The sequence below is a fragment of the Salvia splendens genome, chromosome 1 (assembly GCF_004379255.2).
Source record: "Salvia splendens isolate huo1 chromosome 1, SspV2, whole genome shotgun sequence".
NCBI lineage: Eukaryota > Viridiplantae > Streptophyta > Magnoliopsida > Lamiales > Lamiaceae > Salvia > Salvia splendens.
In genome coordinates, this window is record NC_056032.1 from 6,738,681 (window position 1) to 6,881,787 (window position 143,107).

Here is a 143,107-nt window from a genome sequence, read left to right on the forward strand (position 1 = left end):
TGTGTTGTACGTGGTCTCCCAATCGCCGAACGCGTTGAGATCCCACCCACCGGAGTCGCCACCACCGTAATTCCCGTCGCCGGACATTTTGTGAAGGAGATTGAAATAGAAAATTGGAGAGGAATTGATGTTGGTTTAGGAAGAGTAGATGTGTAGTTGTGTGTGAAATGTAATAAATTAGGTGTATTTATAGAATAAGAAAATAAAAATAAAAAAAATTAAAAAAAAGTTAAAAAAGCGGTAATATGACCGTTTTAAAAAAAAATTTATAAAAATAAATTTTTTTTAAAAAAAATTAATTATTGCGTCATCGCTGACGTGTCCCACTCGCGGGCCGGCGAGTGGGAAGCACGCACGAAGCGGGGAGCGCCAGGTCGCCCGAGCGCGTGGCGGCACAAGCCGTGCCGCGTTCCGTGCCGTCGGCACGCGGCAAAACCGTTCCGGCGGAACGCCGGCGGCACGCGTTGCGGGTGCCCTGATGTGCCTTGCACTTTCTATCAAGCAAGAAAAGAATGTATAAATTAGGCATAAGTACCACCAAATAGAATTACTAAATCATAGACTATAATCAAAATACTTTTTTTTCAATCTCTTCCCCTCATAGTCCTTGGTTCTTCTACATCTCCAATTTAGTAAACTATAAATTTTCAAGACAATGATAATGAATGATAAATTAGTACCTAGAACTGATTCCACGGAGGCTTTTACTGATAACCAAAACTGAATAACTGGGCGCGGAATTAAGATAGTTGTCAATTGTTCGGGAAAAAGATTAACTAAAGGGATCGGAATATCAAGAGTTAAATATTTTGTTTTAAAGCTCAACATTAAATGGGTTTTCACTCTTAAATGACTAAAGTTTGTGTCTGCCCTATAAATATAAAAGTTGTAGGTATTGACAATAGTTCTTTTGTACATATTTTTAGCACAAAAGTTTTATTTATATTTTTCCATTTTTTGGTGATGATAGTATCAACATTGAATTTATTTGTTTTGTATAAGTGTTTACAATTTTTGTGTTCGGTCTTATTTGTTTTTAATTAAAAGGTTTTAATCAATATTTATGAGTTAATTTCAATTAATTATTTTTTATTTCATTTTTTTGGTGCATAATTATTTGATATTCTACACATTTAGAAAGAAAATAAAAGATGAAAAAGTATATGTATAAGAAAAGGCAATGTTAATTATACTGTAATTATATTTTTTAGCATGTTTATTTAAATAATTTTAAATAATACTCCCTCCGTCCCCAAAGAATATGCCTTTTGGGTTCGACAAGTGTTTTAATGTAAAATTGGTAAAGTAAGATAGAGGTAGAGAGAAAAAGTAATTAAAGTATTGTTAGTGGAGAATGGGTCCCACCTCATAAGAGAGAAAGACTTTCCAAAATTAGAAAGTGCATATTCTTGTGAGACAGACTAAAAAGGAACGAGTGCATATTCTTGTGGGGCGGAGGGAGTATATATTTTAAAATGATAGTTATTTAAATATTTTATATTCTATTATTTATTGGGATAATAGTCATTTCAATCTCGAAGTTTGGTCAAATTGTGGTCTACCCATGAATTTTGAAATTAGAATATTAATAACGAAGTTTCATTTTTTCACTTACCGCATCCATACACAAATCAACATCTTTTTACAATATTAAAAATGACAATATTTCAGGGTTTAGAGTTTACAGTCGAAGGGTTTACTATAGAAAGTATAAATTGCGATCGTTTCTCTTATGATTGAAACTCAATGTCATTTTAAAAAGCATCAACTATATTAGTTATAATGTTGAATGCATGTATGAGGTCATTTGTTTAGATAAACTAAATTCTAATCTTAGTATGAGTAGTATGTACATTGAAATTATTTTAAACTTACTATAATATTTTTGTTCTATATAACATGCTCAATTTATCAATACTATCATTATATAATAAAATTACTCTTCGCAATTATTTTACATAAATTATACTAAATTCATAATTTTGTACATCACAACTTTATTTTAATAAAAGTAACTATTTTGATCAAATGTAATACTTGTATATGTTTATTATTAAATACATTTTTAATTTTAGACCCATATAAGGGTATTGTTTAATATTTAAAAAATATTTTATAATTTAATATAAATAATATCCGTTGTGCATAGCATTGGTGTAATACTAGCTGTCTATAAAATCTAAATATGATAAATACTAATCTTTTATGGACGAAAGGAGTTGTTGGGAATGTGTGGCTGGATCAATCAAAGCCCAGTCTGCAAAAGGCGCATTTAACTCAAGTCCTCTTAAGACCATCTGCATCCATGTCTCTTATTCGTCTCTTATTCGTCTCTTAATCGTCTCATCTCTTCACTATTCATGGGCCCCATTGTACTTTTCACCCCATCTCTTAACTAAGAGACTGCACCTGCATCCCTCCATCTCTTAACCGTCTCTTAACCATCGCATCACTTAACTATTCATTCAATTTCATTTTTTATTTTTATTTCCAACAAATTCAATTAATACAAACACACTTCATTAAATAAAATAAAATTACAATTTAAAATCCTAAAAAAACACATAATTAAAAAACCCCATAATTAAAATCTAAAAAAATAAATAAATAACACATAATTTAAAATACTAGAAATTAAAAATCACACGCTTAAAAACTATACCGCCGGCGAATCATCCCCCGAAGGCGGTGGCGGTGCACTCAAACCACCTGTAGGCGGAATACCAATTTGTCTTGCCATATACTCAATTCCGGCAAGATGGGCTTGATATTGGGGAGGCGTCATGCAGGAAGTGTCAGCCGTCGTGGCGGTCAAGTACATGGACAATAGGGTGTTCGAGCCCGAGACCGAGCCCGCCTGGCTTGATTCTCCTTGACCCTTCCTCCCTCTAGCCGCCTTCGCTGCCTTGGTCCCTTGCGGCCGACGGCGCCCACTGGAGAAGCCCCCTACATCGGTGGTCGTGCCCTCAACCTCTTGTGAGGCGTTGCTTGACCCGCCCTCACTAGACGAGTATTGGCCACCTGTCTGTGCTTCGTGCGTTTCGAGCTCGAGCCCGTGCTGGACTCGACACCGCCAGCCCACCTTTCAACGTCTTTGACCGCCTCCCAAACATCAACATGTTTGAATTCTTTGTTGTTGTCGTCAAAAAAGACTCGCATAGCCGCTCTCAGAATGTCGGCTCCACTTGCTCCGCTTTGGTAATTCGCCGCTTCATTCTTGTAGAACCCACAATTTTTTTGACATCTCTGTCGACTCGGTCAAAATAACTGCGGAGCATCTTCATGGTGCGGCGGCGAGACCCCTTTGGCTTGTTCTCGTTGTAGGCGTCGGTGACCTTTTTCCAAAAACACTTGCGGGTTTGTTGATTCCCGACGATGGGATCGTACGAGACGCTGACCCAAGCGTTGAACAGAGTCATCGTGTCGTTGCGGCTGTATGGATGACAGCCTACATCCTCCTCCTCCTCGGTCGCCTCCTCCTCTTCCTCCACGACATTGAATGGGCGACCTCCGGAGCTTCCACCGCCTCGTCCTCCTTCTGGATTGGTTTCATCCGGAAAATTCTCCCTAATTTGGGATAATCCATGCGATTGCCCATACCTCGGGGCGGAGGGACGAGAGTATGCATCCACATCAAAATAGGGTGGTTGGTACGCCGCCGGCGTCGACGAGCCTTGGGTGCCCAGCGTCGACGAACCGGAACCAGAAGCACCCAAGACATTGTACATGCCCCCAGTCGCCAAACATGTTCAAGTCATAGCCGCCGGAGCCGCCAGAGTTTCCGTCGCCAGACATTTTGAGATGAAAATTGGAGGGAAAAGAGAGATGAATTGAGAAGAATAGATGTGTGTTTGTGTGTATAATGAGAATGAAAGATGAGTATTTATAGAATAAAAAAATAAAAATTACCGTTGAACTGTAATATTACCATTTTTTAATTTTTATTTTATTAAAATTACATTTTAAAAAAAATATTTATTGCGTCAGCATGACGACGCCCACTCGCGGGCCGGTGAGTGGGCGTCACGCCTAGCGCCAGCGCTCGCCACGTGGCGCTGGCACGTGACGAGACGTCTCGCCAACCCACCCTCCGGCCCGAGGCGCCCGCCGAGCGAGACCGAGATGGATGGCTGCATCGCTGTCTCGATGCCGTCTCGTCTCTCCGAGACGAGATAGAGACAGCATCGAGACGCAATGCAGATGGCCTAAGTCCCATCAATCTTCAGCTGTTTTTCCTCTTTCTTGTTTATGAAATGTTTAAGAACACTTTGAGGAAAAGGAGGGTTAGAGTGATACACACACAATCCGTGCTAGCTAGCTAAGAGAGTGATTTACAATCAAGCTCATATATTCGATTGAGTAGCTGAGCTTGAGAGCTTGCCGCTGTTGTATTATATAGCTCGTTTGTATTCAAAATAAATCACTTTCACTTTCACTTTCGTCCGTGGAGGTAGACCATTTCTAGATCAAACCACGTAAATTCTTGCATCGTTTGAATCTTGATTATAACATTTGAGTCGGTAACACCATTTTCAATAATATAGATCAAAATAGCAAGTCTAAAAAATAATAAAATTACTGAAAAAACACTAACAAAAGGATTACTTTGTACACTTTCCTGGGAAGCATTATCAAATCAACCTAAAGATAGAACAAAGAACATGTTTCCAAGTTACAATAAGAATCAAACAAGAGATCAACTTTTACAAAAGTTCGAATTTTTATACCACTTTAATAAAAAAAATAGTCTGAGTGCAACATTTAAATAACTGGAAAACAAAAGTACAGTAGCCCAACTGGGCCAATATTCTAATGGGCTAATGGGAAATGTGCTGTGCTAAACCGGCCCATTCGAATTGTCAGAGATTTTTATCAATTTTCAAAAAAATTGTTTGCTGTAGAGTATATTTTCGTCCCCATCCAGCTGTAATTAAAAAGGACAAGTGTTGGGATGCAGAGGATATAGTATCCGCTCGTGATTCATTTGGGACCCACTTGAATCTGAAGGTGGCGGATCTTCTCGTAAATATAATCTTATACTTCCTATTGTCTCGTCTCAAGTGATTGATTTCTTTTACCCATTATTTTACGAATTTGATAATAAATAGCTAAAGTGAAAGAAAAGATAAAGAAAAAATAAAGTAAGAGTGATAATAATATAGAAGATAATCGTATCTACATTATTCTCTTACTTACTTCACTTTCTCTCTACTTTAATTATTTATTACTCCACCATTTTCTCCAAACACGTGCCGAAAAGTAGTCAATCACTTGAGATGGGACGGATGGAGTATAAACAACAACATTAAATACTTATTTGGAATCATTAACTCTAAATCTACCTTCATGATCTGTCTGATATTTTCCTTGTCTTCCTTATCGTCATCAAAATATTGCGTGTCTATGACGTGGACTCTTGTTTTGATGACTTTATGATAGATAGTATATGGTACTCTTATTGTTTTATTTTTATTTTTATTTTTATAGTATAATTTTCATTTGTAGAAAAATATCATTATAATTTAGGAGGGTAACAAATGAATAATCTTTTTCCTTGGTAATTCAAACATGGTATTTAGATTACAAAATTATGTGAATTATTTGAAATTAAACCGAAAATTTACAAGTTTTAAGGCATTTAACGGAATGAGACATGAGTGAATAGGGAAATGGCCATTGGTATCCTCAAGGGGTCTCTATCCAAATATCTACAATACACGTGAGATGGCCATTAGTATTTGAATAATGAATGGCGCTCATATGAAATTATTGTGTCTGATTTAATTAACATTCAGAGCATTCCCAACGTTGAGCAGCAGCTCACCGTCCGTCCTTGCCGCTGGCAAGGACGAGCTCCGCCACCATTGCGCTCTTGCCGCTGGCAGGGCGCTGCTCTATGCATAGAGCACGTCCGTGCCAGCGGCAAGAGCACGAGGCGTCGACGTGGCATGCTCTGATTGACCAGTTGATTTATCATTTTTTATTTTTTTTAAAAAAATTCAAAAAAATTTGAAAAATTCAAAATTAATAAAAAATATTATCCCACTTCCTAATAAAATATATCCATTTTTTCCACACTTTTAATTTATTTTTTTTCATTATTTTTACCCCAAAATTCATACTTTCATCTATAAATACTCTCATTTCAAACACAAAAAAATGACACTATACCAAACAACTCTCTCAATCTCAAATTTTAGGAGTTTAATTATGTAATTTTTTATTTTTAGGAGTTTAATTATGTAATTTTTAATTTTTAGTATTTTAATTGTGTAATTTTTAATTTTTAGGATTTTAATTATGTCTTTTTTATTTTATTTGTATTTTGTAATATTTATTGAGATTTTTTAATGAATTTTAGTATTATGGAAATGTTTATGTTTAATTGAATATTAAATTAATTGTGCTCGTCCTTGCGGAAGAGCACAGTTGTGGGTGTTGTGCTCTTGCTAGAGAGCAGGCATGAATAGTACCGCCCGGGCCCACAACCGTGTCGCTGGCAAGAGCACGGTTGTGGATGCTCTCATTACAATCAAATTAAGCTTTACTTTCGGATTAGGAAATAAGAAAAATACTCTCTATCATTCGTTTTAACTCTTCCTATCTAGTACATATGGATGGATGCGTGTTTGGTAAATGAGATTAGGCCAAAATTAGATACAACATTTTTTAACTAGTGTTCATATGTGTGCTTGGTATGAGTAATTGATTAAAATTAAGTACTATTACTATAAGCCCAATATATGTTTAACTTAATACAAAACACTATTCAATAATAAATACGAGTTTCGATGTTGAGTCGCAATTAACTAATTTTATTGCTATTGAGAATGAATCTCCATCTTTCTCTCTCTCTATATCTGTACGTTGCAACACTCATCATAACACAACAAGCCATCACCCTCACACTACAAGATATGTTATCTCTTCCTTGTCTCATCTGAAATCCTATAACAATGATAATATGAATCGAGATTGTTTTGCTTATTTTTAGCTATTAGACAAAAACTTACATTTAGGTCCAAAAAAGAAATTAAGTTATCGAACATCTCATTATTTTAAATCTTTTATCTTAAGTAGGTGTATAACAATAATTTTTAATTAAATTTTAATCCTGATTTTTTGTTGCCACATCTTTTACCTAAGGGTGTCCACTATGGGACGCCCGCGGCTATAGCCGCGGGTTGGGGCGGTAGGCGGGCGCATTATAGTGGCGGAGTTGTCCGCCCCGCGGGCGGACACCATTTCGGGGGCGGTATGCGGCGGACGCGCGTTCGCCGACTCCGGGGCGAGGACGCGGCTATGGGGGGGGGGGACGCGGCTATAGGCGCGCTGCCTATAGTGGCGGCGCCAACCGCAGCGGCTATGCCGATTTTCAAATTTTTTTTTTACATTTCAATTCCCCTATAAATACACCTCACTCCATTCATTATTTTCACACCATTCCAACACAACATCTATACAAATTTCTCTCACTACAATTTGGGGTCGGAAATGAACAATTTGTGGAGAGACAGCTGGAATGCTCTGATTCAACAGGTGCAACACCAGGCAGCCCAAGAGGTAGCGGCCCGTTTGGCGGAGGAGGCGGAGGATGCGGAGGATCCGATCCCTCGCACCATTACTCATCGGCGGACAATCCCACGGGACCACGTCGGTGCTCACCAACGTCTAATGGATGATTACTTCGTGGATAACTCCCGTTATCCACCCGAGATATTCCGCCGGAGATTCAGGATGTCGCAGCGGCTGTTCAACTATATAGCGGCGAATTTGGCGGAGCGTTACCGGTGCTTCACCCTCCGGCGTGATGCGGCTGGCCGGATCGGGCTGTCCACACAACAGAAGTGCACCGCTGCAATCCGACAGCTTGCCTACGCCGGACCAGCGGACATGTTCGATGAATACCTACAGATGGGTGAGACGACTGGCCTCCCGGTGCTTAGGCAGTTCTGTAAGGGGATCCGGGAAATTTTCGGTGGGGAGTTTCTACGGAAGCCCAACCCGGATGAGTGTCAGCGCCTACTGGATATGCACGGGTCGGTGCACGGCTTCCCAGGAATGTTAGGAAGCATCGATTGCATGCATTGGGAGTGAAGGAACTGCCCCGTGGCATGGAAAGGCCAGTTCACTACTGGATTCAAAAGCAAACATCCAACGATGATACTGGAAGCCGTTGCGGACTATCGTCTGAAGATCTGGCATGCGTATTTCGGCGTGGCAAGTTCGAACAACGACATCAATGTTCTTCAGTCGTCACCGCTCTTCAACGAGGAGTGCCGGGGGGAGGGGCCAGAAATCAGCTTTGTAGCCAACGGTACGCAGTACAGTAGGGGCTACTATTTGGCAGATGGAATATATCCGCGGTGGCCCGTATTCGTGAAGACTGTCCGCCAACCGGTAGGACCGAAGAAACAATATTTTGCGCGCAAACAAGAGAGTGCTAGGAAGGACGTTGAGCGGGCTTTTGGTGTCCTCCAATCGCGGTGGGCTATTATACGGTGTCCGGCACGAGTTTGGCACGAAGATGATGTCGCGAATATTATGTTAGCCTGTATCATATTGCATAATATGATAATAGAAGATGAAGGATTTGCGGCAGAGTGATGGGCGCCGGAAGAGGGCGCAAGTACAAGTCACGGTGTCGCCTCCGTGCCGATCCAGATGGGCGTACCACGGAGCAATGAATATTTGATCCAACGCTTCGCTGATATGCGCAGGACCACATCACATAACAAACTGCAGGCCGATTTGATTGAAGAAGTGTGGGCACGTAGGGGAGGTGGGGGCGTTGTTTAAACTTGGTAGTGATTTGTACTAGATTCAATGTAGTGTGTGATTTTAATTTTAATTTAATTTTGTGTGTAATTCTAATTCTAATTTTAATTTTAATTTTAATTTTAATTTGTATTTTATTTTTATTTTTATTTTAAATTCGTATAGTCGGCTTCTTCTAATTACGTATAGCCCGATAAATTTGTTCATAATTACTTGAAATATAAAATGAAAGTGGATTATAAAATTTGGGGGCTATTGGAGGTGTCCACTATAGTGGCGGACACAAAATTTTAGGGTTATGAACAACAAAATTGAGGCTATGGACAAAAACTGGGGCGGGACTATTGGGCGTTGTCCGCGACTAAGAGCATCCACTATGGATAGGCGCGGCGGTAGCCGCGAGGCGCGGCGGTGGGGCGGCAGATTATAGTGGAGAAGGTGTCCGGCCAGGGGGTGGACGCGGCGAGGGGGGGGGGAGACGCGGCGGACGCGCGATAGCCGTGTGCGCGGCGATGTCGCGGCGAGGGGTCTATAGCCGCGCCTATAGGCGCGGCGGCTATAGTGGAGTGCACCGCCGCGGCGAATTCGCCGGTCCCGAGAAATCTATCCTTTGAGCTTCTCTGCTGCTAATTTACTGGTAAATTTCTTCCTTACTATGTTAGAGCTGCTTGATTTTGGGGTTTATATTTTGCTAGCTGTGTTTCTATTCCACTATTTCTCGAGAGATATTTCCTGGGTTTTGTGTTATTAGCGTGTTGTTAGTATGCTAGCTTCTTCAAGGAGGAGAAGGAGGTGAAGGAGGTGAAGAAGAAGACGACGAGGAAGCCAACTCCGACACCGAGTAGGCGGTGGCGGATTTTTTAGTTGTATTTTATTTTACATATTCGTTGTAAAATTTTACCGGTTTGAAATACAACGAATATTCGGCCCTAATTTTCTATTTATTTATAATGTGATTATTTTAATTATAAAATTTTGGGGCTATTGGAAGTGTCCATTATAGTGGCGGAAATAGAATTTTGGGGCTATGGACAACAAAACTGGGACTATAGACAAAAACTGGGGCGGGGCTATTGGGCGTGTCCACCTTATAGTGGACACCCTGATCAGCGCTATATATAGTGTATCCAAGCCTGCAAAGCTTACTCTTCTTCTGCAACTTCCATCCCCTCTCTATTTCCGCCGCCTCTATTGCCCGCTTTTCGCGCTGTTTCCAAGTATTTGCTCGCATTTCTGCATTCCAGGTATTCAATTATTACCGCGTTTTCTCTAATTTTGGTTCCATATATTTCTAATTTTTTCCTAAATTTTCGGAGCATTTTATCTATCTCGAGCAGCATGGTTGGGAGCAGCGTTGGACTGGAGGCAGCGATGGCGTCCAACGGATCTTTGGTTAACGGAAAGGCTTCGGATCGGATGACGGCGGCAGGAGAGCTAGCCTTTGATCCGACGGCGGTGGTACCCGAGCCGGTGCCGTCGGTGGTGGAGTCGGACGGTGTAGATCTGGAGATCACGAGAGAGATCGTTTTGGGGAAGAACGTGCACACCACGTGCTTTGAGGTGACGGAGCCCGACGCCGACGACGAATCTACCGGAGATAAGGATGCGTACATGGCTAGTGTGTTGGCGAGGTACCGGAAGACGCTCGTGGAAAGGACCAAACACCATTTAGGTATGATTGCTCGATCTTTTGATCTGCTTTTGGTGCTGTTAACTTAGAAATATAATGATTGATGCTAGTATGTTTTTTTGTCAATTTCGTACACTATTTTATTGAGTGGTGAATCGTGGTCTAAATTTCTTGTTTCACTTGGTTTATTGAAATGGACGGTTCAAACTAGTGTTCTTTGGTGCTGTTTGAAATATGTTTTTTAACTCTGTTTTATGTTCATTTGAACTTTCTAGAAGAAGTATAACATGACTGGTAAATAGAATTGGCAAATTAAAAGCTGGATAAGTTGCTTGTACTTGTGTTTATAAGGATTTGGTTTGTTATCCACAAAGCCCTTGAATCATGTGTCTTGTCTTTGGATTTGTGGTGGTGTATGCTGACAATTGAATCCTCTGGATTAATGTTTTTTTATGTAGCTTGTTGAACTTCGTAAACGGAGCTTATTGGTAATTCTAATAATTCCACTGGTCTGAATGCTTCCCCAATTTGTTTCTTTTTACACAGGATATCCATACAATCTGGACTTTGATTATGGTGCTCTTGGTCAGCTGCAGCATTTCTCTATTAACAATCTTGGAGATCCGTTCATTGAGAGCAATTACGGTGTGCACTCCAGACAGTTTGAAGTGGGTGTTTTAGATTGGTTTGCCCGCCTGTGGGAAATTGAGAAGGATGACTATTGGGGATACATCACAAACTGTGGAACTGAGGGTAATCTTCACGGGATCCTTGTTGGGTATGTTCTTTGCTTTTCTCTTCGAGTCTATCATTTTATTCATAGGGGTTTCTTTGGTAGGAATGAACATATATTGACATTAGTTGATTGATACATTATACAGAAGAGAAGTTTTCCCTGATGGAGTTTTGTACGGATCAAAGGAGTCCCATTACTCCGTCTTCAAAGCAGCAAGAATGTACAGAATGGAGTGCGTAAAAGTTGCGACTTTGGTCACTGGAGAGATTGACTGTGCAGATTTTAAAGAACAGCTGCTTCAGAACAAGAATAAGCCAGCGATCATTAATGTGAATATAGGTAACTTTCTTCTCTATCGTTAAACTGGAAGTTAGCACATGCTTATGTACCATAAGCTATCGACATATTCAGCAGCATAGTCTCATGTTTTCTGCCTTACAATCCAAATTGCAGGAACCACTGTTAAAGGGGCTGTTGATGACCTCGATCTTGTTATAAAAACCCTTGAAGAATGTGGATTTTCACATGATAGATTCTACATTCATTGCGATGGTGCTTTGTTTGGTCTAATGATGCCATTTGTTAAAAAGGTTTGCCGACTCTGCTGTTCTGTTCATTCTGTATAATTTTTCCTATCATATTTGAATCCAATCAATTTTTTAAGTGTGAACTGACTGTAGCTCCTTCCTTCTATTTCTTTATGCTTCTGTTTCTTCATATCATGCTATAGTTTTATGACTGGGTTGATATTAGGTGTAAGCATTTTCTATAGAATGCTCTTACTAAGTAGTCTGTATTCTTGTTCAGGCACCGAAAGTTTCATTCAAGAAGCCTATTGGAAGTGTTAGTGTTTCAGGCCACAAGTTTGTGGGATGCCCAATGCCCTGTGGAGTGCAAATAACGCGGCTGAAACACATAAATGCTCTCTCAAGCAATGTAGAATATCTTGCATCTAGAGATGCAACAATCATGGGAAGCCGGAATGGTCATGCTCCAATCTTCTTGTGGTACACTCTAAACAGAAAAGGCTACAAAGGATTCCAAAAAGAAGTCCAAAAGTGCCTCAGAAACGCTCACTATTTGAAAGACAGACTCAGGGATGCGGGGATTAGTGCCATGCTCAACGAGCTGAGCAGTACTGTAGTGTTTGAACGGCCTCGAGATGAAGAATTTGTTCGCCGTTGGCAACTTGCCTGTGAGAGGAACATGGCACATATTGTTGTGATGCCCAATGTGACCATTGAGAAGCTGGATTACTTTCTGAATGAATTAATTCAAGGGCGATCGATTTGGTATAAAGATGAAAAAGTTCGCCCGCCTTGTCTAGCAACAGACATTGGGACCTGCAACTGTTGTTGTGCTCTTCACAAGTGATGCATCTGTAGTTGAGAGGATTTAGCTGATTTCTGTGTCGAAACTCTTCTTTTTAGAAATATGTCTCACGTCATGTTTGTAATAAGATTGAAGAAAATGTTTATGGGCAGAAGTATTTGACGTGGTGGTTGTAGAAACTTCCAATATGCAGCGACAGTATAGTGTTATTGCATGGCAGTGATGTTACATCTGTAAAATAGTTAAGGGATCTACTCTTGACTTTGTGTATTTAGTATTCTTAACCCAAGCCAGATAATTCTAAACCGAAATCAAACGAGTTCAACCCAATTAACATCCCAGCTGAATGACACTAAATTTATTTCAAATAATATGTAATGTGGATATTTTGATGTATTAAAGAGCTATATATTCTGGCAAAGAACCTTTCGTAAGTGGTCACATGATAGCCATTCAATAGCATGTATGTAGATACTAAATTTACACAGCTGGTTTATATACAACAGGATAATATACTTCTCTTTAACAAATGGCCATGCCTCAGAGGCATCATCGTCGTCGTCAACCCTCCTGTTTCGCGCTGTTGGTGCTTGTGTGCTGCTGCTGCTGCGCATAATAATTTGTCGTTGGAGGCTGGAGTGGTGAAAATGGGGAGGGTGGCCCTCTGCTGCTCCCATTGGAGCCATGCATTTGGCCGGCTGCAATCTTGAGCCACTGCAGTTCATTCCTCAAGGCTTCATTCAGAGCTAGAATCGATGCACACAGAAAACATGCTTAAATCAGATAAAGAATCGTGAGACGAGGTAACAAGTGATAAAAGCGCTTACCATCTCTGAGGTGTGCTTGCTGTTCCATGGCCTGCAGCTTCAGTTTCAGTTCCTTGTTCTCAGCTGTCAACGCACTCGTGTCCCTCTGCATTGTACCAATTACATTCTTAGTAAAGCGACAGGTGTTGTATTGTTCGACCAACTTATTCATTTCATGGTTAAGGTCTTACAGACACTAGAGTGCATTTCCCAACACACTGCAGTTGCATATGACTAAATAATTTGAAAACATTGTAGAAAACTGAAACTGAAGTAATAGTTTGTTTCACCATAACAGCCCCAGCCAAAGTTCCTTGCTATGATGCCTTTAAATATATTAAACAAAGGATAACAACTTTTTAATTTGACAAAACAATTAATGAAGCACTTCTCATCCTAACAATAGCATGAAATGAATCATTAGAAATATATCATATACTACAATTTAGAACATTTAATGCAAAAAAGTAAAGGTCCTAAAAGTATAGGAGAATTACAGACCATGCACCAATATGCTCTATAGTCCCTCACATACAAGGGACTAATTGCACCGAAAAGTTTAATCCTATCAAAATCACTAACCAAATTGTCTCAAGAAGCCCATATTCGTAGGTATCTCCCTATAATCCTCTTGTGCATTTTCCCATCTTATGTCCCCTATCTACTGAGTAGTTGTAGAATGAGTTAGGAAAGAACGCTCATCATTCTCACAAGAAGCCTCACTTTAAGACACTCAGAGAAGTGCCAATTCCCCCTGCTCTTGAAGACTTTACAACCTACTTATTTCTTAGTCATATTTCTGCTAGCAACTAATCAATGAACATAGAAAACTGGCGGCGTCAAACCTTTTAGTTCTATACTACATTTCTGCAGCACAATGCCATTTTCAGTCAACTCTCTAGTCAAATGGAGTATCACCATAATTCACATTTCACAGTAATACAAATGTGTTTCAAGCTAAAATTTTTAAACCACATGACATATATAGCTCGTGAGCAGAATCGTTTCCAAGTTCTCACACGAAAATACAGCAATCCACATACCTGCAACAATGTGATCTTAGCTGAGAGTGTGGTGGCCTCACTTTGCAGGGTTTGAACTTTCCTTTCCAGCTCACCCGTGTAGCGCGTTTTTCTCTCTTTCGAACGCGCAGCAGATTGTCTATTCGCCAATATCCTGCACAGCCAGCAACCCTCTAAATCAATACACCAATATACCTCCAACAAGAGATAGCATATACACAATTCACACAAACCACATACTATCACAGTTACATAGTTCTCAACACAAAATCTAAAACCATCAACTCCACAAGGCAAAGCAGAAACATAATCAAGATAAATCATCACCAAAATCGAGTCAACGCTTGCAAAAAACGGGTCAAAATAAAACCTTTTGGCTCTCTTAGGGTCAATCAGGGCGAGCTCCGCCAGCCTATCAGCAGCAACAGACTTCTTCGCGTTCGAATCGACCTCGCACGACGACGTCGCACTGGAGTACTCGTCCATGGAGTTGCTATGCCTGTGCCGAGGCCCAGGCGGCGCCGCCTCCGCCGACGGCGGACCGTCCAGCACAAGCCCCTCGAAGAAATCCGCGTCCACCGAGAGGCTCCGCAGATGAGCCAGCCCGTCGCTCCTCTTCTGCTGTGGCGCCTGGATAGACGGCGGCGTTTCGAGGTTGAGGTCAGCGAGGACGCCGTCGACGAGGATGTCGTCGAGGTCGGGGAAGCGGAAGAAGGTTTCGGAGTGGGCGCGGCGGTGGAAGGGCACCCGGGTCGGGGCGTCGGAAATCTGGTCCAGATCGGCCCGACCCGGATTGTAGGCGGAATTTCCGAATTTGGGGTCGACGTCCATCATTTTGGATTGGAGTGAGAGAGAGAAAAGAGCGAAAACTTGATTAAGGGTTGGGGGTTTGTGAATGGAGAAGAAGGGGTCGAATTGAGAATTTCACTAAGTTGGGGGGCTGGGGGGGCCCACAGTAGCGGTTAGTGGCGGAGAATGTGGCAGTTGGCGGGTCGGTGTTGGAGAGATTGGGCTCGGCCCGCTTCAGAGATAGGATATATTAAAGCGGGCCCTGCTTTGTTGACATGTGGAAAGGTATCCACGAATAAAGATATCTTTTGTCATCGAAAAAGAAAAAAATAGAGAACATTTTCTGTCCTTTTGTACCAATCATGATTGGCGATAGTTGGATAAAATATAATTGGGTTAGAATTTCAATTATTAGAGGGAACATTTTACTCCCTCCGTTTCTTCATAATTGAGTCATTTTTTCATTTTGAAAAGTTCATTTATAGTTGAGTTATTTCCATATATGGTAATTTTTTTCTCTTTCTTACTTTACTCTCTCTTAATTTATTCTCTCTACTTTATTCATTTTATACTTTATTCTCTCTACATTTTCCTCTCTCTTAATTTTTTATCTATTTATTTAACACACCCAACATTCCTTTCAAAAACTCCATGCCAAAAAGTTTCGCCTCAACTATGAAGAAACGGAGGGAGTATTTATTTTGTGAACATTGTTAACGTATCAATTTATCTATAATATTTTGAAAATATCTTTTAAAGTCTATTAATTTTGATATAATATCATTTGAATTATTATTTTACTATTTTAATTTTTTTTGAATGAAAATATCTTTAAGCCCATGGAAAAATTCTCTCTTCTTTATTAAAATATTTAATTTATCTCTACTGTTTTTTAGCCCGTTTGTTAAAAGAGAAAAGAAAAAAATGGGAAAGAAAGGAGAAAAACAGAAGGGAGAAATGAGAAAAAAATTGCGACAGATAAAATAAATATTTTAATAAAAAAAGAGAATAAATAGATTGAAGTGCCCTTTATGGACTTGAGAGTGTTTTCGTTCAAAAAAGTTTGAACCAGTGGAAAAGTAGCTCAATGATACTACATCAAAGCTAAGAGCATCCGCAGCGGTGGCGGTTGGCGCCACCGCCGTCCGTGCCAGCGGCAAGGCGAAGGACCGCCACCGCTGCAACCGCGCCGCTGGCACGGCGCTGCTCGATGTATCGAGCACGTCCGTGCCAGCGGACGCACACGTGGCGGTCTCTGATTCGCCAACGGCATAGCCGTTGGTTTCAAACATTTTTTTATTTTTTTTTTTAAAAAATCGGATTTTTATTAAAAAAATCGATAAAAAATAAAAAAAAAATTTCACTTCCCCAAAAAATTATATCCGTTTATAACCGTTTTTCCCCACTTTTTAATTTTTTTTTTATTTTTTTTACCCCAAAAATACACACTTTCATCTATAAATACCCCCAATTTCACTCCAAAAAATTCACACTTTCACTACACAATTCTCATCATCAATCTCTCATATCCATTTTCATCTTCCTCTCACACCCTACAACACCACTATGTCCGGTAACGACGACAACCCAAGCGGCTCTCACGGTTGGAACCCCGAATGGTTCGGTTCGCAACCGTTTCATAGTCCGGAAACGGAATATTCGGCCCCTCCTCTCACCCAAGATTCGGGCGTTCCGAGTGGCTACCGGCCATACCCAATCGACGATCAAGGTGCCTCCGATGGGCGCTACGGGTGGACACCGGAGCCTAGGCCTCGCGCCCCTTCCCAAATGCCGAATCCTCCATCTCGCGCCGGTGTCCGCACACCGTACTCACCGGCGGAGATGGAAAGATTGTTCAAGGCGTACTTGGAAATCTCCGAAGATGCGGTGGTTGGAACGAACCAATCCGGCGATCACTTTTGGTGGCGCGTCTCTAGCCGGTACAATGCACACCGGCCGCCGGGAACGATCGAGCGCAACGAGAGTATGGTGCGCAACTGCATCGGCCGAGCCAACGAAGAAATTGGCAAGTTCAACGGCTATTTCATCCAGGAGTCCCGGAATACCGGGAGCGGCCGAAGCGAGGTCGACATCATCACCGCCTCGCTGAGCACCTACCAATCCATGAACGGTAAGTCGTTCAAATATCTTAACGTTTGGCAGGAGACGCGGACGCACCCGAAGTATAAGGGAGGCATAACATCCTCCTCTAGCGGCTCCTCCAAACGCTCACGGTCGGCATCCCTATCCGACGCCGGCGAAGAAGTGGCTAGCCAACTCGCCGAAGCTAACTTGGGTAGCCCCGATGCCCAACCAAGCGGTTCCCGACGCCGACCGCAAGGTAGGAAGAAGGCGGCGGCCGAACGACGTCGCGCCGCGACTCCATCTGCCCCTGCTCCCGAACCCGCACCCTATGTTCCACCTCTACCCCCGAACAACTCGTTGTGGGCCCTTTTGGCCCAACTCAATATGGCCGATAGGTCAACTATGACCCCCACGCAACTTCAAACGCACGAGTCCATGATATTGGGTCTCCAAAAAAATTGGGGTTGGTGCCGCCGGATGCGTAGTCTTCCTCGGGTTATATTAGCCAATAATTATGTAATTTTTAATTTTTAGGAGTTTAATTATGTAATTTTTAATTTTTAGTATTTTAATTATGTAATTTTTAATTTTTAGGATTTTAATTATGTCTTTTTATTTTATTTGTAATTTGTTATTTTTATTGTGGTTTTTTTAATGAATTTTAGTATTATGAAAATGTTTTTGTGTAATTGAATTTTATATTAATTGTGCTCGTCCTTGCGGAAGAGCACAGTTGTGGGTGTTGTGCTCTTGCCAGAGAGCAGGCATGAATAGTACCGCCCGGGCCCACAACCGTGCCGCTGGTAAGAGCACGGTTGTGGATGCTCTAATGGACCTTAAAAGATATGGAGTATTTTCAAATATTACAAAAATTAATACTTAGGCAAAGTTCGCGGGTCAAATAAAATGTTCCCTCTAATTATTAAATGTAATTGAGTAAGAGTGATAGATAATTAAACACTACCGACGTCCCAATGAAGATGATCCATTCATTGGACACAAGATTTTATGCAACTTGATTTTGTGTTAAGTGAAGAGAATAAAGTAAAAAAATATGGAATAAAGTAGAGATAAATATTTTTTTATTTCAGTTTGTATTTAAGATTGAATTGTAATTGTAATAAAATATTACTCCATTATTAAATTTCAATCAAGATAGAAAGATAAAACATAGAAAATGAGGCGCATGAGAAAATTAACACAGATCAAATAATTAAATTTATATACCAAACATCAAGTAGAACTAGGATAAATATTATAATCATAGCTACCAAATGAACCCTAAATATTAAAATTAACATTTTTCCCTTGAGATCTATATTTATAAATTTGAAAAAAATATAAAAATTAGATAATAATCATATTATCAACATAAATTCAAATTCAATTAAATACTGCAAGTATAATATTTTAGAAATATAACTTTAAATAAGAATAATGTTTGATAAATCTTGAATTATTGAATGACTTAACATGTACTAATATGTCATGAATCGGAATAACGTTTGATAAATCTTGAGTTATTGAATGTTTTTAACATTAAACTCTCTTCGTCCTCGAATAAGAGTCTCAGTTCATTTTTACTATTAATGTAATAGAGTCTCTCATTCCACACATATTTCATTTAAAACTAATATATACAAATGAGACTAATATTCCACTGACTTTTTTCCACCACTTTTTTTAACATTTCTTAAAATATGTGTCGCCAAGAAATGAGACTCAACGTGATGGACTCATCTTAAGTTATTGAATGACTGATTTTCATAAATCTTAAAGCAAGTTTTAAAATCCAAAATAGTTCTTATAGTAAATTTAACTCTTCGATACATTTATTTAATTTTTTGCAATTATTTATTCTTATCAAAATCACCAATGAAGTACGAATATGTTGTCAAATAAGACAGCAAAATAGATAATAGGAGTACTAGTTACCCTAATGCCAACCCACTGAACCAACTCTTTAAGTGTCTGTTAGTTTTAGTTGAGTTGCGGGTTAATCTAACTGAAATTTTATCATATTAGAAATTTCCAAATCCTAAATTTAGCTGGTTATTCGGATTATTCTATAGTTCTGAGATGCATTGGCATCTCTAATTATTTACTACTATCATACAGCACTAACTTAGAGTACACAATATATTGAAACATGAGCTGCATGGAACATAAGGCATTATCTATACAGGAGCCAAATGAAATTAGTAGTACTAAGTATATTTTAAAGAATAGTGATATTATATATCACTACATATGTGATATGAGTTATCTTCAAACTCAGTAGTTGAAAAGGGTATTTACAACTTCATTATTTTTGCCCTTCAGCAGCGTACAATGCTTTGATCTCCTCAACATCGTCATAGCTACCTAGGAATATCGGTGAACGTTCGTGTATCTTTGTAGGAAGCAAGTCGAGAGCCTGTAATAAAAACATCGATGCTCAGAGGAAATCTTGTGTCAAACTGTCTGTTCTCTGCTACAAGTCCCAAACCATACCCCGAATCCAAACACAACCAAAACCAAAATTACAAATATGGCACTGTATTCGAGATCGATCCATCAAGAAAACGCAGACATCTTACCCGTTGTTTCCCTGTAAATGCTTGTCCCCCGGCTTGTTCCATCAGATATGACATAGCGAAGACTTCGTAGAGCACCCTGTTTCACACAATTGTCCAGATAAGTTTATGCTTTTTGATCAGTGATTACATTTTAAACAAGCTTTACACCGTAGTTTCCCATTTGGGCTTTTCTTATCAGCTGGGTACAAAAAGAAGCCTCCGTAGAGCAAAGTGCGGTGGACATCAGCTACCATGCTGAAAACCAGAACGCGCGATGAATATTCATACGCGAACATTAGTTGTTTCATTACATCATCAGCAGATTTAAGTTTTCATTTACCTTCCAATGTATCTCAGAGATTTTGCTGGCGATCCATCTTGGGGATATTTGCATTTTTCCACATACCTGGAGTTCACAAAATAGTATGATACATATATCGAATACACCACAAAGTTAAGACCTAAAATCATACATACTTTGCTGTTGTCCATCCCAGTTCTCGGCATTTCCTTCGTTGACAGAATAACTTTTTCCTTTTATGGGAATCTGCATGAAGTTAATTGCCGAAGAAATGAAAGTTGTGAAACAGCAAAATGCAAATTCATCCTAACCATTGTATGGAAGTCCGACACAAAAATAAGTTAACCATACGAAGTACTAGTAAATTTTTAGAACGAGTATGTTAATGGTGCTCATGCAAGAAGAGCATATCCGAAGTGCAAAACTGCTTAAAACTGAGCAAACATGGGAGGAGATATTGACCTTAATATCTGGGTGAGTCAATATGAATTCTCCAAGAGATGGATCGAGTGTGAACCCGTTAACTCCCTTTCCAGTACTAAGAACAAGCTGTACATTAAGAGCAAGGGTGTGGCTAGGAATTCATCATGCAAAACATAAGTCTCTATCTTCGTTTACATATCAAACATATAACATATATACCGTGCAGGAGCTTCCGTACTTGCAGTATCCCGCAGCTACCATATTTTTCCCAGGCTGCAAGACATCTTCTATCTTTGGGTCAACTCCGTCTTTGACTGCATAAATCCCAACGATCTATAAGAGCATCACCATAACAATTAACAAAAATATCATGTATCTACACACAATTCTCCAAGACTAGTAGCCAAGATCATACAGTTCCAATAGAAACACCACAGTCGATGTTGGATGATCCATCCAATGGGTCGAACACAACACAGTACCTACATTTTCAAAGCGAACATCACCACAATGTATGTTAACGGACAAGGAGTATCTTTTAGCTAGAGTGTAGGTACGCACTTTCCACGCAGGGCGGGTTCCACAAATGTTGCCTCTTCATCCTCTTCGGAGACAAGGATGCACTGCCAGTGATTCACACATTTATAAGCATAAACAATTACATGAATATTTCAAGACTGAAAAACATTCAACAGCAACATACAGTTCGGCCACTGCTGACTAACGCCTTGATAAAGACTTCATTCGAGAGCACATCCAGTTTCTTCTGTTCTTCACCCTTGTAAACAAAAACGACAAGCTCAACTCATCTTATAACAAGTTGTAACACGAATAAAGTATACCAAGCTTATAATCTATACACATCCAAAGGTTACCTGCACATTCGTCTCTCCTGCAAGTCCTATGAGCTTGGCCAAACCAGCCTGTAAACCACAATATCAATAGTTTAGATGTAATGAGGCATTACATTATTTCCTGGTTCCCATTCAAACAGAGGATATATTTTTCCAAATAACAATCAATTAAGCATCTTTGTTGTTCTCCGGATAAAATGTTTTTTGTTTTCAGCCAAGAAATTCTGAAGGTTTCAAACCGATCATCATCTTGTAAAACAGATTCACAAACACTTACGTTCATCTTTAACGTGACTCTAGTCAAAATCAGATTCACTATCAGTGAAATACGTGAACAAAAATTGCTATAACACTAAGAAACTACAATGATGAAACAGTTGGGTGAAGATTTACGAACACAAATCTTCTATGAGAATCGATCTCATGGTCATCAAAAAGCGAATATCTGTACACAAATTCATCATCACCTGAATTCACCACCCAGTTTTCAGCGAATATCCCCAAATCCTCAAATCTCAATCTCAATTAACAAAAGGAAACAACAGAAATGGAGATCAGACCTTGTTAACTGCAGTGCAAACGAACTTGCAGCCGAGAACAATATGACTGAGCAAGATGGCGAAGTCTCCGCGCGATTTCCGTCTCCATCAACAAAATGTCAGCTTCTGCTCTCTTTTCTCTCACTCATAAGCGGTCATGGTGTTTTGTCTGGGTTTGATGGATCCACTGTGGGAGGGAACATGGTATGTGCCGTATACATCACAAGGCCAAATTCCATTGCGTTTTCTCTATTAATATAGTCACAACTTAAGATATGATTGATGACATATAATTAGACGATGCCATTTTCTGTATTACTAATAATTAGTAGGAGTATATTTTTCTTATGTTTTTCTATCGAGCTAGAGTTTTTTTTGTGAACAAAAGAGTTAAGGAAAGCTGCCCACCAAGTTGACATCGTTCAATTCAACTATTAGGTGTCTCTGTTTTCACACTTATATTTTCTAGAATGAAAAATATAATAAGAATATTATATGAGTACTTAGTAGTACTACTAATATTATAAGCAATGGGGTCTAATGTCCCAACCCCTTCTACTCATTAATGTCACAAAGAAGAAGCTACTAATCACTGCACATTATTCCCCATATACTCCCTCCGTCCTGGGTTAACTCAGGCGCTTCTGTTGAGGGGAATGGTTACCTGTTCTTTCGAACGTTCCTCAAGCCTCTGTCCCGGGTTAACTGAGGCGGTTCTATTGCGGTGAAAGGCTACCTCTGCTTTCTAAAATTCTGGAAAATAGTAGGTTCTTCCAGACAAAGTTCGAACTTGATCATATTTGGTCCTTCATATTATCTGCAGGACTTTAAGGCAAGAACTGCTTCAACTTCTGTATCAAACACCCCAATTCCTCTAATTTCTCCGACTCCCCCATCTCCACCAAAAGCCTCTCCAACATCTGAAACACTCGCTCGCTCACAAGTCTACCTCTTTCTAGCATCTGCTTAGAGCAAGCAGCGGATTCTTCAACTCTCCCTCGGGCGCAAAGAGCTGTAACCAGGAGGTCCAGTGAATGGCTGTGAGGACAGTGACCTTTCTCAACCAAGTAATTCCACAAGTCCAATCCCAGGTCAACCCAGCTATTCTGGCAGAAAAACTTCATCAGCAAAACAACTGTCCGGGTCTTTGGCACGAAATTCTTATCAACCATCTTCGTATAAAGTTCAGAAACACCATCAATACCATCTGATCTCATTAATCCCAAAAACATGTTATGATAAGTGACATTGTCATGCTCAATGTTTCTCTTCTCCATCCCCTCCATTAATTGTGCTGCGCCGTGCACATCCTTTGATCTGACGAGAGAACTCAACAAGGCATTATAAGCCCCGGTGTCCGGCAGTAGAGATCTTCTAAGAATTTCCTCAAATAAGTGCTTAGCCTTTGAGATATTACGAGCCACCCCAGCTCCATGAATTAACGTGGTTATTGTTTCTAACGAGGGAGAGAAACCAGCACATTCCATTTCTTCAAGAAGTCTTAGAGCATCGCCAAAACACCCTTTCTTACAGTACATATCAATTCTGATGTTATGCGTAACGCTGTTTGGTTTAAAACCCCTCCGGATCATCTCATGATGGAACAATTCCACTGCAGTAATATCACCGGATTCTTTAAATCCCAGCAGCAAAATATTCACGGTCTTGTTGTTGGGAGGAAACCGAGGATGCATCTTGTGGAAAACAGATCGCGCTTCTTTCATTTGACGCTGGGTGCAGAATGCTCGAAGAAGCACATTAAACTCATTTGTGCCAAATTTTTTTCCTCGAAATATATCCTTCTCCATCTTCTCAAATGCTTCTATGGTGACTTCATAGGACTGGGATTTCGCTATTCTGGACAACATTATGCTCATTGACTTGAGCGTGAGCAGGGAAGGGTGGCTCCGCCTGATACTCTCTAATAACTCCCATGCTTCGTGAAGGTAGCGCATACGTGCAAGAATATGCAATGTTTTGTCAAATGCACCGGAACTAGGAACATAGAGCTTACAATCAAGGCAATATTTGAAAAATTCATATGCTTTCAGGCCATTCGTATGCGCACCAAACAAGCTACCTAGCACGTTTTCAACAAACGGGGGTGACAACGCAGTAGGGGGAATTTGGCATTGTAAGGTGGGACGAAGCGGTTGATCGGGAAAAGGATGATCACTGATCATTCTAACAACTCTTTCAATCTCTGTGCCCATCTCTATAGAGGAACAAAACAAGGCAACACTCTGCCTCTTATAGATATTCAAATGTTGACTAATTTTGCAATTTCTGCATGTGAGAAGCATCATATTTTCAAAAACAGATATAGTTCTTTTGCTTCTATTCCAATTAACTCAAATCCGTGAAGCTCCAAAACCTAATATGCTTCAAGCCTTCAACAACAAAAATATAGAACTCAAACACTGTAAATTCCACAATCAGAACTCCACAGTAACGAAACATGATGTTGCAGATACAGGAAAAACTATATCTTTAATGAAATGCATATAGCTGAAACAATCTACTGTAAAAAGTTGAACTTGACTCACCGCCTATATAATGCTTATAGCACGCCGGCAATTGCTAAGCATTTCATCGAACATATAATATGCATTCAGCTGACGACCACAAAGGAGTTGGAATTTCGAATCAAAACAACGGAAATGGTAATTGAAATCAACCAGCTCACAACGCAGTAGTGTTCGATTTCACTGAAATCAGATAGTGGGAGAGAGGCTGGGAGAAGGACAAGGAGAAAATAAAATAATTTATTTATTTCATTCAAGTCGTTGAATTTTAATTTATGGAGTGGGCCAAACATAATGTTGCTGGGCTTAAATAATACTCCATGATTACCAATATGGGCTTATAAACAACTTTTAAAAAAATATGTAGGAGTATTTTTTTTATTTGGGCCATATGTTGGTTGTTTATAAGAGTGCATATATTAATGATAACATGATCAAAATAAATACAAAGATTTAGTTGCAGTCTTGGACAGAATGAAGTTTGATTACAATAACTATTGTTTATTTATTGAGCGGAATTGGAGAATTAGAGATTGAAATTTATATAGCTTTGGTGTGTTTTGCTTTTTTGTGTGATACATTTTCTTTCTTTTAGTTTGCTTGGTTAGTGTGTTCTTTGTCGTGTATTTTGCGATCATTATTTGGAGCTGATATAACACCAATTATCACTGATATTCTTGAACTATAGTTTACAAGCTTAATGAGCGTTTTTAGTGGGTGTGATACTATGTAACTACCGATATGAATATTCGAATTATAAAATACACTAAGATTAATATATTTGGACCATAAATTGAAAGTTTGTTTTTCATTGAAAAGTCGACGTTACAAGTTGGGATGGGGACCTCCACCATTATAATAATTATATATTATACGGATCATATTCCATAGCAAATTCTTTCTCCTCTTTTTTAAGTCGATTTTCATCGGCAAGTTGGCCTTACAAGTAATCAAGAGTTATTTGAATATTTCAGAGTAATATTTTTAGAATATAATCTGAATAATAAAAATAATACTACTATGAGTTTGGACTTGTCCGGATATGAGATTGCGACTTTCTAAATTTAGTCATGCACACATATATCATAAAACATCATATAAATAGAACTACATATCTACGGATGACAAAAAATGTTATAAATATTATTTTTACTATTTTTCTCCGTCCCTTTTATTCCTTCTAATTTTAGATCAAATAGTTTTTCTTTTTGTTTTTGAAATAGATTTATAACGATTTTACCATCTACTCATGAAATGATTCGACTCTCCGAATTATGAGATCATATAGGATTGGAGAAACATCTTACTAATCAAATTACACTTTATCATTAATTTTGTGATTGGTGTAAATTCATTTAGTTTATCCATATAGTATTTCTGATTTTCGATGACTTCACAATACATTTCCCATTGAGCTTAACTGAATTTATTTTGCACGAATTTTATATTTTAGTTTAAATAAAAAATTACTCCATGTAAGTACTATCATAAACATAAAAACAAAAATGGATAAAAATAATAGACGGTACCATAAATAGTTAAAGAGAGAGGATGGATAAGGGATAAGGTTGTTGGGACGTGATCAATTGCTAACTACAACTAATTTAAGGCCATAAGATTTTAGAAATCTTGTGATCTATAATTTGCCATGTGTAATTTCATTTTTTATTTTTTAATATTAAAAAGATAATAACAACTATCAAATTTAGAGTTTAGAAACACAATGTCAATATAGTGTATGAAATACATCAACATGAAGACATGACAATATCAACACAATTTCATGTTGATATTCTACAAGCATTATATTGACATATTGTGTAAGTTGTATTGATATCAAACTGTTTCTAAAAAAATGAAAATTAAAAAAATGTCAAATTTTAACTTCCAAACATATGCATGTAGGATCTCGTTGGAATCCTTATAAAATTACCTTTAATTTGATATATGTTGTGTGAAAAAATAATTTAAATTGAGATAGTCATATACATTTAAAGTTTTGAGATATTTTTTAAAAGTTAGTTATAACTACTTTGTTGTTAATTGACATAAATACTCAGAGTTGAATGATCTTAGACTTTGATTTTAAGATCTAATGCATGCCATTTAGTTGTAATTAGCAATTTAACTATGAGTTAGCAATATAACACATCCTCATGTCGTTAGTGTTAAAGTGATAACTAAACAGAGAGTGAAAAATGGTGAGAATCAATGTATATATATTGGACTATCAAGCAGAAACATATTTTTCCAAATCACACATTTTATTGTTTAATAACTCCACGTCATATATAATGAATAAATAAAAACTGCGACGTGTGAATTTCAGTGCCACGTAACCATCAGGATGTTCAAATATTTTTCTAGACGTAAACATAAATTTTGCTTAAGCTTTTGCAGTTATATAGGAGTACTTACGTTGGAACAAATCTACTGTTGGTGAAAAATCATGGGACAATAAGGAATAATACTTCATCTTAGAATATGTTTGTTCCTAAAATATATACTACTCTACTCCTATTACACTTCATTTGTGCACAATGTTAGAGCCATTAGACCAAATATCACTACTATTTTTGATACCTATGTTTGCTTATTCATCTGGATTCTTGAATAAAAAGCTAAATACATAAAAATAAAGTGGTGGGTTGTTAATTAGCTGACAGATAAAAATAGAAAAGGGTTAAAATCCACACGGATGACACATGATTTATGTGTATATTTCACATGCCAGGCATGTTCAATTAATCCTTTGTGTACATGTAACTTTTCAACGTGCCCCCATTTAGTTATCAGACAACTCATATGGTCCCTCTCACAATCCCTAAATACTTAGCTTACTTGTTGGAGATTTGATTCAATTATTTATTAACCATATTATAAATTTTTAAGAAATTATCTAATTAAAATCTTTACACGTGTAAGTATTGCACCTGTATATATATACTTACTTTGTGGCTATATTTAGTGGGAATATTGGGAGGGAACATGAATTTTCAAAAGAGAAACCCCCTTTTAGCAAATTGGGGATCCGTTGTATTTGTAAAGTGGAGTAGTATTTATTTGCTGTAAAGGTTTTCTTATTAAGTGTTTTTTTTATTTAAAGGTTTGGGTTTTGTGAGATAGATTCGGAAGAATGATTGAAAGGAGCTTGTATTTTTTGAGATGATTAAATACGACTTTGTTGGGAAAAAAAAGTTCTCTTTCGAGTCACTAAATAAGAATATAAATAGAATAATCATTGATCAACCTAGTTTTATGATTTAAATGATAATTTAATTATTAGTTCTAAATTCATCATGCACTGTTCATATTAAATACAAATAATGCCAACAAATCAAAGTCAAAAACTTTTGTAAGCTATCCTTTATACCATGAACTCGGATATTCTAGGGTAAAATTGATTGGGTTAAAAATTACAATTGTTGTGTATAAAAATGACTTCTGTCAAAGCAACTGTGATTATGAGTAAATATGATAGTAGTATAATATGAATAAAACGTGATATATGGTTCCAAAAGTAGTGATTGTATTGAATAAATGTTAGGTGGATCGAGTATTTCATTCTCTCACAAAAAAATTAGCATATACATATGATAGATGATAGAGGTTCAGTAAGATGATTGATAGATGAGTTTTGTCTATCTGTTTACTGTGAATGAAAGACAAGTTTTTATGGATAAATCAAAAATGAACGAATGAAGCTAAGTAATGATATTTTTCAAATTATAAAAAATCGTGTTATATCAGGTATTCTCTGGCCCGACCTGGACCTCATAAGATTTTATTTCAAGTAATACACTTTTTCTTACTTTTTTGTTATAATATGTTAGTTATTATATAATACGAATATACGACTACAAACAATTATCTTCAAATGCCCAATGAAATAAAAACATACTTAGATATCTAAGGGGACAAGATTGGAAATTAAATTAATCACAGTATGAGGTAATATTTTGTGTGAACAAATTCCGATTCTAGAGGTTCCTTAGAGCATCCCCGACACTGCGGCCGGGCCGCACCTGGGTCCCGGCCCTTGGCCTGGTGCATTGGAGGGGAGGGAAACACAGCTCAGGCCGAGCCCTGTTGCATCCCGGCCGGGCGTTGCGCGCTCCCGGGACGAGCCCCGTTGGGCATCCACAACCCCATCCCGGATCCAGGTTCTAAGTCCCCTCCACATCATTATTTTTCTCATTTTCTGTGCTAGGCTACAATTCCCATAACCCTGCAGGTCCCATGTAGGCCCCAGACATTAAATTGTACTATTCATAATTCTAAACTATTTTACTCTTAAAATTGAAAACGTTGAACAATTATAAGTACTTGGGAAAATTCATTGTTAATTCGGAAATTATAGCAAACCCTAGAATTATAAGTCCTAGATATTTAAAAATTACAATTCCTAAAATTTGAAAACATTTTTGAACAATTATATTTTCGAAAATCCATAGGAATAATTTAGAAGGAATGAAATTGTTGTGGAGTTTAAATAGACAAAAAAAATATAAAAATGGGGTTCGTGTCCGGCTCGAGCGCCCGCAACGCCCGGGACGGGCCGCAAACGGGTGCAGCCCGTGAGCTCGCAACGCTGGGCCGGACCGCAACGGGGCACGGCCTCAGGCCACTCCACCGGCCGCAGGTGCGTCCCAGACCCGGTCTCCCCCACCTCCAATGCCTGCAGGCCCGACCCGGACCCTAGGTATGGTCCAGTCATGCGCGCTGCGGATGGCTCAACTCGTGTAGTATTGTTAGTTTTCTTTTTTACTGTCATGTTCATCTCATTTTTATTGCATGCTTATAATTGGTGGGTAAATTAATTATTGAAAAAATTATCCAATTTAATCAATTTTTGGTTAATATTGTAACTTTTTAAAAAGACAATTACATTATAATTTTAACATTTATTTCACCTAGCTCATAATTTCGAATTTGAGCAAAATTGTGTTTGACGTGGACAAAATATTTAGCTACTTCAGTTACGGTTTTAATTTTTATACATATACGTGCAACGCCAGAATTTCATGATGAGATAATTGTGACAAATGTCAAAGTATACAATCTGTGATTTTTTAAAGTTCCAGGATGACCAAAAATTGATCAAACTTGGTATTTTACCCCAAAATTTACCACTAATTATAATTTTAATATATACTACATATTTAATGTGAATAAACAAAATAATTTATGAAATTTTACCCTCTACCGGTTAAGATGTTTTTGTGCAATATTTATACCATTAATTTATTCATTATTAAATAAGTACTACTAAATGATTGGTCAATAAATAGAAGAAACACAAATGAATCTTTATAATAAATATTACCAATCATTATTGATAATATAAATAAACACTCAAATGTTCTTGCCTACCTAGGTCTCTAGCTTCTTGGGATCGTATGCACATAATAATTGATAACAAGAAAAGTACAAACTCAGTATGCAATAAATTACACATTATTGGAACCTATATAATTTAATTTTTTTTTATTTTTGGTAGGTAACTGCCGCAATAAATTACATACAAAGAGTATAATTAAATAATAAAGCAACGAGATTATTACAACCCGAAGGCCGAAGCGAAGAATATAATAATATCCTATCCTTGATATGAAAGGGAATTTCAATATAACATATCCTTATTGTTGTCACAAATTTTGATGCTGATGTTTAATCGTATTCCAACCTATAATAACATGAATTGCATGAGCAACGCCGTGGTAATAATTGTTTTTATTGTTATTTAATTATAAGGAAGATGATAGGACCTTCCAAAGATTTGAGATAGAATTGGAGATGGAAGAGACTAAACTTATTTTGTGACTTAGCTCGTTCGTGTCTAAATTTTCTCCATACAATGTAATTATCAATTGGCAAAATGTGTGATATTAGAGATTGAAACGAAGAATAATAGCAGATTTGTCGCCTTCGGTTTCTGACCATTACTTGTGTTTATGTGATTAGTGTCATGTAGTTCGTTTTTTGTTCTATTTTTTGCCATTAATTATTGTTTATTGGGTTTTTGGGCAAAATTCGTTTGGCATTATTCTATTTCAACAACAAACTTGCCAATAAATTTTGTTGTATTTTTTGCCATTAATCATAGATGGAAGCGCGCAGCGCAGTATATTCAGCTTTCATCGAACTGTCACCTAAAAATTACAAAAACAATAATATTCTCTACGGAAAATCATTTCATCAAATAATCTTACATTTTTTTAATTGTCGCGGATCCAAATTAACATACTTAACTAGTCTTTTATTTTTGATGTTCTCAATGCATATCGACCACTATATAAAATTTTGCATCCATACTAGTTTAGTAGTAGTAGTAGTAAAAAATTTGTTTATCGGGATAATAAATCTTTAGAAGAAAGCAACAATAGTTTTTTTATTATATCTTTCTTATTTCAAGTCCCTTCCATTTTACGTTCTCTTATTTAGAATTTCTAACTAGATAAAAAAATATTTAAATTATAAAGATGATCAAATTATTATTAGTTTCATAATTTTTTAAATTAAAATATTAAATTATAAAGTTGCAATTTTTCTTAATAATTCCATTTATACACAAATCAATGTTTTTTGGCAATATTAAAAATGAATTTGTTTCAGTAAAATAAGAAAAGAAATACCAAAATAAAGGAAAACAAAAGAAAAACTTATTTATTTAAACATGTCATTTTAAACATTATACCGAAATATATCGAACATACGATATATACAGACATTTTTGGTATGTCGATACATTTAGTATATCGTTATGTTCAGTATCAGTATACCACAATATTTATCGAATCTATAATATACATGATATATACCGATTTTCAAATGTTATTTTTGGTACACATGTATAAGAAACGTTACGGTAGAACGCTATAGCGTACCAAATTTAGTATACCGGTACGAAATACCGTAAAACCAGTACGATAACGGTATTCGAATCATTCTATACCGAAACTCGGAATATCAAAAAGTTCGGTATAGTAACAATATGATATTTTCGGTACAGTGCACAGTATGACACTTTCAGTATGGTACACCGTACCATCCCATTTCTAATCAAAATTGATCAACTTTATGATTTAAAATTTTAAATGACTATTATTTAACACTTTCTAATATTACTTCAAACAAAATTTATTGGAAAATAGTGAGATGTAGAATTAAGTCTCATCAATTTTCTCAAATCAAAAACTATAAATAAAGTAAATAAGTAGGACACACTAGATAACTCTCTTCTATTATAAACCTTTTGAATAGGTGAATGACCATTTTTAACATAATATTTCATTTTTTATTTTATTGAAACATAATTATGAAAATTACAACAATGTCGGTGTTAATTACTGGTAATTTTCTTATAGGAGTAGTATACAGTTGACATTGGGGGTGTTGGTAAATTAGAGTTGTGTAAACGGTTCCACACTAGAAAGAAAATAAATGTGACAAATCTCGTAAATTTCAACCCCTTTTGACCGTTAGAGCATTCCCATCAATGCTCTTAGGCAAGAGCATGGAAGCGTGCCTCGAATCACTTTTATTCATGTTTTACTCCATACTCTTCCCCAAGAGCACAACACTCATATTCATGCTCTTCCGCAATGACATGCTAAAGGGTCCTACCATTCTATTATTCAATTTAAATAAAAACATCTCCACAATATTAAAATGTATTAAAAATACCCTCAAAATTTTTTAAAAAGTACATAATTAAAATCCTAAAAATTAAAAATTGCATAATTAAAGTCCTAAAAATTAAAAATTATATAATTAAAATCCTAAAAAATAAAAATTACATAATTAAAATCCTACAATTAAAAATTACATAATTTAAAATACCCCCGTGGAAGACTAGTCCTCTGGCCCTATCCCCAATGTTTTTCGGAGACCCCGTATCATTGCCAAATGTGAATCAAGTTGCTCGGGAGTCATCCGAGACCTATTGGCCAAATTGAGTTGAGCCAAAAGGGTCCACAAAGAGTTAGTGGGGCGTTGAGGTGGCACAAAGGGAGCGGGAGCGGGGGCGGATGGAGTCTCGGCGTGACGGCGGTTGGTCGTCGCCTTCTTCCTTCCTTGCGGCCGGCGTTGGGAATTGCTCGTGCCGACGTCGGGGCTACCCAAGTTAGCTCTGGCAAGCTGGCTAGCCACCTCATTGGAGCCGCCGTCGGATAGGGATAGCAACCTCAACCGTTTGCTGGAGGAGCTGGAGGAGGATGATAAGCCTTCCCTGTACTTCGAATTTCTACGCACTTGCTGCCAAGCGTCGAGGTGCTTGAATGGTTTGTAATGCATGGAATGGTAGGTCGACATGGTGGCCGTGATGATTTCGGCCTCGCTCATGCCTCTCCCCACCGATCGTTGTTCATGGAGGTAATACCCCTGGAACTTTTGGATTTCATCGTTGGCTCTGACGATGACATTGCGCACCATACTCTCGTTGCGCTCGATGGTTCCCTCCGGTTGGCTGGCATTGTACCGGCGAGAGATGCACCACCAAAACCTCTCTTCGGTTTGGTTCGTGCCGGTTTCCGGATCTTCGGACATTTCGAAATAGGCTGTGAACATCTTCTCCATCTCCGGCGGAGTGTACGCGGTGCGGACGTAAACGTCACCGCCATGATTATGAGTAGGAACACTACGACGACGTGGAGGAGGAGCGCTGGGGTTGTCCTCCGGAGTTTGGGAGCCGCCGATCCACCCGTATCGCCCATCGGTGGCATCTTGCTCGTCCATCGGATAAGGCCGATAGCCACCCAGAATTTGAGAACCTTGGGTTTCAGGAGGGGCCGAGAATTCTGTATCCGGATGAGGAAATGGTGTTGGGTTGAACCATTCGTGGTTCCATCCGCGGGAGTCGGAGGAGTGGTCGCCGGAGCCGGATTTTTTTTGCAAGAGTGAAAAGATTGAGAATTGATGAGAGAATTTAGATGATAATTGTATAGTGTGGTGTGAAATTTTTTGTGGAAATGGAGGTATTTATTGATGAAAAATGTGAATTTGAGGGAAAAATGAAAAATAAAGTAAAAGTGGGGAGAAAACAGATATAATTTATTAGGAAGTGGGAAAATATTTTTTTTTAATTTAAAAATGATTTTTAAAATTAAAATGTTAAAAAAGAAAGAAAGGAAAAGCCAACGGCATTGCCGTTGGTCAATAGGAGGCTGCCACGTCGACCTGCTCAGCGGCACAAACATGCTCTTATTATCGAGCAGCGCCGTGCCGTCGGCGCGAGCACAGCGGCGGACACGAGTGTGTCGCGCCTTCGGCACGGACGTCGTCCGCTCCATCGAGCAGCGATGGGGATGCTCTTATACCCCTAATCAATTATTTAATTTTCTAATTAAGTGCACAAGTAATAAATAGTACTACCCCCTCTGGCCTCTTTTACACAAGAATATAACTCTTTTTTTTAAAGTTCGTCTCACAAGAATATGCAATTTCTAATGTTAGAATTTTTTTTCTCTCTAATGAGGTATGACTTATTCTAGCTCCATTAATAATACTTAAATAACTTTTTTTTTCTAAGTCTCTTATTTTATCAATTATGCATTAAAATTTGTGTCCAATCAAAAGTGCATGTTCTCGGACGGAGAGAGTAAGAAATATGATTTTCACTCATTTTTACAATTAATGGCCTATTTATTGATGGGTCCAATAATTTTCATTTATTTGCCTCATGGTCCAGTTTTTATTGGTAGTTTTCGATATTTAAAATACTTCAGCTACAAAACAAAAACATGGCCTGTCTATCGATGGTATATTTAATTTATTTGGTTGATATTTTTTTACTTAAACCTAAAAAATATGGATATAAGAAGCTAATTTTTGGAGATTATTTGTTTCGATTAAAATGATAACAGCTGACGAATATAAAATTATTTAGCATAAAAACTGTATATACTTTTTTAATTTACCTAACGTTGTACCGAATATATATTCTAACCAGCGAATATGGACAAAATAAATGCTGATTATTTGTAGTGTTTAAAATTTGGAATGCTTACCCACTACTATCAATGATGAGAAAGTAAACTGCAGCTAAATTTAAATACTAAAATTGCTGTAATTAAGTCATAACACTGGCAGCATTACTGTAGCCAAACTGTCACCTGAAATTAATCAATATTGTAAATTAAATTTAACTATTATTAATACACATTGGTAAAGAATATTTGTGATTGGCTGGCTGCAGGCTGAATGGATACTCTAAATTATACAGTATGTATATTGAAGTACCGGCCAACAATTAACAAACAAAATTTGAACCTAAAAACTTATGTCGTGAATTAAATTTATAAATTAAATTAAATTAAATTTTCTTTTTGGCACACACGCAATAAATTTTAGCTTAAAACTTACATTGACAACAAATTAAGAGGTACCCATATAATATAGTAGTAGTAGTTTCTGGTGTACTCGGACTCTTATATAATGGATTAAAACCACACATATATGGATAAACTACACTTAGAAAAATTATGTATGATAAATTCAAATTTATAGAAATATCGATAAAATTCAAATATGAAATTTTTGGTACCAAAAATATCATTTCCGACACCAAGCATGTATATTCAAAGAGTTGTTCTTGTTATTTATCATTAAATTTATAATTTCTTTCTGGACAAATTCGAGTTTCGTGTATACCTATATAACTTGTGTGTGTGTATCAATAATTGTATGATTAGTGGGGTATCACAGCTAGATTTATGTATGAGATTTTATTTTCTAATGTTCAATCATACATATATATGATGAAAATTCCAATCCATTTATTACGGTAGGTTGCAACCTAACAGAATTTGGCCACTATTTACTTCTACTTATAAATGACTTTGCCAAATAACATGGCCCACACATAATTAGTTTAATTCAACCCCACGGATCCCACCCTTAAAATGACCTCTCTTTAATTTGCTACTAAAATTTTAAAACAAAGTAGTAATATATAAAAGGTTCAAATTTTTTTATGAAGTTTGTTCAAATTCTATTCCATCGTCCGGTATTTTAAAAATTAGTTAGAAAAATCAGAATGTTTGGATTTGTTCTTAATTATTTCATGGTAAGAAATTATGATCTCATGCGTGCAATATATTATTTATCTTTTCATCCAAAAAATGTCGTTTCATTATGAAGGGGTAAAATTATTTAACTCATCAATGATGACATGCATTTAATATTTTTCATCTGTAGTATCAAATGCAAGTTTACTAAATTATTTCCATATAGTAGTAAAAATTAAGAGTAAATTCAAACGTTATAATTTTTCTAACATATTCTCAAAAATTATATTTCTAGTATATTTTCAAAACTTTTGGACAAATCAAAATCTGAAAAAAAATATTTTTGGCCAATTATCTTGTACTATAAAAATAATACACAAATATTTATCAAACTCGATATCATGAAAATTGCATGTGGGGCCCTTGTACAACGTGGCGTTACAAGTGCTAAGAGCATTAGCAGTGGGGCGCCCTAAGGGACGCCCTAAAGCCGCCACGTCAGTATTTTTATCCTCCTACCCTTCCACCTGCAGTGAGGCGCCCTATAAGCCGCCCTAAAGGGGCCCTATAGATTTCACTATTGTTTTGTTAATTAATTTAAATGTTTTCAAATATGTCAACGCAAAATAATTTAAAAAATACCACGATTAATTAAAAACGACAAATCCTACATTGATTAAAAAAAACGTGCACCACCCCCAAACACCGGACTATTCGGACTTGAGTATTCACCGGAATCCATTTTATAGTGTAATTTGAGTGTGGAAAAGTGAATGGAAAGGTTACAAATGAAGGTGGGGTAGGGGGTATTTATATAAATAATTTTTTTAAAATTAAAAAAAAAACGCTTTGCATCGTCCGCGTCGCCCACAGTGGGCGGACGATGGCGCGCCTGAGGCATCGGGCGGCCTATCATCCGCCCCATTGCGGATGCTCTAACAATTATTTTTCAAAGTTTTTAAACCCCATAATTATTAAATTTATCAACTAGTTGGCGTGAAAGGGCAATTTAGTCAGTATAAAGAATGGGGAGAATAATCCCGTTTACGAAATAAATCCCTTATTATGATCGGATAAGTAGTGAAATATAAAAGGGAAATGATATAAAAAGGTCAATGCTATACATGTGAGGGGCAATTCGGACATTTTATAAAGATACCCACCTGTTTAACCCAAAATAGCCACTGAAATCCAAATGCTCCAAAAAAGCAAAGCTGACCTTCATGGACTGGACACCCTTCTGTTATCTCGAATTTATTACCAAAGGTAGAATTTATCACTAAATATTATCTTGAATTTATTACCAAAGGTAGAATTTATCACTAAATATTATAAATAATATGCAAAAATCTATTTATGTTATATCAAGTTTTACAATCGAATATGGAATCTACCACAAAATTATACGAACTCATCAACAAAAAATAGATTAGTTTTACTATTTTAGACTGTCCACCAAAATAAGACCAATTCTAAAATATAAAGTTAACACTAGTAACAATACTACTGATGTGTATTCTAGAATCCATTGACACCACTTACACCTCCTTTTCCCTCACTCACTTTTACTATTTTACAAATTGCATATTAAAATACATATAATACGTGATATAATACGTGTTGTCTACAACTTTGTCTATTTTTTTAAAATAGAAATAGTACATATATAAGTACATAATAGAAGTGCGCATACATAAGTTAAAGTTAAACTATCTCATCAGTTTCGAGGGTGCTATCAAATGCAGAATTTACTTATGCAAAAATCAACTTATGTATTCCAATGTTATATTGAGCTTCACTATCAAATATACAATTTACCACTCAATTTTACTTAAGCATGTAACATTACTAGCTATACATAAACTAAACAGTCTAATTCGACAGTATCGATCGGCAATTTTATCGAATGTAGAAACTAAATTATACATACAGCCATACATACCGAATGAATATTAATTAGGTTGCATCTATATTATATGAGATTACCGTTGAGTTCAAATTCAGAAAGATGTTGCGGTCGACCGTAAAATTGACACGTGCCGAGCTCGGTATCCCGGGCTATTCCGATGCTATATTAGTAACCCTAATTACAGGTGATGCCTCTATAAAGAATATACTCCCTCCGTCTCATTCTAATTAACATATTTTCTTTTTTGGAATTTCTCATTCTAAATACCGCATTTCTAAAAATAAAAATATCACTCTTTCTATTTTTTTTCTATCTCTTATTTTATCCTCACCACTTAACTCATAACACAATACTACATAAAATTTTATGTCAAAAAAATTTACTATTTCACTTAGAATGAGATGGATGGAATATTAGGGTTACTAAAGATTCCTGAGCTGAAAAGGAAATAAAATAAAAACTCTTTTTCCCTTTTTCCCTAATTTTCTATCCCATTTAAAATAGAGTGAGATTGACAGGCAGATCCCACCGAAATAAATTAAATAAATTCACCACTCTCTCTGTCTTCGTAAAAACTCACAGCAGTCTATCTTTTATAATTCAGTAATTGGAAGGCTACAGCAGCTAGCTGGAGAAGAAAACTCCTTTTCACACGATGCTTGGCGTTTCAGGCATCATCGGAACCACCACCGCCGCCGCCGCAGTCGACGGATCCAAGGCAGAGAATAATCACGACAGCGGCGGAGCTAGCGGAGGCAGCAGCGAGGTCGGCGCAGGAGGCGGAGTGGATGAAAATGAGAGAATTGGCGGAGGCGGCGGAAACCGGTGGCCGAGGCAGGAGACGGTGGCGCTGCTGAAAATTCGGTCTGACATGGATGTTACCTTTCGCGATGCAAGCCTTAAAAGGCCATTATGGGAGGAAGTTTCCAGGTGAGGATATAATAATTGAGTTCCAAACTTTAATTGTTTTTCGTTATCATTTAATGAATCGTTTCACCGAATTCGAGAATTGTTGAATTTTCTGTATGAGGAATCTTTCAGATCATGAATTTCATTCAATTTGCTGTTTTTTTAATCATCAAAAAGGGGTTTTCGTCTTTCCGTTTCACTATAAACAATAATTCTGCAGCTTTCAAGGAAGCTGATGTTTCCAAACTTTCACCCTTCAGATTTCGGTTTGTTTTTGGCAGTTTTTGCTAATTTTAGCAAAAGCATGAGATGATTCAAGGAAGGCATCTTCTTTTGCTCTTAAAATCTGTGAATTCTTCCTTTTTTAATTTCCACCACTAATTATGTAGAAATGAGTGAACAGATTCTGGGACCATTCTGGAAAATGAGCTGTTTCCAATTATCTTATACTTATTGCTTTGTTTCCTTGATTTTATGTGTTACTAATTTAGAATCATGGAATTTCAGGAAAATGGCGGAGCTTGGGTTTCAACGAAGCGCTAAAAAATGCAAAGAGAAATTCGAAAACGTGTTCAAATACCACAAAAGGACCAAAGATGGCCGAGCATCCAAACAAGACGCAAAGGCGTATCGATTCTTCGACCAATTAGAAGCTCTCGAAAACACCTCTCCGAATAACCACCATTTCAGCACTCCGCCGCCGCCTCCCTCCGCCGCGGCAACACCAATGCTTCATGTTCCATCGGCGAGTCCGACGCCGCTAAGCGTGGTGCCTCCACATAATATATCCATCGCGAATCCGATCAATTCTTCGTCTGCTTCTCAATTTCAACTGCCGATGTGGAATTCGATGTCGTCGTCGACTTCCTCCGACGAGGACATACAGCAGCGGAGGGGGCGGAAGAGGAAGTGGAAGGACTACTTAGAGAAGATGATGGCGGAAGTAGTGCAGAAGCAGGAGGATCTGCAGAAGAAGTTTCTAGAAGCTCTGGAGAACCGAGAGCGAGACCGCATCGCTCGGGAGGAGGCATGGCGAGAGCAGGAAATGGCGAGGCTGAATCGCGAGCGCGATCTCCTCATCCAGGAGAGATCCGCCGCCGCCGCCAAAGATGCCGCCGTCATCTCCTTCCTGAAAAAAGTCTCCGGCCAAGCCGATCTCCAGATCCCCACCACTCCGCCGCCGCAGCCAACATTAGACATCACGCTGCATAGAGACAACGGCGGAGGCGGAGATGATTACATCTCCGCCAGCTCGTCGCGGTGGCCGAAGGCGGAGGTGGAAGCGCTGATCAAGCTGCGGAAGAATCTAGAAGTGAAGTACCAAGAGAGCGGGCCCTTCGGCCCGCTGTGGGAGGAGATTTCGAAGGCGATGAGCAACATAGGATACAACCGAAGCTCGAAGCGATGCAAGGAGAAATGGGAGAATATCAACAAATACTTCAAAAAGGTAAAAGAGAGCAACAAGAAGCGGCCCGAGGACTCCAAAACATGCCCATATTTCAACCAGCTCGACGCAATGTACAAGGAGCGGGCCAAGAGCCTCGTCCCTTCATTCAACCTCGGGCCCATAATGGCCCAGCCCGAACAGCAGTGGCCTCAGCAACAAATGCATGACAGCGAACGAGATAACGACAACAACGGTGAAGATGAGGAAGATGAAGCAGGCGATTACGAAATGGTGGCGACGAAGCAGCCGCCTTCGGTGACGAACGCAGTGGAAGGAGGCTAGAGAGAGAGAGAGAGAGAGAGGGAGGTAAAGATGAAGGCAAGTGGGGGTGTCAGATGTGGGCGGAGGAGATAAGGAAAGGAGTCAGAAAATGGGTTGGCATTTTCATTTTGAGTTGAATGCTGGTGAAAACAAATTATATTTTCACAGTTCAAAATACAGTACTGCTTTGTTGGACAAGAGAGGGTTTTTTTTCCTATATGATTGTTTTTATAAATTAAATAAACTGAGGGGCAGATTAAATTAATCAAAGGGATTTGGAATTTTGTTATTTTTTCTTTTATTCATTTATTTTTCATCCTAGCTACACTGTAAATTTCAAATTATACTATTCGATTTTTCTGGTGAATTTGTTTGTAAGATATATTAATTTTGAAACAATCTGTACGTATATGCATGTGATCGATATTCGGACATAGGAATTAGTTAATTGTGTATTTATAAGACGATAGACAGCTTTTTAATTACAGTATTAAGTTTATAGCTAATTATACTGTCCTTACAATTGGCAGTCCATTGAGAATTAAGAATTACTACTAGCTACCTATATTTTTTTATTATATATATGGCAGCATATTGAGACTCGATTATTAAATTTAATAAGGATACATTTGTTTTAATGTAAGAATGATATTTATATACTATAATTATGTACTGATTAGTCATGTATACTAGTTACAAGATTATGCAATTTCTACTCTGGATTAATTTCTAGTGGTGACATGCTTATTTACCAGTACTATTATGTCATTTTGAAATGGTAAATAAATGTTATTTTAGCATGTCTGAATATACAAGGGTTTTATTAATGAAAAATAACCCAACGTGAGAGAGTGGCTTTGACATTGAAGTCGACTATTTTAGAGATGCATGTGTCAATCTACATTGCAAGGCATATTATTTTCATTATAGGGAATTTTAACAGATCAAATTGTATCTATATCATCTATTTTTTCTATTTATTGCTGATGGAGTACGTACTAAACAAGCCCAACAGCAGTAAAGCCCATCAGCCTAAAGCCCAAGAAAGAGTATCAGTTCGGCATGACTAAAGAGTATCAGAGTTCAGTTCGGCACGACCAAAGAGTTCGGCCCCAGCCTACAGCTCGGTAAAAGCCAACCAATCAAACTCTGCTCTCAGGTCGGCATCAAGCTCTACTCTCAGATCGGCAAAAGCTGCTCGGCAATAATTCAGCAGTTCGGTCTCAGTATTCGACCGAACTAGGAGATAGTGGACTCATGCAGGATTTCCACCTCCACTACACCCACGATCTATTTAGTGGTGTCAAGCAGTCGTTAACTCATGCAGGATAGTGGACCCATGCAAGATCGCCACGATCTCCACGACATCCACTACCTAGTAAATGGTGCTGCATGCCACGATCTTGGTCCTTTGTATAAATAGAACCTAGATCAAATAGATAGGGTTAGACTCTCTCGCTTTCTAGAGATCAAATACAAAATAGCAAGTCTGTATTGTAAGCTGTAAGAAAACAGATCAAGCAATACAACTCTGCCCTCATTTCTTCCCGTGGACGTAGATTTACCTCAGTAAATCGAACCACGTAAATTCTCTGTGTCGTGATCTGTGTTTTCCAGCATTCTTCACCATCAAAAATTCGCCGATTCATCACTGGCGCCGTCTGTGGGAAGCAGAGAACCAAATTTGTGATAAAGCGAATTTTTGACCCTTTTTCCACCCCAAAAAAATGCATACCAGATCACGTAACACCCATAATACCGTTCGTGATAACCGTGAGGAAGCTAGTCCAGCTCGCAGGTCTGAAAAAAGGCCTCGGGAGACATCTACCTCCGGTTCTCACGAAGAAGGAACAAGCCATTCCAGGAGTCATCGCACCGAGTCTTCCCAGCAGCCCGATTTAAATGAAGCTGTCAAGCTGTTCTTGGCCGAGAAGCAGGAGGAGTTCTTAACCTTCCTGCAGAAGAGCCAACAGCCGGAGAAGACAACGGCGGATTCTCCCTCCTCATCCAGACATGAAAGTCACTACCGCAGTAGTGACGTGTCTTCCAGGAGAAAGAATCCTCAACCCCGACATGTTCCTGTTCCTCCTCGGTACCGGAACCACAGGAGAACTCCATCTCCTCCGTACCGAAGAGATATCGGGTTCGCCATGTACGGAGCATTAAAGACTCCGTTCTCGGACGATATCACCCGAACTCCTTTGCCGCGGAACTACCGGACACCGTCAATGACTTATGACGGGCTAGTGGATCCTCATGACTTCTTGGGACGCTATCAATATAACATGGCGAACCAGGGTCTCAATGAGGTCCATATGTGCAAGCTGTTCCCCGAGCTGCTTATCGGGAACGCCAGAAGGTGGTTCGACAGCCTTCCTCAAGGCAGCATTAGATCTTACCGAGATCTAATGGATGCATTCCATAGGAGGTTCTTTCAGAAAGCGGAAGCCCGGATCACTTCGGCTCAGCTGCTTTCCATTCGTCAAGGTCGCGACGAAAAAATCACCGACTTTATGACAAGATTCCACAAGGAATGCCTGCAAGTAGACGATCTCAACGATCTGCTTGTCATCTCGGCATTCCAAAATGGAATCCTGCCCGGAGCTCTCTACAGGAAGCTCGTTGAGTGCGGTCCGCAGACAGCTCAAGAGATGTGGGACATTGCGGACCAGTTCTCCCGTGCCGATGAGGCAGACCGTCGAAAACGGTCTTTAGACAGCTCATCTAGAGGAGACGAAAAGAAGCCCGATCATAGCGATCAGAGGCTTCCTCGCCGAACTCCTTTTGAAAGAATTCAAAGGGCACCGGTACAAGGCAGATTGGGACCACGTCTCAATCCTGAGAAGCCGCTCGCTCAGTTCGTACCCTTAAACAAGTCAAGAGCGGAAATTTTCGAACTGCATTCCGATATGTTCGAAAAGCCAAGGCGGATGACGAAATCGGCTGCGCGCCGACCTCAGGATCAATATTGCTCCTTCCATCAAGACTACGGTCACGATACCGAGGAGTGCCGACATTTGGCTGCAGGTATTGATGCCCTTGTGAAAGCAGGGACGTTAAAAAAATACCAAAGCAAACAGCCGAAAAAGAACAAAAAGCAGGGAAGTGCGAACTGCGCTCCTCAGAATCCGAAAAGGCAACAGGATCCCGAAGACGATAACGAGCCGCAATATGATGGAGTAATCCTAACTATTGACGCTCTCCCTGCCGGGAAGACCAAATCGTCTCTGAAGTCATAGAGCAGAGGTTAAAAAGCTCGGTCTCCCACCCTCTCCAACAGATGCCGAAGTGATTTTCTTATACTTAGCGGCATCCGATCAAACCATTAGCGCGGTGCTTGTACGAGAAGAAGGCCTAAAGCAGTTTCCCATCTACTTTACAAGCCGAGCATTAAGAGGTCCAGAAACAAGGTATCAACCTCTGGAAAAAATTGCTCTGGCGTTAGTAAATGCAGCAAGGAGACTGCGGCCATACTTCTATGCTCACAAGGTATGCGTCTTAACCGATCTGCCTCTTCGGCAAGTTTTGACCAAGCCAGAAGCATCAGGCAGAATCGCCAAATGGGCCATAGAGCTGGGAGAACACTCAATCGAGTACCTACCTCGGAAAGCCATCAAGGGACAAGCCTTGGCAGATTTTCTTGCAGAGGCCAAGTTCGATCAAGCAATCCCTGTCATTGCCGAACAGAAAAATTCTGCCAATGCCGAACTAGCACAGCCCTTGGAATCCGAAGAAGAGCCGCCGGACTGCTGGAGCGGATTCGTAGATGGAGCTTCGAATAAAACGGGAAGTGGAGCTGGTATTCTGCTTATCGCTCCCGATGGACACGAGGTAACCTATTCACTTCGGTTCTCATTCCCAACCACTAATAACGAAGCCGAATACGAAGCCCTCCTTGCCGGACTCCAGTTAGCGCAAAGTCTGCTCGTCAAATCTCTCAAAGTCCATTGTGATTCACAAGTCATAGTAAATCACATGTTGGGTACAAGTGAAGCTCGTGACGAGAGAATGAAGAAGTATTTGGACAAAGCGCAAAGCATCAGCCGAAGTTTCTCCTATTTTCGGATAATCCGCATTCCCAGAGCGGAAAATAGCCGAGCAGATACCTTAAGTAAGTTGGCCTCAGATCCGAGCTCAAAGGCGGAAGAATTAATGCATCGAAGCATTGATGAAGCCGAGGTACATTCAGTATCCAGCTCGCCGAACTGGATGACGCCGATCTTGCAGTATCTGGATCAAGGACAATTGCCCGAGGATAAGAGAGAAGCTCGGAAGATCACGTGCCGAGCACTTCGGTACGAACTTCATGAAGGAGTCCTCTTTAGAAAGTCTTACCTCCAGCCGTTATTGCGGTGCGTAGGACCAGAAGAGACGGACTACATCCTCAGAGAAGTTCATGAAGGATCGTGCGGCAGCCACATCGGAGCTAGAGCTTTAGCTAAAAAAGTTCTAAGATGGGGATATTATTGGCCAACCTTGGTACAAGAAGCAGTGCAGCTCGTCAAGACCTGCCCGAAGTGCCAAATCCATGCAAATATCCCAAGGATGCCGCAGACCGATCTATCCACTATGCAGAGCCCTTGGCCTTTCATGCAATGGGGCATAGACATAGTGGGACCACTTCCTCAAGCTCCTCGGCAAATGAAATTCCTAATCGTTGCCGTGGACTACTTTACGAAGTGGGTGGAAGCTGAACCCTTAGCTACGATAACGAGCTCGAAGGCATTGGATTTCGTCTGGAAGAACATAGTGTGCCGATTTGGCATACCCCACATCCTCATCTCGGATAACGGGACTCAGTTCACCGACAAGACGTTCAAGAATTGGTGCCAAGAGCTGAATATTCAACAGCGGTTCACTTCGGTCTCTCATCCACAAGCAAACGGACAAACGGAGGTAACAAATCGTATCCTGGTGAAAGGGTTAAAAGCTCGGTTAGAACAAGCCAAAGGACAATGGGTAGAAAATCTCCCTCAAGTCCTATGGTCCTACCGAACTACACCCACAACCTCCAACGGTGAAACTCCGTACAGTCTGGTGTACGGCACTGAAGCCGTAATTCCGGTGGAGATCGGCGTACCCAGTCCCCGAACTCTAAATTTCTCCTCAGAAATGAATGACGACGGACTGAGAGCCGAGCTAGATCTTGCCGAAGAAAGAAGAGAATTGGCATGCATAAAAGCAGCCAAGTACAAGGAGCAAGTAGCCCGGTATTACAACCAAAGGGTGAAGAAGCTGCAATTTTAAGTGGGAGATCTCGTCTTGAGAAACAACGAAGTAAGCCGAGCAGAAAAGCTGGGCAAGCTCGAACCCACATGGGAAGGTCCGTATCGGGTGTCAGAAGTCCTCGGCAAAGGGTCTTACAAATTGGCTCACATGTCAGGAGAACAGGTACCCCGAACATGGCACATTTCCAACCTCAAAAAGTTCCATTTGTAAGAGACAGTCCGGTCAGTCAGTCTTGAGTCCTGTTCAGTCAATGTGCTTTATTTGGTTTACTTGGTCTTTATTTGTCTCTATGCGTTTTGTCTGTGTGTTTTGTCTGTCTCTGTGCGTGTCGTCTCTTACAAATGTTACTGAGGTATCTTGTTCTTCGAAGGCTGATCCCCTTCTTAGAACATATACAAGCCAACGATTGTGAGTCAAAGCTTCTACAGAAGATACAAGACCACAATTCAGCTTAAACAAGCAGTTCGTCTGAAACGAGCTGCAACAAGCCAACGATTGTGAGTCAAAGCTTCTAAAGAGGATACAAGACCACAATTCAGCTTAAACAAGCAGTTCGTCTGAAACGAACTGCAATAAGCCAACGATTGTGAAGTCCAAGCTTCTAAAGAGGATACAAGACCACAATTCGGCTTAAAAATCAAGCACTTCGTCTGAAACGAACTGCAACAAAAGTCCGATTCTCGCGATAAAACTCGCCGAATTAGGACAAGGGAAAGTCCGATCCCCAAATTAGGACAACGGAAAGTCCGATCCGAGCGATAAAACTCGCCAAATTAGGACCAAAGACGAGTCCGGTCAAAGATGTTTATTTCATCAGCCCAAAGACGAGTCCGGTCAAAGATGTTTATTTCATCAGCCCAAAGACGAGTCCGGTCAAAGATGTTTATTTCATCAGACCAAAGACGAGTCCGGTCAAAGAAGAGTTCACTTCATAAGACCGAGGACAAACATCAACTTACCCCGTACCTTTTTCCAGAATGCCGAAGTAATTCACTTCGCTTTCCGGGGGGGGTAGTGATGGAGTACGTACTAAACAAGCCCAACAGCAGTAAAGCCCATCAGCCTAAAGCCCAAGAAAGAGTATCAGTTCGGCATGACTAAAGAGTATCAGAGTTCAGTTCGGCACGACCAAAGAGTTCGGCCCCAGCCTACAGCTCGGTAAAAGCCAACCAATCAAACTCTGCTCTCAGGTCGGCATCAAGCTCTACTCTCAGATCGGCAAAAGCTGCTCGGCAATAATTCAGCAGTTCGGTCTCAGTATTCGACCGAACTAGGAGATAGTGGACTCATGCAGGATTTCCACCTCCACTACACCCACGATCTATTTAGTGGTGTCAAGCAGTCGTTAACTCATGCAGGATAGTGGACCCATGCAAGATCGCCACGATCTCCACGACATCCACTACCTAGTAAATGGTGCTGCATGCCACGATCTTGGTCCTTTGTATAAATAGAACCTAGATCAAATAGATAGGGTTAGACTCTCTCGCTTTCTAGAGATCAAATACAAAATAGCAAGTCTGTATTGTAAGCTGTAAGAAAACAGATCAAGCAATACAACTCTGCCCTCATTTCTTCCCGTGGACGTAGATTTACCTCAGTAAATCGAACCACGTAAATTCTCTGTGTCGTGATCTGTGTTTTCCAGCATTCTTCACCATCAAAAATTCGCCGATTCATCAATTGCCATGTAATAGTTTTATCAGCAACAATACAAGACTATAAATATTTTACAATCATTTCTTAAGAGATAAGTCAAGAATTTTCTTAATGAGGAAACATAAGAAATAATTTCTAACAACATCAATTTTCATATAATACATGGGTAGTGATAAATGCACATAAATTGTACATACATAATCGAATATTTTAAATATTTTAGAATGAAAATCAATTTATAAATTACATGCTAATCATTTTGTAACAATTTAGGAAAATATTAAAATTTTAAATTAAATATCTACAAATTTAAGAAAAAAATTAATTTAGTTAACAAACAATCACTAATAGCTATAACATTCGAAGTATATATCTTACAACAATAAAAAAGTTAAACCGTTAACAAACAATCAATAATATCTAAAACCATTCGAAGTAAAAAGTATATATAATAGTACTACTAAAAAAGTCGAATCTTAATTTTCTATACCCACTACAAATTCATAATGAACATTAAATCTCAATTTACAATAAAGAAATAAATATATCAACTAAAATAAAACTACATACCGTATATTTTTTTATATTCCAGTTAATTAGCGATTACATTTTGCATATCTATATATTTGTATTGCAGTCACGTATAAAAAATGTGTACGTACAACAAATGTAATTTCCCATGTGATGTGTCGAAATATGTATTTGCTGGTTATGTAGATAGTTATTGTAATACTTCAATTTGTACCATGCGATGTGCCCACATGTCCATATGCATATCTTTTGTCGATATAGTTTAATCGAAATTATTGGTAGATAAAGCAATATTTTCTATTATTTGATTTATTTATTTTAATTATATGAATAAAACATAAAGTTTCCTATTAAACTTTATTCATTAGCTTTGTGGGAATTGAGGTATTTTATATTAAAATTGTGTGTTAATACTGTCTTAAACTCAGTACCTAGTGAAATTGGATTATTTCAGCAGTAAAACGAAGTAAATTGGGGATGGAGAGAGTAGTATTTAATACTACTCCATATCTAAGGATAAATGTACACGAAAAAAAAAAGAAGACAGAGAAGGGAGAAATTCAAAGCATGTGGAATAATCATTGACAATATTTATGTCTCGACTTTAGATGGATATGTTATTGTGGGAGTGACAAAATAACTATGGAATCAAGAAAATAGTCACAGACTATCATAACTATGACAATCTGAAAATAAATACTGCAAGTCAGGTCAAATGGGACTAAAAAATATTATTATAAAATGGGTGAATTTTGATTATCAAATTAAAATTTAAATCTTACTCTAATGTCTTTTCAAATCTTCCTCACAGCGTATACAATTTCAACATGACATGAGAAGACATTTCATATGTCGTGAATCTTGCCATTTCGAGTAACTAATTTACGTGTATTTTTCACCATAGTTAGTCCACATCAATCAACTTTAATTAGCTAGGAAGACCAATTATTTATTCAATTTTATTGGAGACTGATAAATGCGGCCCATTAATAATTTTATTAACTAGTAGTCCACACCTTTTAAAAATATGAAAATGAAAATGAAAATAAACAAGTCGATATTTCACATGTTATAAAATGTTTTTTTTAAACATGGGTACGTATGATTATTTACTGATCGGTAAAATGTAAAAATAGCATAAAAGTACATAACTAAAACGAAAGTTTAATTGATTTTTTGTTATTTTTTGGGTGACGATACTTTTAAGACATGAATGAATATAACGGTATACAGTCATATTTTCAGTTGCAGTATCGTACTGCGTACATGTGATGTATTGTCAATTTTAAGCTACAAAATTTTTTCTTTAATTATTAATTTCATTTTTTGCTTTTACTGTGTTGTCATACAGCTTTTAATTAGATGGTTATAACATCAGTGTATACTGCTCCCTATGTTTATGTTGATTCTCTCCGTTTAGTTTTTTTTGTTACTTCCACAGTCCATTAAAATTTGGCATCATTTGATCCGACACGGGTTTTAAGAAATATAAATAAAAAGTAGATTGAAAAAGTTAGTGGCATGTGAATCATACTTTTATATATTAGTTTTATAATAAAACATTAGTAGGAATGAGTTAGTGGAATGTATGATCTACTACCAAAAATGATAAAAGTGAAAAGTGACAAATTTTTAGGGACGGACGACAAAGGAAATAAGTGACAAATTTTCAATGGAGTATTTCTTATCCAATCAATAAGAAGAGAGTAACTACCAATGGGTTATAGCGCAGTTGGCAGCGCGGAGCTCTGGTGACTTTGAAGTCTTGAATTCAAACTCCGTCACCTAATAAGAGACTTTCGGCTTTAATCCAGAATAAATTAAATTATCACGAAAATAAAATTATTTCAAATGATTTGGTGTCATTGATTGAAGATGTGACTAATTTGTTACATTATTGCATGCGACAAATTTTATTTATATTTTTATATAATTATGTGTAATAAATGAATTTATATATAATATGCAGTACAGATGCATGTAACCAACTAAATTTTATTACACTTATAGATGTAACATAGTACTCCATTTTAAACAATCTTCTAAGGTGGTGTTTGGTTTCCTAGATAAAATAATATCAAGATATAATCTAGATTGAGTTGTGAGATTATTTTAGTTACAGGGGAACACACAACATATTTAATCTTGGGATAAAATCTTCCAAACTAAACACCTCCTAAGTGTCACTAAAATGTGTATTACTGCTAACCCTAGGGGTGTAGTCGAGTGACATGTGACTAGTCCATCTTTAACCAAATGGCCAGAGGATTGGTACATGTCTTTGGCTATGAAGCAATTTTAAATTCTTAAGCCAGTTGTGCCACCCTTTGAGGTGTCTACAGATCCGCACGAAGAATAGTCACTGGGCTCGCCGGTGGATATCCTTGGTCTAATAAAAAAATGTGTATTATTGCTAGACAATGTTACTGAACACGACTTAAATATTATACTCTCTCGTCGTCTTACATTTTCGGACATTAAGTCTAAAAAATGTGAGAAAATTTGTAGTTAATTAAATATTTGTCCCATTTTTATTTAGTACTATTTCACTTTTTTCATAAGCATTAGTACTTGTTATTCTATTTTTGCTGGTTCCATAAAATTAGTTATTCACTTTCATTTTTGATAAATTTCTATATTTAATAAGGTGAACATCATTCTCTTAAAAATATTTTAATTATTTTTTCTTGATGTCTTATTTTAATGTTATTAATTTTGCTTAAATTTGTATAGTCCATTATCAATTACGTTTTATAGTAAAATTCGAGTAAAAAAAAGACTTTTATTGAATGCCAGAATAAATTTATTAGAACCGACTCTTTTCTATGGTATCAATCGATTTTTGATAGTGGAGTAGAGGGCATGATTTTGTGGTAGGGTACATAATAATTAGTGGCATCAAAACTTTAGTTAAAATGTTGATGGTCAAAAGGTAAAGTCCATGTCTATGCACGTGCGTTGGAGTTATTGTAATGAACTGAAGAAGGAAAACAGAAATAGGTGGGCATTCCGTCCATCTTTACGAATAATGATGAAAATATTGATGTTTTTACTAAGTTTAGGTATGACTTGCCAAAGTGATTAAAAATCAGCTAATTAAAACTCATCAATCTAAATTAATTTTAGCTAATATAGTATTTATTTGTTTTACGGATGAATCCTTTTTTATTTTAAAATTGATTATTGAATGAGAGCTAGATTAATTAAGGAAATTAAAACCTCTGAAATTAAAAATATTCTGTAACACTATTGGTAACCCATATCTCACCCTGTACCTCAACTTATACTTCCCATTTACCATCTCATCATTCCCTCAATTTTTATACAATTCACAATTCCTATAACCTCATATCTCTCCAAGCACCTCTCTTCCAACAACTTTATTTTTTTTAATTTTTTTTAATTACCAATTATTATTGACCTGATATATTTATAAAAAAAATGTTGCTAGGTGTAGTAGTGACTAGAATAAATTCTGTAGGGTACGGGTATGAACTAAGTCGACAAGCAATTCACATATCGTTTTTAAAGACAATTATTCTGAATTAGTAGATTAATTGAGATTTTTATACATTTTGGTGGTCCATAATAAGAAGCTAATTAAAATCAAGCTAATTATGAAACAATTTAGTCTGGTGGGTTCTGGTTGTGTAAAACGCGGAAACCCAATGCAAAGCCCAACAAACAAACGGAACATGTTTCCAAATATTTTCCTGTAAATAAAAAATAATATGAAGTCCTAAAATTCATTAATAAATAAGTCAAAGACGATTGCGTTGATCGAGAGTTTGAATCAGCAAGTTCACGGGATAAATGATGAATCATTATTGTTTATTCAAATATTTGACATCCGATAATTTAATGATTTACTTTAATTAAAAAATAATATATATAGATATAGATATTATCAACCTCTATGAAAACAAACAACCAATCTTAAAAGAATATGGCCACTATAGTTAAAAAAGGTGAAGGACAGTCTTCTACAATCTTTCTTCTATTCAATAGCTATTTTATTTTGTCTTTGATAAATGTGGGGCTACTTTTCAAATTTCATGAAAATGAATTCTCTTTATATGCTTAAAACTCGGGTCATTTTTACAAATTAATAAAATATCTTGATATTTTTTTAAGAGCATCTCCAGTGGGCGGATGTCCCACTCGGACATCCCAAAAACACCTTCTGCCACGTCACTAGGACATCCCACCCCATTGCCACATCACTAGGACATCCACTGCATAATCCGCCCTTCCCATCGCCCTTCCCACTAGGACATCCCGCAATAAAAAAAATCACAATAATTTAATTTTAATATAAACAAAAAGTACGAGAAAGCAAAATACGGGAAAGAGCCCGGGGCTTTCCCCTTGCCCTTGCCACGTCCCGTCCCCCTGCCCCTGCCCCTTGCAGCTGCCCCCACATCATCGGGAGTCTCCCTGATTGGAGATAGCCCCAACTCCTCAAAAGAGAAAGTTTCCAAGCCGGTGAACTGAGTCTCCGGAACATAAGTGGATGGGGTATCAGTAGACAGCGTATCCATCACCGGCCGATACACATCGTCTGCTAGTGGTTCAGGACCCCTGCCACCCCCTCCCCCAGGTATCATCCCGGGCATCATCCCGGGCATCATCCCGGGCATCATCCCCGGCATCATCCCACCCATACCCATACCCGGCATCATCATATTTGGGGTCATGCCCCCCCATCCCCATACCCGACATCATCATATTTGGGGTCATGAACCCATCCCGGCTGCCCTTGGCATCATACCACCCATCCAATTGTACATATAAGGGGACATCATCCCACCCATTCCACCCATCCCCGACATTCCCGGAACCGTTGACGCACTTCCGCTAACGTTTCCCTCCAGATCGATGGGAAACGCCGGAATCTGCGACTCGCTCGTGGCCGGGGAGTTCCTATCGTTCTCCATTAGGTAGAAATGAAATTTGTAGTAAAAGAAGAGAGAAACTTGTTAACACAAGTGGTGTAAATGAAATGAAGTTCAACGAGCCGTATATATAGAATTTTAAAAAATAAATAAAAAAAAAATTATCGGACGTTCGACCGGGACGTCCGACCCTCGCCACAGTGGCGGACGTCCGACCGCCCGTCGCCGGGACGTCCGAGGATACCCGACGTCCTCACGGGACGTCCGTATCCGACCTTCGACCCCCCAACGGCGGACGTCCCGGTAGCCCTTCCGCGTGTCCGACCGGACGTCCTACCGGAAGGCCGTCACTGGAGATGCTCTAATGATTTTTTAAAGTTTTGCCCGAGAAGTTTAGGTTAATCAAATTGAAGAAGCCCATTTGAAAGCCCGGCCCGTGTCAATATCACCCCATGAATAGGCACAAAACTGATCAACCTACACCTAATAGTGCATTTTCTTCACTTTTTCATAGTGCCTTGAAAATAAATTTCTATGATCAAATTATTCTAGAAATATGATTTCCTTATTAGGGGTTTATAATTCAAGAAGCTGGATATATCTTATAGCATTGCCAAAACAAAACACATAAAATTTGGGCATTATGTCTAGCTTCTTGTGGGATAAATTGACAACTCAATCCCATCTTGAATGCATAAGTTGATCATCTGGAAACCTCTACGAGTTTAACGTATCTTTGGGATCTTAATTAGTCCTGGCTGAAGACTATTAACTACTATAATCGAATACACTTTGTCAAAAAAGAAGAAACAACATTAGTAGAATGACGACCCTAAGGGAAAATTATGCCCTTTTGGCGGTTTCGGGGGACGGTCGTAGGTTGCGCCCTAGCTCGCATTTAAACCCGATGTTGGTGTGTGTCACCTTTACAGTGATCTAAACCAATTTTGTACTGAATCTATTGGATCTTGTGTATGCCCTATAACTAGACCCGCCTAAGGTTTACCGAACCGACGGTTAAAATCAAAACCGTGAGAATTTACCCGAACCGAAACCGTCGATTTTTAAACCGTGGTTCGGTTCAAGTTCAAATTTTTTTGAACCGAAATCGTGCCGGAACCGCAAAAAATCGACTGTTTGGAACCGTGATAAACTGTAAAAAACCGCCGGAAAACTGCCGGTTCGGAACCGAAACCGAAACCGAAACCGGCGGTTTTGGAACCGGAACCGGAACCGCAAAAAACCCTCATGGTTCGGTTCCAGTTCGAGAATTTTCAAAACCGGAACCGGCGGTTCCAAACCGTAACCGCCGGTTCCGGAACCGTGGACACCTCTACCTATAACTTTCCTTGGAAGGAAAAGGGAGAGATACCATCAATAAACATGTTGATAAAACTCATTATTTATGTTAGTGCTGATTTCTATTCACAAGTCAAATGTAAACAGTTAATGTGATAGTGGACTGATGCATATGATATTTTTCCCTATATCTCAAAGAGTTTTTTAAAACCAAAAGTAGCTGTTTAACATAAGCTTCCCAACAATTTAGGTCCTCAAACTCTTACTCCGTATTTGTAATATTTTCTATTTTAATGCGCACTTTTGTTATTTCACACTTACACATGCAATATCCACTCGATCATTATTACACTTTGTGTATTGACTGAAAAACTGATAAGGTCAATTAATTTTTTTATTTAATTAGATTTCAAATCCATATAGCTTATGTGCATTGAATCAATTATTGACATTTTGCTTTTTCAAATGTATATGTTGTTTCCACCATACTGCCATTTTAGTATGCCCGTATCAAAATTCTGTTCACTAGAAAAAACAAAACACTCTTATAGTACTATAAGTTAACTCCTATAAAACGATTCCCTCTCACCCAGCCGCTAAAAACTGTCTCATTATGAATGACATAAGTTTTAATGTAAAATTGATATATTTAAGAGAGATAAATTATGAGAGATAAAGAGAAAATGTTAATAAAGTATAAGAGAGAACGACAAAGAAGTACTATTAGTAGTAATTAAATTGGGAGTAACTTTCCATTTTTAGTACTACTATTAAACTAATTTAGATGAACAGATGAAATTATAAAAATGAGACTATTTTTTGTAAACGAATGGAGTATCATAAATTGAAAATATATTAAATAATTAAAATAAATATTTAAGTGATATACTCCGTATTACTAAAGTATAGAGAACACAACGAGTATATGGAATTTCACTATTTGATTAAAAAAAATTGTATTGGAACATTCGTGGAGCAAACAATTTCGCCAACACTAATAATAATACTCTTTGTGCTTTTTCAAAACAGATATTTTTTTCTTAGCACCAAAAAAGTTAGTAGATATTTTTCCAAAGACAATCCACCACGATCAATCCTATAAGACAACATCTTCATAAGATATGCATTCAGGGTGACCACGTGTGAGTTGTAATAGAATACTCCAACTCCCCTCTGTCTATGCAAAAATTTCATTTAATTTCTACATGTATTTTTAAAAATGTTATCGAATATGGGTTAAAAATTTTTAATAAAAGCTGAGTATCACTTTTATATATTCATTCCATTCAAAATAATACTGTATACTTTTTTCTTTATAAATTATTTTATTAAAGGTGATACACTTCTTAAATAGAAAAATAAGCGAGTTTAAACAAAAATTAAGTATTGGTACATTAATTCCATACTATTTAAAATCTTGAAAAACCTAAAGAAAGCCAATTTGTCTCCCTACACGATACTCACCCAAACCTCTGATTCCCTCGAACGATTTAGATCATATAACTGCACCCACCCTTTCATTTTAATTCTTTACTTTTCTTGACAATATATGTTGGCTCGCCGCTATTAAGCATCACACATTCATCCCATAAGACTATTCATAGACAATTCTTACTGTGATTTATTTCATATATATTTCACTATTATCTTGTCTAATGTATCAAATGCAACCTTATAGTAATATATATATTTATTGTGGATGAAGGTGGGACATAGTTTGTTGTTGATTAATGGTATTAGTTATCTAATCCATTGACGAAGAACTATGAGTGCTTGAGGAATTGACCTTTTTGAATTCAAAAGAAACTTCTACTACTCCACTATTTATCTCCATCTATAAGGTGCTATTTTGAGACAATCGCCTTACATCCTTTAAACAATTTTACACATCTACCTATTTGTTTTATTAAAAGCTGAAGTCATTCTCAATAATTCATCTTGAGCCAAAAAAATAAATTCTTCCATCAAAGAGCTCTATTTTTTTTAATAAAAAAGTAACGTAAAAAAAGACTATGTCTTATCTACGCGACTATATATCAGAAACTGATGTCTCATTATAGGATACTTGATTTTGGTTGTAAAAGCAGATCAAATCAGTAATATATTTAACAACGAAATGGAAAATTGACATAGTACAAAATAAGAATTTCTAGACGAATTAGAAAAAAAATAAAAATAGTTGTTTTTTAGCCGAAAACAAAAATTCAACTGAATATAATATAATATAATATAATAGTAAGAGCTGGAATTTGTATTTTTGTTTTTAATTTATTGGGTATATAAAAAGCATTGCTCGCCCGTGAAACGGATTCAACAGGGAGTGGAGTCCGACACGCAGAAGCAGTTTTCTAGAGAGAGAAACGCGCTTCGGCAGACATCCAAAAACCCAAAACTGCCATCTTTTTCAATCTCGACGAACTAATACGGCCGCATTTCAATTACTACAGCTACCGACGCTATCCACGGACCAGGTATGTAACATCATAACCCCCTCCTCTTCTCGCCATTTCCACTTTTGGCTACCAATTCAAGCTATCTGCGTTTCAATGGCTGCGCCAATTTAGTCAAAAAATGTGTGTTCTGATTTCTTCTTCGGTTTAAATTTTCAATTTTAGTTGGATTTGTGCAGTGTTTGCTTCGGATTTGTACTGTAGCTGAGTGAATTAGAGTTAAATCGGAGAAGTACTTGTATTTATGTATTCCTGGTTTTTGAGTAATGAGACTCTGTTTAGGAAATTTGATTGACAATTTGCGTTTGAGGTGGTGTGCGTAAACTGAAATTGAATATATTCCTTTTTCCTTTTTTCGATTTTGTAGGTGTTGTTCGAACTTACACTTTTGTGGATTCTATTTTTTCTTTTTAAAGTTACCGTTTTCCGTTGATGGATTTACAACCTTTTTGTTTCAGAAAATGTTAAATAAGCGGGAAACTGGTTGCTGATTTAAATACAGCGTTTAATCTGTTTTTTCCTCCATGTGAGCTTCTTCGTTTGGGGAATCTTCTTTTCTTGCTTTGAGCTTTTCCTCGTTCTTCTTCATTTCCTTTGCTGTTAAGCTATAACAAAGTTGGTTTGTTAAAGACATTTGGTAAAAGATGCTAATTATTTGAATTTAACCTCCGTGGCTGATAGTTCCTGTGATCCAAATGCAGAAGAGCTTGGAAGAGCAGGATAAGAAGTGAGTTTTTAACTACTAGTGGATAGTGCTGCTTCAGTTGATGTCGTTCCGTAGCCTAGCTCGTGACTTAAGGGACAGTATAGGAAGCTTGTCGAAACGAAGTTTTGATTTGAGGCTGCACGCTCACCACCGTGGAAAGTCTTATGGTGCTGTCCATGAGTTGCACGACCAGCCTGAAGTTATTCAGACCAGTTGTTGGGCTGGTCTTCCACCTGAATTACTCCGTGATGTGATAAAAAGATTGGAAGAGAGTGAGAGTACATGGCCTGCCCGAAAACACATGGTGGCATGTGGAGCTGTTTGCCAGTCATGGAGGGAGATGTGCAAAGAAATTGTTCAATGCCCTGAATTTTGTGGAAAATTAACCTTTCCAATATCCCTCAAGCAGGTTAGTGTTGATTGTGGATATTGGCTTTCGCTCATCAAGTAAATGCTTGCTGATTGGTTTCCTGTTGATCAATGTTTTGCTGACAGCATGCTTGCTGTGTTTCTTTTCATGCAGCCAGGGTTTCGAGATGGAAGCATTCAGTGTTTCATTAAGAGAGACAAGTCTAAGTTGACTTACCAACTATTTCTATGCCTTAGTCCTGGTACGTGTTTGATAACGACTGTGTAAATCTTGAAGTATAAGTTCAACCCTGCTTCTGTTTTGATTGATTTTATTAGTATTCATTGCTAGAGGAACCTAGAATCTGTTTAGATTCATGTGGTGTTTGTGACCACATGATCATAGTAAATTAGATGCTTGAGTTATTTGTCATTTTGCATTTGCTTCAATTCAATGTAAGTTTAATAATTGAAATTCATATTAACTGTTATGCAAAGCTGGATATTAAATTTCAGAGGTGTTCTATTAAGATGCCAATTACATTATCTTCTGGTGATATAAGTAAAATGGTAATCCATTATAGCATCTCAGGTTATGCATAGTCTCACTCTGACTTTTAGAGTTAAGTGAAATGCTTGTGATTTGTTCTGTTTTGGCTATAATTTTGAAGGCTAAATAGAATTATGGTCTTGTATCATAAAAGTAATACTAGCTCATCTTTTTATCGAGTTCCTGTTTCTGTTTTGATACAGCTGTATTCTCTAAAAGTTGGAGACTTTGATATTAATAATTGGTTGTGGAAACCTTCCCTTCAGTAAAAATTGTAAAAGGAATTAAGGTCACACTATAAAGAATCTTGTAGGATGAATGCATGCTCAGTGGCTAGGATTTCGGTGTTTAAGTGAAGTTGCTGTTTTCCTACGTTTATTTAATTTTTTAATCTATTCATCTAACTTGTTATGTATTTGCAGCTTTGCTTGTCGAGAATGGTAAATTTCTTCTTTCGGCAAAACGGGTTCGCCGGACTACTTGTACGGAGTATGTGATCTCAATGGATGCTGATAGCATCTCAAGGTCGAGCAGCAGTTATATTGGCAAAGTGAGGTTAGTATACTTTCTTAAGCCACACTTTCCTCTGAGCTTTGCCACGTTCTGGTCATCCAAAAGCCACATTGTTTGAGAAGGGATTTATGTAATGATTGACAGATTAAGAATTTTGTTACGTCCCATAGTAAGGTTCAACAAGGTTTCCGAATAACATCTCCAGGATCCTTATTCTTGTTTCCTTGCGACATCATCCTAGGCAAAATCCACGAAAGTTACCTAGATGATATCTGGAAAAGAAGCATCAATATATATTTGTTTATTCATCATGAAACCTGCACTATTCAATTGGTCATTATTGATAACCACTTTTACTGAAGAAGCTGAAACCACTTGATTATTCGATTTTGTATATGGGTTTGTGAAGGGAGTTGTGATACAGTGAATCTTACTTCAATCTGAATTCTGATTTCTATCTGTTCTATTCATCTCATAATTGGTAACAGATTAACTGATACTATCTTGTTTTAATCAGGTCCAATTTTCTTGGAACCAAGTTCATAATTTATGACACTCAGCCGCCACACAACAACTCCAACATCTCCCCACCTGGTCGTACCAGTCGCAGGTTCTACTCGAAAAAAGTTTCGCCAAAAGTCTCCAGTGGAAGTTACAGCATTGCACAGGTATCATATGAGCTTAATGTGCTTGGCACAAGGGGTCCTCGTAGGATGCACTGCGCCATGCACACAATCCCCATTTCTTCACTCGAGCCAGGCGGTTCTGTCCCTGGTCAACCCGAGCTGCTTCCCCGCTCTCTCGAAGCCTCTTTCAGGAGTATCTCCTTATCTAAATCGATAGCTAGCTCAAAAGAGTTCAGCAGTGCCAGATTTTCAGACATGGCCGTCCCACACGAGGGAGAAGATGGTGGAAAGGATAGGCCTTTAATTCTGAAAAATAAGGCTCCGAGGTGGCACCAACAGTTGCAGCGTTGGTGCCTCAACTTCAGAGGAAGGGTAACGGTTGCATCGGTCAAGAATTTCCAGCTCATCGCCGCAACTCAGGGGGGAGCTGCCGCCGCCCCGACGCCTTCCCAACCAAACCAGTCCGATCATGACAAGATCATACTGCAGTTTGGTAAGATTGGTAAAGATATGTTCACAATGGATTACCGATATCCTTTGTCTGCATTTCAAGCCTTCGCCATATGTTTAAGCAGTTTCGACACGAAATTGGCATGTGAATAGTAGCATCAGCAGCAGATGATTTGTGAATTAGGCCTTTTCTCATTTGGTGACCAGTAATTACTGGTTTGCCCTTCCTTATATATGAAGTAAGATTCTGTTGTCTCTAATTGTAATACAGTTGATTGTCTTATTATTAAGCCCTTGCTCTTAAATTAGCAGTAATTAATAACTCTGATCATCATTATCTCTTTAGGACTACTCGAAGCTTTGTGATTTTAAAAACAAAACTAACACTCCATTAGTCACACAAAAGTCAAATGTTTGATTCTTGATTACAAAGTTCTTGAAAGAAAAGAAGACAACGCCACCAATTTTCCCAAACTTGGTCATCAGATGTTAAGAAACTTGTGATCACCTGAGAAAAAACGCACAGCTCCAGATTCTTAGTGTCTGAAACCAGTTGAAAGAACAAACATGATAACAAATTCTTACTTTTACCATTAAAATAACAAGAACATAACATAACTATTCATGACAACAAACCTTTTTTCAGCAATCCCCCGTCAGCATGGCAATGACAGATACTGAGGAGTGAGCACTTTGTAGGAGAGATTGATCAACTCTAATCACTCACCATGAAACCTTCTTCATAATACGCAGTGCATAATTGAGTATATATGCAAATAGTTTGCTGATCCATACTAAAACAGACAAAATAATGTCACAATGTAAGGTTAAGGTTGAGAATGATGGCAAGCCAGGACCAGTCTCCTAAGTACATATAGTATAGAGTATAATATAGATTTGAATAGTTAATATAAGGGCAGCCACAATATGACTTCAGATTTAAGCTTTTCTGCTTGTCTTGATCCCACAAATTTAAATAAATGTTGCTGCATGGGATTTAGCACTCTCAAATTAGTGTAATCTACAACTGAATTTTTTTCTTAATTATATCTTCAGCCATGCTCTCCACTTTAATCATCTTTTTTTTTTAATAATTTAAACTTTTTATTATGTTGTGTATGAAAAGGGCTTGAGTAGTAACCATATGTAGTATTTACCATAATTGACTATTTATGTTCATTATTTGAGAAAATAAATAGACATAATTAAGTGATTATAGGTAGATGGATATAAATAGGTGGACACAAATTAAGGGGTCGACTAGTCATGTCAAGTATATAATGATAAGGTGGAGCACTAAATTAAATTTAATGAAACCCACAAATTTAAATTATTTAAAATTAAATTTCAATTGTGTTGTTTTGTGTGTGCATGAAGTTGGATTCATATTGTGACTACCCAGAACAACTTTAGTAGGATAATAAAAAGTTTGAACTCGTGGCTATTTTGTTTAATACACTTTTGAAATTATGAAAATACTCTCTCCGTATTAAAAAAATAGAAATATTTGAAACGACACGGATTTTAATGCACAATTGGTAAAGTAAGTGAGAAAATTAGTAAAGCAAGAGAGATGAAAAGAAAAATGACTAAAGTAAGAGAGAGTAAGAGAAAAAGTAGTAGAACTAGAGTTAGTGGATTGTGGGGTCTATGTCCTAAAATAGAAAGACTCTAAAGTTTCTATTTTTAAAGAACAGCCCAAAACAGAAATAGTTTTTATTTTTAAAAAACGGAGGGAGTAAGAAAATTGCGTCAATATTAAAAGATGAATAGAACATATTGTTAATTACGTTAAAGAACCAAAGGATCAAAAAATAGGTAATATAACCACAAAAAATATTAATCCTTTTTCATATAAATCACAAATTCAAATCTATTTTAATATAAATCACGAATTCAAAGCATCAAATGTATTCGCAAATTCCTTTTCCAAAGCAAACTACTACTCTAAAATATTAATCTTATTTAGGCTTCTGAAAATGGGTTTCTTAAATGAGAGCTCTGCCTTTTTTGCCATTTTTTGTAAAAAAAATTAAATTAAGATATGTGCTTTACACATGGGGCACACAGAGAAAAGATTTCTTAGTAAAGTTAAGCGTATCTTTACTATAATTATGGTCAAATGATAACAAATTTATGGGCCTCAACTAAAGAGGTCATTTTTTAGCCTAACCCATGCATCACAAGATTGGTTTCTACCTTAATAATAAAATATAGACTTTTAATAGATGCACAAAATATTGGTATGGTATGTCCCTTTAATTACAAGATCCATAATGTAAGCATGCCAATCTTATCAAAATGAGTATTTAGTATTTATTCATCATTTCTATATATTATCTCTAATAAATTAGTTATATTAGTACATTTTTTTTGAGTTCATGATTAAAAATCGTCATTAATGTATTTTAAAGATTTACGGTATTTGTTTACGTATGGTATGATAAATTGATAAAATAAAATTTTGATTATCTGAAGAATAAAAATATCAAATAATGTCAAAATTAATCAACCGATTATTGGAATAAATAGTATTTTGAAAATTAATTTATAATTTCAATTTCATATTATGGACAGATACGTGACATAGACTACATGTGACACACATTACTCATATTTGATTAAGATTATAATTAAGGTTGAAAATTTACAATGAACATTCGATAAATATTTGTTTGAATAAATGCTGCAATTGCATAATCGATGTTATAAATTTACAATTGAATCATTACAAAATTAACATGCTACGATTTATTAGCAATTAATCCTTGATAATAAATGTAAAACTTGATTTGGCGATTCTTATTCTTCCCCTTTCCCAAGAATCAACAGAGGCTTAGGGTTTGCTGTTGAAAAATAAACCCTTTTTTGAATCAGGTGAAGACATCAAACTTAATGAAGTGATAATGATTCTCCATTCCTCTTATGTGAGCTTTTAGTGTGCAATTAAGGAAAAGAAGAATAAAAAGAAAGAGCGAAGCAAAGGAGGAAGAAAAATTACTGCATCAATGGTACAGCGCCCCAATTTTATTTTATTTTTTTTGAAAAAGTTGGTAATTTTTAATCGTAGGGATTAATGTGTGGGAATTGTGAATCTGTTTCTGCATGTACGTATATTGAGGAAAATTGCTGTTCTGTAATGGGCATTCCCTTTTTTGTTCATGTAAGTTGCAATTCTTGCTTTTCAGCCTAAAAAATGAAAGAGAAGGAAATGCTGAAGAAATTCACATTCACTTTTTATTGCCCTTTGATGTATATTTGGCCTCTAAGGATTAAAGATTCATATGAAATGTATTAATGATCTTCATGAAAGAATCAAGGGCTTGCTGCTTGATAACTGGTGTATTTGTTTTAGTAATTTTTATGGAGACTGAAAATTCATAAGCATCTGGATTTCTCCTTGTAGTGCAGAAGAGTATTTTAATTTTAGCTGTATGAATATGATTTATGTTTGACTCGAACTGTTCTGTTAGCTATGAAATGTCTTTGTGCAATACGTATTGATGGTTATATGTTGGATGATTTCGGTTACCAATTTATGGTATGGTAGGTATTCAAGAACTCGTTCTTCTAGGTTTCTTTATAATCAACTAAACTTTAACGATTATCTGAGACAAACTTGAAGAAATAACCAAGTAGAGTTCTTTCTTTAACTAGTTAATGGTATGGTTGTCTGAATAAAATCATCATGCAGATCGAGGGAACAATATGTCTTCAGTGTGGCGACAAAGGATTTGAGAATGCATTGGTCCACTGTGTCAGATGTCTGAAATTTGCTGTGCATCGGTAAGCTGGATAGAATTGATGGTGTATGCTGTCTCATTCAGCCCTTCCTCTCTCTCGCTTTCCTTATCAGTAATGGACTGAACCAGAAATTAAATTCGGGAAATTAATAATCATCTCATGATCTTTTAGACTAATCACATTTTTAGGATCATATATATAGTTGTTAAAGAAGCAACTGTTATATTGCTTGTGGTCTGGCTTGTGTCAAATTGCGCTATTTATATCTTTCTGGTCTAGTCTAGCGCAAATGAAGAAATTTTGTCTTTCTAAAATCTATCTCCAGTTTCTTTGTATTTGCCTGCAAATTATAGAACGCTCTCTGTTTGAACTTTATTCTTGTAACACCCTATATAATATTTGAAGGAAGCTATTGTTTAGGTTGTGCTTGGATTTAGACAGTTTGGTGAAGAATAAAGATTGTTCCGACAGACTCTTGGCGTGTTCATTTTGTTTAGCGATTAACAAATAATGGGTTGTGTTGCTTGACTTTATTTTCTGTTGTTTCAGCTACTGCCTTGATAAGATACCAGACACTTTTGATGAATTCGTATGTTGGTTTTGTGATGATTGTAAAGTAAAAGTGGGAAATCAATCTGCTGTGTTCGAGCATGATGCCATCCCATGCCAGACAAGACATCATAAAGTTTCAAAAAATATTAAAAGATCCTCTAGAGATGAAAAGGAGAAAAATGGTCTGGTGATGGATGAAAACGAGCATGTTCGTAAGGATGAATTGGATGGAAAACATGACGCAAATGCTACCCTTTTACTAGCAGGTGCAAGTGAAAATGTTGAAGGAAATCTGATAGAATGTAGAATTGCTACATCTTATGATGAATGTGTGAAAGTAGGCATCGATGAGTGCACAAATTCAGCGAGTGATTCGACAATACCTTGTATAGTGAAAGAAAATGGATGCTCTGAGCAGAAAGATCAAGAGGAAAAGATGATCGAGAATAAGAAGAAGAGGAAGAGACCGAGAGAGAAAAACATTATGGAATTAATGACCGAAAAAGACCAACATAGACTTGCTAACACGCCTTATGATGAATGTGTGAAAGAAAATGGATGTTCTGAGCAAAAAGATCAAGAGAAAGAGAAAAAAAAGATCACGTACAAGAAAACGAAGGTGAGACAGAGACAGAGAAAGAGAACACAAGCCATTGCCGAGAAAGAGCAACATAGACTTGCTACAACAACTTACGATGAACATACGAAGGTAGACATCAATGAGGGCACAAGACAGGGGAATGATTCAACATTACCATCGAAGGTGAAAGCAAATGAAGGCTGTGAGCTGAGAGATCAGACATGCATCACTAAAACTTTCGAGTCAATTACTGATCTTGGCAATGCAGATCATCTCATCTTTGCAGGTGATGATCAAGAGAAAAAAAGGATCAAGAACAGGAAAACGAAGGTGAGACAGAGACAGAGAACACAAAATAAAATGGGATCCATTGCCAAAGTCCAACATAGACTTCATACAACAACTTATGATGAACATATAAAGGTAGACATCAATGAGGGCATGAGACCGGGGATTGATTCAACATTACCCTCGAGCATGAAAGAAAATGAAAGCTATGAGCAGAAAGATCAGACTAAACCTTTCAAGTCAATTACTGATCATCCTGTCATTTCAAGTGGTGGGGCTTCAAAGAGTTTAAGTGAAAAGAAGAAAGTGCTTCGAACCTGTTTTCCTCAACCTCTTCATGCAAAAGAGCTTGCTGACTTGAGCCCTGAAGAAAAGGATTTAGGTTCAAGCGATGGCCGTATTAAAAGCAGAGGACCAGAGGACAAAGTGGAGCAGATTTCTACAAGTAGTCAAAGCAAAGACAAATATGTAGATTACTCAGTTGCTCAACCAATAGCCATGCCAGTTTGGAGGTAAGAAACTCCATAATATGGTTGCATATTACCGAGTTACACTTTTTTTTATATGCATGCTCATCAGCAATTAACTTGTAAAAATGACAGGGGAAGTTTCAACGTTCGGAATTCTAAGCATGACAGTATTGATGAGCTTGTTGCTCACATTTCGAACAAAGCATGCCATAAGGTATATGCGGAAGCCTCTCAATTTCAGCCAATCCTCCATCTTGAAATGCTTCCAAAATCCGACATATGGCCAAAAAGTTTTCAGAAATCAGAACCAAATAGCGATAGCATCGCACTCTATTTCTTTCCATCCAAGATACGGTATCAATTTAAATAAATCTTTCATCCCATACAATGTCTGTTATAGTACTTTTTTTTTACTTTGCATTGACTTAATCCTTTCGTACTTTTTCATGAAAGCAACCAAGTGTTTGCGCAATTGGTTCAGGAAATGATTCATAAAGAACTTGCTTTTAAAGGGCTTGTGCAGAATGCCGAGCTATTGATTTTTACTTCGACAGAATTGCCTCTGCGCTACTGGAGTAAGTTATGGTTCCTTGATGTTATGTGATACTCTTGCTGCTTTTCGCATTTTAATCCTTACGCAACCAAAACTCTTGGATGATCATTCTGCAGGATTTCAAAACAAATATTATCTGTGGGGTGTATTTAGAGGAAAACCAGCTGCCCCATCGAATCATCCTTCATGTATAGGATGAGTCGCTTAGCTTCCCTAGATGTGATGACCGGAGCCCTACCCAGTCCAAAGATTGATTCTTCTACTAGTGGTTTAGGTGCATCCTAGGCTTGTATGTCAAGTGCTGGCCATGAAAATCGTACGTGGCTGTTTTTCGAAGGCGAGAAACTTCAGCATTTGATGACAGATTTTCCCATGGTTTTTTTCTTGATCAGATTTCTACCCCCATCAAAAAGCTGAAGGTAAAAGAACATCAAAAAATGCTACACATAGTGAAAATTATCTAGTTAGTTATATGTTAATTGGTGGTGCAGTTGTACATTAAGAGGTTGCAGGCCATATATATTGAAATGTGATTTCTTTTGATATTGCAATTGTTTGTACTTCATTTCCTAAACTGGCACATTGGCTATTTTTAAAAAGTTAATTGTTTATCATAGACTTTTGGGAAAATGCTTTATTTGCATAGCTTTACACTGATGCTATTCGCAAACTTTTTACATTGTAGATTTAATAATTTCATTATACTCCATAAGAGATAAAATTTGGGCTAATTATTCAAAGATGGGGCCAATTTAAAATATTCGTGGCCGTCAAATTATAAAAAAAAGATTAAGAAAATAAAGATGAAAATGTGATCATGCTTCCCCACTTGTACAAGTAGCTGATATTTTTCTGTTTCTTTTTCATTTTTCGCAATTGACTTTAATTTCTTAATTGAGAGGGGAGACAGAAGTAAGATTTGTTTCCAAATCTAATTTCTTATAAATGAAATTTAATACTGTAACTCAATAGATTATGGAGTAATTTTCTTCTGTGTAAAATGAGAAAATATCAAATGCTAACTCGACTTGATGGTTTTGGGTATACGCAGGCAAAATATAGAGTACTCCATACTATCAATTTTCCATTCTTGTAGTTGCATATAATCAAATAGGAAGGCAAAGTAAAAATGAACAAAAAAATGGAAAATATATTCAACAAAAGAGGATTAATTTGCCATATGTATTCATCGGCAAAAGAATAATTAGTAAAATAAAAAAGGAATAAAAAATTCAGATGGCCGTCGAATTTAATTAATCCATTAATTTTTAACTAATTATACACGTCTCCGTGTATTAGGTGGACGGATAATGGCCTAAATTATATTTTAATCTTTGCACCATCATCCACCTTTACCTTTCAATTAATTACTTCAGTTTTTTTCCTTTTTAACCAAAACAACAATATTTTTTCAAATTTTTAAGCATTCTACGCACGTTACTTTTTTTTTTCCTTCATATTTAAAGCCATCTGAATTATATACTTCAAGGAATAATATGTATGTCATTATAATATATCTGTGAACATAGGTTCAATTGCTACAAATGCACTGGTCAAACGCAGGCCTATATTATTAATTTATCATACGATATTTTGATTATATATAATGAACAAAAAACAAGACGATTCACAACAGTAAGAACGCAGAAGGTGATAAAACTATGATTACTATCTCTTTTAATTATCTAATCTCCAACCTGAAATTTATTTACATCGTCAAGAAAAGGCATGCGTACAGAACGAAGTGATGTTTACAATTTAATGAGTCAGAATCATATATATATATATATATATATATATATGGTATTCATCTATCAAAATACGTCCTTAAGTAAAAAAATACAGACCAAATCTGGAGCGTAGGATCTGACTATGGGCGGCCACGATTTATTCTTGACAACCATTTTGTTATGTCATAATAAGACTGAACAGAGTCATAAAAGGGTAAAATGGAAACAAAAAAAATATGAACAGACGTTCCGGTTTTTCTTCGCGTAAATCAAGGGATCATAACTCCACACGCCATTAACCTTAATGTTCGGTTCCCGCCTATTCACTTCGTCTCTCCCCCCACCATATATCTACCTCCCCCCAAAAACCCTAATCACCTAAATCAAACATTACCTCTGTAAATTCTGAAGCGGCACAACAATTAGGAACTTCAACCAGTCTTTGTTCAATCGAAGAAGCGTCAGGTAGTTCACCTAAATCGACCATCCACAATCAGCGCTCGAGCCCAGACAATCTATCCCGATTCCTCCAAGCAACGACCAGGAAAATCCAACAATCAACGACGGCAATGGTGAATACTCGGGCATCTGGATCTGCAACGACTGACGGAAAAGGTTAGATGTTTGTAGTATACCATTGCCTACACCGCTTTCAAATACTTCATACCTAAAACGGCTTTTATTGTTCAACCAGTGTATCAGAGGAGGAACACTAAAACCAAGCCACCGCGGATCCCCAAAGCTCAAACCAGTAAATTGCTTTCCCCTCCTAGTTTATTTAATGATGTAATACCATATCAATTTTGGAAGCAGCGTATGTAATTGTGATATTTTTAGTAAACAAAAGGCCATTCTGCATCCACACCAACCACAGAAGCAAGCGAGTTTATGCATGACATAATTAACTATTATTATGCCTAATTTGTTTCATTCTTGTACCGATGCACTCTTAAAAAGACAAAAAAAATAATTGTTTGGCTACCAGGCATATTTATGTGAATTTTTAAAAGTTGAGTTAAAAGCTAATGTGATTATGTTTCAGGGGTTGTACCACAAAACAAAACAACACCGCAATCCAACAAAGGGAAGGAGGCTGATGCAAAAACTCCAATTCCTGTTAACGGTCTGTGATCTTCCCAACTGGTACTTAGTTGTGATGTTTGGGATGATATATGTAAACGCATTTGGTTGTGGTAAACCCCTACGGCTTAAGATGGAACAACTCATTATTAACTATCTCTGCTATTTAGAACCATGTGATTGTTTGTAGGAAAAAAAGGTGTGACATGGGTGGCATCTGTGTGTGTATAAAAGTATCATTGACTTTAATGTTTGTAAATAATATCTAAAGAGTAAACAAAACACTGAGACGGGATAAAAAAAGTACACGACTGAACATATTTCAACAGCTAGAACAGGTATACACATGAATGTACCGTGCATATCTTGTTGTGTTTGTTATGATGTGAGTATTAAACAACTGTTTTGTTGTGAACAATATGTCTCAATAATGAGTTGATTATTATGGCTAAACTGTACATTGGACATTTATGAAAAAAAATAACTATGTATGCAGTTTAAACTTCAATGAGTAATGCACGTATAATGATTTCTCACTATTATACTACTCCTGGAGCATGTCATTTCTACCTCTAACTGAAATATTGAAATTATGAATTGTTTGTTGAAATAATTTGGTGTGATCATTGATGGATACTATGTGTTTATAAGAATGTCATTGTATTTAGTGTTTGCAGAATATTTCTGTACAAGTAGCACTAATCTGGAATATACTTTCAGATACGAGTCCTACAACCAAAAACGTTGCAGTAGTGGAAAAACCTACTGGAGACAAAGCTGAACCTGTTTCTCAATCTGGAAAAGGTGAGTATAATAAAAAACCTAAGACCACATTGCTGTATTTGAAATGATTTGAGTAATAATTTTTTGATTTGTTATGATGCTTATGTCTCAATTTCAAAATCAAAAATCGCTTTCTAAGTTTGGATGAGAAAAAGACGGTGACATCTCTTGAGGCAGCGTTGGCGAAGGACAAACTCAATTCACCCGAACTTGTAGAAGCTGTGAAGAACATGTTCAAAGTCACAACACAGCTTACCAAGCTTGCTGAGGATGGGCCACCCTTCGACATTCATCCTTCGTTTGAACAAAAGAATGTAAGTTAAAAGCTAACTCAAACCCGAAACTTATTTTGGATGGTGAACCATTTTGGGCTGTACTACATATTTGAACAATTTAGTGCACAAGACCAACCTGATTTGTACTGCTGAAATGACACTGTGAACCCCAGGACCATCTTATTTGTTACAATGTGTAACCTTTTTTATCCATGAGCCAATTATTTGATATATATGTTATTATGACTTCGGTTGGCGCATACCATGACCCAACAATGGCGATTTCAATATTTATAGTATCATCGTAGCAGGACTTCGGTTGGCGCTTATCATGACTTCGGTTGGCGCATATCATGATCCAAGAATGGCGATTTAAATATTTATAGTATACGCGTAAGACGAATTAAATGCTTATTATAAGTAAACTATATTATAATCGTATGACCAAATAAATGATTATAAAGGCCCAACTTGTATATATGTTAGTATGACCTATATTAGCGCATATTTTGACCCTGACGTGATCATTCAAATATTAATCTTAAAAGCATATGACATATTAAAAGCTTACTATGACCAAAATGTACTATATGTTATTATACCGTCGATTAGCATATAGTTGGTATGTATGTAATGGTTAGATTATGTATATTAAAAGCTTATTACTAAGTAAATGTTTGTTCTGACCAAACGAATTAAATGCTTATTATTAACAAACTCATCTATATGCTATTATGACTTCGATTAGTGCATTTTTTTTAACCTGAAGTGTACAGTTAATTGTTTATATTGTAACACTTGTTAAATGCTTAGTATGATCATACTGCAATCAATATGTTATTATAACGTTGTTTAGTGTATATTATGACCCTGAATTGTTCATTACAATATGTAAATATGATCAGCCTACGCTTTAAAAGTATGACCCAAATGCATGATATGCAGGCATATTATAAGCATATGTACTCATGACCTACATATTCAATTAATATGGCCCAAACCAGGTAAAATACCTTAGGTGTAATTGTACGAGAAATCTTCGACCGTGCTAATACTTGGCAGCCATGATCATGCCTGAATAGAACTGTAAAACAAGTTATCTATTACTTAGCTGGTTTTTTCCATTATATAAACAATACGATTCGACAACCATAGTGAATTGCAGGGTGAACTCGCAAGAAGACGCGGTGTTAAACAAATTGAAATTACAAACGTACATGTAATTCAAAATTGTGCTGTTACACCACAGAATGGAGTAAACAAGGTAATTCTATTGTACTAAAAATATAGCTTTATTGGTTACTGCTATAAATATGTTTCTAAACTGACTCTGCCATATAATATGAAACCAATGGCGATTTCTGTACATCATTGACATACGTACACATTCAGTAATATTAATATTTAATGTAGGCTGTGGCGGAGATTAGTAGCTTCACGGCTGTAGGAATGATTCAGAGCTCGAATACAGAAAAATCATTTATAAGTGTTGGATCTGAAGAAGCACGTTTGTGTGCATCAAAGGTAAATGTCAAAATTTAAACTGAATTTAGAACACTATGTGTACTGCAAAGCTTGTTGAGTTCCTATATACGTATTGACATTTTTTATCCAGAGTGATAAACAGGAACGCAACAACATGATTGGAACATCATTTAACGGTATTAGCGTTGCATCAAATCAGAAGGGTAAAGAACAGGTACAAACTATATGGATACATATTCTTGTATGGACCCATTATTAACCATATATCAGGCATAACAACATCATCCACATATTATTACACTGCCTAATACGCACTAATATATAAGCAGGAAGGAACTATCAATGTTGATGAGATTGTAAAATCAGCAATGGCTGACTACATGGATGGCGGTGGTGATGACGCTGCTGATGAATTTTTTTCGGATGCTTCAGCAACGAAAACGACACCAAGTTTGAATAATCAGCTTATAATCAATGATGATACTAATGTATGTGGATTTCCATACTAATTATGACATCTATTCATATTTATTATGACATCTTATGAACGATTTTGTTAAAATCAACATGTAGGGTGAGGAAATCGATGTGGAGGCCATAGTAAAATCTGCAGTGGAAGCGTACATGGAATGTGATGAGGCAGATGCGGATTTTGTCACACCTTTCACAAAAAAATCAGAACCAAAATTGGGCGAAGCTTTGGTCATCACTGCAAACAAACAAGTAAGCTTTGTTGTAATTAGAAATGTAGACGTATGTGGTAAGTCGTGTACTTCCTAATCCAACCAAACAAATTATATCTACATCATGTACCACTGATCAATACCTTCTACTCCTAGCCACATGACAGGCAACAAACATTTAAGATGAACATTCGCACCAAGACAGACATGAGATGTACTAATGCACTGCGTTCACCATTTCTTGAGAGAGCAGTCACTGTGTCACGAAAGCTTACTCCAGATGAACGAGTAATGTATTATTGGTTGATGACCACTCACCACGGCAATGAGTAAGTGTTTTGATATCATCATAGATTTTGGTTTTTTTGCCCTGAATTCAATCAAATAACTAATTGTAATAATTACAGAGAACAAATTATCTACAATGACCGAGTAGTTGAGGTCATGCTCTTGGAGTTCTGTTCGCTACTGCCGCATCATGAGGTTTCAAGTGGAGTAATTAGCTCCTTCTGCTCTGTACTTAACCATATGGAAGATTTGAAATCTGTCACCTCGCCAAAAAGACTATTTTTCACAACCTACCCTGCTGTGAGTTTAACTATTCGATTATTTGTTAACCTAAACATGATAACTAACCCTACTGATATAAATATTTGCAGCTTTACACGGTTGTTATGAGTAATGGGCGGGATGATGATGCAGACAAACTAGACGAATTTGCCTCAAACATTGACAAAGAGGTCAGCGAAATACCACACTTCGCATGGGGTGACATAGATATGGTATGTTGCTGCATAGTCAATAACATACTATTACGTTACTAAGACAAAAGACAACACTCATTCTACCATTGAGGACTAACCTATTACACAAAATAGGTATTCTTTGCATTCTGCGTTTCAAAAAGGTACTACACTGTGTGCTTTTGTTTCAAACGAAGATCAGTGGTGATTATAGATGCTTGTAAAGATGGAGAAAACAATGACTTGCGATTCACCTACGGATGTATTCCAGAGGCATTGGTATGAATAAAACATTACAACTCATAGTACTACACAATAATTGTTGATACTAACACTTTGCATGCATTACAGAGGACATTCTTTTGTAAGTATTTATCAAGAATTGGTTGTCACAATCAATGCAAATCGGTTATAAACGTGCCTATTCAGAGGATGAAGATGAGTTGGAGAACAACAGACAATGCAGAAGACAGTGGCGTTTATTTGCTTAGACACCTTGAAGTCTACATGGGTGAAAGGGAGGGACAATGGAATTGTGGACTAACGACAAAAAACAAAGGTGTGCTACAGTTTTTAAGAGCTAAATACAACCGTGTGTTGATGTTGGCAGGAATTAATCACAGCGCGTTACTCAATAAAGATGCGGCATATAAACATTTTGCGAAGGAAAACAAGAAAACCAAGATCAACGTAGAACACATGATAGCAAACTACGGATCGGTGCAAATGTATATTGCATAAGTCAAATAAGTTTTTCATTTTGTTCGTTTCTTTATTGACAATGTTACCCTTGTTTAGGAATTGCGTTTTACACAGCTCCTGGATATCAAACACAACATTAAACTGTTTGATCTATTATAAATTATGAAATTTTTTGGAGCAAAACCATCTTATTGGGTTCCTAGTGGATATGTTTATCGGAAACTGGTGGTATAAACAGTACTCCGTATATTGTGTCATAATAGAGTGCATATGTAGGTCATATAATTGTTAGTATACAATGTGTCAAATTATACAATCATTTGGGTCATACTAATTACTGTTATGTGTCATAACAAAAAAGATGTTAATATAAATTTCAAGCAATCCACAAATATCATTTAGAATAATAGACAACCATTTGGGTCATTAATTATACCAAACACAACATTAAACTGTTTGATCTATTATAAATTATGAATTTTTTTTCGAGCAATACCATCTTATTGGGTTCCTAGTGGATATGTTTATCGGAAACTGGTGGTATAAACAGTACTCCGTATATTGTGTCATAATAGAGTGCATATGTAGGTCATATAATTGTTAGTATACAATGTGTCGAATTATACAATCATTTGGGTCATACGAATTAATGATATGTGTCATAACAAAAAATATGTTAATATAAATTTCAAGCAATCCACAAATATCATTTAGAATAATAGACAACCATTTGGGTCATACTCTTTAATGTTATGTGTCATAACAGAAAAAAGTTAATATAGGGTCAAACTATAACTACATTCAAGTCATAACACAGTGATTATATTTTATAACTCAACAGATGAATTTATTCTATTGTGTCATAATAAACAAAAAATAAGTCATGGTCATATAAATGTAACCGTATGCATAATAATCCAAAAATTGATCCATACCATATACCTAAGACCAAAAATACAGCCACACACAGTAAAAGGCTGAACTTCATTAAATTCTATATTCTTAACTTTTCAAACGAAGTGTTCAACATAAATGATTTAAACGAACATCACTTTAAAAAACTAAAAAACTTGTATCAAAAATCAGAATTTCTCCTGGACCGCATCTTTTCTTTCTCTTTAAATTTGTCGCAATTCCTAGAATCGTGGTGACCCCACTCCTGACATTTCTTGCATTGACGCATAGCCTTGTTCTTAAGCTTCAAAGCCTTCTCGACTCTTGAAGGGAGTCTACTACCAGATCCCTTGGTGCTGACAACTTCAGGTGGTTGAACATCCACTTCCTGAGGTGCCTCAGCCCCATAAAATTCCTCCATTATTTTCTTCTTCTGTGCTGTAGACGTTACAACCCCGTCGGCAAAAATTTGTTGTCGAGCTTCACGCACTATCGATGTCAACTCATGGATTTGATCAATATCAACACTGACCGCTTGGTAAAGACCCAACATCTCTCCCAACAAAATTGCTTGAGCCTTCTTCTTCTCATCAACATAAACATGAGTTGCAACATCTGAGTTTTGGACGCCATGCACAGCCTTAAGCAAAGAAGATTTCAACCATCGACCTCCAATCAGATACTCCGGAATCAATCGATATTTTTTGTTCTTCAACACCAGGAAGATGTGGCAACATACAAGAGCAGTCCTCAAAAACATCTTACAACCACATACACAAACAGAATCCTCCACAGATAATGTGACCGACCATGTGTTTGAAAAATGATCTAAAACCTTATAAACCTCTATACTTGAATCATTAGATATCGAAACCAGACTACAGTGGTTATAAGCCTCCATGATCTGTTCTTGAATTTCCTTGAACGCACCATCAGTAAATATCGTGGATGCATGCTTCTCAATCGACCATTCTGTCTTCAACTTTGCAGTTGTATTATAATCCATATAATCCATCTTTGCAGAGTAGTTTCTTTGGGCATCAACTGCATTATTGAAATTCATTAAAAAAATAACAAGGTTCGCCCTAGACTGAGTGTACCTCTTGAAAAAACTATTCTGCGACTCCGAAACAGATGTCGTCTTTATCAACGAACTATTAGGAAAGTCCCTAAAGTAGGCTGGAACCCAATACCTTCTTGATTCGAACATAGAAACAAACCATTCAGAGCCAACAAGATCATAAGTCTCCATCACATTCTTCCACTTGTCTTCAAACTCAGTAGGTTCAATCAACTCAGACCAAACACATGAATTCAAATCCTTTTTAAAATCATTATTTCCAAGAAGTGACTTAGGAACCTTTTCAGCTACCTTTGCCATGATGTGCCACATACACCATCTGTGCCGTGTATTCACAAGAACTTTTTCAACAGCTACTTTCATGCCCAAATCTTGATCAGTAATTATCAACTTCGGATGTATGCCCATGCATTTCACAAACTGATTAAAAAGCCAAGAGAACGAATCCGCACTCTCACTACAAAGCAAACCAGCTCCAAATGACACTGGACGGCCATGGTTGTCCTTACCAGTAAACGGAGCAAAAATCATTGAGTACCTACGATGGAAAAAATGAGAAATACAAGATTTACTCGCGCATACTGATATATCAAATAATATGTCATAATAAAACAAAGTAATAACATAACAGATACATGCATCAATTTTAATTAATTAATTTTTTACCTGTTAGTTGAGTACGTAGTATCGAAAGAAACAATGTCACCAAATTGCAAGAAATTCATCTTGGCAATAGGATCGCACCAAAACAAATGATTCAAACGACTCCGGGAATCAACTTCATACTCGTACGTGAAGGCATCACAATTTTCCTTCTTCTTCTTCAACTCATCTATGATCATTTGGGCGTCACATCCTTCAGCGTATCTTCTGATATCCCGTGTATAGTTGCGAATGTCCAACACAGTACAACCAACAGACTCATAACCGCCCATCAACTCAGTAAGCAGCTTGAAAGTTAGAGATGGCCCGATATTAGCTCCAGCACAATCTGAAATAAATTTTTGATGCACTGGTTCAAGTTGACGATTTAGCCTCATGAACTTGTGGTGTTGTACATCAACCATGGGATGGTTGTGTTCTTCTTTAAAGTGTTGAATTACGTAACCACGATCTGAATCAAATTTGAAAGCAACAGAAGCATTACATCCACATTTTTTTGATTTGCGTCGTCTTTTGGGTTGTTGATCGTTAAACTTCTGTTCACCCTCTCTATTACACACCATGTAAAACCATAAGGTGATATCATCAACCTTCTTTGAACCGTTCTTCCTTGTATCAAAACCGACGCGTCGCCCATAGTTCTGGTATAACTCAATTGCGTTGTCCAAAGTAGGGAAGCTACGACCAACATATGGTTTAAGTTCTATTGGGCATTCTGGAATATTTAAATCTGAAATAATTCAAAATGAGAAAATACCCAAAAAATAATACCAAACAAAAATAATCCGTCAGCTGGAATTAGTATGCTAATAGGTAATAATAAACTGAAATCGCTTCATAATTGATACTACTATCAAGAAAATAATAAATTAAATACAAAGATCCAACTCCGAAAATTAGTATGATTATACGTCATAATAGGATGTAATCGCTTCATAGAAGTGATACAACTATCCTTTACAAATATGGGTAATACTAAACACACCTATAAGCATACATTAGGTACGTTGCTACCCATTCTATACTAACAGCCTGCACTAAAATGTCATAGCCACACGCCAACTAAGTAAGAGTTACATCGTTACTAATATTGATAAATACGCAAGATTAAAATAAAGTAATATAAGTATAATTCTCCAAATGATGTTTAAAAGGATAACCTGTATTCTGCACAATGTCATCTACGGGTGACTGATTATCTACATGGGAAGTAGATGGCGTTTCATAATCCATTCCCGGATATCTATATCATAACAAAATAGAGCAAATCTTCTTCTTAAAACACTAAACAATATCAATGAAATTTCAGAAACATAAATTCATACGTCTACATAAAAATTACTCACCGTATATATTTGACAGATATACAAGAACCACAAATTCAAACACTGGATGGAAGATAGCAATTTAAACGGAAATGGCTAGCATCGAGATTTTGGAATGGAAACTCAAATGTTGACAAGGAATTATACTACACCGCAATAATAACATCGACGGAGAATTTTTGCATATCTACAAATGTTAAGACTATGCAGAACTACATTAATTGGAATGGGGTATGCAAATTAGAGGAAATATTGAAGAAGAAGATATTATGGGCTAATACACTACACTAAAGAGCAGTTAGGGGAGAGAAGACGGAGCACAATTATAGGAATTACAATAACTAACAATATACTGCATTTACTTAATTAACCTTTGTAGATTATAAATAATAAAAATAATAATATTTTCTAATTAAATCTGGCGGTTAAATACTTTAATCTTAAGATTAGATTGTCTCATCCAATGGATGTAAATCGGTCTGTAATTCTTGGTTTAAGGCCATTTTTGTTTTGATCAAATACCTATATATATATATATATATATATATATATATTTATCATTTTCGAATTTGATTTTTTCATAAGTCAGTTATAAAATATCTACGCGTGATTCGATATAGGGGTTCTTTTGCAAAAATGCATACACAAAATCCACATATTTTTTAATAATAAGAATGACCAATTGCTGGAAAAAAAACCCATAAAGTTTTGTTAAATTCAGGGCTGTCTCAAATCTAAAAAAATGGCTGAAATAATCATGAACTTTAAATTTGTTCCCAATTACTCAACAAAAAGTCAGATCAATTACATTTAATTTACATATATTGATATTTTGAGCGAAATAATATCTTTTCTTTATGAATTGTGAAGAACGAACTTATGGTTGTGATGATCGAAAAGGAAATTAATGAAATGACAAGATGCAAGGAAGAACACAAGCGAATTACGTGGTTCGGCGTAAGCCTACATCCACGGGCAGAATCTGGTGTGTTTCTTTATTGATCACTCGAGAGATTACAAACACAAGAGCACTCAAAACTCTCAAGAATTTACAAGATGGAAAAACCCTCAACTCGCCCGAAAACTTCTTGCTTCGAGAGCTAAAAACGCACAGCTGAAAGATAACACTTCCTCTCTTGAATTCTCTCTCTATCACTTTTGATTTCTGTTGTTGTTTTTCTGGAATGAATCGCAACTTCCTTAAGTAGTACCGATCAAGAAAAACCGCCGAACAGTTTCCTTTGCCGAACAGCTTCCTTTGCCGAACAGCTTCCTTTGCCGAACAGCTTCCTTTGCCGAACAGCTTCCTTTTGTCCGAACACCTTTTGGCGAACACCTTTTGGCGAACACCTTTTGCCGAACACCTTTTGGCGAACACCTTTTGCCGAACACCTTCTGGCGAACACCTTTTGGCGAACAGTTTCCTTTTGCCGAAAACGGTTATAACCGTTTCCAACGGCTAGTTTCTGTTTCGGTTCCCAACGGCTATTTCCTGACTTGATTCTTCCACCAGCTCAATCCGATCTTGATGAGCTCAAACACTAACAAATCCTCCACCTTTGAGCAATCTAAGATCCATCACCACCAGTTCCACCTTCCTTCCCATACTTACAAATTTCGGACCACCCCAACCAAATCCAAGCAATGTCGGAACTTGGATCTCGGTAGGGCTTTAGTAAGTGCATCAGCCGCATTGTGCTCGGTGCTGACCTTCTCAATCTTCACCGCACCCTTCTCAACCTCATCTCGAATGAAATGCAGCCTCACGTCTATATGTTTGCTGCGTTCATGATATGTCTGATGTTTCGAAAGACAAATCGCGCTATTGCTGTCGCACTTGATCACAACATTCTCTTGCTTCACCCCAAAATCACCAACTATACCCCTAAGCCAGAAGCTTTCCTTTACTGCCTCAGCAAGAGCTATATACTCTGCCTCCGTCGTCGATAGAGCCACCACGGATTGGAGATTAGACTTCCAGCTCACCGCGGAGCCGAACAAGGTAAATATGTACCCAGATTGTGAGCGCCTATTATCAAGGTTAGCTGCATAATCTGAATCGCAAAACCCAATAATGCTATCCTTATCTCCTTCATTCTCTGATTTGAACATTATTCCCAGATCACTACTTCCTTTAAGATACTTGAGAATCCCTTTCAAAGCCAACCAGTGCTCTCTTCCCGGACAGGACATGTATCTGCTCACCACGCTTACCGCATGAGAAATATCAGGCCTTGTGCATATCATCATGTACATCACACTCCCAACTATGTTGGAATAAGGTATCTGGCTCATCTCTCTTTCTTCTTGCTGATTTCTGGGACATTGTGATTTGGACAGCTTAGTCTGTTGTGATAGTGGAACTGAGGTTGTTCTACTCTTGTCAATCTGATATTTGTGCAGTACTTTCTGAATGTAGCCTTCTTGGGACAACCACAACACCCTCTTATCTGCACTTCTGAATATATCCATTCCCAAAATCTTGCTAGCACTCCCCAGATCCTTGATTTCAAATCCCTTTTTCAATAAGGCTTTCACCCTATCTAGCTCCTGTCTATCTGGTCCAGCAAGCAAGATGTCGTCTACATATAATAGCAAATACACAGCAGGTCCCTCAGACTTTGATTTGAAGTAGACACAACTATCATATCTGGAATTTATAAATCCCATACTCTGCATATGTTCATCAAACTTGATATGCCATTGTCTACTTGCTTGCTTCAAACCGTATAGACTTTTCTTTAGTAGACAAACCTTATCTTCACTCCCATGTATCACAAATCCCTCTGGCTGATTCATGTATATAGTTTCCTCAAGCTCTCCATGAAGAAAGGCTGTCTTCACATCAAGTTGGTCCAAAAACCAACTTCTTTGAGTAACTATAGCTAGCAAAATTCTGATTGAGGCATGCTTTACCACTGGAGAAAATACTTCATTATAGTCTATTCCCTCCTCTTGTGTGAACCCCCGAGCTACAAGCCTAGCCTTGAACCTAATCTTGTTCCCAACCTCCAATTTTTTCTTGTATATCCACTTACAACTCACTGGTTTTTGTGTGGAAGGTCTCTTCACAAGCACCCATGTCTTGTTTTTGATCAGGGACTGTATTTCATCTATCATAGCCTCCATCCACTGCTTGCTCTCCTTAGAACTTATAGCTTCCTTGAAGCTTGAAGGCTCTGCATACTCTATGTTTTCTGCAACACATAGTGCATATAGCAAGTATTCTTCTTCACTGTATCTTGTAGATGGTTTAGGGATTCTTCTGACCCTATCTCTGGCTAGAACATAGTCACCCAAATCCTGCTGCTCAGGGTTCAACACATCAGCACCTGCTTCTTCTTGTTCACTATGATTTCCCATCTGCTGTTCAGGCTCAGCAGTTCTATCTGCTCCAGAAACCTCCACCTGAACTGATTCCTCAGCCTCCTCAGGTTCTGGAACACCCATCTCCACCATCCTCTCAGGCTCTGGTTCTTTCTCAGAATGAGATGGCCTCTGGCTCTCTTGAGCCTTTTCCAGAAATGGCATCCTACTTTCTTCAAATTGCACATCTCTAGAGATAATAACTTTCTGATTTCCTGGCTCTATGCACCACAGCCTGTAGCCCTTCACTCCCCTTTGGTATCCAATCATCACACATCTCAAGGCCCTTGGCTCCAACTTACTTTGCCTGATGTGTGCATAAGCCATACAACCAAAAATCTTCATATTCGAATAATCCATGGCCTTTCCATACCATCTCTGATCAGGAGTGTCAAAAGCTATAGCTGAAGAAGGACTTCTATTGATGAGAACTGCTGCCATACTCACAGCCTCACCCCAGAATCTCTTAGCCATTCCAGAGCCAAAGAGCATACATCTAACTCGCTCTAGGATGGTTCTATTCATGCGCTCAGCGACTCCATTCTGTTGGGGATTAGATGGAGATGTCCTATGCCTCTTCATACCTTTCTGCTTGCAGAAAGAATCAAACTCCCCACTCAGAAACTCCAGCCCATTATCAGTTCTTAAACACTTCAAAGAACACCCTTTCTCCACCTCCACTTCCCTACACCACTCCTTGAATTTCATGAATGTCTCTGACTTTTCCTTCAAGATAAACACCCATAATTTTCTAGAAAAATCATCAATAATGGATAGAAAGTATCTACCTCCACCCAATGAAGCTGGTGTAGCTGGGCCCCACAAGTCACTGTGGGCATAGTCTAGTGGTGACCTTGAGCTGTGAATTCCTCTCCCATAGGGCAGTTTCTTACTCTTTCCGAGCACACATTGCTCACACAAACCCAACTGCTCATTGGGATTTTCCAGCTTAATCAGCTCCTTCTTGGCCAATTCTTTGATTCCATTTTCTCCCAAGTGTCCGAGTCTGAGATGCCACATTCTTAAGTCTAATACCAGATTCACAGATCCAGTAACCACACTTGCCTTTAGATAGTATAGGCTTCTCTTTCTCTCAGCCATCATAACAACATCACCATTCTTGACGATGTTCATAATCCCATCAGACAATATGCAATTATATCCTGCTGCATCCAACACTCCAATAGAGATCAAATTCCTCTTAATCTCTGGAATAAACCTCACATCAGTGAGTAACCTGATGGAGCCATCATGAAGTCTAAGCCTGATGGACCCAACTCCTCTGATTCTGCATATCTGGTCATTTCCTAACAAAACTGATCCAGCTGCATTCTTGATTTCCTCAAAATGACTTCTAGTTGGACACATGTGGAAGCTACATCCAGAATCCATGATCCATGGAAGTTCTTCCATGTCCTCAGTCACACACAGAGCCTCCGGGACCACCAACTCTTCTGCAATATCAGCATTGTTCTTGCCATTCTCTTCCTCGGCCTGCTTCTTCTTCCAAACCCAACAATTCTTCTTTATGTGGCCTGGTTTCTTGCAGTGATGGCATGATCTGGTCTCTTTCCAGTCAGCTGTCTTGTTTTTCCATGGCTTCTTCTGTGACTTTCTTTTCACATTCTTCTTGTGATCAGTAACACTCAGACTCTCAGACACCATTTCAGTGGACTTTGGATTAGATTTCTGGATTTCCTTGAGCTTTAGAGCAGAGTACACCTCTTCATATCCAATCTTGGACTCTCTACCAAGAAGTATAGCATCCTTGAAATGCTCATAACTTGGTGGCAAGGAATTCAACAACATCAGAGCCTTGTCCTCATCTTTAATCTCTTCATCAATGTTCTCAAGATCATCGATGCACTTCCCAAATTCTTCGAGCTGTTCCAACACACCTTTTCCATCAGCAATCTTGAAAGTGAGAAGTTTCTGCTTCAGGTGCAGCCGATTTGCCAAAGATTTGGCCATGTATAATGACTCCAACTTGGACCAAACTCCAGCCGCTGTCTCCTCCTTTGAAACTTCTCTGAGGACTCTGTCATTGAGGTTGAGTATCAAGGTACTATATGCCTTGTACTCTCTGTCTTGAGCCTTTGCCTTCTCCTTTTCATCAGGCTCGGGCTTCTCCCCCTCATTACTGCCTCCACCATTTAGGGTTTCCCATAAACCCTGTTGCATCAAGATTGCTTTCATCTTCAGCCTCCATAGGCCAAAATCATTTCGGCCTGTGAACTTTTCAACATCAAACCTTGCTGCAGCCATTATTCAAACAGGTTGAGCGCCTTCTTGAGGACAAAGAAAGAACTCCCAAACTTTGTGCCTTCTCGATCAATTCAGTGGATTGAAGTTCCCACAGACGGCGCCACGTTGTGAAGAACGAACTTATGGTTGTGATGATCGAAAAGGAAATTAATGAAATGACAAGATGCAAGGAAGAACACAAGCGAATTACGTGGTTCGGCGTAAGCCTACATCCACGGGCAGAATCTGGTGTGTTTCTTTATTGATCACTCGAGAGATTACAAACACAAGAGCACTCAAAACTCTCAAGAATTTACAAGATGGAAAAATCCTCAACTCGCCCGAAAACTTCTTGCTTCGAGAGCTAAAAACGCACAGCTGAAAGATAACACTTCCTCTCTTGAATTCTCTCTCTATCACTTTTGATTTCTGTTGTTGTTTTTCTGGAATGAATCGCAACTTCCTTAAGTAGTACCGATCAAGAAAAACCGCCGAACAGTTTCCTTTGCCGAACAGCTTCCTTTGCCGAACAGCTTCCTTTGCCGAACAGCTTCCTTTGCCGAACAGCTTCCTTTTGTCCGAACACCTTTTGGCGAACACCTTTTGGCGAACACCTTTTGCCGAACACCTTTTGGCGAACACCTTTTGCCGAACACCTTCTGGCGAACACCTTTTGGCGAACAGCTTCCTTTTGCCGAAAACGGTTATAACCGTTTCCAACGGCTAGTTTCTGTTTCGGTTCCCAACGGCTATTTCCTGACTTGATTCTTCCACCAGCTCAATCCGATCTTGATGAGCTCAAACACTAACATGAATAGACAAACATTGTTTAACCACCTCCAATAACGTCCACCTATTATTTTTTTTATTGCTATCATAATTTCACCATTTTATTTTTGTTGTGGGATGATTGTAAACAAAGCCAAATTTCATTATATTTCCGGCTGATTTTCGAAGTCTCGGAATTAAATGACTGGAATTCAACGTTAGATTTTATTGAACGTTATAACATTCGTTGTCCATTTCACACACACACACACACTGTAATTGGAATGCGTATAGGGCTACAAGGACGGCAAAATCAGTCGTCCAGTCTAAATGTGACAAAAAAAATGAATCACTATCACAAACTAATTAAGATGATACTACAAGTCTACAAATACAATCAACGTAAACCAAAAGCCAACTATTTGAGCCTAAAACCTAAAAAGGCCCACAAAACTAATTTTTCAATTGTAAAAGAAATGTATAGATACAATAATCAATAGTATGAATTAAATATCATCCACTTGCTAAAGACAGCCATGAACCTCACATTGATTCATGGCCATTGAATTAAGGAGTAACGTAACGTAGCAAAGTCCCCTTTTGTCTGAAACCAAAATCCCATTCAATCCCTACGGTTACCTTCTCTGCAGTTCCTCCTGCGATTGTACGTCAAATAAGCTGTGGAATAGATCCAAAGTGTTTGGCGATATGAGATTGTTTTCTAAATAATTCCTACTGCTATACAAAACTGGGCTCAATTCATGGAAATAATTATTACTACTATTATTATCCGACGAGATATTGAACAAATTCGGATGGATTTGGGGAAGAGCACTTGGATTTGGCGATAAAATCCCGGGAAATTGGACGTTTTTTCGAATAATCGAATCTATCTCGATCTCATCCGCCGTTTTTCTCACGTCGGGCGACTTGGTTCGCTCGATGGAGGCAAAACGGGCGGCCGGGGTGCAGGAGGGTGACGTGGCGTTGGGGCCGGTCAAGCGTTGCACTAGAGACATGAAGTCGTTAGGGTTTGCATGGATGATTTTGGGGGAGACGGTGTAGATTATCACCGGAAGCGGCGGCGCGTGTGGTTTCCGGATTTTGTGGGAGTCTTTGCGGACTTTGAGGGGGGCGGGGCGGGGGCCTTGGAGCTCCCTCCTCGGAGACGGAGACCGGCCGGAAAAGAAATTGGGCGTGTCCATGGGTGGGTGGTAAATGTTGGTTGTTTGCTTTGTTTTTTTGGCAATGGCGAAATATGTAAGCTATGTTTGTCAATGCAGTAAGGCTATTATATATATGTTTGAATTCAAATATAATATTTTAGAGTTATTGGCCAGTTGTGTATCGTATAATTTGTATTGTTCTGGGGTTTGAGGATCTGAGTTTGAATTTGTCAAAAGATTTGAAGAGGGAAGAAGCGGTGTTTTCTTTCCGCTGCCTATTAATTGTCTCATTTAAAATTAATATTATGAATTTTGAAATACGTAAAAAATATATAAATAAAAAAATTAGTGCATTACAAAAAAAAAACAAGGTTACTGAAATATATTCCTAACAGTAAAATCCCAAAAATTCGTCAGTATGCTTGTCGAAAAGCCTCTAGTAATTAAGTGTAAAAAATTTTATTAGCAAACAACCTGTCAGTGAGCAATATCAGCAATTTCCATTAGTAAACTCCACGTTTTTGTATTTGTGGAATTTGAATCATACTTTTGTATACTCCTTAAATTCCAAGGTGGTTGAGTTGCATTTTATTTCAAATTATCTTAAGTAGTTAAGTCATATTTCATTTTTTAGCAAAAAAATTATTCTCTCTCCTACTTCATTTTCTCTTTCATTTTCTCTTATGCTTTATTATCTTTCATTCTTTATTCTCTCTATTTCAACTTGTTTACCCATCAATTTCTTAAATCATGTGTCAAAAAAATATTTCAATTATCTTTTTAATTGAGACAGATAAAGTATTAATTTTATAAAAATGTACTGTGTTAGAAAATTACTAATTACTAAAAATATGTAATAACGATCATTTTAATACGGAGTATGTTAAAATGTGCCATTTAATGATGAATAATACACTTTGATACAGATTCTTGATTGGCTGCTACCACTGCAATGATTACCTAATCAATGACAATGAGCCGTGCTCCGGTGTCTAAATCATGCTTAGTGGATAAATACATGTTCTTTCTTAATTATTTTAATGCCCTACGAGAGTTATTATAGACTTTGTAATCTAATCGATTGAACACTTCCATGTTAGTTTTAATAAATTAGAACAAAATTGGTTAGTCCGATAAATGTATTATGTATACAATATCTTATAGAAATTTAAAAGATAGTACGTGAAATTACTAGACTAAACTTATTTAATGTTTATGAAATTAATTATTTCCTCAGCAATAAATATGAGCAAAGATAGAACTATTGCAAATAAAATATACTCCAAACAACATTGGATGTTTTCTTTTTTACTGAAAAATGCAAGGACACTAATTTGATGGGACAATAATAAATCTTCTCAAAAAAAGTCTACACGTAATTCTTAAATAACTATAGATAATTTTTACCGTAGTACAATTAGGAAACGATCAATTCATTGTCAAAACACTAGGCGAATTTGCTAGCACAATATATAATTAATGTAGTCAAAGTTGTTCACTTTGTCTAAAAATGACCTAATTAAGGTGAAGAAAGATAATTAATTCAATTGATCTTGAACTTAATTATGTCTTACAAAGCATTGAAAGGGTCACAGCCAGTAGCGGAGCCAGACGTGTCCAGACATGTAATATTTGGCCTAAAAGACATTTCAGAGTTCTCTTTCTTTTGAAATCAAAATTAAAATTAAAACTAGTTTAATTATTGAAATTTAATAAAGTTGCATAAATCTTATTTTCATTGTAGCTTCTTGATATTATTCTCAAAACTAAAATAAAACTCAACTTACTAACCGTTCATTTATAATCCTCTAAAGACATACGGCCACAATTTTTGTCCCTCGGTTTTTTTCTTCATTTTGTTGCACATGGCTCTATTTAGCTTATTTGCGCACAAAGGCATGATCTACTATAGAGGGACGGAGGGAATACATGCATATAGAATTTGTATTCAAAAACTTTGATAAAGAGAATTTTGTGAAGCATCGGTTTTGCGTCTCGATCTAGCTAGGTGTATATATTTGAGGTCAGTATTTAGTAATTTAATTTAATTACTATAGACAAGCCTAATTAGAAAGATATTATTTTTAAATTTCAACTTTTGAGAAGGGTAGCATATAAATAATGTACATATAATGTGTGTTGTATACATGTTCACATTTCTTACAAAATATTATAGGCCAAAAGTAGCTTTTGGAAGTTTATTGCAAGATTAGTTGGGCAACAATTTGTCTTTTTGTGCTGGATCGGAAACTTTTCATTTTTCTTCGCACCCAACACTTTAATTATTTCAAATATTTACAATGAAGAAACTCCAAGTGACTTCATGAAATCAATCACGTTTCTAGAAGAAATAAACCTTCGTTTAATAAAATAAAAAGTAAAGTTTCATTTGTTTCTCTGTGGTGTGTTTGTCTAGTTGTTTTTTTTTTTAAAGAGGATGGACGATGGTTCCCCATCTACCCCCGAAGTGACTCGAACCCCCGGTCTAACGGTCGGAGGTGAAGCGTCTTACGTGTTTGTCTAGTTGGTTATAGACTCAAAATTTATAGAATATGAGGGGAAAAAATCATAAGATACTATATTCTCATATAGTGACTACTGACTAGAAATGAAAGGATATTGTTGGCGTTTTAACGAACAAAAATGCACCTTTAATTATTCAACAAAATAAATAAGAACAAAATTAAATTATATTATTGAGTCAAACTTAGCTAGACCATTTGAAATAGAAAATCTTAGATATTGAACTCCGATTTTAGTTCACATAAACATGAACTTGAATGTCAACTTCAAGGTTACCTAGGAAAAGGGGAATATATGATTCTAGAAAAAAAAGAAGAAGAAGTTGATTTAGTGAAAGTTCAAATATGTATTCTAGTGATATTATCGTAATGGACTGTGACCATTATATTACACATTATATAATATATAAACTCATGCTAGTATTCAATTGGATGGAGACTTTAAGTTCTAAATCGAAGAAAAAACCAAGACTGAGGGGAAAAACAATGAAGTTTTGTTTCTCTCTCTCTCTATATATTATTTAAAGAATTACCTTATTAAATTAATGACTTGATTTGTATCCCTTTTTGTCAATTTAATAATATAAATGTGCTCGTATTAATGTCATTCAATCACAGTGAATTTAAAGTTTGATCTCTAACATTTATCACTCTACCACTAAACCAACAAACAAAATTATTTATACTTTTACATGAAAATGATAAATCTATTTAAACGCGGCCGGCCCAAGATGGATTGATTTTGGCCTGTTTAGAGAAAGCGTAGAATTGAGCTATTTGAATGGGTTAAACTAAGCCCGAATTGCGGCCCATTTATTGAGGAAATAGCCCACTGGAGTAGGGGCAAATAAAACAATAGAATTCTCCATTTTAATTTCGTAATCTTACTATCAAAATATGTAAATTCCTACGAAAAAGTATGGTGTAAGCTGTAATTAATCGTGAGATAAAATATGCATGGAACCATGATAAATAATAGGACAAGTATTCCCCACTTATGCTGAATTTGAATTATAGTCCAAAAACTGATTTTGATTGAGTGAAGTGTAACATTTTTTGTGTGACTAAGAACCAATATATATACAGTGGTGTTATCAAATATGACTAATTTCTTAATTCAAAACTAAGATCAAATTCCAACCGCAAATTATGAACTATATAAATCTTAATGCAAAATTAAGAAGCTAAAGCTTTATTTAAATTCGAAGTTTATGAAAAAAATTGAAATTTTCCATAAGTTCACATTTTAGCAACCATTAATTTGCTATATTTACAATGTGTGATGAGTTGTGTAGGCTTTATTATTATAAACGGAAGTGACAAAATTTCTAGGACGGATCGAATTTTTACAATATCATCCAACATTCCAACTTGTTATACCACATGACCTAATTGCAAACGTATAGTTGTTGTAGCTAGCTAGAAAGAGCACCTGAGGAATTAGGGACCCCTCACACACCCAAATTAGACCAACATCACCCACATGCAAACGATTTCTAAATCTTTATTCCATCAAACTCAATTCAACATATATCATGACTTTCTTGGCACATCCCTACACCGTCCCAAGTTCCGATCATTATAACGAGTGATTAACATTGTGACAACCCTAAAAATAAATACGACTCACCTATAATAAAACGATGTGCTATATTTTATTTACACTGATTCATAAACTTTAGAAATGAATATTACAAAACTTATAATAATATGGGTCTCTATGCCTTCCGAAGTTCATTCAAATTACGACTATATCTCATTTCGTATTTTGTGTTTAAAATAGTAAGACCCACTAGCTTTGAACAGTCTTTTATGTTTAAAGACCAACATTTCTTTAAAAATACGAACTCTAATTTACAATGAAATGAAGTACTACCTATTTTACGCTTGTTGTAAATGTAGTTAGAAAAATGAGGTATGGAGAAGGCTTATTTCCAAGAAAACTGTAGTAATTATTAGATCCGTGTAAGGAATTGAGTGTTAATATCTTTCTTGTGTCTCGTTGCACAACTCATACACGAAAATGACCCAAAACACCCACATGGATTTCCTTGAGTAATATAAATAGTAAAAACAAATCAAGATCAATGATGATAAATATAATGAATTTTTGCTTTCATTTTGTAGCAAATTAAATAATACTTACATAAATTCAGCCTCTATATTCTTACTAATAACCTTAATAAATGAATCTATAGAACTAATTACTAAATTATAAATACTACTCCATTAAATAAGGGTAAAGGCAAACAAATCATAATTATATTTTAAAATTTTAAAAGGAAATATCTATTATCCGGCCCCTTGGTTCATATTCTTTACCATCATTCATACATCGATATTAAAAATCAAAACACGAATTAAATATTCTTATATATACATTGCTAGAGCAGAAGGAAAAATAAGAAAATCTTTCAAGTGAATTGAATTAATTATGTGATCGATCATTTGACTAAAATCTATGAGCAAAAGGACATTAACCCTCCACGAAGTTTTGACCTTTTTAATGATTAATTTAATTTTGTATTATGAAAAGGTTGACTTTGAAATGGACGCACAGTTAATTGAGGAACTGAATCAGGGGGAATGACTGCATTCGAGGAAGTACTAAGATATAATATTTGGGCCTTTATTTAATGATTTAATCACTTTTAAACTATTTAACAACATGATTTAGTGGAGTTTAAGAAATCCAACTTCACCAAATCTTGCCACGTAGGCACATGGGCATGTGGAGTGTACCATTTGACGTGAATTAACTAAGACAATTAATTATTATAATTATCTTCTAGCTATTACATTAATTCTTTACCGATCCCTAGGTGAGTGAATTAAGTTCGATGTATTTGTCCAAAGGCTTGCCGACGAAATGAGGTGAAAATATTTTGGAAAGGGTTCCAATTACATAAAACAATAATTATAAAGATTCATGAATTGCATGTATTGAAATGGCTATGAATATGAAATCCCCGAATTATTTGATTTTTGTAATCAACTTCGAGTGAGTTCAACTTTTGAGATTTTGTTTGTTTTGAGTCAAGAAATAATAACTTCTTTCTAGGAAATGCACCACACGTCCATCCCCAAAAGTATAACGTTTAATACACGAGTTTCCCGAAAATAATTGAAGATTTGATAGATGGTAGTACTGGTATTTAGTAATTAGATTAAACGTAATAAGAATAAGTTGTCGGAAAAATCATGATATATTGTCAATTTTTCGGCATGTTCTACAACTTTAAAACTCAGAAGGAAAATCGTGAATTTGGACTTGTTCGCAATTTTCCCACAAGGAAAAATTTGGTCACCTACGTTTAATACAATGTTGATGTTTTTCAGTGAAACGGCACAGTTTTAATTTGTATTAATAGGTTTAACTCACTACGTGCACGTATGATTTCTCGACCAACATATTATATGTACAATATTTTTTAAAAAAAGTTCAGCGTTTGGTAATTACAAACAAATCAAAACATTGTTATTTTTGAAGACTGATTTTTAAAATTGCAAAATGGATTAGAATTTGACAAATTAAAGCAAGCAATCACACAGGCTCTGATAAATATAAGAAAAGGGAATAAAAGTTGGGTGAAAATCTTGAAAGTTATTGAACATTTTTTTCGACAAACATCTTTGAATATACCCCGACCTTTAGTGAGAGATTGGTAAATAAGAGACAACAAGAGAAAAAAAGGATGAGGGAGAGCGAAAAAAAAGGATAAAATATGGAAGAGAAACTTTCCATTTTTAGAATTTGAACTATTTTTCGTGGATAACCTAAAATTCTGAAAACAAGATTATTTTTTATGGACGAATGGAGTATTATTTTATTTTGCTTGCTTGCGTAATTGTGCTTCTTAAGTAACTACTTATCTTCAAAAAAATACAATAGCGAAAGCAAATATTTTGTAAAACTAACTTCGCTCTATAATTATAAAAATATCAATTCAATATATTTAGACATAATCCATCATATTTTTTGCAAGACGTTCAAATCCAAAACAAGCGATTCAAATGTAGAACAAAATACATAATACTGAAATATAGAATTTGTAGGCAATATACAAGTGGAAATATTACTCAAATGAAACAAGTTGGTTGTTAAGAAACTCGTTGTCTAAAATTCAACAAACTATGTGATGCCAAAATGAAATAGAGAAAAAAATCAACAAAAATGGAAAATTTGAGGAGGGATGGCATTGACCAATAGGCATCAATCGCGGTCATCAACAACCAATAGGGAAATGCCACATTATCCAAACGTAACCTCTTTGCCTCAATTAAATATGCTTATGTCTTAATATCCCATTTTCCTCCTCACATGTCTATACTTCCTTACTCCTAACGGCTCGCTAACCGTCCATAGTCACCTCTTCCGAGAGAGAGGAAAAAAAGAGCATGTTTACATATGAATGAATCTAAAATACACCATGAAAGAGCGTTGTTGGGAGTGAGATGAGACACAGTTAAGAAGGTCGTGCTATCGTCAAAAGATAGATGCGGTGAGGCGGCTATCCTTGAGAATGGATGACAGACTAAGAATGGGGTAGAACTGTCATGCCATGGAGTCGACAGTACCTTCAAATGCCTTATTTAATGAAAATTTTCAACCTTAGTAGGCTAACGGAGAGGTCTATCGACCCTGCTTCTACCTAATTCTGTCATTTGATCATGTGTGACTTATAGTTAGATATGTCAATACAGTCTGAAACCTGTTGACTGATCGAATAATCCACTAATTTTAAAAAGTTAGAATTGAGCTGATAAAATTACAATCTATTAGCTAGCATCCAAGATGTGTGCAAATCAAGTATGACTGCTTTTTTAGTAGTAGTTAAATGGACATATTACATATCAAGGGCACCACTTTCATTTAATACACATTTAACTGTGATGAAGAGTGATAGCACAAACGCTGACAAGGAAGCTCCAATATGGAGTGAGAGATCAACAAGATTGAAGGAAGCTCGACTGTTTAAACATCTCGTTTCAGCAGCCGTTGGATGTGGAGTAATTAGATAGATCTTATCCTAGCCGTTGGATTAGAGTAGCCGTTAGTTTTCTGTTTTTAAATAGAGGCCGATTAGTTAGAAGAGCGATATACTGTTATGCTCGTTTTCTCTCTCAATTGATTCAGTGAATAAAGTTTTCTTTAGTCTCACTACAATCTTCAATCGATCAATCGCCATTGTTCCAATTCGTCCTTGATTTGTTTACAAATTGGCGCCGTCTGTGGGAATCGAAGGAGGTGCGATTGAATTTCTGATTTGTTGGTGGTGAGATTGCGAGGTGTCATGGCTTTTAGGTTTGAGGCTGAAAAATTCACAGGAAGGAATGGTTTCGGCTTATGGAGGATGAAGATGCGGGCTATGCTGATTCATCAAGGGCTTGCTTCGGCGTTGGAGGCAGGCGGAAAAGAGGATAAGTCGAAAGAAGGGGAGAAAGGGGATCTTGATGAGAAAGAGATCTTGAAGCGAGCTGAGATCGAAGCTAAGGCTCATAGCGCAATTGTGCTATGTCTTGGAGATAAAGTTCTCCGAGAAGTCGCGAAAGAGACGACGACATCCGCGATATTCACGAAGCTTGAGAATCTGTATATGACTAAGTCGTTGGCAAATCAACTATTCATGAAGCAGAGGTTATACTCCTATCGTTTCTCAGATGAAAAGGGAATATTGGAGCAACTTGAAGACTTCAATAAGGCGGTCGATGATCTAGAAAATATCGACGTCTAGATAGGAGATGAAGACAAGGCGATATTGCTTCTGAATGCTCTACCAAAATCGTTCGATCAACTTCGGGATGCAATATTGTATGGTCGTGAGGGTACTATCACGATCCTTGAAGTTCAATCAGCCATAAGGGCTAAGGAGCTTTATAAGATTGGCTCAAGAAATCCTGAAGTGGTGGCTGAAAGCTTGAACATTAAAAGGTTCAAGAACAACAAGAAGTTTTAGAAACCAAACCAAGAAAATCAGAAGGCTTCATCGAATGATCAGAAGGAAACCCGCTCGTGTCACTGGTGTAAAAAGCCGGGTCATCTTAAAAGGGACTGTTTCGCTTGGAAGAAAAGGCAGGCAAATGGTGGTGGAAATCGGGTCCCTTCGACTGATTGTGTTGAAGAGAATGACACTCCAGAAATCCTCAATGTGATGGAGGGTCATTTGGGAGGTTCTTGGATTATGGACTCAGGATGTAGCCTTCATATGAGTCCAAATATGAGTTGGTTTGAGGAGATCCAAGAGATGACTGGATCAGTGATACTAGGCAACAACCAAGTCTGCACCATTCAAGGGATAGGCAAGATTCGGTTGAGAATGAATGATGGGTCTGTAAAGATCTTAAGTGAAGTGAGATATATATCAGATGTTAAGAGAAACCTCATTCCACTTGGCCTTCTTGAAAGCAAGGGTTATACTTTCAGCTCTACTGGTGGAAGAATGGTGGTCACTAAGGGTGAGAAAGTGATGATGGAGGCAGAAAGGAGAGGCAGCCTATACTATTTGCTGGCTAGTGTTGAAGTTTTTAATGCACAAGCTAATGCAGTGAGAGCGGATGACTTCAGGCTCTGGCACATGAGGCTTGCTCATGCGGCTGAAGGCACTATAAGGGAGCTAGCCAAGAAAGGGATCATTCAGAGCAGTGAGCAGATGGATTCAAATCCATGTGAGGAATGTATTCTGGGTAAATCCAAGAAGCCCTATCCTAAAGGTAAACACACTTCTTCATCCATTCTTGATTATGCCCATAGTGATCTATGGGGTCCTGCATCTGTGATTTCTGTGGGGGGTGGAAAGTATTACATGAGTATGATTGATGATTACTCCCGGAAAATGTGGATATACATCTTGAAAGAAAAATCAGAGGCATTTAGCAAGTTTAAGCAGTGGTGTCTTGAAGTTGAGAAGGAGAAATCTTGTGTTCTTAAGTGTTTGAGAACGGATAATGGTCTAGAATACCTTTCAAAGGAGTTTGACAATTTCTGTAAGGAAAGAGGTATTAAAAGGCACATGACTGTACCACTAAATCCACAACAAAATGACATTGCCGAGAGAGCAAATAGAACAATATTGGAAAGTGACAAACACAGATTTTGCATGTTTTTAAGGACTAGATTTGACTTGTTTTAAATGTCAATCATGCAAATTATGTTCTTAAATTGCATATGTTATACATTTGGTATTTTTGACGTGTTTGTTGATAAATGATAGAAAAAGATAGAAAAAGGTGAAAAAAGGCCAAAGTGCAGCAGCCTCTGTTCAAGCCCATTATTCCAGCGATTTTGAAGTCCAGTCTGTGCTTACTAGATGCCATTCTCTTCGTCTTCGAAAGATCTTCGCGTGGATATCTTGCATGTCTCAATCGGAGTTATGTGGAGAAAGTTATGACAATTCTACGAACATTGCGCAGTGCAGTCAAAGCTGACTGGAATTTATGTCGAAATTCACGGAAGAAAAGAAATTATTATATTGTGAAGCCAAATCTCTCCTATTTCTTGTAGGGCACGAAATTTATCAAAAATAAACCTTTTTCCAGCCTATAAATACCCCTTAACCTAATTCATAATCTTGATCTCAGAGCCTCCAATCCTTCTCCCTCTCTACACTTCTTCCATTCCATATTCCACCCTTAAATTTATCCATCTTCCATTGGAGCGGAGTTCTGCAGATCCAGGCAAGAGAAGACTGAAGATTGAAGATTCAACCTTGGGTTTTATCAATTTCTTCCATGTCTCGTACTTTATTTGTAGTTTTTACTTGTCTATGAGTTAAACATCAATTGTGGAATTTTTGGTGAAGATATTCGATTGATTTTCCTTGTTAGCTCTTGTAGTTATTTGATTTATCCTTGCGCTTCTATATTCAATTGATTAGCTACCTCTTGAATACATGTTAGAGTTGATTAGAGTACTCGGGAGATGAAATAGTTGACTTGGAAAATGGATAATTCACACTTTAATTCAATAGAACTCGGGAGAGTTGAGGTTTCACGTGAGGTCATTGGTCTTAACGATCTTTTAGGAGTTAGATGTTAGAGATTTAAATGGGACTTTAATTTCAACACCTAATCTACGGATTTCTCACCTCGGGAGAGGGTTTAATCCAGTTAAGTGACCGACTTAATAACTCTAGAGACCGTAATTCAAGATAGTCGATTGTGTTTTGGATCCTAATATTCTACATTCCTATGCCTGCTGTGTATCATTGTTTATATACTTTCTTTTTATTTGTTTATTTATTTTTCAGTCTAGTTTAATAAAATCAAACAAAAAAAACATCTGTGTCTTTAAATAGTATATGACGCTTAGTATATGATAGCCAGTTGCAATCTTATTCCATGTGTTCGATATCCCGGTACTGACCTTAGCTATACTAGATCTACCCTGTAAACTTGCAGGTATTTTTAGTGCTAATAAATAGTGCATCAGAAAGGGTCTGGTGCATGCTTCTGTCTTCTGGACTTGGGAATGAATTCTGGGCCGAGGCTGCAACAACTGCTGTGAAACTTATTAACAAGTGTCCCTCGTCTAATATAGAAGGTGACACACCTGATTGGAGATGGTATGGTAGTCATGCTCATTATTCAAATCTAAAGGTGTTTGGCTGTAAGGCATATGCTCATCTCAAGCAAGGAAAGTTGGATGCTCGTGCTATTAGATGTGTGATGTTGGAATATCAGCCTGGGGTAGGGATATTGCCTATGGTGCATTGAACCAGGGAATCACAAGATAGTGATCAGTAGGGATGTTGTGTTTTCTGAGGCAGAAATGCCATTCCTGAATAAAGAGAAGGTGGTTCTTGAAAGCACTGAGCCTGAGAGTGATTCTGTAAGTAAGGCTGATTTTGAGGTGGAACATGAGAGGTCTGAGAAGGTGATTGAGTCCAAGGATACTCAAGATGACACATAAGTACATGGTTAGAATGATTTGAAGAACTACAGGTTAGCAACGGACATAGTCAGGAGGGAGATCAAGCTGCCATCCAAGTTTAAGGACTCTGAGATGTTATTTTATGCCTTGTGTGTGGCTGAGGATGTTGAGTATACAGAGCCGTCATCCTATAAAGAAGCAATGCAAAGCAAAGAATGGGAAAGATGGATGACAGCAATGGTAGAGGAAATAGATTCCTTGCTTAAAAATGGTACTTGAGTATTGGTTGAGAAGCCAGATGGTAGGAAAGTAATCAACTGCAAATGGATTTTAAAGAAGAAATTGGAAGGTGTTGAAGGTGATCAGATCAGGTTTAAAGCCCGGTTGGTGGCTAGGGGGTTCACTCAAGAACATGGAGTTGATTTTAATGAGGTGTTTTCACCTGTTGTGAAACACACTTCGATTAGAATGCTGTTATCTTTAGTGGCCAAGTTTGATCTAGAACTGGAGCAGCTTGATGTAAAAACGACTTTCTTACACGGTGGGCTAGAGGAGACTATATACATGGCTCAGCCAGGGGCTTCATCAAGCCAGGAAATGAATGAAAAGTTTGCCTACTTAAAAGGAGCATATATGGTCTGAAACAGGCTAGTAGGCAATGGAATAAGACCTTTGATGACTACATGATCAAAATTGGATTCTGCAGGTCCAGCTATGACTCTTGTGTGTATATTAGAAAGAGAGGCAAGCATCCTACATTTCTTCTACTTTATGTAGATGATATGCTTGTGGATGGAGTGAACAAAGAAGTAGTCCAGGAAGTAAAAAAGAACTCAGTGCAGCTTTTGAAATGAAGGATCTTGGGGCTGCAAGAAAGATCTTAGGCATGAATATTGTAAGAGATAGAGCTAAGAGACAAATATGGCTCACACAATCTGATTATATTTCAAGGCTGTTGAGAAGATTCAAGGTGGAGAATATGAGGGCAGTTGCTACTCCATTAGCAATGCACTTCAAACTCAGTATTGATCAGAAATCTAAGAATGAAGCTGAGGCTAGAGAGATGCAGAAGATACCCTATGCTAATATAATAGGCAACATCATGTATGCCATGATTAGCACCAGAGCAGATATTGCTCAAGCTACCAGTGTGACTAGCAGATTTATGGCAAATCATGGAAAGGAGCATTGGGCTGCACTCAAATGGTTGATGAGATATTTGAAAGGAGCAGGCATACTGTTTGGAGCAAATGATGTGGATGGAGCTGATGCTATTGTGGGATTTTGTGACTCGGACTTTGTTGGAAACTTAGACAACAGAAAGTCACAGTCAGCTTATATTTTCACAATGTATGGATCTGCCATTAGTTGGAAATCAAATCTCCAAAGTGTAGTGGCACTTTCCACAACATAAGCAGAATTTATATCACTTGCTGCTGCCATAAAGGAGAGTTTTTGGTTGAAAGGAATGTTGTCTGATCTGGGGATTGAGTAAGGAGCTATAGCAATTGGATGTGATAATAACATTGCCATATATCTGGCAAGGTTATCACGAGAGATCCAAGCACATTGATGTGCGTTATCACTTCATCAGAGAGGAGAATGAAAAAGGCAGTGTAAGGGTTTTCAAGGTTCACACATCAGAGAACCCGGCTGATATGTTAACCAAACCACTGCCGAAGGAGAAGTTCCTACTGTGTATGAAATTAGTAGATTGGAGAGAAGAGAACCAGTCAGTGATGGAGTTTGTGATGAAGAGTGATAGCTCAAACGCTGACAAGGAAGCTCCAATATGGAGTGAGAGATCAACAAGATTGAAGGAAGCTCAGCTGTTTAAACATCTCGTTTCCGCAGCCGTTGGATGTGGAGTAATTAGATAGATCTTATCCTAGCCGTTGGATTAGAGTAGCCATTAGTTTTCTGTTTTTAAATAGAGGCCGATTAGTTAGAAGAGCGATATACTGTTATGCTCGTTTTCTCTCTTAATTGATTCAGTGAATAAAGTTTTCTTTTGTCTCACTACAATCTTCAATCGATCAATCGCCATTGTTCCAATTCGTCCTTGATTTGTTTACATTAACATTTATATTTTATTTTATATACTATATATTAAAAATTATTGTTGATATTTTTTTTTGAATTTCATGAAAGTCAATTATCAATTTACTAGTTTATTCATTTATTGAAATTATAGAAAAATAAATAAATCAATTTTTTGTTTAATACAATGTTTTACTATTAAATTTGTAAAATTGCAAATGTTAATAATGTAATACTAATATTAAACAAAATATAAAATGAAAAAAAATAACATTGAATATGCATTACACTAGAGTAGTGTTTATACTTGATGATGCTTTATAGGAGTATCATATTCAATAGATAATAGTAGTACTAATATTTTAATTTTATTTGAACTAATATAGTTTCTATATATACCCCTCCTCACCTAATCATATCACTCCCTCTCTCATATTTTTTGGATCTAATGCTTAATACTCTCTCTCTAAATTCAAAAGCCATAAATAAAAAACATAAAACCCCCCAACTCTCTACTGAAATCCAATGAGCATGATAGCGATGGACGGCAAATGGAAGTACACGACGGCGGAGATCGCCCCCAGCTGCCCCCGCTGCGCCTCCTCCAACACCAAATTCTGCTACTACAACAACTACAGCCTCTCCCAGCCTCGCTACTTCTGCAAGGCCTGCCGCCGCTACTGGACCAAGGGCGGCTCCCTCCGCAACGTCCCCGTCGGCGGTGGCTGCCGCAAATCCCGCCGCGCCCGCCGCCACTCCTCCTCCTCCTGCGCCTCCACCCCCTACGCCGCCACTGCCCCCGCCGCACCCTGCATTGACATGGCCGCCGTCTTCGCCAACTACGTCACCCACGGCAGCGCCGCCGCTGACAACAACGAGTCGTCGCTCAGTCCCGCCGCCGCTAGCACTGGATATTCCTCCGACGACGTTACGACGCCGTTTGGTTTGATTGGAGATGATCAACTGCAGCAGCAGGTGATGCCGCAGATGTCCACGTGTCAGGATGTTAGTAGCCAGGTGTTTTATGGGTTTGAGATGCAGCAGGAGGATATTTTGTGGGAGGAAGGTACAACTCTGCCGAGCTTCGCGTACCAGCAGCAGCCGATGGTGCAGGTGGAAGACTGTGGGCTGCTCACACCGGATGATTGGGGCGCTTTTGATCTCGCCTCCTATGATATTTACTCCACCCTTGATTTATTAAATGGGAAGGATTATTAATTATTTTAATTCCTATTTTTTCTTTCCCTTTTCAAATCTTTTTTTTTTCTCTTGATTCTTGGAAGTTAAATGTCACAATTCCATGAAGGGGACTAGTGGCAAAATATAATGATGTCTATAAAATATTATATTATACTTTATGAGAGAATAATGAAATTTTGTCCTATTTCTTCACTTGTTGTGATGGTGTGGGAGAGGTTTTGCTACTCTTTTCTCACACGTCAAATAATTATGGCACATGGAGTTACTAATTGCAATTTATGTTAGTAGGTGGATTGTGATGCACATATATGATGTTGATTGTGCATTTGTGATTGCGTGTATATCACATATAGTACATATTATATTAGTACTAGTTTATATGAAATTCACAAATCACTATTTAATTATTCGATGTTGTGATACTAATAGAAGTAGATTGCTTAGATCGTCTTGTTGAGCAAATGACATGTATATTTACATAGTATATCACACTAAAAATAAGGATTCCTATTATATGCAAATCCACTTTTTATTGTCGAACCACGGAATTATACCAAATTAGAGTTTTTAGATCTATTTTTTTTGGATGAGATGCGCAAATTTATAAATTATTTTGGCCGTTATCACGAGCCTATTTTACTTCAGCCCAGGCAGGGTAAACCTACTGGAATAAATGGCATTTTTAAAAGTGAATAAAGTAAAAACCCAGGTCAATGAATTCGAATGAAACATATGTTGATTCGTTTCAAAATCTACTGGAAGTAAGTAAAAACATATTGTAGTTTCAAGGTATTACGTACCGTAGTGAAGTAATAAACCTAATACATTGAAGTAAAATGAGCTTGTGATGAAGACCGAAATAATTTACACAACATCGTATCTCATAAAAAAAACTAGATCTAATGGTCCTAATTTGATCTCTAGTTCGATCTTTAAAATTAGTTCGACATCGATCACAACTCTATATATATAATATTTCAATATCAACGAGTTCAGATACCTCGGCTATTCTTAAAGGAGGTAGTTATGTATACTGTCTTAAGTTTAAATTTGGGCAGCAATAATGTGTGATTGGTACGAGATCGTTTCTTTGAGAAACATATTGAGATTTACATAATTTGGTCTTGGGTAGTGATAAAATGGAAACTCAAATATTGTACAAACTCCAAACTATGACATGGACCGTTAAAAAATGTCAATGGATGATAAAATAATAGCAACAAAAAATGTCAATATAATGACAACACAATTTCAACACAACATCAACCGTTGACACTGTATTGACATTTTTTGTTGCTGACGTTTTCTTCAGTCCATATCGTAGTTTAGAGTTTGCATTTGATCATGTCCCATTTGCTTTTTCACTATTTTGTTGGGTTAGGAATCTAGCCAAAAAATGAAGTTCATGCTATATAATCTAGATTGATGGATTTAATTAAGAATGACACATTGATCGATGAGACTAAAAGTGTGCTCATTTGATAATTTATGATTAAATTAGGCACAATCTCATAAAAATTGATATTTATAATTTTTTATAAGTATTTATTTCCAAAAAGAAAGAGGTGGATGTAGAAACAGGGAGAATAAGGCACCATTCTTAGAACTATTTTAGGTTGGGGTAAACTTATTGCATAATTGGATTCTTGCAAGTTGTAGCTAGGTAGTTATGATTCAATTAAATAGTAACCGAACACCTAATTAAATAATTTAAAATGTTATAATTAACTCCTCAAATAGTAAATGGCGGCCGACTCTTAGCTATTAGTAATGTTATTTAATATAAACTTAATAGCTGAATGCGATTGAAATAATTGTGCTATATGAGATATGCACGAGACTCACTTTTAAAACTCAAAATGTTTATACATGGAGGTTTATGATTTAGTTATTAGGAGATGATGAAATGCAAATTAATCAAGATACACTGTGTTTGACTAGGTTTATAATAATCTTAAAATGACTTATGTATGATATTCCGAGTGAATATTTGGCAACCTTATTTTATTTATTCATGATAACAAAATTAATTTACAAAGATAACCCTGTTATGCTTGTTATTTTCATAATATACATTTAAATAAATTTTTATTTGATTTGAGATTATCTCTCGTGTAAATCTAAAGTCATTCTCGCTCTTGCTATCTATAGGGCTCAAGAAAGCGAAGTGCATAAAAAATGCTTTAATAATTATGGGTCATAAATGGAATAAATAGTGGTAAAACTGTTGGCCTTTTTTATCTTTACAAAATACTTAAATATAGGGCCAACCAATGCACTATCTTAAATTCTTTTAGAGGTTTGAATTTATGATATCAAAGATCAAAATTCTACATTTCATAACGCTTAGGAAATTATAATCATTGGGTAATCACGGCCCACTATATCTGTAGCCCAATACTGTGCCTTATAAAAGGTACAACAGCCCAAGCTCTTACTTTGGCCCAGGCCCATCAGCTAACATAATACTCCTATATTTCTCTTGGTTAATGTTTATTATTATTAGCAAAATGTACTTCTTATGCTAGTATCTAAATTGTTGTCTTCTTTTCTTAATGCTCTAATTTTCCATTGAATTTGAAAAGTCAAACATACAATTAACTTATCCATTTCGCATTTTACATGCGTCGGTGAAATTTTAAATAAATTCGACGTCAAAAGTCAGGATCATGTCATGATAGGCTCGAAACCGGAGAATATGTTACATTGAGTGTCCCTTTTGAGCTGCTGTAAAGAAGAATGAATAGTCGATATCATGAGAAAAAATACAAATGGAAACATGGCAGCAAATAAAAGTTGGATGTCAGCACACATGGTGAGGGGCTCTTAAAAAAGACCGATGCCAAAAAATCAAACAAAGATTTCCTACACATAATTATTTAGACATAAATTCTTTAATACTATAACCTTAGCCAAACCAATTATTGCATGGTTTGACAAAAATGGTTTCTTGGGAAGGTTCATGAATCACGAAAAGAGAGAAGGCTTCATTTATAGAATAACTTTTATCATAATAAAAGAAATTAAAAGATTTGAAGATCAATAATATTATAGCTCCTCATTATTTAGAGGGATAAATATGCTCATATTCTTTAAGCAACTTGTTATGTTCCAGTGGATTAAACATAGAATTTACACTGGATTATGTGACACAAATATTCAAAGCAAAAAGTATAAGGTAGTAGGGACAATGTGTTTGTGGACAAGAAAGGATTTTTTTCTCAATAGCATAAGATCTTATCTCAAAATGGCTAACATAACATGCAAGAATATTTGAATATCTCAGAAAAAAATACATCAAATATGGAACAACCTTTTAGAAATGAATGGAAAATAATTCCAAGATTGCATTTTTGCTAGAAGAAGCTCAAGAAACATCACCATGCCAAGCAAAGCACTCACCTTATTCCAACTGATACTTGTAACATTTCCAACCATTTCAGCTTTGAACCAAGAAGGCCTGTCTCTTCTAACATGGCTTTCGACTTTCAACTCCTCGCCCTCAGCCGGCTTCTTCTCTTCGTGGAAACACACTGATCAGACTCCATGCAGCTGGGATTTCATCAAATGCACAGATCATGAATTTGTCTCAGAAATCACTGTCACATCCATCCATCTCCCCACCACATTCCCTACGTTCGTGTTCTCCTTTGCGTTCCTTCGTGTTCTTGTCCTCTCAAACACGAATCTAACCGGTGTAATCCCTTCTTACGTGGGAAACTGCTCCTCCCTCATCACTTTAGACCTCAGTTTCAATAGCCTCACAAAGAGTATACCACAAGAGATAGGAAAACTAGCATTTCTGCAGCAACTATCTCTGAGTTCCAACTACATAGAGGGACAGATTCCAAAAGAGATAGGAAACTGCAGCCAACTTCACCAGCTTGAACTCTTCGACAACCGGCTCTATGGAAACATCCCAAAAGAAATAGGCCAGTTGACAGCTCTTGAAGTCTTTAGAGCAGGTGGGAGCCTCATTGATGGAGAGATTCCACCTCAGGTATCAAACTGCACAAGGATAACCTTTTTAGGCCTTGCAGATACCTCAATCACTGGCCGGATCCCGGCAACTTTAGGTGCGCTGATGGATCTCAAGACGCTTTCGATATACACTGCAAACCTGACTGGCTCCATCCCACCGGAGTTGGGTAACTGCTCCAGTCTTGAGAACTTGTTTGTGTATCAAAACCAACTTTCTGGTGAAATCCCAACAGAAATTGGGAGGTTGAAGAATCTCAAGAGATTGCTGTTCTGGGAGAATCATCTCATAGGAAAATTCCCTCAGGATCTTGGAAACTGCTCATGTTTGACACTGATTGATCTCTCAATGAATATTCTGTCTGAAGGAATCCCTCCATCACTTCAAAAACTAGCCAAGTTGGAGGGGCTACTTTTGTCGGATAACCACTTCAACGGTTCAATACCAGACTATATAGGCAATCTGTCTAGCTTAAAACAGCTTCAAATTGACAACAACAACATTTCTGCAGGGATTCCATCTACCATTGGTGAACTGAGAGAACTCACTCTATTTTTTGCATGGCAGAATCATCTCAAAGGAGATATACCGGTAGAGCTATCCAATTGCAAGAAACTTCAAGATCTAGACCTGTCTTATAACCACCTCACTGGGACAGTTCCAAGACAGCTTTTCAATCTCAAGAATCTGACTAAGCTCCTGCTGATTTCAAATCAACTTTCTGGTAGAATCCCAGCTGATATTGGCAACTGCAGCAGCCTAATCAGGCTACGCCTCGGATCAAACATGCTGGAAGGAGACTTTCCCTCGGAGATAAGGATGCTTGAGAGTCTTAGGTTCGTTGAGCTGTCTGAAAACAGGTTTTCTGGGAAAATCCCTCCTGATTTAGGCAGCTGCAAAGAGCTGGAGCTGCTTGATCTCCACGGAAACAAGTTTCAAGGGGAGATCCCTCTGTCTTTCGTATCTCTTCGTGAACTGAACGTCTTGGATCTCTCCATGAATGAGATATCAGGAAACATCCCTATAAGCATAGGCAACCTCACATCGTTGAACAAACTTGTGCTGAGTGGAAACCAAATCTCGGGCTCTATTCCTCGTTCGCTAGGCCTATGTAAGGGCTTGCAGTTACTTGATCTTAGCAGGAACCGACTTAGTAGCTTCATCCCTGATGAGATTGGTCATCTCCAGGAAATGGACATACTCTTGAATTTGAGTATGAACTCCCTAAGAGGAGCCATCCCGGAAAGCTTTTCGAACTTCTCAAAGCTTGCCAACATGGATATATCTCATAACATGCTGGAAGGAAGCCTGGAAGTCCTCAGCTACATGGACAATCTTGTTTCCTTGAATGTTTCATACAACAACTTTTCAGGTCAAGTTCCAAATTCTAGATTCTTCCAGAACCTTCCTTATGATTCATTTGCTGGCAACAACAACCTATGTTTATTCAAGAACAACTGCTTTCCTAGTAAAGACAGCCGCCACAGGAAGAGATATGTTAGGAATCTGACCATCCTCAGTGTCTCCATTTTCATCATAGTTCTGATTATGGCAACAATGTATTACTACAGCAGAACCCGAGCTTATGGAGACGACGAAGAAAAGGGACTCCAATGGGAATTCACCCCTTTCCAAAAGGTCAGCTTCTCAGTTGAAGAGGTTGTGACACAACTAAGTGATGCAAACATTGTGGGAAAAGGCTGCTCGGGGATTGTCTACCGCGTTGAGACTCACACGAGGGAGCTGATTGCAGTGAAAAGACTGTGGCCAAAGACAACAGATGAGATTCATCAAAGGGACTCATTTTCTGCAGAAGTCACAGCGCTAGGATCAATAAGGCATAAGAACATAGTAAGGCTTCTAGGCTGCTGTGACAATGGGAAAACAAGACTGCTCTTGTTTGATTACATTAGTAATGGGAGTTTGGCAGGATTGCTTCATGAGAATAAAACATTTCTTAATTGGAATGCAAGGTATAATATCATCATTGGAGCTGCACAAGGGCTGGCTTATCTACACCATGATTGTAGCCCTCCAATTGTTCACAGAGATATCAAGACCAACAACATCTTGGTAGGTCCTATGTTTGAGGCTTTTCTTGCAGATTTTGGTCTAGCAAAGCTAGTGGATGATTCTTCAACAGGTTCAGGTGTTGTGGCAGGATCCTATGGTTACATAGCTCCCGGTAAGTACTCCCTCCGTCCTAAAAAAATAGTCATTTTGGTTGTCACTTGAAAAATCTAACTCTCGTGGGTCCCACTATCTACGAACAAACTTTAACTACTTTTTTCCCTTTCCTCTCATATTTTATTAATTTTGTATTAAACTTGGAGGGAATACATATTGGGAATATTAGAATTTTGATTTTAGGATAGTTTTAAACCAATCCATTAGCTTATTTACTTTTTTGCAGAATATGGATACAGCTTGAAGATAACAGAAAAGAGCGATGTGTACAGCTACGGCATTGTGCTGCTAGAGGTGGTGACGGGGATGGAGCCGACGGACGCCCGAATACCTGAGGGGAGGCACATTGTGACATGGGTTTATGAAGAGCTCCGAAGTAGATTCGGAGATTTTGCATCCATTGGTGATCAGCAGCTGCTGCTGAATTCGAGCACACAAACAGAAGAGATGGTACAAGTGGTAGGGATAGCTTTACTGTGTGTGAACGCTTGTCCCGATGAAAGGCCTACGATGAGGGATGTGGTGACGATGCTGGAAGGGATCAGACACCAAAATGAGGAGTATGAGAAAGCAAACTCAAGAGCAGCAGCTCATTGTTCGAGTTTTTCTAGGTCGTCTGAGCCGCTTATTGTATCGCTGCCTCTTCATTCGCAGTAGACATTTTTTATTGTAAAGGTATTCAAATTGGATGAGTGATCGATTTCATCGTAAACTACATTGATTTTTCACGTAAAAGGCTTTGGCTAGCGAAATTATATGTTGCACTACAATTATTTTCTTGATTAGGTCTCACATTTTAATCCAAACCAGAAAAGAATTGTTGTGGTTGTTTCTAACTAGTAATGTCGGTATTTATGAAGTGGATTAAAAATGAAAAGATTGTCGTAGCTTGGTGGCATATTTGAATTGAATGGATCAAACAATTCAATTTGGAAGCCAAGAATGTTTGGCTTTTTATTCGATCTATTGTAAACATGTCTAGAGAAAATTACTCCCTCCGTCTCCTAATAGGAGTCGCTCTTGACCGGGCACGAATTTTAAGAAATGTAGAGAAAAGTTGGTTGAAAAAGTTAGTGGAATGTGAGACCCACATTTTTATATTAATTTTATAATAAAATGGGAGTGGAGTAAGTTAGTGGAATGTAGGGCCTACTACCATTTATGGTAAAAATGAAGAGTGACTCTTAATGGGGGACGGCCCAAAATGGAAATTAGCGACTCTTATTCGGGGACGGAGGGAGTAAAAGATATGAGTGACGAAGAATGGAACATTAAAACGAGTTGGTTACATTTGGTGGTGTAGGGATCAGACCAGTCCAGGTTCACTAATTACCGAGACCTCTTTGTTCTTCTTACAAGAAAGCTCAGCCAAACTCTAACCAAGCGGCTGATTAGTTTCAAGATTACAAGGGGAAACTAATCAACTATTACAATAATAGTTAATAACCCTAGCTAACTTCTTGATTAACAACCGTTACTTCTTGAACTTGCACACTTACCAAACTTGTCAGTAATAACAAATCTATGATTAACAACCATTACTTCTTACACGAAGGCTCAGCCACCCACCTATAGTACAAATCTATTCTCTAGAAACCAGACCCAAGGGAGCAACATTGAATCACAAGTGATTCACCTCACACCGCAGATATCAATACCATACAACTCTTTCACACCGGATCTAGAACCTCAGAACACAGCCTCGCACCAGTTCTCTCACACACCAAAACCCTAGATCTCACAGACACACCAACAATCGAAGTAGTTGCCTTCGCCGGCTACACCACTAGTCAATCACATAAGGAAACAACGAAAGACTCAAGAGAAACCGCCGGAGAACTCATCGAAGAATAAGGGAGAGTAGAGAGAGAAGAGAGAATTGACTGAATAGAGTGAGTAGAGAGAGAGAGAGACTATTCAGAGTGTAATGAGAAGTGAAAGGGTCGCCTCTCACATAACAAACACAAGCCTCAATCCAACGGCTCCAAGCCAAGATCCGGGTGAGAGTCCACATGGCACCATCTGGTAGTAGAGGGATGAGATTTGGGCTCAGCCCAAATTATTTCTGCATGGGCCAGAAATAATAAACATCCCAAATAAGGTCCATCATAAATATTCAACATACTTCACCTTAGACTTTATTATGGGAAACCAATTTGCACTATAAACTAAGGTTTAAATCATCACAGCCTACAAGGCAGCCCCCTCAGCACCAAAGAACTAAAGTTCATTAGCATATTGGGAAGCCACCAGGTTGCCTTCAGACACCAGAGGGCTGACACCCATTAGTCTAGAAGGACTTCATGCCTCCAGCCACCTAACACCCTTACCACAACCGATAAGGTGGCTGAGGTCTTTCCCCCGGGACATGCAACCTATCCTAGATCAAAGTGCAAAAACTTAGTTTTTGTAATGGTAAGGGCTTAGTTCCCATGTCATCATGATTTCTATCAGTATGCACTTTAAGAAGAAAAACTTCACCATTTTCAACAATATCTCTAATGTAATGAAACCTCACATCTATATGCTTTGTCCTATCATGAAAAATAAGATTTTTACATAAATGAATAGCAGACTGAGAATCAGAAAACACAATAGGAGAATCCTTCACAAACTTAAGTTCAGAGAGCACTCCCTTTAACCATACAGCTTCTTTCATTGCCTCTGTAATGGCAATATATTCTGACTCAGTAGGGAACTTTCTTCACAGCATCAATATTAGACTTGGAATTAGGGCACATGTCTTTACTCAACATAAAATGAGTAGCTAAAGGCACAGATGCAGGTTTAGCATCAAACATGTTAAATTTCTTCAGAATTTTGTACACATAAGGTTCCTGATGCAACACAAGGGTAGAGGTTTTTCTATCCCTAAAGATACTTATCCCTAAAATTTTCTGAGCATCACCTAGATCCTTCATATCAAAATTCTCACTCAAAGCAGTTTGCACAATCTTTATAGTTTTCAAACAAGGACCCATAATAAGCATGTCATCCACATACAATAGCAAGAAGACATGTAAAGAATCAAGGTTTTTAACATATAAACATGCATCAAAGGTACTTCTCACAAAGCCTAACTTTTGCATACATGTATTAAACTTGATATTCCATTGTCTAGGGGACTGTTTTAAACCATACAATGCCTTTTTCAACAAAAACACATGATTTGGGAACTTTGGATCAACAAAACCTTCAGGATGCTTCATATAAATGGGTTTATCAAGATCACCATGTAGGAAAACAATTTTAACATCCATTTGTTTCAATTCCCAATCAAAATGAGCACATAAAGCAAGCATCAACCGCACAGTAGTAAATTTAACAACTGGAGCAAAGATTTCAGTATAATCTACCCCCTCTTGTTGGTTAAAACCTTTGGCCACAAGTCTGGCCTTGTACCTAAGACCCTCCACCTCAATTTTCAATTTATAGAGCCACCTGCAATCAACCACAGAGGCACCAGGGGGTAAGTAAAGGTACAAAGATCCAAGTAAGATTTATTTTAAGAGAATTCATTTCCACCAGCATGGCTTTATGCCACTGACTCCAGAATTTTGACTTAAGAGCTTGCTTATATGATTGGGGTTCATCCCCATCAGATTCATACACATTGAAAGCCAAATTTATAAGAGCAACCAAGCCAACATAGCCATCAAACTTAGCAGGTTTCTTCACATTCACCCTTCTAGTTTTATCCTTGGATAACACATAATCTTGCAAGTTGGGATTATCAATAGCATTTTGAATGCCACTGGGGCTATGGATCACATTCTGAGCAGGAACAGGAGAAGCATTTCTCATAGGACTAGCATGCAAATAAATGGTATATTCATTATCATTTGGGGGAGGCACAACATCATTCACATTTAGATTTCCTTCACAGTGTGTCTCATTAGGTGTAAAGACTGGATAAGAGTTCCAGAAAGGTTGCTACACCTCACTTGGAGTATCACCAGGATCCTCCACACCAGTGGGTATTTATGTGGACTCCACCTCAATAAGAGGCTCATTGTCCACGGAGTTTGGAGTTGGGTTGTTAGTCAATTTTAAGCAATAGAATTCATCTTCATTGAAGACCACATCCCTACTGATTATGACCTTGAACCTTGGTTCATCTCTCAACCACACTCTATAACCTTTAACACCCTCAGGATATTGATACGCTCGGATTTTGAACTATTTTAAGGCCATTTTTGTCTGTTTTGAGTGTCAAAATTGCATTACATGTCCATTATTTGCATATTTTATCCACTTTGGTATTTTGACATGTTTTGTGAGAAATATGTAAAATAGAGAGCTGAAAAAGGGCATAAAAACGTCAAATCTGGAAGCTAGAACTGAAGCGCAACCCAGCGGCCCGCTGGACCCATTCCAGCGGTCGCTGCAACGAGTCCAAAGGGTTCTGGAGCTGTCCAGTGGCCCGTTGGGCTTGGTCGCGCACGATAGCCTGTGTTCAAACTCAAATTTCCTGCGATCCTGAAGTCCGATTAGGGCGTTCTACATGTCATTCTCTTCGTTTTCGACAGAGCTTCGTGGTGGTAGCTTGATCATCTCAATTGGAGTTTTGTAAAAAAAGTTATGGATGTTCTATCAAAGTCGCGCAAAACTGTCAAGTGCAGAATTTTATGCGGAAATTCAAAGGAAAGAAGACATTACCTTGTGAAGCCAAATCTTTTCCTTAACCTATAGGGCACGAAAATTCTATATTTACTATTGCTTGGAGGAAACTCTTGCGTAATTTAAATAATTTTCAAGCCTATATATACCCCATAACCTAATTCATAATATTCACCATTCCATAGGCCCCAAAAGGGGAGCCTTCATAGCTCCTCCTCCAACCCTAATCCTTCATCCAGATTTTCTTTTTGCCAATTAATTCCATAGCATAAATTTAAGAGTTCTTCATAGTATAAGGGGTTGAAGAAGGAAGCAAGAGATCATCAAAGAGCTACAAGGATTCAACCTTTAAGTTTTATTTGCTTTAGCACTTATGTTCTTTTTGTTTTCCCTACAATCTATGATTTTCGCTTATTCTATCATGTGTAACTAAACTCATAGGATTCTAGGGATGTGTTAGTAATGACTTTGGTTATACAATTCTGTTTTCTATTTAATATCCGTTTTGTTTTTACTTCGTTTCTTCCCCAAGTTGTTCTATAATACTTCATGTTTGAGTGACATATTCAGTGATGATTTAATATAACTTGCTACATAATCGTGAGAGGAGGTTGGCGAGTTAGATCCACTTAGTAGACACTACAATTAGTTTCCCTTAAAACGACACTGTTAATTGAGAGTGAGAACTTTATAAGAGTCTTAGGAGCTTTTGGGAGTTACGGATCTAGGATTGACATCCCTAGTGTTAGTAATCTATGTTTGTGCCGCATGGGCAAAACTTATGTGACTCGTTCTATCGAAGTATAAATTGTACTAGATCTACTCTGTATACTTGCAGGTATTTATAGTGCTAATAAAAGTGCATCAAATATCCTAGAAACACACCTTTTCTATATCTAGGCTCAACATTGTCAGACTTAGTATGCACAAAAGCAGCACAACCAAATATCCTTAGATGAGAAAGATATATAGTTTTTCCAGTAAACACATATTCAGGACATTGTCCTAACAAAGGCACTGAAGGAGATCTATTAACCAAGTAAGTAGCAGTTAACAAAGCTTCACCCCAAAACTTTTTAGATAAACTAGATTTAGTAAGCATGCATCTAACTTTATCAAGTAAAGTCCTGTTCATCCTTTCAGCCACCCCATTTTGCTGTGGGGTGTAAGGAACAATTTTATGTCTTTTGATTCCAAAACCAGCACACAATTCATCAATCTGTCCGTTGCAAAATTCGAAACCATTGTCAGTTCTGATAGCCTTAATTTTCTCACATGTCTGTGTTTCAATCAAAGTTTTCCAAGCTTTCAGTTTTTCAAACACTTTACACATATGTCTCATAAGGAAACACCAAACTTTTCTTGAAAAATCATCAATGACAGACAGAAAATACACAGAAGCAGAGTGAGAAGACACAGAAGCAGGACCCCACACATCCATATGCAAATACTCAAGAATGCACTTACTAACATTTGCAAGCACATGAGTAGGAAAGGAAACCTTATGTTGTTTACCCAGCACACAAGTATCATAAAAAGGCAAATCACCATGGACATCATTATCAGAGAGAATAACATGCTTTTTCAGAATATTCAAACATTTTGCAATCATGTGACCTAGCCTATTATGCCACATCATAGTTTTATCAGTTTTAACAACATTGACAAATGCTTTTTCATATGAAAGAGGCACAGCAGTACAGACATACAAACCACATTTCTCTTGGCCTTAAACAGACACATTGAACCCTTGCAGATTTTCATGCAGCCTTCCCCCTATTTTCCCCCCATCCCAGCATTTTTAAGGGCAGTACAAGACATCAAATTATAGCAGAGATCATGAACATATCAAACATCCTTTAAGTTGAGCACATAGCCATTATCAAACTTTAAACACACTGTGCCAATTCCAAGAATTTCACACTTCTTGTCATCAGCCATTGACACAAAAGTATTAGTTACAGGCTTTAACTCAGAAAACACTTCTTTGAAAGGACTAGCATGATAACTACATCTAGAATCACAAAGCCAATCATTTGAAGTATAGGGGCAGATATGAGAAGCATTTATATACATCAAATCATGCACCATATACACAGATTCAGTATCAGCGTTATACTTGGCCACATTGGCAAGGTTTTCAAGTTGAATGTTATTATTGAGGGGTTTATTCTTTTTAGGCTTGGTGCAGTCTTTCTTATAGTGCCATACTTCCCCACAATTAAAACACTTCCTATAGGTTTTAGGATCTTTACTTCTGGACATAGACCTAAACCTTTTCCTTGAATTTGAGCCAGAACCAGAACCCCCATTGGATTCATTACCCCTTCTAGACTTAGATCTACCTTTGACATTCAAAACCTTATTAAAAGCACTCTTGTCAGGAGCCCTTTCCCTTAATTCTTCTTTAGATTTCAGGGAGCTTATGATTAAGTCCAGAGGAGCAGAGTCTCTACCATACTTTATGGTAGCTTTCACATCACTGTAAGAGTCAGGTATGACATTCATTAGAGCAATACTGGTATATTCATCTATTGTTTTGTCACCAGATCTTTTTATATCTTGCACAAGCTTCTGAAACCTATCCACATTGTCATCAGTGTCTTTAGCAAGATCAAGCTTAAGCTTAAACAACTTTTCAAGCAGGTACATTCTAGAGGACATTGAAGTCTCAGTGAACAAAGTATCAAGTTGTTTCCACATATCAGAAGCAGATTCAATATGATCAACTTTCCTAATCACAGAATCAGACAGATTTAACACAATAGTTGCTCTAGCCAACTCATTCATCTCATCAATTTTTTCTTGAGTAGTGTCAGCAGGTAAAGAACCATCCAAAACCTTATGCGCTTTTTGCTAAATTAAAACACACTTCATTTTCTGTTTCCAAATAATAAAATCATTTTTGTCATTGAAAGAAATCAAACCAACAGGTTGGGCCATTTTTGCAATCACTTTAGCAAGAACACATGAAGTAAAACAGAAACACAAAACCTTGCAAACCTCAAAGCACAGAGACATACACCAAAGACCAGACACACTTTCACATAGCTTTCACACAAGTCAGACCTCAAGTCCCAGACTGTCCTGAGCAAAACTGGTTAGGCTATCCCAGTTCGCAATCACTCACTTCTGGAGGGCGCAGGGGGTCACTTAGGCAGTACCAATGCTTGGTGGTCAGGTAATCAGAGGCCAGAAGCACAGAGGACCAAGAAACAGCAGAAGCAAAGCACACAGAGAAAACAAGAAAATGCCTAAGTCTTTGCCAAAGACTGTCTACCAGCAGATAAGAGCCCAAGCCTATGGTTGGCACTAAACAGAAAAAGAAAAAACACCAGGTAAGAGAGGCTACAACCAATTTACCAGAGCGAATCCTCACTCGAAGGAGGATTCCACTTGCCCACCTCCTTAAGCTACTCGGTGTGCCGGGTTAGTCCCCCCGTGGCTCTGATACCACTGTAGAGATCAAAACAGTCCGGGTTCACTAATTACCGAGACCTCTTTGTTCTTCTTACAAGAGAGCTCAGCCAAACTCTCAACCAAACGGCTGATTAGTATCAAGATTACAAGGGGAAACTAATCAACTATTACAACAATAGTTAATAACCCTAGCTAACTTCTTGATTAACAACCATCACTTCTTGAACCTGCACACTCACCAAACTTGTCAGTAATAACAAATAGGATCCTCTCGGATCTAAAGCAATTACACAAGTGGAGAACGAATCAAGAAGAACACAGAGCATATCAAGGCGACGGCTCAGCCACCCGCCACTACTAGCAAAATTAGCTTTTTATGGCACTTCAAAATGTCACCAGAATTATATTAATGTTATACTTTATCTATAATGGCACCTGAAGCAAGTGTCAGCCCCAACGCATGTAATGATAGATCAAGTTCCAGGATAGAGTGTGTGTTAAACACCATAAAATACCTTATGTAATGGCACCCATAAATGTGAAGAAATATCAAATCTTATGGCACTTGAAAGTGCCAACATACTGTCGATATGTACTATATGTAAATTTATAAAATCCCACCTGCAAATATTAATAATTACATTTTCACCTTCAAATATTTATAATTTACATTTTTCACCTACATATATGTAAAAGCTATATTCTCATCCTTCAAATATATAAATTTGATTTCATTATTTAATTTTGCTAAATTTAAATATATAATTAAATTTTCATTTTCCATGGTACTATCAGTTCTGCATGACATTTACAATGAGTTCAAATACAAAACATATTTTCATATAAAAAACTTTTATAATAATTTCCACGAAATCAAAGTATACAATAAATAAAAAAATACAAAAAAGGCTCTAGATAACTACAAAGCTTATCCAACACTTCGATTTTTCTTAGAAGTTCATTCTCACATGCAATCACATCCGCATAAGAATACTTAGCTAACTTCATCTTCGCAACAACATCATGTGTGATGTGTTCCTGTTAAGATATTAGAAACACAATATTAATCAAGGTAAACGAGTACAAAATATAATAAAATTAATATGGTCAAGAGATATACTATACTGAACTTTGTTATTAATGCCTATGTGGTGCTAATCAAATTCGGATCTTGATATAAATTGAGATGTGGACATGATTAGTGTACACTTGTAGTCGTAGGTCATCTGGCAGGTTCAATTGCCAGGACCAGTGGCGGATCTAGGGGGGCAGGAGGGGGCGGCCGCCCCCTCCGTGCGACTATTTTTCCCTTATCGGGATGTAAATTTACCATGTCCGTCCCCTCCGTTTGCCTCCGGCGTCGCCCCGAACAATAAAAAAAATAGCCATGTCCGCACTAAACCAAGCTAATACTATATATTCCGCCCCCTCCATTTCCGGATCCTGGATCCGCCACTGGCCAGGACAACAATGTTTGGCAAGATGCGAGTTGCAAGCTCAGATGCATCGTAAAAAGAACTTATGGTGGATATACTCATAAAGCCTGACATTAAAAAAAATTAACTAAATGGAAAGAAGGTGATACCCAAATAAAAGATTGAAACCTGAATGGGTTAAACTTGCTATCCAGCCCCTTCCTTAGCAATGCTAACTCAAAAGTTGCCACTTTCCAATATTCCATAATATGATAATATAAGGTCAAGAAAATAACAAGGTTTTACCTGCTCCTCATGATAGATTGTAGAGAGAATGAATTTATCAACACTTTTTTTCTTCTTTGCTTCCTAGCAAATTTTCAATCATCAATGCAAGAAGAAACAAACCTAGAAAATGTATATCCATACAAGCATGTAGAACTTGCATATTGACTTCGATACCCTTCTTATTCTCCGCATATATAGTAGTAAATGTTAGTACCTAGTGTATTTCTCAAATAAAGAAGTTTTCACTACCTTTTATTCTTTGAACATCAAATACATACACGTATACAGTATATGTATAACAACATGCATGACACTTGCAATCTCATTGACTCTTGGAAAGAACATGGAAAAGAAACTATTATAAGCATATGAAATTCGGAGTAGGTACATCGCTACTGATAGTTTAAAAACATGCTTCATACAAGGCAATTACCAAGGCACATGCTTCATACAAGACAATCACCAAGACAAAGCATTATCAACTTACTAACTTAGAGTGAATGAAGCAAGCTAACGTTAAGTGTCTAAATTTGTGAATGGGATATAAAATATTTATAGTTTATAGACACACACATATCAAACTATGTAGTGCAAAATTCTACAGATATACGATTATAAAAACCGTATGTAGAAAAATGGATTAAATTTATGTTCCAATTATGCTAGCATTTAAACATACTAACTGAAGGAAAAGGACACAATCATGTACATGAGTAATACATTAATACAAACAATATTGAAACTATTCCTCCATGCTTTAAAGCTGGTAACTATGGAAGTCATAACTCAAAAGGTAATCGAGAAATAATTCAGTTGAAATTGAGAAAGAATATGAACTAAAACAGTTTTAGTTGGATATGAACAAATGAGTACTATAGAGAACTTACAGTTATGAAGTCAGATGGGCCATATATCCAGCTTGGCTAATATAGCTCCAAATATTACTAAACTTATTATTCACAAATTCACCCATTATCAAGTCTACAAATCAATAAAATATAAACGATAATGTGTTATGTAATTCCGTACACTGATTTATACTTGCAAAATATCAATAAGTCTAAATATTCAAATCCTATAAACTACAATGCACAAAAATGAGTGTCTAAAGTATGATTAGATGATTCATTACTGTAAAACAAAATTGCAATAGATTATTATTCTTAAAATAACAAAAGACAACATAAAAATCAAATAGTAGTAAAATTGCAAATCCCCCAATATCAATCAGGCTCATTCCTACATAAAAATCGAATTGTAATACTTTCATGAAGCTGAAGAAAGAACTTAAACTTGCACAATGAAAAGAAAGTCGTGTGCATCCTTCTCACTCTGTCATCAAGGATTAGTTACGATTGTTGCTTCAAATAAAACAAACTTATCTAAACTTTGACAAATTTTGACTAGTACTCTGCTAATTTTTGAGGCTTGACTAAAAGAGGTTATGATAACTAAAATAATTTTTTTGATGTTATAATAATCTAAAGCAATCATTTTTTTATTTATATAATCGTATAATTATCAATTTCTCAGTTTTTATTATTTTTTTAAACACTTAAACTTAATTACTGAGTATTTTTTGAATCCATAAACAAATTTATTTAAAAAGACAATAATCACTCGGTCAATTATTAAATCTAAAAAAATCGATGGATGGTCATTTAGTGTAGAAGCATGTTATATTCTCCATATCCATTTTTATTTTCTATTTTTATATCTAAATTTAGGCATAATATTTCGTACTATTATAATCATAAGAAAAGTAATGAAAATGCCATTACATGATTTCTATTATGACATTCAATTAAAACGCAGCAACAATGAATATTATAAATGAAGTGAAACGTTGAGGTACTGACTGGGTATCTATAATGGCATCTTTTGTAAAGTGCCACAAATAAAGTGTAAGAATAGCTCATTTTTCTAGTAATGGGCCTATAGAACAAATCTGTTGGAGAAGATCACGAGATATTCTCCTAAATTACACAAAAGATATGCTAGATTATTATACCTTACCATACATAGGAGATAGCAATCAATCAGATAATTAGAGAATATTTACCTTGTATATTTCTTGTACTATAAAGTAGTGCCTAATGTATAATGATAATCAATTCAGTGAATAAGAAAATCCCTACTTTTCGATCCAGCCTTTGTTTAACATGGCATAAGAGCCAGAAAAACGATCTCGACTCAGAGAATTCTCATCATAGCCGTAATATACCAATCTTGACCTACCTTAGCCAAGAACCAGAATAACCAACCCTGTAAAACAAGATGTCAGATACAGAAAACCAGAAAATCGATCCAGAACAGCCATCGAAGTTGAAGAATAGCAAGAATGTCACCGTGGCATTCAAGCTTAACGGAAAGAACTACCCATTGTGGTCGAAGTCAAAATAGGAGGCCGAGGTGCCTATGCACACATCCGGAAGGAGCCCCCAGAACCGGGGAGCAAGGGATATGATGATTGGGAGGAAGATGATTTGGTGGTGTTCTCGTGGATCGTCGATAATATTGAAGACGAAATTGATTATTCTCGTGGATCCAGCCTTTATTACCTTGACTCCCTTGTCACAACACGTAATCGGTTGCTTTTGGCATCGGTCGATATTGACCCATAGTCCATGTATTCGACGGTAATATGTTTCCAGATCCATCCTGTCTTGTTTGATTGTGATTATCTTATCTTCCAGGTCGTATATGAGATACTTGTCGGCCTTATTTTCGAAGGTTATGGCCAGACTATCCCACAACGCTTTTGCCGTTTGGTGGTGAGCAAAGTCGGCGATAATTTCGTCTTCAATGTTATCGATGATCCACGAGAACACCACCAAATCATCTTCCTCCCAATCATCATATCCCTTGCTCCCCGGTTCTGGGGGCTCCTTCCGGATGTGTGCATAGGCACCACGGCCTCCTATTTTGACTTCGACCACAATGGGTAGTTCTTTCCATTAAGCTTGAATGCCACGGTGACATTCTTGCTATTCTTCAACTTCGATGGCTGTTCTGGATCGATTTTCTGGTTTTCTGTATCTGACATCTTGTTTTACAGGGTTGGTTATTCTGGTTCTTGGCTAAGGTAGGTCGAGATTGGTATATTACGGCTATGATGAGAATTCTCTGAGCCGAGATCGTTTTTCTGGCTCTGATGCCATGTTGGAGAAGATCACGGGAGATCACGAGATATTCTCCTAAATTACACAAAAGATATGCTAGATTACTATACCTTACCATACATAGGAGATAGCAATCAATCAGATAATTAGAGAATATTTACCTTGTATATTTCTTGTACTATAAAGTAGTGCCTAATGTATAATGATAATCAATTCACCGAATAAGAAAATCCCTACTTTTCGATCCAGCCTTTGTTTAACATGGCATCAGAGCCAGAAAAACGATCTCGGCTCAGAGAATTCTCATCATAGCCGTAATATACCAATCTCGACCTACCTTAGCCAAGAACCAGAATAACCAACCCTGTAAAACAAGATGTCAGATACAGAAAACCAGAAAATCGATCCAGAACAGCCATCGAAGTTGAAGAATATCAAGAATGTCACCGTGGCATTCAAGCTTAACGGAAAGAACTACCCATTGGGGTCGAGACTTATGAAAGTCAAAATAGGAGGCCGAGGTGCCTATGCACACATCCGGAAGGAGCCCCCAGAACCGGGGAGCAAGGGATATGATGATTGGGAGGAAGATGATTTGGTGGTGTTCTCGTGGATCGTCGATAACATTGAAGACGAAATTATCGCCGACTTTGCTCACCACCAAACGACAAAAGCGTTGTGGGATAGTCTGGCCATAACCTTCGAAAATAAGGCCGACAAGTATCTCATATACGACCTGGAAGAGAAGATAATCACAATCAAACAAGACAGGATGGATCTGGAAACATATTACCGCCGAATACATGGACTATGGGTCAATATCGACCGATGCCAAAAGCAACCGATTACGTGTTGTGACAAGGGAGTCAACCAATACCGGACCCACTCAAACGAGAGGAGATTGCTCAAGTTTCTGGCTGGATTAAATCCCGAGTATGATTCGATCTAACGGGATATCCTCAAGGAGGATCCCTACCCATCAGTGGAGGCGGCCTACGGGTGGGTGAAGACGGAGGCGGCTCGATGTCAAATCATGCCACCGGCGTCGCCTTTCCCGAACCCCGAGACCGCCGGCGTTAATACCAATACATCATCTGGGGATGGAATCGGAAGTGGATTCGCTGCCCAAAGCCAACGCACGCCATACCGGAACGGAGGAACACCGCGTCCAGCAGCCACCGCCAGCCGACCGGGGAACCGTCCTGATAAATCTGGTCTGTGGTGCACCCACTGCCAGAGACCCAAACACACGTACGAGACGTGTTTCAAATGGCTAGGGTACCCCGAGTGGTGGGAGGAGAGACAGAAATAGAAAGCGGCGCAGCCTCAGGCAAGAATGGCTGTCGGAGTCACCGAGGACGGATTACCACGGAATCAACCGGAGAACCGTGGGGGAACAGCCGGTAAAGGCCAGATGGTGAACCAGGAGGCATCAACCCGCGGCGGCAATGTCCGAGGAGTCAGCAATTTTGCCGAGAAGGAGGGAACGGCGCCGGAGAGTGGAGGTAACGGGTTTGGTATAATACCAAACCCTAGAAATTTGTTGAATCTGCATCTAACCCCACTAGAGTTTAGGAAATTAAAATTTCAACCCCGAATCTTGCACAGGAGTTCCTCATATTCGTCGAAATTAGAATGTCGACCCCACCTTTTACATGGACGTCCCCCAGATTGCTCGAAATTTAAAATTAACCCCCATGTTGTTGAAAATTCCCACATTAGCCCAAATTTATGTGAATATGTGACAGAAAACCCATTTGCTCCCTTAGAAAATATTTCCGCTGCATTTCATGTGAACAGAGAGACGAGTATGTCAAAGGGTTGGATTTTTTATTGTGGGGCCACTGATACTATGACACCGGATAAGAATGATTTTATTACCTTGAGTAGAGTCACTAAAACTTATATTAAGACCGCAAGTGGGGAATTAATCACTATTGAGGGATCTGGCACTATTGAGATATCTCCTACACTTCATCTCCAAAATTGCTTATATGTTCCGACTTTATCTCAGCGTTTGATGTCTATCAGTCATGTCACAAAGGAATTGAATTGCACTCTTCTGATGCATCCCAACTTCTGCATTTTACAGGATATTCGGACGAAGAGGATACTTAGGCGTTGCACTGAGAAATGTGGACTCTACTACGTGGACGAGATAGCTCAACATGGTAGTGCGATGCTGGCTCACGGATTCATTAAACAAGAGATTTGGCTGTGGCACCGAAGACTAGGACACCCTTCTCCTGGTTATTTTAAACTGCTTTTTCCGAACCTCTTTGTTCCTGCTAATTTTTTTTGTGAAACTTGTGTTTTGGCAAAGAGCCACAGACAATCATTTAAACTCTCAAACACTCGTATGCAATCTATGTTTTCCTTAATACATTCTGATGTGTGGGGTCCCGCACCTTTTGCTGGGGGAATGGTTTTCGATATTTCGTGATATTTGTTGATGATTGCACTAGGATGACGTGGATCTACTTTATGAAACACAAATCTGAGGTCATGGATAAGTTTGTTTTGTTTTTTAAAATGGTTCAAACCCAATTTCATACCTCCATCAAAACCCTTCAATCCGATAATGGGAGGGAATTCATTAACAGCCCAATGACCCAATTTTTCCAAGAAAATGGAATGGTTCACCAAACCTCATGTGCCTACACACCAGAACAAAATGGGGTAGCCGAACGAAAAAATAGGACAATCCTAGAAATAGCCCGAGCATTAATGATTGAATCCAAAGTTCCACAACATTTTTGGCCAGAAGCAATCGCCACATCTGTCTACCTCATGAATCGCCTACCAACAAAAATCCTGAACAAAAAAACCTCTCTAGATATCTTATCCTCCTTATCCAAAATCCCTCCACACCTTAACCTTCAACCTTGAGTCTTTGGTTGCACCGTCTTATGTCCACATTGCCAAACACGAAAGAACCAAACTATCCCCATGTGCTACCAAATGTGTCTTTGTCGGGTACGGTGTTAACCAAAAGGGTTATCGATGCTATGATCCTATCACCAAAAAAATCACCACCACCATGAACTGTAATTTCCTAGAAACCGAATTCTTCTACCATACCCACCTTAGTAGTCAGGGGGAGAATGATCCCGGAAATGCTTCCGTGGACTATCTAAGTTGGGTCGTGCCACTTCCAAACTCTTCGATTGAGGATCTAACATAACCAGTTGTCACTACCGCCGAGCATGTCTCGCCGCCAAGTGAGTCATCTCATCCACGATCCGACGATCCTCTTTCACCGATATCCGAGGTAACTACTGAACCAATCCTTCATACGGTTCCTACTGACCCAGTAGATGCAGAATCATTGGAAGAGATCAATATGATAGACAGTGACACTGGGAGATACATTCTGCCACCCCGGAGCACAAGAGGAATCCCTCCAAAGAGGTATTCCCCCGAGAAAATTGGAATAAAGAGCAGGTATGGAGTGGCGAACTTTGTACAGGGAAATCTATCAAAGATGGCAAGAGCATTTGAAGCTGCTCTATATGAAGAAGAAGAAGAGATCCCGCAATCAGCTGAGGAGGCAATGAAATACAAACACTGGAAGGAGGCTATGCTCACTGAAATGAAAGCACTAATGAGGAACAACACTTGGGTCAAAGACAAGCTGCCTGAAGGGGTAAGGACTGTTGGGTGTAGATGGGTGTTCACGATAAAGAGAAGACCAGACGGCACAATTGAGAGATATAAAGCCAGGCTAGTGGCGAAGGGATATACCCAAACCTATGGGGTCGATTATGCGGAGACCTTTTCACCCGTCGCGAAGATTAACACTATAAGGGTGTTGTTCTCAATTGCTGCAAACAAGGATTGGCCGCTTCACCAATTCGATGTTACGAATGTCGTTCTACATGGAGAATTACCAAAACCAGTCTTCATGGATGCCCCACCTGGATTCACTGACGAGTTTCAAGAAGGAGAGGTATGTAAACTGAAGAAGACTTTGTATGGACTGAAGCAGTCTCCAAGAGCTTGGTTCGGAAGGTTCACAGAGGTAATGAAGAAGTATGGATACACGCAGAGTAATTCGGACCACACGCTATTCATCAAAAGGAGGGGAGATAAAATTACGTGTTTGATCATATATGTGGATGACATGATTCTTACCGGAGATGATATAGAAGAAATGGCCGAATTAAGGAGGAATCTGTTCAGTGAGTTTGAGATGAAAGATTTGGGACCGTTGAAGTATTTCTTGGGAATCGAAGTGTTACGATCGAAAAAGGGAATCTTCATCAATCAGAAGAAGTATGTGCTTGACTTGCTAGCTGAAGTCGGGATGGTGGATTGTAAGCCAGCAGACACTCCGATGATCCAAAATCATGGACTGCAGATGAAGGAAGAAGGGAAGCAGACCGACAGAGGCAGGTACCAGCGATTAGTCGGGAAGTTGATTTACCTATCGCATACAAGGCCAGATATTGCATATGCTGTAGGGATTGTAAGCCAGTTTATGCACGCTCCCCAAGAAGAGCATTGGGAGGTAGTTTTGCGAATTGTGAGATATTTGAAGTGAACAGTTGAACGCGGGCTTCTATTTGAGAGTCATGGGCATCTACAGATACATGGATTCACTTACGCCGATTGGGCCGGCAACCCGAATGATAGAAAGTCCACAGCAGGATACTTTACCTTTGTGGGAGGTAACCTTGTGACATGGAGAAGCAAGAAACAGAAGGTGGTGGCTCTTTCAAGTGCAGAAGCAAAGTTCCGGGGAATTAAGAGTGGACTTACAGAACTTCTATGGCTACAGAAGCTTATGAGGGAGCTAGGACTCTCTTCGTCCCAAACATGTAAGCTATTTTGTGATAATAAGGCAGCTATAAGCATTTCAGATAATCCAGTTCAACATGATCGAACTAAGCATGTGGAGGTGGATAGACACTTCATAAAGGACAATATTGAGGCAAAGATAGTCGAGATGCTCTATGTCAAATCCGAGGATCAGCTGGCAGATATATTGACCAAGGCAGTAAACTCGAAGTCATTTCGGAAAGTCTTGTGCAAGTTAAGTATCGAGAATCCCGTTACTTAACTTGAGGGGGAGTGTTGGAGAAGATCACGGGATATCACGAGATATTCTCCTAAATTACACAAAAGATATGCTAGATTATTATACCTTACCATACATAGGAGATAGCAATCAATCACAGTAATTAGAGAATATTTACCTTGTATATTTCTTGTACTATAAAGTAGTGCCTAATGTATAATGATAATCAATTCAGTGAATAAGAAAATCCCTACTTTTCGATCCAGCCTTTGTTTAACAAAATCTATTCTCCAGAAACCAGACCCAAGGGAGCAACGTTGAATCCACAAGTGATTCACCTCACACCGCAGATATCAACACCACACAACTCCTTCACACCGGATCTAGAACCTCAGAACATAGCCTCGCACCAGTTCTCTCACACACCAAAACCCTAGATCTCACAGAGACACCAGCAACCGAGGTAGGTGCCTTCGCCGGCTACACCACCAGTCAATCACACAAGGAAACAATGAAAGACTCAAGAGAAAATGCCGGAGAACTCATCGGAGAAGAAGGGAGAGTAGAGAGAGAAGAAAGAATTCACTGAATCGAGTGAGTATAGAGAGAGAGAGAGACTATTCAAAGTGTAATGAGAAGTGAAAGGGTCGCCTCTCACATAACAAACACAAGCCTCAATCCAACGGCTCCAAGCCAAGATCTGGGTGAGAGCCCACATGGCACCATCTGGTAGTAGAGGGAAGAGATTTGGACTTGGCCCAAATTATTTCCGCATGGGCAAAAAATAATAAACAGTTCAAATAAGATCCATCACAAATATTCAACAGGTGCTTCATCGAGTACAGTATTTTTCGATCATTTTTCTAGAGAAAAATGTCTTCGAAGAAATTGGCAGCTAACTTTGAGAAAAAAAATGCATTAGATAAAGCATCCATCATCAGAACATTTCGCGATATTTTAACAGTACAAATATGCTTGATAGTTGGGACACGTGTCAATCAGCAACTTGCCATAGTTGAAAAAAACAAGGGTATATTTGTCGTTTGAATGTTGGGCCGGATATTTGGACTGTTGATCTATTCATATTTTAAAATGGGCTCACTTATTGAATAAATATTGGGCCGGGTATTTAGACTGTAGTTCTCTGATTTCATTAATTTCGAAAACAATAATTGATTGTGATAACAAGTTGCATTAGCAAAGTGTGTATAAACAATAATTTAAGGTGTACTAGTCTTCTAGAAGGTTATTGAGTCTAATGAACTTATCAACTTTATAGAATAAGGGATAGTCCATGAATGTGATAACAAGTTGCATTAGCAAAGTTGTGTGCTACTGTACAATGAATAACAAACGTGGTCTCCGACTTACTGTAATTATTTATTTTATTTTAATATCTACCTTAAATTATTTTTAATGTTTACAGCTAATAATAACATAAGAAACTGAAATTCAATTAAAGAATTGTGGAACATCGTAGGTTGTGACAGATGATATCAACAAAGTAATTATAATAGATCATATAGGTCATGTTTGCATTTACGGTCAAAATTTGTTTTGGCCCAGGAAAATTTAAGTTTAGAACTTTGTGACAGAAGTTATTATTAATACACGTATACACAATAATTTCCAAAAAATACTAAAAAAATAGATAAAATTATATAAATAAACAATCTATTAATTAGAACATTTATATAAATTAATTACTTTTTTTTACCAATAACTGTACTTCATGATAGAAAATATAATTAGAAAGCAAATAACCAACCTTTTACATTCATTCCCAACACCCCTTACCAATAATTTACTTAATTTTTTAATGTGTATGGAATATTAGTAAAGGGTGCTTATCTTAGTTTTACTTTGTGATAATAATTTTAATGCTCTTTTATTTATTTATTTTGTTACTTTGTTTTGAGTGACTTGTAATAATAAATAAATGGTTACGTATTGGCTTCAAATTGTTTAAACATTTAGACGTTAAATGTTCGATTAGACGCCATTGCTAGTGTATTCCAACCAACTGAAAGGTACACAGTTTTTCTTTGTTTCTTCTTTTACTTACTCAAACAAATACTCCTACGTTTAAATAAAATGAAGATTCCAAATTATCAATGGTTAATTAAACTATTTATTCCAGTATATGATGTGTGCTCTTATGTCATCAATTATACTCAATTTTATAAATGCTTGATTACAGATTTATTTATTTATTTGTATAGAAAATCAATACAGAAACACGGTATAAGTGTGTTACCTCTATTTCTAGAAGAAACTATTTAACTGTATATTTCAATCATATTATTGTTGGAGATTTAGTTTACTTAATAGTCAAATTTAATTGTTTATTCTATACCGCTTATTTGATCTAGAAAAGACAAGGTTATGTTATAAACATCAAAACATAAATTATTAATAAGTAGTAGTACTCCCTTCATCCCACAAGAGTATGAACTTTTTTCCTTTTTATAAATTGTCCAACAAAAGTATGCACTTACTAATTTTGACAAGGTTTTTCTGTCTAATGAGCTGCATGAGACTCATTCTCTATTAACAATACTTCAATTACGTATTCTTTCTATCTCTCTTATTTTACAAATTGTGCATTAAAAGTCGCGCTCAATAAAGTTTTTCAGAAGAAAAAACTAATCTAAAGTTGGATATATATAAGACCAATTACATTTTTAAGTGTACATTTTTCATAGTTTCTAATTGGGTGATATACGGATGTATAACATAACTTTTTTTAATTAGAGAAACGGATCAGACCCTGTTTAATACTCAATTTTAGGAATCGTTTCATTTTTAATGGGGCAATTCAAAGAGGAAAATGATCCATTTTAATAAGATAGGGGGAGTATTTACTTAATTTATACAAACATGTAGTATACAGTTATAATAGTAACATCAATCATAAGAAAAATAAATTCCTACTCAAAATCTATTACGTGGGTATGGCAATTCAATCAAACTTGAAATGGAGAAAAAAATGATTTTTGTTTGATTCTATCCAAGAATTGTTCAAAACATAATTTTATAGTATACTAATATATGAACTTTTAATTAAATATGTTTAATACCTTCAATCTTGAATAGTAGTAGTACTAAATATAGTAAAATTACACCATATATATGGACCATATGGATCATTGATGTAGTACTCCTATAACTTTAGATATCACTTACACAACTTATTTCTGTTTTGTTATTCCCTTTTTGTTTTCTTTTGCAATTTTTCTACAGTTGACTATTACTTTACCAATGTAATAGATTCAAAACTCATTGTACTTATTAATTATCATAGTACTTATAAAATTATAAATTTGTACTTATATAAAATTATAAATTTGTAGTAATTTTCATCGCGTGACACCCGTGGGTGTGCTGGAGGTGTACTAGTTTTTGTTAATAATTGTGCCTCTCTATTGTTATCCGTGCATATGAGATTTGACCATAAATTAATAGTACTATAGTATACTCCCAACTAAGCTATAATTTCTAATTTGATACTTAATGAGATCGAAATCATAGTATTGATCTATACATATAGTTAGTATTTGTATATCTCTTCAAATCATTGGTTTAAAATTTGTGGGCTATGTTCGTCGATATTTAGGTATTTTCCAAACCCTAATGATTTTAGGGTTTTCTCACTACTTTTCTTATGGAGTACTATATGCTTCTAGCCATTTACATGGCAGCATCAAATAATATACTCCCTTGTTGACTATCAACATTTAGGGTTCCTCCATGTGATATACTACTATGACCCATGAATATTCTTGTGGATTATTTCCAATGTCGTCACATCCATCCTAATTAAATTTTAATTTAGGATTCATTAATCAATAATTAGAATTTATTACATCTTTTAATTACTGAAAATTCATTAATTTATGCGGAAAATAACACAAGCCCTTCTTTAATTGTAGATCATTCATCAATTAAATTTTAGAAATGATTGATTTCCAATCAACGGAATAAGTAGAAAAAATTAAATTTTTTTATATTTTTCAATAAGTTAATTAATAGGACATGACATGACGTCATTTGTCTAGATGCTGTTATAAGCCACTACCTTACGATCATAAGTTTATTTAATTAGTCTCCTTAGTTTTTGTTTTGTTTTTCTTAAGTTTATTAAGTTCATAAGATTCCTGCATAAGTATTTAATTTGAATCAAATCTTCACTAGAATCTCCATATATGCTCACACTGTAGACATCTTCATCTGGTCTTGATTGATTTGGACATGTCTACATTATATGGATGAATTTGATTGCAATTATTGCAAAATGTCAATTTCATTTTCTTTATTTATATATATTTATTTTTTAAATGCCATTGACATAGCTATATGATCTAACACCTTCGATTCGTTTGAAGAATTTAAAATGCTAATAATTGACATAAATAGGATATTGATTTACAAGTCAAATGAAATTTAACTAGTTGTTCTAGATACACATATCTATGTTCGATTATATTATCTTATCCTTAATCGGGCATCACCTAAATGTTCAATTTTTTTAATTTGACAAGATTGAAAATATTATGTGATTTATAAGATACTATCATTAAGTCATCACAAGATATATACCGCCGTACGTTCACCACCAAGTCAAAGCATATAAGACCACATTTTCGCATTTCAATTAAAATGACTGTAATTAATATAATTATGTGCATTTAACTTTATTATAGCCTAGATTAAGGATGACTGATGATATGATACTGCCAGAGAAACTCCAGCATTTTTAAATCGACGTTGATGAATAATAATCAAAACTGAATATAAAATAATGAAACTCATATAGTTTAGAAAACTTAGAAACCCAAAAGAAAATAAAATGAAATTATGAAAATTAAAATAAAATCCTAAAAATGAAAAAATGTCGATTTCACTCCTTAATCGACGTCAAATGGCCAAATTTAATCTTACATCGTGTTAAAGGCGATGGGTTTGATTCATCAGTCCGTTTCACAAGCTCAATGGGATTTTCAAGTCATTCTGATAGACATAATTGCCATTTTTCGATATTTTTGCAGTCTGCCTAATTGAAATTGCATCCAATAAATTTTATGAACAATTTTTCTACATTGCTACTGCTCGTCCTAATTAATGCTATTACAGTGTTGATATAAATAAGATGGCCCGATTTTGTGGAATCAAATTGGTGAGGAAATTGAATACTATTAAAAGGGGAGAAATTTTCTATTGGTGTGAAAATTCCCAACAAGTGGAATATTTTGGTGATGATTAATATGGATAAGCAGCCGGCATGACTTGTGCGCATGACTGCAGTATTTAGTAGGAGTATATTAGTAATTTAATTTAATTTACTGTTAATCTGAAAATATTGAGGAGAGGTTATTTTCAAGGGGAGGTGATGTAATAGTAGTGTTAAATGTTTAAGATTCTATGGTAAGAGCTGTCAAGGAATCATTTGTGGATGAGGTTTGGGATTACTTCCCTTCTATTTCCTAACACATTAAAATAAATTAAATTTGTAACTTATTTGGCCAGCATTTTGGGGCCATGTTCCTCTCCTGGAAGTTAGCAGATTATTTTACCAGGTAGCTAAAATATAAAGAACAATTTTAATAAAATTACAACCCCATTTAACTTGCATCACAGTATATCTATAAGTGTTAATAGCAATTTAAATCATAAAGTTTCATCAAATTCTGGCCAAACACTCAAAGTTTGAAATCAGAATATTGAATCATGACATTTCAATTTTCTCATTATTCTTGTCTATATATGTGAAGAAAATAAAAAGAAATATGACAATAATATGAAACCATATCCTAAAATTGCTTTTCCTTGAAATATAGGAAATTATATTCGTATCAAAATTGCAGCATTACCAACTGCGACGCATCTGGTATCCAATTTTTTCCCCATAGGAAACAAAAATAAATTCTAGCTTGAGGTATCATTTAAAAATGCCCAACACATCCAGGCATGGACTGCTGGGTCTCTACAATTCAGTCCCATAAAATTTGAAAACGAAATTTTAATTCATTTTGTATACTGATAGATATGATAATTGAGAAAAAATCGAAACTTCATTACTCAATATTCCGATTTCACACATTATTCGAGTGTCAGAAATTGACAAAATTTGATGATGTTTGGATAGAGATGAGATAATTAATGTGGAGGTCAAAATTAAAGGTCACAATCAAATTTGCGCAATAAGCTAGAGTATTAAACTGAATTATGGATGAAGAAAGCAAGAATTTGTCAAGGCTAGACGAGTTCGAACTAAAGAATTCCATTACAAAAATCTGGAATTCAACGCATTTAAACAGGAGTTTCTGAGTTGACATAGTAATATATATCTCCACACTCCACAGCTTCGCCTTCTTTATAGCATATTCATATCTCTTTCTCTTATAAGTATAGCACTAGCACAAATGAAGCGAAGGAGAGAGGTGGGGATGGTGGCATCGGAGATTAGGTCAGCAATTGATGAGGTCTCGCTGTTAGCACCCAACCCCAAAACTGCCGTTCCTCTTCCGGCTTCGGTTTCTGATTCTGCTCCAGTTCAGACGAGTGTTCAAATTCCGATCAAGCCGTTTCTCTCTCTGTGTGATTTGCTCGTTCAAGTTCTCGGTCTCTCTCTCTCTCTCTCTCTCTCTCTCTCACTCACACACAGACACACACATTTAGAATATTTGAGTTCTGTGGATTTACTTGCGTGAACGGAATTGTTTTTGTAGATAAGATAGGGCCAACAATGGCTGTGTTGAGACAAGACATTCGTCAAAACATTGAGGTAATAACGAAACAGCCAAAAAATATTGTCACATTTAGTGTGTCCAAAACACACGTATATGTCCTTAAAGAACATAAAAACCTTGTATATGCATGCCACACTACACTACATTTGCCTGCCCGGGCATTTTCGTCATTCTCCTTTCCGAGAAGTTTGTGTTATGAGGATTGGGGCAAAACTGCACAATCAGTTCAGTTCGGTTACCAATATACTGTTCGGCGATTAGGGACCGATATGCTGTTCGGTGATCTGACGAACTGCAATCATGCTCGGTGATTGGTCGAGTTTGTAGTCGTGCTCAGGGATTAACCGAGCTCAATGTTCGGTGTTGAGCTCGGTGCTCAGTGCTCGGTGTTGGTGTTCGGTGTTGGCCGAACTTAAACGTGTTCGGTGTTGGCCGAACTTAAACGAGTTCGGAGTTGACAGTTGTTATTAACTGATGCACGTCGTCGGATGCGACTAGTTAGTTAGCTTTAAATGAAAGCCGTTAGGTTGAACTAGTTGTTAGATAAGTGTTAGTTAAATAGAGCCGAGCTGTGAAAAAGAAAAGAGAATTTTTTCATCCAAGAGTTTTGTAATCTTCCACACAAATAAAACACAAGATTTCCATTGACTCTCCAAGAATTGTTTTTTGCTTATTCATTTTCATATCAAGTATTCGTTCTTCTCGTTCCGGAATCGATCTCGTTGTGATAACAAGATTGAGTCGCGTATCTGATAGCATTACAAATTGGCGCCGTCTGTGGGAATCGAAGAAGGACGACGAATTCAACAATGTCTACCGCAAAGTTCGACGTTGAGAAATTCACCGGCGAAAATGATTTCGGCCTGTGGAGATTGAAGATGAGAGCTGTTCTGATGCAGCAAGGCGTCTGGGATTATGTGAAATCCAAGACGGACAAGAAAGAGATTCAAGGGATGGATGCGGCGAAATGTCAAGAACTGGAATACAAGGCGTATAGCTCGATTGTCTTGTGCCTCAGCGATAGAGTCTTGAGGGAGGTTCAGAAAGAGGATGATGCCGCGGGAGTGTGGGAGAAATTGGAGAAAATATATATGGAGAAGTCAATCTCCAATAGGTTGCATCTCAAGCAAAGATTGTTCAACTTTAGATTTTCTGACTCCAAGAATCTGGCGGATCAGCTGGAAGATTTTCGAAAGTATATAGATGATCTTGAGGGTGTGGATGATCCCATGAAAGATGAGGATAAAGCTTTGATGTTATTGAATGCTCTGCCTCAGAGTTTTGAGCAATTCAAAGACTCAATACTTCTTGGAAGGGATTCGAAAGTGACTTTGGAGGAGGTATTTTCTGCATTAAAGCTGAAGGCAATGCAGAAATGTGTCAGCAAGCCAATCGATCAAGCTGCTGAAAGCCTCAATGTGAAGGCAACTTCAAAGAAACAATTCAAATTCAAGAAACCCCCATCTGACAAGTGGAAGCCAAGATCATCTAAGGAAGGAGATCAAAAGGAATCTAGAAGCTGCTTCTGGTGTAAGAAACCAGGACACATCAAGCAAAATTGTTTTGCTTGGAAGAAAAAGCAATCTGAAAATCACAAAGGAGATGGTACAGCAGCTATCACTGAGGAAATTGAAGAGGCAAGAGCTCTCAATGTGGTGGAGGATAGCCCATTATCAAGGCTATGGATCATGGACTCAGGCTGCAGTTTCCATATGTCCTCCAATCTCGACTGGTTCCAAGATTTAAAGGAATCTGAAGGCTCGGTGTTGCTGGGAGATGACCATGTGTGTGATGTAAGGGGTGTTGGGAGCATATGTTTGAGGATGGACAATGGAATTTTCAGAACTCTCACTGATGTGAGATACATCCCATCCATTAAAAGGAATCTTATATCCTTGGGTCTTCTTGAGAAGAATGGCTACGAATTGACTCTCTTTGGTGGAGAGATGCTTGTCAAAAAGGATGGCCAAATGATCATGAAGGCTGTCAGAAACAATGTGCTCTATTATCTGAAAGCTGAGGCAGTTGCTGGAACAGCTAACAACACACAAAAGACCATCAATTGGCATGCTAGGCTGGGCCATGTGGGGGACACTGGGCTGATGCAGCTGGTAAAGCAAGGCATTATTCAGATGGCTGATTCAGAGATACAAAGAGCCATTGGATCGTGTGAAGAATGCATTCTTGGCAAAAACAAGAAGCTGCCATATGGAGTGGGCAAACATAACTCAACACAACCTCTCCAATATGTTCACAGTGACATATGGGGCCCTGCACCAGTAAATAGCATTGGAGGAGGCAGGTATTTCTTATCATTTGTTGATGATTTTTCAAGAAAGGTTTGGATAATGATCATGAAAGAAAAGTCAGAGACCTTCAAGAAATTTCAGGAGTGGTGTACTGCAGTTGAGCTAGAAAAGGGGAAGCCTTTGAGATGCCTAAGAACTGACAATGGGCTGGAATTTTTGTCCCATGAGTTTGATGAGTTTTGCAAGAGAAAAGGAATTAAAAGGCATAGAACGGTGCCTCACAACCCACAACAAAATGGGGTCGCCGAGAGAATAAATAGAACCATTCTTGAAAGGGTAAGATGCATGTTGATAGCATCTGGAATGTCAAAACCATTTTGGGCAGAAGCAGCCTCCACAGCTGTTGTTTTAATCAACAAATGCCCCTCTGCTGCCATTGAAAATCAGACTCCGGATAGTAGATGGTATGGATCTTATGGAGACTATTCAAAATTAAGACCATTTGGGTGTAGAGCATATGCTCACATCAAACAAGGAAAGCTGGAACCAAGGGCTCTCAGATGTGTGATGATAGGCTATCAGGTTGGAGTTAAAGGTTACAGATTATGGTGCTGTGAGGAAGGGAATAAGAAGGTTGTCATCAGTAGGGATGTTATTTTCAGGGAATCTGAAATGCCTTTCTTCATGAAGCAAGTTCAGACTGTTGAGTTTGAGGTGGAGGGTCAGAGGGAATCCTCATCTGATGCTGTAAGAAGTCCACCAGATACTGTGAGAAATTCACAAGAAACCAGTGTTGGTGGATCCTCTGAACATGAAAGTAACATCAAGACTCCACAGAGACTGGTTGCAAGAGACAGAACCAGAAGAAGGATCAAGCTCCCTTCCAGATTTCAGGATTTTGATATGATGCACTATGCACTGGCCATAGCTGAGGAGATGGACTATCATGAGCCTTCAAATTACAAGGAAGCAATAAGGAGTCCGGAGAAGGATCAGTGGCTATTAGCCATGCAGGAGGAGATTGATAGCTTGTACAAAAATCACACATGGATTTTGGTGTTGAGGCCAACTGATCAGAAAACAGTTGGTTGTAAATGGATTTTTAAGAAGAAAATTGAGGCCTTCAACAACAATCAAATCAGATTTAAAGCCAGGTTGGTGGCCAAAGGCTTTACACAAAAGGAGGGAGTAGATTATAATGAAATATTCTCCCCTGTGGTAAAGCATAGCTCCATCAGGATTCTACTTGCCATTGTTGCTCAGAGAAATTGGGAATTGCAGCAACTCGATGTCAAAACAGCCTTTCTTCATGGAGAGCTCGAAGAGAAAATTTACATGGAGCAGCCTCCTGGTTTTGTCCAACCAGGAAATGAAGGAAAGGTGTGTTTGCTGAAAAGAAGCTTGTATGGTCTAAAACAAAGTTCAAGACAGTGGTATCTCAGGTTCAATGAGTTCATGCATAAGATCGGTTTTGAGAAGTCTTTGTATGATCATTGTGTCTTCATCAAGAGAAGAGGTGGAGTTGCTGTGGCATATCTACTATTGTATGTAGATGATATGCTGATCTCTGCAGAGCATAAGGAAGAGGTGGAGTTAGTGAAAGGTGATCTGAAATCTGAATTTGATATGAAGGATCTTGGAGATGCAAAGAAGATCCTTGGAATGGAGATCATAAGGGATAGAGACAAGAAAAGGATATGGCTAACTCAGAAAGATTACATCAGGAATGTGATCAAGAAATTTCAGATGGATAAAAGCAAACCAGTGAGTGTGCCCCTGAGCCAGCAGTTTAAGCTCAGTGTAAATCAGTGCCCTAAAGATGATAGTCAGAGAAGAGAGATGGATAAAATCCCATATGCAAACATAGTGGGAAGCATCATGTACACCATGGTGTGTACAAGGCCAGACATCAGCCAAGCCATAAGTGTTGTGAGCAGATACATGGCAGATCCAGGTATGGAGCATTGGCATGCTTTAAAATGGATACTAAGGTATCTGAATGGTACTCAGGATTATGGCATACTGTTTGATGGAAGTAAGAATTTTGATGCACAGCCTCTATTGGGATATTGTGATTCTGATTTTGCTACTAACATTGACACAAGGAAGTCCCAATCCGGCTATGTTTTCTGCATGTATGGAGCTGCTGTAAGTTGGAAGTCGAGTTTGCAATCTGTGGTGGCACTCTCAACAACTGAGGCAGAATATATTTCCATGGCTGAGGCCGTAAAGGAGAGCATGTGGCTGAAAGGAATCTGCTCGGATTTTGGAGTTGATCAAGGAGCTGTGACTGTATTATGTGATTCAAATAGTGCCATATGTTTGTCAAAACATCAGACATTCCATGAGAGGAGCAAGCATGTGGATGTTAAGCTTCATTTTGTGAGGGATGAAGTTGAAATGGGCTCAGTGAAGATTGAAAAGGTAGCTACTGAGCACAATGCAGCTGATATGCTAACAAAGGTGTTGCCCGGACTTAAGTTGAAGTATTGCATGGATTTGGTGAATCTGATTCAGCTGGAGTGATTGTGGAAGATGGATGAAATCTATGGATTGTCCAGTTATGTCCCAAGGTGGAGATTTGTTATGAGGATTGGGGCAAAACTGCACAATCAGTTCAGTTCGGTTACCAATATACTGTTCGGCGATTAGGGACCGATATGCTGTTCGGTGATCTGACGAACTGCAATCATGCTCGGTGATTGGTCGAGTTTGTAGTCGTGCTCAGGGATTAACCGAGCTCAATGTTCGGTGTTGAGCTCGGTGCTCAGTGCTCGGTGTTGGTGTTCGGTGTTGGCCGAACTTAAACGTGTTCGGTGTTGGCCGAACTTAAACGAGTTCGGAGTTGACAGTTGTTATTAACTGATGCACGTCGTCGGATGCGACTAGTTAGTTAGCTTTAAATGAAAGCCGTTAGGTTGAACTAGTTGTTAGATAAGTGTTAGTTAAATAGAGCCGAGCTGTGAAAAAGAAAAGAGAATTTTTTCATCCAAGAGTTTTGTAATCTTCCACACAAATAAAACACAAGATTTCCATTGACTCTCCAAGAATTGTTTTTTGCTTATTCATTTTCATATCAAGTATTCGTTCTTCTCGTTCCGGAATCGATCTCGTTGTGATAACAAGATTGAGTCGCGTATCTGATAGCATTACAGTTTGTCCCGTTGTTCTTGTCCCAATTGAATAACAGTTGTTTTCTATCTTGGTGCGTCCATCAAAATTAGTCTCTATCATTTATCATAAAAGTCTCATCTCCACTAACAATACTTCAACTACTACTACTTTTTATCTCATTCTCTTTTACTTTACCAATTTTGTATTTGAACCAGTGTCGTCTACTACTAATACTAAGTATAGTAGGAGTATGAAACAGGATTAATAAGCAACCTTCATTTAGTTCATGCTCACAACCTTAAATTAGTTTATATTTCGTTGTACAGAGATTAGAGAAATTCCATGATTCTGATCCATCAATATATTGCGATGTGGTTGAGATTTTGAAGAAAGAGGTAAATGAAGGCATGGCAAAAAAGGGGCCCACATGCAGCAAAGCCTTTGTTTGGCTCAACAGGTTCGAACATTTTTTACATTATGTGACAAAAATCATGATTCCTTTAAGATAAATTTGTTTATCATAATTTCCAATGTGCAGGTCCCTAGATTTTGCTATGGCATTGTTAGAGTTGCTAGTGAAGGATTTTGGGAGAAATATGGAGGAAATAGTTGAAGAATCTTACATCACCACCTTAAAACCATGGCATGGATGGATCTCTGCAGCAGCCTATAAAGTAAAATAACATAACATTCCCAAATTATACGCCTATCTTTCCACGAAAAATAGTCTAGTAGTATAATGTTACTAGACTGTTTTCTCGTAGACGAAGGAGTATGACGATACTTGCCATCGGCATTGCATGAGATATTTCATGAATATTCAAGTTTTCGTGTTCCGTTTTCTAGATCTCCCTGAAGCTGGTGCCCGATAGCCGGACTTTTGTGGATGTTCTTAAGGTAAAAGGCGAAGAAGAAGAAGAAGAAGATGATGACGACGTTCTCAAGAAAGACATACAAAAATTGATCTCTCTGCTCATGCCAGTGCTAGAGCAGAACAAGAATATTTTGGTAAGCCTCAATGAGTTAATTGTGTGAAAACATGCAACCTTTTTTTGGTAGAAACTAACTAAAACAATTCTTTTCCAGAGAGAGTTTGGATTGGATAAGCTGAAATCAACGTGAAGAAGTAGAATGTTCAAATTTTGGTGATTGGTGTATGAGTGTGATGCATCTTGTTTTAGGCCAATGTACAGTTGAAATATGTAAAATAGTTAATCTTTTTTTTTGTTAATTTGAGGTTTGCTAACCACTTTCTGTTTGTTTTACACAAAAACTCCGTCATGAGCCTTCTTTTTATTCGTCTCATGGATGTTCGTGTTCGTACATTTAATACAACATGAGATACAGAAATAAATTGACCTGTGTTACCATTTTATATTCTGGTATTGAATAAAATTGATCATACTACAAATTAGATTGAAGTATTTATGTTGGAAGGGAAATAATTAAAGTACATAATCCAAAGCTAACCAGTGTTCCTCAAAACCGGGCAGCTTGAAGAAACATGAGCTTCAACATCATCAGAAATTGAGCCTTTGACAAGACCTCCAAGCAACTCTCCTCGATCATAAAAGAATTCAACCCTCACAACCTTTGAATCCTCATTCACCTACCAATTATCCCAAATTCTCAATTTTAACATCCAAAATGATGAGACAAAATCGGTAGTATGTGAATTTCACATGTCATGAGTCTATTTATCTTACTTTTTATCCATCATTTCGTTTTAATGATAGTAAATAAGTAAAAACCCGAAGGATTGAACGTGGACGTACGTACCTCGAAAATGGCCATACCGAAGAACTCGACCATGTCACCGGTTGGGGGATGTCCTTTGAAAGGGCCCTCCATGAACCCCCAGTGGCGGAACTTGTAGACAATCACTGGTGGGCCGGAGAAGACCTCCACGATCTCGAGGGCGAACCCGCGTGGAAAAGTCGTGGTGAAAGCGCGGTGGGCCGAGTCCAACGTCTCCGTTTCCGGATCGAAGCACCGAAACTTCTCCGGTAAGGATGTTTTCAGCAATGAGACGTACCCTCCTCCATCCTTCCTCTTCTCTTTTAGAGACATTAATTTTCTTCCTTTGATCATTCACCAATAAAAACATATCAAAATTAATGGTCTCTTGAAATTGTAACATAGTAAGTGTACTTATCTAACCCTAGATAATTACAACTACTATATAAGTACTACTACCATTGAGACTGAATTTGTAGTTTTCAACATCGACAGTTTTGAAGTCATGGTTATCGACTTTGTGGAACATCTCCATCTCCCATGTCTTGACGAGCCTCTGCACCTTCTCTTCCAGCGAACCACGAGGCCATATCTATATATCCGAACAACATTCATCAACTAATTCACACCATCTTTTATAGATCAAATTCATTTAAAATAAATTAACCTTAGTTCTGCCTTGTTCGAAGAGCTTGTCGACCACGTCGTAGTTGGGAGTGGAGCCATACCTCCAGTTTATGTTCTTCACATCTTCTTCGTTCATGAAGGATCGGTACTTTTCTGCATCTGTGTTTGGAGATGCCATTTTTAGACCAGATAATTTGGATATGAGATTTTTTTTAGTTTATTTTGTTTATGTGAGCTAAATACTATATATAGAAGCTGAGTTTAATTAGGTGGCTCTCGTTACGTGTTCAAATTTCAATTTTCCACTCTAGTGTCCACTTGGTTTGAAAGCATTCTGTTTAATGTTTAAGTAATTGAAAAATCTTGAATGGATGAGTGGCCTATATGTATTCTTTGCATCTTAGTTGATATTTATAAGAAAATTCCCTTGATTCGTGTTCACATATTGCCAATGATTGTGGCTCTCTGTCCCATATTAAGCGCTCAATTTTGACTCATACATTACATTTTAAAAATGTACTAACAAAATGAACGAAAAAAATAGAGTTAATATACGTGAATTCTATCCTTATATAGTTTTATACTCCTAGAATGACATGAGACATTTTAACAAGAGACGTCCCAGAATGAAAAAGGCAAGCACATAATGAGGAACGAGGGAGTAGATATTAAGAGTTTCACCTCTGCAAGAAATTTTAATTCTTATATTCCATTCGTCTAACAATGAGTCTTACTTTATTTCACCACATATTTTGAAAAATGTGAGTTGAAAAAATAAAAGTTAAATAAGGTTTATATTAACAGATGGGATTAAAATGACAAAATGAGACATTTTTAAATTTGAGGAATAGGTCTTCAAAAAGAGCTTAGTTAGAGGAATTAAAATGGTAAAATGAAACTTTTATTAGTGAATATTTTTAAATTTGAGGAATAGCTAGCTAGCTCCTCAAAAAGAACTTGAGGGATATACATCGGTTTGCTGTCATGTTTTATATTCTTGCTTGTTTGTTTTACATTGAGTTTATTTCTTCGTTCCAAACAAAATTGGCTAAACATTGAACAACAGAAGCAGTTATTTTTATAAATTACAAATTAAATATCATGAAATGAAAAGAAAAGGGTTCATGGGATCTTTTCATCGTGTGATATGGGCGTGGCAGTCTCTAAATGGGCTTCCTCCAAAACTTGTTGGGATTTAAAATGGGCCTCTCTATTTCTACCCCACAAAAAACAGTAAAGCCCAACCACCAGTAATCCACAGCCCAGTACACTGCAACGCATATAAAAATATTCAAAATAAAAAAATAAATCAAAATGAAAATATGTATTCTTATTCGTGATAATTTTCTCCAGACAATTAATTAATTTTATAATGAAATGACCTATACGAATTTCACTTTCAAAAATAGAATGGAATATTTTATTTTAGACACTTCAAAATACTAGCAAAATGGATGATTTTATCGTCATAAAATAAGACTACTAATTATGAAAAGTGCACTAACCTTCCGCAGTGAAGAGTTTCGTTAAGGAAAAAAGCAGAGAAGACGGCAGCAATGACGAGCGCCAACGGCCCGAAAATGGCAGTAAAAACCGGCCCTTTCTTCTCTATGACCCAAGCTTGCAACCAATAACTCATCCCCGTCACTATCACACCCTACAAAATTTCACCATTCTTCACATTGAATCATTCAATTGAAGATCGATGATATCACAAGAGATGAAGAACAACGTACACAATAGGCGACGGATAAAAGATCGATATCCCAGCGAAGCTTCCACGACGATCCACGTCTCTCCACGGCGGCGGCGTACAGCGTTGCAGAGAGGCAGCTCAGGCCGCACTGGAGAATGGTGAGCCTTAATTTGCCAGGATATTGTGTGAGGAGTGGGGCCTGCATAGTGATCCACATGGCGTAGAAGAGTTGGCCGGAGATGGCGAGGAGAGCGCCCTTGATCCATTCGTGTTTTGAGTGAGGCTTTTCGTCGAACGAGTGGTGGGCACTTGTGGAAGCGTGGTAGACCGACGGGCCTTTGTAGAAGGTGAATGCCATGGCTCCGGAAAGCCCGATTATGGTTCCGATTACCTTGGCTACTCCATGCCATTTTCTTATGTCTAGGCTTTCAATCCTACATTTTTATGGATGGAAAAAATTTATTTAAGAATATAGTACTGACATAATTGGATTTGGGAGTAGTAAAATTAATACTTCCCCCTGCGAATAGGAGTCCTATTTTTCCATTTTAGTCCGTCCACGAATAAGAGTCACAGTCCACTTTTATCATAAATGGTAATAGGGTCTCATGTTCCATCAACTCATTTTACTCACATTTCATTTAAAACTAATATATATAAGTGAGACTCCTCATTTTACTCACATTCCATTAACTCATTTTACTCACATTTCATTTTTCCACCCACTTTTCTTAACATTTCTTACAACCCGTGTCATTAGGAAATGAGACTCCTAATTGCGGACGGTACGGAGGGAGTATATAAAAATAGAATTAATATTATTATTATTATTATTATTATTATTATTATACATATTTTTCACATTATTAAAATCGGCACCAAGTAATATCATGATTTGTAAGGAGTGTAAAAATAATTAATTATGAAACACAATAAAACAGGAGATTCCAATAAATTAAAGAGTAGGCCCATGAGTCTTGTAGACTTGTTGTGTCATTTATTGGTTAAAAATAAATTATTCAATGAATATAAAAGATCATGACATAGAAAGAGACAAATCAAAACAAGTTGTAGTGGAAGTGTTATCTTTTTATTCTATCCACTAAAATACTAAGTACTTCTCCTACTAGTTGGGTGAGCTTTGGAATTAAGATAATACTTATTTATTCTAATTAATTAATCATTTAATTTTGGTTTCGTGATTTACTTTTTATTATTTTAGAAATTGTTTAATGATTTACCTTAAACAAACAGCCATGGTAAAGACCAATGCAGGAACAATGCTGAGAATTGCCGTACCAAATGTTGCTGAAATATACTTCAATCCTGCTAAATTCAGATTGAAACTCAAGGCCAACCTGCAATTATACATCTCTTTAAAAAATTTATCCCAATAAAAAATAAAACATGTAGTACTAAACTTACAATCATAATAATATACATACCCATATGAAGAGACAAAGAAAATCTTGCATAACCCTGTCCATGTAAGAGGAGGAGACCCCTTGCTGTAGATAAAATAAAACAACAAAAACAAGAAATTGAGGTCACACAAATGCAAATTGGTTAAAGTGAAGCGTTTCATTTTCGGCACGAGATTTTATGCTGTGGTTTTTATGAGTTAACTAGATAGTGAATAAAGTATGAGAGAGAAAAAGTATCCGAAGTATAATTTACGAGAAATTGACCTAGCGAAGAAGAAGGCGAAGGGGAGCAGGGCAAAGAAGGCGAAGGCTTGTCGATAGGCGACGAAGACGGAAGGCTTCATCCCAGAAGACATGGCTGCCTTAGATAATACCATCATTCCTGCATAGCTGCACTGCAATACTATTACTGCAATGTATGGTTTCTGCTTCTCCATTTTTTGTTTCTTTTGCAGTTGATATTCTTCAAATATACAATCTGTACAAAATGTGAAGAATATAAAGTACTACAACCCACTCAATTTTATTTAACATGTGCATTAAATGATCGACTGCAGTTAGTTGTTCCTGTGTCATGGTCACTAGTGAAAAGCATCCGCCCACCACTACCCCATACTTTAATTTAAAGTACTTACATAAATATATGTTTATTTCATTTTATAAAGAGGACTTTTGTTATTAGTTAGGAAAAGGATTAAAGATACATACTATCATGTGATCAGCCAACCCACACCTTACATGCATATAATAAATGAACCTTATAATATATATTAGTAATGAAATATTATAATATTTTATTACACATCAAAACAATTCTTGTGTACCAAAACTCATTCCTCGTCTCTTTCCTTCTTTCTCATCTCAAATTCCAAGATTGGGGCATGATCTTTAGAGTATTAATTTATATTTTATGACTTATTATACATTTTGAAATTCAACCTTTTTTGTTTAAACTTTGGGCATAAAGCATAAAAGGTTAACATTTAAACAAAGCAATAATTAATTTAATCTGCCCCAAACTCATACACGTATTAGAGAAAAAAAAGGTAGGAGTATATAAATTTGAAATTTTATAATCTATGCAAACTATTTTACGATTTATTAATATTAAGAGTTTGCACTATAAATTAGTTTCAATATTTACAAAGAATAATTTTCATTATTTATTGTTTGTCTCGTCTTACTACGACGCTTCCTTTTTATCTTATGAAGTTATTAAGACGTTTTCAATGAGTTGTAGTATTTGGTTTTTCACTTTGAAGCGAAATTATTTTCGAAGTTCAGACACTGACTGAAGATAATCAAAGTCCAATTCGTACGTCGTCTTTTATTAATATCTTCAATATTATATGCTGTCCTTTTTTAAGGGCATGCAACTTATGTTTTGTTTAACCAAAATTTTTTTTTTGTTTTTTAAAAATTAACTCCTAAGGGGGAAAATTACAAATAAACTCCTATACTATAAATAGAGGACTCGAACTCAGCAACTCGTGCAATAATTTCTAAGCTTCTTGTCGCTAGCACAAAGGCTTTGGACTTTTGTTTAACCAAAAATTGAATTGCCATTAGTTACTCATTATTGGACCAATTGCTCAACCGCCGACGCAATCGGACAAATATGCAATGCGACGTAAAATAAACAAAATATTTAGTAATAACGTAACTAACTTATGTTATGCTTAAATTTTATTGTATTTATTATCTGTCTATTATTTATAGTAAACATGAATTTTTATACCTTTTTATGGGTTTTTGAAAAATGCTAGTACTTGAAAATTTTCCCAACAATTGATACCGAAAAATATATTTTAGTAATAAATGTTATGCACTCATCGAAATTTATTTTAGAGCATCCACAATGGCGGCGAGCGGACCGGCTAGCCGATCTCCGGCGCTCACCGGTTCGCTCACCGAACCATTGTAACCGGCGAGCTCCATTTCAGTGAAAAAATGGGCGAGCGCACGCCGATCCGCGAGCGCTGGTCGATGCGCTCGCCGCCATTGCAGGCTCTGGACCGGCGAGCGATCGGCGAGCGATTTTTTTTAATTTTCGAAACATATATACGTGTTTTGCACTTCATTTTCATTCGCACCACTTGTTTTAACGAGTACTCTCTCTATCTTAATTTATGTACAATATCAACAACGGGAAATAAGCAACGTTGGTGGTAGTAGTGGTGGTAGTGTTGAGGATGCTGAGGAGTACGAACGTCGAATGAACGAAGCGTTAGAGGCCTATACGAACTGTGAGATTGATCGGCTGATGCAGAGGGCCTTGCAGCCGGCGGTACCTCGACCTCGACCACGACCAGTTGGCCACCGCCGAACAGTGATTGAACGTGATCACGTAGCTGCACATCAGCGTCTATACAAAGACTACTTCGCACAGGAGCCGCGGTTCAACGCCAACCTTTTCAGGCGCCGTTTTAGGATGAGCAGTGCCCTGTTTATGTGTATTGTTAACGCCTTGGAGCATCGATATCTGTAT

General features: G+C 37.3%; 14 protein-coding genes across 18 annotated transcripts; 7 read left to right on the plus strand and 7 right to left on the minus strand.

Annotated features, from left to right (window-relative positions):
• Positions 1–9,925: 9,925 nt before the first annotated feature.
• On the plus strand, positions 9,926–12,655 carry LOC121810672 (serine decarboxylase-like). The gene is made up of 6 exons (XM_042211427.1): positions 9,926–10,022; positions 10,116–10,450; positions 10,955–11,186; positions 11,290–11,483; positions 11,598–11,734; positions 11,952–12,655. Exons 2-6 carry the CDS (start codon positions 10,117–10,119, stop codon positions 12,516–12,518), a joined length of 1,464 nt encoding a protein of 487 aa, XP_042067361.1. The 5' UTR covers positions 9,926–10,022; position 10,116; the 3' UTR covers positions 12,519–12,655.
• A 151-nt stretch (positions 12,656–12,806) lies between these two features.
• LOC121810821 (transcription factor VIP1-like) lies at positions 12,807–15,183 on the minus strand. The gene is made up of 4 exons (XM_042211548.1): positions 14,675–15,183; positions 14,326–14,458; positions 13,304–13,388; positions 12,807–13,222 (listed from the first exon to the last, which is right to left on the minus strand). Exons 1-4 carry the CDS (start codon positions 15,136–15,138, stop codon positions 13,038–13,040), a joined length of 867 nt encoding a protein of 288 aa, XP_042067482.1. The 5' UTR covers positions 15,139–15,183; the 3' UTR covers positions 12,807–13,037.
• A 4,135-nt stretch (positions 15,184–19,318) lies between these two features.
• LOC121799396 (fructose-1,6-bisphosphatase, cytosolic-like) lies at positions 19,319–22,092 on the minus strand. The gene is made up of 13 exons (XM_042199098.1): positions 22,073–22,092; positions 21,875–21,956; positions 21,336–21,383; positions 21,164–21,238; positions 21,022–21,083; positions 20,876–20,942; positions 20,680–20,793; positions 20,500–20,586; positions 20,210–20,283; positions 20,077–20,142; positions 19,905–19,991; positions 19,758–19,833; positions 19,319–19,594 (listed from the first exon to the last, which is right to left on the minus strand). The coding sequence occupies exons 1-13, from the start codon at positions 22,090–22,092 to the stop codon at positions 19,484–19,486; spliced, it is 969 nt and encodes a 322-aa protein (XP_042055032.1). The 3' UTR covers positions 19,319–19,483.
• A 425-nt stretch (positions 22,093–22,517) lies between these two features.
• LOC121810668 (pentatricopeptide repeat-containing protein At3g61360-like) lies at positions 22,518–24,585 on the minus strand. Its single transcript, XM_042211422.1, has 2 exons — positions 24,400–24,585; positions 22,518–24,243 (listed from the first exon to the last, which is right to left on the minus strand). The coding sequence occupies exon 2, from the start codon at positions 24,157–24,159 to the stop codon at positions 22,681–22,683; it is 1,479 nt and encodes a 492-aa protein (XP_042067356.1). The 5' UTR covers positions 24,160–24,243; positions 24,400–24,585; the 3' UTR covers positions 22,518–22,680.
• Positions 24,586–37,828: 13,243 nt separating this feature from the next.
• Positions 37,829–40,199, plus strand: LOC121810658 (trihelix transcription factor DF1-like). The gene is made up of 2 exons (XM_042211413.1): positions 37,829–38,223; positions 38,710–40,199. The coding sequence occupies exons 1-2, from the start codon at positions 37,949–37,951 to the stop codon at positions 39,929–39,931; spliced, it is 1,497 nt and encodes a 498-aa protein (XP_042067347.1). The 5' UTR covers positions 37,829–37,948; the 3' UTR covers positions 39,932–40,199.
• Positions 40,200–55,839: 15,640 nt separating this feature from the next.
• Positions 55,840–59,503, plus strand: LOC121810710 (tubby-like F-box protein 8). Of its 2 annotated transcripts, none has more exons than XM_042211461.1 (5): positions 55,840–55,994; positions 56,675–57,088; positions 57,203–57,290; positions 58,000–58,132; positions 58,608–59,503. In XM_042211461.1, the coding sequence occupies exons 2-5, from the start codon at positions 56,741–56,743 to the stop codon at positions 59,317–59,319; spliced, it is 1,281 nt and encodes a 426-aa protein (XP_042067395.1). In that variant the 5' UTR covers positions 55,840–55,994; positions 56,675–56,740; the 3' UTR covers positions 59,320–59,503. The 2 variants fall into 2 exon arrangements, with proteins under 2 accessions (XP_042067395.1, XP_042067398.1); XM_042211464.1 differs by lacking the exon at positions 55,840–55,994 and adding an exon at positions 56,013–56,096.
• A 2,424-nt stretch (positions 59,504–61,927) lies between these two features.
• LOC121810591 lies at positions 61,928–65,983 on the plus strand. 3 transcript variants are annotated; one of them, XM_042211357.1, is made up of 6 exons: positions 61,928–62,177; positions 62,861–62,952; positions 63,460–64,842; positions 64,933–65,154; positions 65,254–65,375; positions 65,470–65,983. In XM_042211357.1, exons 1-6 carry the CDS (start codon positions 62,175–62,177, stop codon positions 65,550–65,552), a joined length of 1,905 nt encoding a protein of 634 aa, XP_042067291.1. In that variant the 5' UTR covers positions 61,928–62,174; the 3' UTR covers positions 65,553–65,983. The 3 variants fall into 3 exon arrangements, with proteins under 3 accessions (XP_042067291.1, XP_042067295.1, XP_042067286.1); XM_042211352.1 differs by lacking the exon at positions 61,928–62,177 and adding an exon at positions 62,219–62,329; XM_042211361.1 differs by lacking the exons at positions 61,928–62,177; positions 65,470–65,983 and adding an exon at positions 62,217–62,329 and having other exon boundaries at positions 65,282–65,375.
• Positions 65,984–67,394: 1,411 nt separating this feature from the next.
• LOC121810612 lies at positions 67,395–72,901 on the plus strand. 2 transcript variants are annotated; one of them, XM_042211376.1, is made up of 15 exons: positions 67,395–67,698; positions 67,778–67,834; positions 68,126–68,206; positions 68,884–68,967; positions 69,086–69,260; positions 70,387–70,485; positions 70,635–70,745; positions 70,837–70,920; positions 71,036–71,194; positions 71,280–71,429; positions 71,546–71,718; positions 71,797–71,977; positions 72,049–72,171; positions 72,268–72,411; positions 72,484–72,901. In XM_042211376.1, exons 5-15 carry the CDS (start codon positions 69,177–69,179, stop codon positions 72,871–72,873), a joined length of 1,698 nt encoding a protein of 565 aa, XP_042067310.1. In that variant the 5' UTR covers positions 67,395–67,698; positions 67,778–67,834; positions 68,126–68,206; positions 68,884–68,967; positions 69,086–69,176; the 3' UTR covers positions 72,874–72,901. The 2 variants fall into 2 exon arrangements, with proteins under 2 accessions (XP_042067310.1, XP_042067306.1); XM_042211372.1 differs by having other exon boundaries at positions 68,884–69,260.
• Positions 72,902–73,909: 1,008 nt separating this feature from the next.
• LOC121800227 (protein FAR1-RELATED SEQUENCE 5-like) lies at positions 73,910–80,328 on the minus strand. Its single transcript, XM_042200098.1, has 5 exons — positions 79,843–80,328; positions 78,452–78,654; positions 76,633–76,715; positions 75,476–76,202; positions 73,910–75,347 (listed from the first exon to the last, which is right to left on the minus strand). The coding sequence occupies exons 1-5, from the start codon at positions 80,326–80,328 to the stop codon at positions 73,910–73,912; spliced, it is 2,937 nt and encodes a 978-aa protein (XP_042056032.1).
• A 3,138-nt stretch (positions 80,329–83,466) lies between these two features.
• On the minus strand, positions 83,467–84,426 carry LOC121810948 (protein MKS1-like). Its single transcript, XM_042211697.1, has one exon. It carries the CDS (start codon positions 84,378–84,380, stop codon positions 83,811–83,813), a length of 570 nt encoding a protein of 189 aa, XP_042067631.1. The 5' UTR covers positions 84,381–84,426; the 3' UTR covers positions 83,467–83,810.
• A 13,649-nt stretch (positions 84,427–98,075) lies between these two features.
• LOC121810919 (dof zinc finger protein DOF5.4-like) lies at positions 98,076–99,164 on the plus strand. The gene has a single exon (XM_042211661.1). The coding sequence runs from the start codon at positions 98,298–98,300 to the stop codon at positions 98,988–98,990; it is 693 nt and encodes a 230-aa protein (XP_042067595.1). The 5' UTR covers positions 98,076–98,297; the 3' UTR covers positions 98,991–99,164.
• Positions 99,165–102,263: 3,099 nt separating this feature from the next.
• LOC121810558 (LRR receptor-like serine/threonine-protein kinase RGI1) lies at positions 102,264–105,881 on the plus strand. Its single transcript, XM_042211322.1, has 2 exons — positions 102,264–105,136; positions 105,365–105,881. The coding sequence occupies exons 1-2, from the start codon at positions 102,355–102,357 to the stop codon at positions 105,793–105,795; spliced, it is 3,213 nt and encodes a 1,070-aa protein (XP_042067256.1). The 5' UTR covers positions 102,264–102,354; the 3' UTR covers positions 105,796–105,881.
• Positions 105,882–136,477: 30,596 nt separating this feature from the next.
• On the minus strand, positions 136,478–137,729 carry LOC121810897 (pathogen-related protein-like). The gene is made up of 4 exons (XM_042211631.1): positions 137,540–137,729; positions 137,332–137,464; positions 136,915–137,216; positions 136,478–136,744 (listed from the first exon to the last, which is right to left on the minus strand). The coding sequence occupies exons 1-4, from the start codon at positions 137,675–137,677 to the stop codon at positions 136,601–136,603; spliced, it is 717 nt and encodes a 238-aa protein (XP_042067565.1). The 5' UTR covers positions 137,678–137,729; the 3' UTR covers positions 136,478–136,600.
• A 649-nt stretch (positions 137,730–138,378) lies between these two features.
• Positions 138,379–141,103, minus strand: LOC121810765 (WAT1-related protein At1g43650-like). Its single transcript, XM_042211501.1, has 6 exons — positions 140,884–141,103; positions 140,641–140,703; positions 140,437–140,553; positions 139,236–139,629; positions 139,005–139,156; positions 138,379–138,769 (listed from the first exon to the last, which is right to left on the minus strand). Exons 1-6 carry the CDS (start codon positions 141,054–141,056, stop codon positions 138,622–138,624), a joined length of 1,047 nt encoding a protein of 348 aa, XP_042067435.1. The 5' UTR covers positions 141,057–141,103; the 3' UTR covers positions 138,379–138,621.
• Positions 141,104–143,107: the final 2,004 nt, after the last annotated feature.

Coding starts and splice junctions, on each gene's coding strand:
- LOC121810672 (XM_042211427.1), top strand. CDS start 10,117: ATGGTTGGGAGCAGCGTTGGACTGGAGGCAGCGATGGCGTCCAACGGA. Junction 10,451..10,954: donor AAGGACCAAACACCATTTAG/GTATGATTGCTC, acceptor CTTTTTACACAG/GATATCCATACAATCTGGAC. Junction 11,187..11,289: donor CTTCACGGGATCCTTGTTGG/GTATGTTCTTTG, acceptor TACATTATACAG/AAGAGAAGTTTTCCCTGATG.
- LOC121810821 (XM_042211548.1), bottom strand. CDS start 15,138: ATGATGGACGTCGACCCCAAATTCGGAAATTCCGCCTACAATCCGGGT. Junction 14,459..14,674: donor GACCCTAAGAGAGCCAAAAG/GTTTTATTTTGA, acceptor CTGGCTGTGCAG/GATATTGGCGAATAGACAAT. Junction 13,223..13,303: donor GCAAGCACACCTCAGAGATG/GTAAGCGCTTTT, acceptor CATCGATTCTAG/CTCTGAATGAAGCCTTGAGG.
- LOC121799396 (XM_042199098.1), bottom strand. CDS start 22,092: ATGGAATTTGGCCTTGTGAT. Junction 21,384..21,874: donor TTTGCACTGCAGTTAACAAG/GTCTGATCTCCA, acceptor TGTGGTTTACAG/GCTGGTTTGGCCAAGCTCAT. Junction 20,143..20,209: donor GATGGACAACAGCAAAGTAT/GTATGATTTTAG, acceptor TGTGAACTCCAG/GTATGTGGAAAAATGCAAAT.
- LOC121810668 (XM_042211422.1), bottom strand. CDS start 24,159: ATGATGCTTCTCACATGCAGAAATTGCAAAATTAGTCAACATTTGAAT.
- LOC121810658 (XM_042211413.1), top strand. CDS start 37,949: ATGCTTGGCGTTTCAGGCATCATCGGAACCACCACCGCCGCCGCCGCA. Junction 38,224..38,709: donor TTATGGGAGGAAGTTTCCAG/GTGAGGATATAA, acceptor ATGGAATTTCAG/GAAAATGGCGGAGCTTGGGT.
- LOC121810710 (XM_042211461.1), top strand. CDS start 56,741: ATGTCGTTCCGTAGCCTAGCTCGTGACTTAAGGGACAGTATAGGAAGC. Junction 57,089..57,202: donor TTCCAATATCCCTCAAGCAG/GTTAGTGTTGAT, acceptor CTTTTCATGCAG/CCAGGGTTTCGAGATGGAAG. Junction 58,133..58,607: donor AGTTATATTGGCAAAGTGAG/GTTAGTATACTT, acceptor TGTTTTAATCAG/GTCCAATTTTCTTGGAACCA.
- LOC121810591 (XM_042211352.1), top strand. CDS start 62,243: ATGTGTGGGAATTGTGAATCTGTTTCTGCATGTACGTATATTGAGGAA. Junction 62,953..63,459: donor CTGAAATTTGCTGTGCATCG/GTAAGCTGGATA, acceptor CTGTTGTTTCAG/CTACTGCCTTGATAAGATAC. Junction 64,843..64,932: donor ATAGCCATGCCAGTTTGGAG/GTAAGAAACTCC, acceptor TAAAAATGACAG/GGGAAGTTTCAACGTTCGGA.
- LOC121810612 (XM_042211372.1), top strand. CDS start 69,177: ATGTTCAAAGTCACAACACAGCTTACCAAGCTTGCTGAGGATGGGCCA. Junction 71,195..71,279: donor TAATCAATGATGATACTAAT/GTATGTGGATTT, acceptor ATCAACATGTAG/GGTGAGGAAATCGATGTGGA. Junction 71,978..72,048: donor TTTTCACAACCTACCCTGCT/GTGAGTTTAACT, acceptor AAATATTTGCAG/CTTTACACGGTTGTTATGAG.
- LOC121800227 (XM_042200098.1), bottom strand. CDS start 80,328: ATGCCATTTCTGGAAAAGGCTCAAGAGAGCCAGAGGCCATCTCATTCT. Junction 78,655..79,842: donor GACCTTCCACACAAAAACCA/GTGAGTTGTAAG, acceptor TTTGGGGTGAAG/CAAGAGAATGTTGTGATCAA. Junction 75,348..75,475: donor ACTACGTACTCAACTAACAG/GTAAAAAATTAA, acceptor TTTCCATCGTAG/GTACTCAATGATTTTTGCTC.
- LOC121810948 (XM_042211697.1), bottom strand. CDS start 84,380: ATGGACACGCCCAATTTCTTTTCCGGCCGGTCTCCGTCTCCGAGGAGG.
- LOC121810919 (XM_042211661.1), top strand. CDS start 98,298: ATGAGCATGATAGCGATGGACGGCAAATGGAAGTACACGACGGCGGAG.
- LOC121810558 (XM_042211322.1), top strand. CDS start 102,355: ATGCCAAGCAAAGCACTCACCTTATTCCAACTGATACTTGTAACATTT. Junction 105,137..105,364: donor CTATGGTTACATAGCTCCCG/GTAAGTACTCCC, acceptor ACTTTTTTGCAG/AATATGGATACAGCTTGAAG.
- LOC121810897 (XM_042211631.1), bottom strand. CDS start 137,677: ATGGCATCTCCAAACACAGATGCAGAAAAGTACCGATCCTTCATGAAC. Junction 137,217..137,331: donor CTACAAATTCAGTCTCAATG/GTAGTAGTACTT, acceptor GAATGATCAAAG/GAAGAAAATTAATGTCTCTA. Junction 136,745..136,914: donor TCGGTATGGCCATTTTCGAG/GTACGTACGTCC, acceptor GATAATTGGTAG/GTGAATGAGGATTCAAAGGT.
- LOC121810765 (XM_042211501.1), bottom strand. CDS start 141,056: ATGGAGAAGCAGAAACCATACATTGCAGTAATAGTATTGCAGTGCAGC. Junction 140,554..140,640: donor TTCTTTGTCTCTTCATATGG/GTATGTATATTA, acceptor GTATAATTGCAG/GTTGGCCTTGAGTTTCAATC. Junction 139,157..139,235: donor TTTTATCCGTCGCCTATTGT/GTACGTTGTTCT, acceptor GAAATTTTGTAG/GGTGTGATAGTGACGGGGAT.